The sequence below is a fragment of the Arvicanthis niloticus genome, chromosome 15, assembly GCF_011762505.2.
Source record: "Arvicanthis niloticus isolate mArvNil1 chromosome 15, mArvNil1.pat.X, whole genome shotgun sequence".
Classification (NCBI taxonomy): domain Eukaryota; kingdom Metazoa; phylum Chordata; class Mammalia; order Rodentia; family Muridae; genus Arvicanthis; species Arvicanthis niloticus.
In genome coordinates this window covers 56260741-56404919 of record NC_047672.1, presented here as the reverse complement: position 1 = coordinate 56404919, position 144179 = coordinate 56260741, and the positions used below count along the sequence as shown (strand labels likewise).

Below are 144179 nucleotides of genomic sequence, written 5' to 3'. Positions count from 1 at the left end.
GGTTGAACTGGAGATCCACATGGGCAGTGGTGGCACACGCCTTTAATCCCAGCACTTGGGAGGAAGAGGCAGGCAGATTTCTGTGTTTGAGGCCAGCCTGGTCAACAGAGTGAGTCCTAGGACAGCCAGGGCTATACAGAGAAACCCTGTCTCAAAAATAAATAAATAAATAAATAAATAAATAAATAGGAACTGGAGATCAGCATGTAGAAGAACGCAAATCAACCCACTTTTACATCCTTGTACAAAACTCAAGTCCAAGTGGGTCAAGGAACGCCACATAAAACCAGACACTCTGAAACTAATAGAAGAGAAAGTTGGGAAGAGCCTCTAACACATGGGCACAGGGGAAAAGTTCCTGAACAGAACACCAATGGCTTATGCTCGAAGATCAAGAATTGACAAATGGGACCTCATAACGTTGCAAAGCTTCTGTAAGTCAAAGGACACTGTCAATAGGACAAAACAGCAACCAACAGATTGGGAAAAAATCTTTACCAATCCTACGTCTGATAGAGGGCTAATATCCATAATATAAAAAGAACTCAAGAAATTGGACTACAGACAATCAAATAATCCTATTAAAAATGGGATACAAAAGTCAACAAAGAATTTTGTTGGAATATCGAATGTCTGAGAAGCGCCCAAAGAAACGTTCAACATCTTTAGTCATCAGTGAAATGCAAATCAAGACAACCTTGAGATTCCACCTCATACCAGTCAGAATGGCTAAGATCAAAAACTCAGGTGACAGCAGATGCTGGTTAGGATGTAAAGAAAGAGGAATACTCCTCCATTGTTGGTGGGATTGTAAGCTGGTACAACCACTCTGGAAATCTGTCTGGAGGTTCCTCAGAAAATTGGACATAGCATTACGGGGGACTCAGCTTTACCACTCCTGGGCATATACCCAAAAGATGCTCCAACATATAACAAGGACACATGCTCCACTATGTTCATAGCAGCCTTATTTATAATAGCCAGAAGCTGGAAAGAACCCAGATATCCTTCAACAAAGGAATGGATACAGAAAATGTGGTACATTTACACAATGGAGTACTACTCAGTTATTAAAAACAATGAATTCATGAAATTCTTAGGCAAATGGATGGGACTAGAAAATATTATCCTGTGTAAGGTAATCCAATTACAAAAGAACACACATGGTATACATTCATTGATAAGTGGATATTAGCTCCAAAGCTCACAATACTCAAGATATAACTCACAGATCACATGAAGCTCAAGAAGAAGAAAGACCAAAGTGTGGGTGCTTTGGTTCTTCCTAGAAGTAACAAAATATTCACAGGAGCAAATATGAGACAATGTGTGGAGCAGAGACTGGAGCAGGGAATGTCCAGAGAGTGCCCCACCTGGGGATCCATCCCAGGTGTAATCACCATATGTAAACACTGTTATGGATGTCTGGAATTGCATGCTGATATAGCTGTCTCCTCAAAGGTTCTGCCAGAGCCTGACATATACAGAGGTGGATGCTCACAGCTAACCATTGAACTGATCATAGGGTCCCCAATGGAGGAGTTAGAGAGAAGACTGAAAAAGTTGAAGTGGGAGTGGCCCCATGGGGAGAGCAACAATACCAACCAGCCAGAGCTTCCAGGGTCCGTCCAAACAGCTAGCCTGGGAACACACATGGAGGGACCCATGGCTCCAGCTGTATATACACTGGAGGATGGCATTGTCGGGCATCAGTGGGAGAGGAGGGCCTTGGTCCCTTAAAGGCTGGATGCCCCAGTAAGGGGTAAATCCAGGGCAGGGAGGTGGGAGTGGTTGGATGGATGGGGGCACACCCTCATAGAAATAGGAGGAAGGAGGATGGGATAAGGAGTTTCTGCATAGGGTATGGGGAGAGGGGATAACATTTGAAATGTAGATAAATAAATTATGCAATAATAAAAAAAGAAAAACAAACAAAACACAGATAATGGAACTGGCTATCACAGTCGAGCATTTGAGACTTGTTGTCATCAATTTAATATTACCCATATTACTGGGATTCCTTAAAATTGTCAAGGACAAGGGACTGTGGAAGGGGCCCATGGAACTTTAAAACAGTATCTTCATAAAATAAAAAAAGGAGGAGATATATCCCCAGACACCACAATTTTTAAAAATCATATTCTTTTTATTTTAAATTAAAAAAAAAAATTGGATGCCAAGGAACTCTCTGCTGAATGTCTATGGCACTCTACAACTAAGCATACTTATACCTAGGTGAAAAGGAAGGATCCACTTACTGTCATATGGCATAATCCCGATCAGGTATTTAATATGGGGAAGAGGGCATGTTTGTCTTTTTTCTTCAGGATGCTGAAGGAGCATGGTGGCTTCCAGAGTGATTGGTGAGACATGCTGTTGCTGAGACAAAGAATGATGTTGACCTGTGAGCTTGCTGAGTGCCCTGACAATGGTGACTGGGAAACTGTATTGAACATATATTCCCAACCCACCCACCTTTGCTTACCTGTACCCCTGATGGGACAAGCTGCCTTGCCTCAAGTTTTTAGACCTTGTGGAACAGAGAATCAAAAAGAGAAGTTATAATGACTCTTGAACTGTCCTTAAATGTGACCAGTCATTCGCACTCAACCACAGACTGGTCTAGAAATCATTCCAATATTGGAAATAACAGTCTTCATTTAGAAGTCAGTTCTGGACACTTTCAGAGACATATTTGAAAATTAGCTGCAGTTCTCTATGATGTTATGTTAGCAAGAGGGAAAGTTGGGGCAGGATCTGGATTTCAAACAAGTGTTAGTATGTGTGTTAAGGCTCTTTTAACTGTCATGTTAAAATTACTTTTGTTTCTTCTACAGTATTTAATGTATGTTGCATTGATTGTACATGTTCTAATTGTGTTAGTGTGTTGAAATCTGGCATGTCAGTTACAGAGGTCTATCAACCAGCTTTTGTTTTATTGTCCTGAGTATCACAGAATCTTGGTCTTCTGAAAAAAGCTTGCAAGTACTGGAAGATGTGAGTCAGGCTTTAAGCAGAAGCAAGAGAGTAGTGGGCTTGATTATTGCTGATATAACAGCTTTAATTACATTAATTGCTAGCACCACTGCTTCTGCAATTGCTTTGACACAAGAAGTTGAGTCAGCTACTTTTCTTAACCATTTAGCAAAAAATGCTACTAATGTCTTGAATATTCAAAAGGATTTAGATAGGCATTTAGAACAACTGATTGATGCTCTTTATCCTATTCAAATTATTGGAAGGAGGTTCAGAGTTTAAGCATAAGGAGCCATCTCAAGTGTCATGCCAAATACCAATGGATTCATGTTAGTTCTAAAATTTACAGTGGCAGTCATTATAATTAGGAAAAAGTTTAAAGACACTTGTAGTGTATTTGGCATACTTTTAACACCTCTCTGGATATTTTAACTTTGCATAGTGAGCTTATGAATTTAAAGAATGCTGCTCTGCTGAGCATTTATGTGGCAGATACTGCTGATAAAACTACCCATGGCCTGAGGTCAGTATTTCTATTTTGGTCAAGCTTCAAGAATGGCATATATAGCTTGATCATGCTAGCCCTTTTTGTCCTGGGAATATTTTTATTCCTGCCCATCATGTTAAAGCTTGTCTTTAACAACATCAACATGTTGGCAGCCAAAGTACATAGCTTGAACCTGAAAATGGACCCCCAGACAGAGTGATGAAGTTAACAGGCTGGTAAGCCAAGGATGGGTAAGATTCTGCATAGAGCCTTACCAACCTAAGACAGAAGTACATTGCTTTTGATAAAGCATATTTTATGACAGGTAAGAAAGGCATTCTTGTCAGAGTGACCTAAGACAGAATCAGTTTATGAAATAAACTGAGTTTATTGTTTATGAAATAAAATAGGGGGAGAGGCAAAGAGGTTGTTTTGGGGTTGCTTGGCAAGAATCTGACATGGGCCAAAGACAAGGAAATGGCTGCTTGGCATGAATATGGCATTAGCCAAGGACAAGGAAGTGGGCTTCAGGCAGGAATCTAAATCTTACGCTAGAACAAAGAAGTAATTTCAGGCAGGAATCTAAATTTTAGGCTAGAACAAGGAAGTAGGCTTCAGACATGAAAATGACTTTGGGCTACAACAGGGAAGTAGGTTCAGATATTTTGGTCATCCTTAGAAACAGTGATCATGGGAGTGTTCACAGAATTTTGTTTATTGCTTTGCTTGTTCTTTGACTATTTGTGGTTTTTGTCTTGCTTGCTCCTTGACTATTTGCATCTATTGTATTACTAGTCCCTCAACCTAGAACTGACCTTAATACTTACATGTAATAAAAATGGTATAAAAGCAAAAAGGAGAAGGGGGGATAGGATAGCCGGTTTCTAGGGAGGGGAAATGGGGAAAGGTGATGGCATCTGAAATGTAAATAAATAAAATATCCAAGAAAAAAAGAAAAAAAGAAAAAAGATTAAAAACTACTGAATAGTATATTCTACCACTTAGAGTTGGCTTCAGTTAGTATTTTTGAATTATCACTCCTTCATAGAATTCCACAACATCAAAACAATTGCTATACTCATGGTTATGGAACCCTGATCATTATTAGATACATTTTATATTGTTTTATAATTGTAAAGCTAGAAGGAGCCTAATCTCAGCTGTAGACATAAACATATGATGTGACATTGGGATCGGAACACTGTTATTTAAACTCCATATTCAGGGTCCTTCCAACAGGTGCTGCATTGCCTCTGGTTTTGTTTGTTATAAGAAAACAAAAAGAAATTTTATAATCTACATTAAAAAAATAAAGATACACTAAATTTTCAATTTTCTTATTTTCCCAAAGAATTGAGTTTTATGTCAAGTGATTCAATTGACAGCCAGACTCCAAAGGCAGCCTGTAGTATCCTAGATTTGGCTAAAGGGAAAGTAGGTAAGAGCTCATTGTGCAGTATCATCTTTGGCCAGTAGGAGGTACTATATAATTTACCAGTTTCAGAAAGAGCTGCCATAAATACTGAAATTACCTTGTGCCAAGTACCACATGCAGGATGCTTTCCTGTGAGAGTGCATTATGAAGTTAAATGCATTCCATAACTGTTTGTCAACTAATAATTAACTTAACTGAAATAGAAGGTTTTTTGTTAAATCAAAAATTGCTTTTAGTTGTACTATTGTTTAGGAAAAACAATTTGAAAACATCTGGATTCTGTTTTCTTGGCTCATGGTCCTAGTTTATTATGTTGGTTTTTTTCCTCTTGTAGATGAAAACTGATTTAAATAGGATGAAATATAAATGTGATTATTCATTTTCGGTCTGTACTAAAAGAAAAGGGAATCTATGTGAGATTTTTAAAAGGCTGACTTACCCAGTAACTATGTAAATGTTCATGGTTCATTTTAGTAACACTTTTGATGTTGCACTTTGTGGATAATGTCACATGTATACTTTGCCCATGAACATTCAAAACTCACAAACATCACGAATTAACATGACAGAACTTCAAACATGAAACATGTTTCTACTAAGAAAGATAACAATATGCCTTTAGTAAATGAAGGGCACATAGGCTTACCTCACCTAGAATCTTTTTAGAAGACTAAGAATTTAAACACGTGGCTCATTCTGTTGTTTTTATTTCTTTTGCAGGGAAAAAAAAAAACCCTGAATTGCACAGTCCTGGTGAAGTTTCTCTTTTTTAGTCTATTTCCAAAATCTTAATCAGAAGCAAGCAATAACTGCTTCTCTACTAGTCACAATACTTCCTGTTTGTAGTGGTTGCTGAACATCGATCAGGTCAGCTTCATTTTGTGACATATGAAAAGGGAACGTTCTTCCTTTGATACAGTTTCCCAGAGGATCAAATGAAATGATAGATGTAAAAATTTCTGACGAAAGTGGGAACTTCACTTGTCATCAACGGCTTGTCGGTGAAGCCAGTGAAACCATATTCTCTCTGTGTAAAGTACTTCAAATACCCACAGCATGCCGAAAGATAACCATGAAGATCTGATCAAAGAACAACAGTATTAACATCACCTGGATGATCCCTTGGTGATAGAATACCAACCCCAGACTTGATGACTAAGAACCTGTATTTTCATAGCATTTAGGTGATTTGTCAACGTGCTCATGTTTAAGAAGTACTTGGTCAAGTATACCTGCTTAAAAAGTATTTACTCTTGAATCCTTTGATACATTTGCTACTGCAATGACAAAACTCAGTAACTGCCAAGAGAAAGTAAATGAAATATGTGAGGACATTATTTCATTTGTAAGGATATTCTTTGGATAATGGAGATGAAGGAGCTTCAAACATGCTACTGTACTAAACATGAGATGACTATGAAGATTGAAATAGTGGCAAAAATCTATAAGGATTTTTATGCTCTTGTAAACTTTTCTCATTCATGTCTGATCCTTTAGACTTAAAGGGTCATTAAAGAAATTAAATGTCATTTATGTACTGGTCAGAAAGTGTATGCTCAGTTCCAATGATGGATGGACCAGAAGGAGTTTGTAGTTGTTGACTGTGAGCTAACAATACACTTAGATAGTCAATTCATTCTTAGAAGGGAGACAAAGCAATGTTTCATTTGTTATAGTTCTCAACCTGCTTCTATTTCTATTTAATCTGTAAGATTGTGGATTGCGTATGACAAAAACTAATCTGTAAAGCTATAGATATGCACACAGCATGAATAAATAAGCCGTTGAAATCAATTTTTATTTTACTGACTACAAATGTGAAATTTTTAACATCTTGGGGACAAAGATAATTTATAGACTTTAATGACGATCTCCGGAACTTGACAAACACGTTTTCAGCACAACCACCTCTATAAATGTAATCATTTACATCTGACCTCAGAGCTTTGAATTGAATCTTAAGTGATCTTATAGTATTGTAAATTTTCAAAAAATTAAACACAGATAATCCTATCTTTTTCAGGATGTATGGTACATATCTCAGTCACCAGGAAAGTACCCTAGTGCTGAATAATTATTTTTTTTTTTACCACCTCTAGTAAGTTTTAACAGCTAGGAATGGTTCATCTGAACAGAAAACGTTCATCTGAATTATCTGTTTACATCTCAAGCTTTGTCTCGCAAAAGCACGCTGGTGTGTTTAGGAGATTCGAAGTAGAAAGTTTGTGTAAGTCTATCGATTGTCATTTAACTCATAACTAATGTTTTTGGAAAAGTAGCAAACAGAGTATACATTCAACAGAAATTGAGGAGAAAAACATGAAATTGATTTGTTGACTTCCCTCAGTGGGTCAATAAAGTTATTATCATGTAACATAATTAATATGCAATTAGACATTGCCTGCGTTAGATATACGAGCAGCCTGATGCCCAGCTGCTAACTGGTGAGGTACGAGTGAGCTAAACTACATTCAAATGCTGTGTTGTTTTTCTTACACCACTTTCCACCTCAATAATAATTCTGTGTAATTCAAATACATATATGTTATTTAGAATTACAATATTAGAATGTCAGAATAGTAGTCTTTTCTCTGACGCCACAATGAGTTAGGACAATGTTAGGTTCCTGACATCCTTACATAAACTGTAAACACACAAGGCAAGATCTACACTGGAGGTCTCCAGAATTTATAAGCTAATTTTTCCAATATTGTTCTATTTGAGGGGATAAAAAAATGGAGGTGAAGCGGCTCAGAGAGGGTGTTTGTTTGTTTGTTTGTTTTTCCCAGTGCTAAGTATTCCTCCTCTTTCACGTCCTCTTACCAACATGAATACTATCTTCTAATTATAATCCGAAGTGCAAGCGCTAGTTTGGATTACGGAAGTGGAAAAAAGAGCACCCATAGAAGAGAACTTGAAATGCCCCATGAGGCTGAAGCAAACGCTGATCCTGCCGTTCACCAAGAAGGCTGTGACTTTGAGACTGACCAGAGTTACCTCTTCCTGGCAGCAGGTGGTAAGAGTTTCCATTAAGCGTGGCAGAAATGACCGCTCTCCAGGAACCTGACAGGGGACCTGCTGCAGGTGACAAGGAGGCAAGCTGCTGGAGAGGGTGTCTCCAGAATGGCAGCTAAGAAAATGGCAAAAATGGCAGTGGATAAGAGAGCAAGATTTCTTCTTTGGACAGGATCCTGTGACAGAGGTTAGAAATTCCTGAGGTTGAATTTCCAAAAACCTCACAGCAAACAATGTAGTTTGCAAAAACAGAGGGAATGGGAGCTAGGAAAGCACCCCAAGCAAAGTGCCTTTGTCTCTCTTATTCTTGCCTCCCCTAAGGCCAACCCTGGAGGGGTCAGAAATATCAGCGAGGGTTAGTAGGAGAGAAAAACCATTAAAATCTCACATCCTATAGCTGCAGCCTCTCTGCTCAATCTCTCTCTCTCTCTCTCTCTCTCTCTCTCTCTCTCTCTCTCTCTCTCAGCACTACAGAGAGAAGAGGTTTTGGGTTGAGAGAAATGTGGACTTTGTGATTATTATATTATTGTAAACATCTAATTCTCAAGGGGACATTATTTTTGTGAATGAGAAGGAACAGTTTCAAACATTACCCAATGTACCCAGTTTACAAAGTGAATTTAATAAAAGTGGTTCCATGAAGTGAAAATATTTGTGGGTTCTTTCCTAAAGCATGTTCATTCACACAACAGCTTTATTATAATTGTCTGTCCAAGTGTGACCAGCTGCTGATTATCATAACATTCATCAAGTTGATAGGCTGACTTATTGAAAGTTCTGGGGTTGGAATTAGACACTGGGAAGGAATCCTTAGGGCTACTCAATGTCTAGCAATTAGCACAGTGCCTTACATCTGAAGATATCATATGTTCCCAAAGGTTTTTTTTTTAAATGTAGATATAGCCAGATGTAGAGGTTCATGTATGTAATCCCTGTAGGTGGGAGGCTCAAAAAAGAGGACTGCTATATGAAGTTAGCCTGGGCTAAGTAGCCAGGCTAGCCTGGGCTACAAAGTGAGACTCTGTCTCAAAACAAAACATAAAAAGTAAAACCAGCCAACCAATCCCCAAATCCTACTTATTAATTCTGTTATAGCAAGTTAGCTATCAGGATTTGTATGTAACAAAGTTTTATTCTTATGTGAATGGTTGCTGAAGGCTGGGTGGGGACTCTGCTCTTGGAAAAGCAGGTTACTAGGGCTCTGCCACCTTTGATCCCTATGAATGATGTGAAATAGAAATGCTGTGACTTAGAATTTCTCCAGTAGAGAGTCAGGATAGAGAGCTTCTTAGGACTTTGAACTGAATGTGACAAATGTCATTCTCTGTTCTTAAGCCAGTGGCAAGAAACAGTACATCTATCCACAGGGGCCTAGAAGATGTCTGATCTGCCTATGACACAGAGAACTGGATATGATGGAATCTAGCTACTTCTACAAGTAGAAATTAAAACTTAAAAAAAAATGTTTTCTTTTTCTAAAACAATCTCAGAAACAGTCTTTGTCAACTGTAACATCACCCAGGCGTAGGTGGGTGGTGATATCAAATACAGCTTTAGAAACACTTAGTACACTACATGTAAATTCGTACCTGGCTAGCGGACTCCTGCGGACAAATATTGTAACCACACACTGGAGCCCTCTGGTAGAGCAATCTATTGGTGCGGAAGTTCTGAATGCAGCATCTTGTTAATGTAGCAATGTTTGTTCTACAAACAGGACCCTGAGCCTCAACACTAGATTTGTTCTCAACAAGGTCACACTTTTTTTTTTAATAGAACGGGAGAGTTGTCTCATGTAATGTAACCTAGAGTGGTCTTACACTCTCTATGGCACTGCTAATGGACAGGTGCTCCCTTTGCCTTTATGTTCTCAAGTGTTGAGATTCTGGAAGTGTATCCCCGTGCCCTACGGTGCTGGGTTCAAACCCAGAGCTTTCTGCATGCTGAGGAGACAGTTGAGCTACGCTCATAGCTCAAATCACCCATCTTTTGTAAATTATAAGTCCCCGGGTTGAATGGATTCATCTGAAGAATTTCAAAATATGGGCTTATTTCTTTTTCTGCTAAGAAAGTTTCCTTGTAAAGCAAACACTTTCTGACATCGATTCCGGGGGCTGATTACTCTCATTTTTATCGTGAACAATGTGAATGTTGTTTACCATTGTAAAGAGACAAGATAAGAATTTAGGGGCTGATTGCAAATGTGATTTGAATAACATGAAAATGAGTATGAACTTCTTTTCATCCAGTTTCAAGGAATAATAAACACACACGCCCAGCCTCCTGTCCTTTTGGGCACACAAAGGTTTGGGATAAAGTAAATAGTGAAAATTTATCAGGGCATTTTTGTAATTTTGTGGAAAGATATTTGTCATTGTCTGAAAAACAATGAATATTTAGCTTCAGGTAATATTCTGCTCCCTGCTTCCTACTTCTGATGCATTCACTTTGCAGGCATATGCATTTATATAACCGCTTAGTGCACTTGCAGCATCCTGGGGATGTAAAAGAACAGAATTTCAGATACCAGCCTACTTACCCCTTTAGCCAAGGTTTTGATCATCCCCCAGCCCATTACCATTTGAGAAGCAACCAGATTGAGGTTTATATTTACATTCCCCCCCCCCCAGCTATTCCAGTTCAAGTAGAACCCAGGGATCTGAATATTTAACAAATGCAGTGAGTATGTCACCACCAGTGATACCGCGTGATGTCGGAGGGTAAAGAACAGAGGCTACTAGTTAGATTTTGGGTTTTCATCTGCTACCAACACCAGAGGCTTCTTTTGTTTTTTGTTTAATTTCCAGATTTCTAAAGATATTGAATATTTTATTTATTTATTTATTTATTTATTTATTCTCACCATATTTGTGATCTGTGTTCTCCCTGCCTTATGAAGGAGCAGAGGTTTGCAGGATTCTACTTTGCCTTTCTGGCTATGCCTCTATTTCTCCCTCAGTTTTACAACACACTTACAGCTACTAGACGTAGGTCACACTTGAGCTTGATTCTATTATTTTGCCCATTTTTGCTTCTGTTATTAATGTTCAGGTTCTCTTGTTAACCCAGTTAAGCCAAAGGGTGTGTTATGGTTCCTTTTTCAGACTTCTTGTATTTTGGTTTCTGTAGTCTCTGCCTGCCTGAGTGTGGGTGAATTTTTTTCATCTGTGGTCTTGATTTGCTTCAATTTTGTTCTTTTCCTTTTAAAAATAAAAATTGCTTATTTTAGTTTATAGTTCCTCAGGGACAGAGTCCATCATGGCAGAGAAGACATGTCAGCAGTCAGGGAAGGCGCAAGGCAGGACTAGGAGGCTGCCTGGCTATACAACAAGCATGCCCAGGGAACACCCTACAAGCAAAAGGCAAACCCAGGGTAGAAAGCCCTATGGCCTTCCGTCAGTGAGCTGCTTCTTCCAGCAAGGTCTTATTCCCTAAAAGCTCCCTAGTTTTCTCAAACATTGCCACTAACTAGCTGGGGACCAAATTTGAGCCTATGCAAACATTTCACATCCAAATCACAACACTGCTTGCAAATTTGCTTTCCATTTAATACTAGTTATTGAAGAAAATCATAGAAACATTCATTTTTTTAAGGAATGCATGGAATTATATTGCATGGATACTCCATCAATGTTCTTAAATTTAAATATCTTGAGAATTACATACACGAGTTCTGTATTCACAAACTTTTCCCCATTATCTCTCCCCTACAACTGCTTCCCTGTCCTACCTACTTCCTCTCAAATTTATCACCTCTTTTTTTATTAGTTTTTCTCTCTTACACACACACACACACACACACACACACACACACAGAGAGAGAGAGAGAGAGAGAGAGAGAGAGAGAGAGAGAGAGAGAGAGAGAGATCCTGATAATTAAGGTCAAAGTCTACCATGTCTGAACAGCTCTTCTGAGATTGTTGAAAAATTGGGGACTCCCTTTACCAGCAGGACTTCCCCTTCTCTGACCGTCTCTGGGGAGCCCGTTCACTCTACCTGTGGAATGTCCGGTAGCCTTTGAGATTACAGGTTCAACTTCCTTTCTCCTGATAAAAACAAGCACCTGAAATTCCTGGAATGCCTCTCCATGCAAATGAGGCATTCTGTGGTACCCTAAACTGTATTTAATGACATCCCTAACCACATCCCCAAAACTATATAGCCCTTGATTCACCCTGAATAAACTTGAGAGTTGCCTGTCTGAAGCTGATCCTGGTAGTCATTTCCATTGTGCTAATGGGGCTCTCCATTGACTCTGCTTCCTTTGTCCTTGTGGACTGGTGGCCAACAGACCCCAGGGAGAAGGTAAGTTCATACATAGGCACACACACACACACACACACACTGTTGAGTCCATTTAGTCGTATGTATATTTGTTTAAGGCTGACCACTTGGGATTGGATGACCCATGGTGGGTGGCACCTTGGAGAAGACAGATTTCCACTCTCTCAGAAGCCATTAATTGCTTGTACTTCTTCCTCTAGGTCTTGTGATCTTGTGAAAATTTCCCCATCTGCATCGGTATATCAACTAGTGTTGCCATTTTGCAGGATTTGTTTAGGTGATAGTATTTTTGAGTTTTCATCGGTACGGCTTTTTATAATCTAGAAAAGATACTACCTTGCAGCAGACACCCTGGGACTCTGGATCTTACAATCTTTCTGTCCATCTATGATACTCCTTAAGCCTTAGAGGGATGGGTTGTATTTAGAGCTACCAACTGGGGTTGGACAACTCACAGATAATTAGTTGTTCTCTGCATTTTAACTAGTTGTGTATTTTATAATGGTTTCTGTCTGCTGCAAAAGATTATCTGATGAGTGCTGAGAGCTACACTCGTCTGTGGGTATTTTAGAACACAGGAGCTGTACTGGTTTAGGAAGGTGGCAGGTGTAAATTTTTTCCTAGTCTCCACGATCTCACCAGCCAGTGGTTGGTGGCTCAGTTGGCAGTACCATGCATGAACTTTTTATTACCTGGACCTTAATTACAATTAGATGGTTGTTGATTAGGTACCACTATTGTACCCTGGGGATGTCTTGCATGCTGGTTATTGTTGTGAGTTGTAGGCATCACAGCTGGGTAGGACTATAGTCTGTTTGCCTCACTTAGCAGCAAGTTGCACCTTCTGATGCTAGAAGAGTTTGTTCTCAGGCAGAAGGTTGTCTCTAGGTCAGTTTCAGCTCAATTCCTTTATGTATCTAAAGTATCTGTGTCTTCAGCAACAGAGTCTTATGTACAAGTTCTGGGAGGCAATCAAAGGCAAGGGCAGAAGACTGGTGTCTCTTAAGCACATAGAACAGTAATAAATCAAGGTATTTAAAAATATGTTGGTAGAATTTACAGGGAGGTCGAGTAATTTCAACTACAGGCCTTGGATGATATCTGCTAGCATTTTTTGCACTTTGCGTGTTAGAGGATAGGGTTTGGTAAGTTGATACATCAAAGGGCTGAGTATGGTGATAGAAACCTATAGTCACAGCACTTAGGAAGCAGAATCAGGCAGATCTCTATGGATTTGAGGCCATCCCTGGTGTATACAGTGAACTCCAATTCAGCAAAGGCTCCATGATGAGACTCCATCTGAGAAAAGAAAGAAAGGAAGAAAGAAAGAGAGAAAGAAAGAAAGAAAGAAGAAAGAAAGGAAGGAAGGAAGAAAAAGAAAGAAAGAAAGAAGAAAGAAAGGAAGGAAAAGAAAGAAAGAAAGAAAGAAAGAAAGAAAGAAAGAAAGAAAGAAAGAAAGACAGAAAGGTGCCAAGGTAATACATTTCAAAGGTATTGGGTTGGACACAGAGGTGGGCAAGGGATCACTCTTTATGGGACAGAGAGATATCTCAAGGTAATTAGGCTCTGGACCTGCAAATTTCATTATGTGATTTTTTTAAACAGCTGAATAATACTCCATTGTGTAAATGTACCACATTTTCTTTATCTCTTCTTTAGCTGAGGGACATCTAGGTTGTTTCCAGTTTCTGGCTGGAAATGAAAAACTCTCCATAGTCACGAGATTTTAATAAGTCAATCAACCTTTGTAAAAGGCTATTTTTCCAGGAATTCTTGTTCATAGTTTCCCCTGTTGATGAAGCACAATATTTTGTGCATGTGGTTCAGTTACTTTGGGTACTCAGTTGCCACTGCGGTTGAAGATCCAGCATTTCTGCAGTCCACGTGAATATATTCTAGACAAAATTGGAACAGGTTTGATGTGGGTTTGATGTGGTTTTGATTGTGACACCTGCTTGCTTCCTAGTTATATTTGCTTGGGATATTTTTTAAGTTTAAGGTGGTTTCCATCTTTGGAAATAAGGTGGTTTTACTGTAGACAACAGAAAGATGGATTTGACCTATGATATGTGTGCAAGCTATACTTCTCTGCTAAAAGTATTTCTTTTTGCATTCTAAGTATACAGATTCACTTTTTACAGTTAAACATTCTTAGCCCTGAGGGCTTCCTTCTGTGAGGGATTAGATATCACATGCCCCATTATGCAGGTACATTTTTCTAGAACTATTGGAAAACTTATTGCCTCTCTGACTTGCTAATCTTTTAATAATACAAGTGGAATACTTTGAATATCCAGAAACTATTTTAAGATTGAAATGAACTATTTCTAAATATATTTGATCAGATATATCAGTCAAGGCTGATAAGTTATTTTATCAGGCTTTATAAGGCTGTAGTTATTTTACTATTTTATGCAATATTTCTAGTTTTTGTTTAATTTTTTCCGTATATATTTAGAAAATTAGCTTTTAAATCTGTTTTAATTTTTTGTGTGTATTATTGATTACCAATGAACATGCAAATGTCATAGTGGCCATATTGTCTTGTACTCTTTATTGTGTATGAATTGTTCACCCTTCTATTAAATAGTCTTAAAATAATAGTTATTTCTTTTTTCCTTGAACAATCTCATTTGAGTTCTTCTTCGATAGATTTTCCCGAAGGTCGAATTAACATTACTTATGAACAATCTGATGCTGAAACTAAATATTTATAAGTATCCCTTACTTAAAAATAAGACTTAGGATTGCTGAATAGTGCTTTTCCTATCTTACTATCATATTTTTTAAGTCTTTTATTTTTATTTGCTTAAGTATTTTTTTAGCATGTGTATATGTGCACCACATTTATGTCTGATGTTGTAGTTAGTGGTCTGAAGACAGGGTCAGAGCACTTAGAACTGGGTTGTGGATGACTGTGAGCCACCACATGGGTGCTGAGAACTGAACACAGGTCCTCTGAAAGAATGCGACACCATCTCTCCAGCCCCAGGCATCATATTACCTTAAATATTTTATTTTATTTTTTTTTTTTAGTTTTGTTGCCACACTCCATTGTTTTCTCCTTAAAATTTCAAAATCAACAATTTTTTTCTTCTTTTGTTTCGACTCTGTTGCTTAACTTCCTTTTCTTCTTAAATATACCCAATGTTTGATTTCTTTCTATGTAGTAAGCCTGACCCATAAGTTTAAAGTTGCCAATAGTGTGTTCATTGAAGTAATAACAATGCTGAAACCATAGTGTGCCTGGATCAGATGTTAGGAGTTCAGAATTTTGATCCCAGCACATACTTAACAAACCAGCACATCCCACAAAGTCCTCCCACTCCAGCCTTCTTCTGGCCTATGTGCCTGTGCCCACACATGACTGGGCATACACTCACACAAACCCAATAAATAAATAAACAAATAAAATCTAGAAATAAAGTCTAGATCTATATATATATATAGATCTACATCTATATATATTTTTAAGACAAAAAAGGACCTGAGATATGGCTGACTTTTGAATTCAATTGTCAGAAGACACATAAGAATGAAAAAGAGAACTGACTCAATACAGTTGGCCTTTTACCTCTTATGTGCACTGTACTGTGCTTGCACCAATGTATAAATCTTGCTTTTGCTCTCTCTCTCTCTCCCCCTCTCTTTCTCTCCCCCCTCACTATGACACACACACACACACACACACACACACACACACACACACACACACACACACAAATTATAGAAAAGAGTTAAAATACAAACTAGAAAACCTACAGGATAATGAGAGTAATAAGAACACACACACACACACACACACACACACACATGTATATTCTTGGAAAATTAACATTATACAGAAATATTATTTGAACATTGGATTACTTAAGCTTTAATTTTGTAGTTCTTTTTACATTCTGTCGTGTCATGGTTACAGATCATTGGTGTGACTGCAATCCTTTACAACTTATATTTTGTTCTTAAATATGGTTGTGTTATGAACATTCTGTGCATATTTAGGAGGGCTGACTGTTTTCTCTGTGTGAAGCATACTGCTTGCTATATTTGTAATTTCTTGAGATTGATAGCTTTTTTTCCCCGGGTACATTACAACACCGCTCATATTTGCTCGGCCCAGCAGCTTCTGAAACAGGCATGTGAACACCTTCTGTTACAGCTCTGACTTCTTCCTTTGCACCCTTAATGCTGCTTGATGTAATTTGAAGCATTAGTTTCGGGCATATATGGGTTTATTGTGGCTATAAGTCTTCTATACACTTAGTACTTTTGCTAGGATATAATTTCCATTTTTATGTGATGTTGTCTGAATGTTTATGCCTCTCAAAATTCATGTGTTGAGGTAGGATCTGGCCATGAAAGCACCTACCTCATAACCAGAATAGTGTCCTTATGAAAAGGGGCCTGAGGGAATTCTGTGACTTTCTTTTCTTCATGTTAAGGAATGGAAAGGCTGTGGGGAGCAGGCTTTCCTAAGACATTGACTTTGCTGAATATCTTGATGTTGGAAATCAAATTTCTAGAACTGTAAGCTATACATTTTTGTGTCTAGACTATGTAGCCCATAGTATATTGTTATAGCTGCCTGAGTGGACCAACACACTGTCCTTTAAATTTTTTTTTGTCTAATGTTATATTTACTCATATTATATAATGACAGAACCTTTTATTTATTTTCCTGCCACATCTGACCTCATCTCCATTTGGTCTCCAGCTTCCTTCTGTGTTTTCTAGTACCTCTTGTTGCCTTTAGGGCTTCATTTTATTTTCCCATCGCCAACCTCTCGGTTGTTAGTTGGTGAGCATGGCCAGCAGGTTGTCATTATGATGATCTCCCATGTCTGAGGACCCATTATGTGTTTACTCACACTCCTTCCTAAATCACATCTATTTTTCCTTTTTAAGAGGTAAACTTTGCATGTCTGCCATGTTGACCTCTCCTTGCTTCCATCTTATTAACATGATAAAGAGTTTTAGTATTTGCATTTACTTGGAAATCTTTCAGTAAATCATTTTTAGTGTCTTTCATCTTTTGCATTGTTTTTGTTGTTTACCAAAGAGTAGGTTCATTGTGACCTTTTATAATTTGCCTGCATCTCTCCTCTGTTAACTGTTTCTTGTTTCCTTAATGCCTCGTGTTAGTCTCTCTTCCCTACATCAGACTTTTGCTTTTATACTTTTAAATATGAGCTCTGCATCTGAGAGAGAACATGGAATATTTTGTTTTGCCTTTTTCTACTAACTGCCTTTGTCCTACCATTTCTCTTAATCAAGTTGTGGGGATTTTTAAATCACTTTTCAGTAAATGTGTTCAACGCTCCATTTTATTTTTTAACGTTATTTTTAGGATCCATTTTGTACAGATATTGCAGCTTCCATCTCTGTGTCTCTCGATTTTTATATTCTACTTTTAAAATACAATTTTATTCTTGCAGAGACTGAAAACCTGATTTCTATTTCATTTAATTCATTTTAAAGTTGTGCCCATGTTATTAATTAAATACAATTTATTTCTGCTCTTGTATTACTTCAGCTATTTCATTTTTATAGCCTATAGTCCCACTGGGGTTGTTTGTTTGTTTAATCATTTATTATTTGATCTCCTATTTTCATTATATGTTGTAAGCAGCTCCATTTAAGTCCTCCAACAGACATTTTGTAGCTTTCTGGATTCATCAGTGTTTCTTGAGTACTGGCAGATGGTATACTTCCTTGTTTGCTAGCTCTCTATTGGAGTTTCTAATAAACTTGTTCTGAAATCTCCTTTTGGTGGTCTTTACCATGTATTGGGGAATGACTAGATGGTAGAGTTTGATTTTGCCAGTTCTGGTAACTGAAGGCAAGTAAAAGAGGAGACTGAGAAAGTGAAGCTACCCTTGGTCTTTCCTTCTATGGCCAGTCTGCCAGAAAACCTTCAACTTGAACACATAGGAGACTTTGCAAATAAAACACTATGATGGGTAAAGCTACTCCAAGCTATAACTCACCAGTTTCTTGGGAGTTGAAAAGATCTATTGATGTCCTGGTAGCTGCTTGTGCCCTCCTCCTAGCCTTGAGCCGGCCTGAAAGGCCTTGTTTACCCTAATAGACCAAATCATAGGACCTAGGTGGAGTTACCCACCTTGGCTGCATGTACAACCTGCTACAGGAACTTAGAAGAATAACTGCTCACTGAGCTTGCCTTGAGACATCTCTGGCTGTGACAAAGGATGGGTTCCTTCACCCATCTCCAGCAGTGACCAAGGATGGGTTCCCCCACCCATCTCCAGCTGAAGCAAGAAGGGGTTTGGTGGGGCTTTCCCTTTAAATTGAGAGCTGAACATTAAACTTTGAGCCTTGATCAGAGAACACTGTCTTGGCTTCATCTTTTCTTGCCCTCCACCCCTTTCTTCATTTCCAGCCCCCCTTTCAGGAGAACCTGGTTGGTCTGTGGCTGCAGGTGGCTACAGCTGCTCATTGTGAATTTGTTTATGTGAACTCCTTGGGTCCTTGAGGGTTTGAGAGGACCTCATGAACACTGGAAGCAACAGTCAGACTTGGTTTGAAGGGAAGATCCCGGCACTGGAGAGAATTGAAGTATAAGTACACACTGAATATCTGTCATCTACCCTGTTCTTTCCTGCACAGGTCTTGGCCGGGTTTCCTTAGCCCTCCTTTCCCTTCTCGGATGCAGGCTGACTCATGAAGCTTTGGGTTTTGTTTGTTTGTTTTTGTTTTTTTTGTTTGTTTGTTTTTATTTGTTTGTTTTGGTTTTGGTTTTTTAAAAATCTTTTCTTAGTTGTGTTACTTTTCTCCCATTAGGTGATCTCTTTTATTACTAATGAGCTAATTATTGAAATGACTGTGTCCTCTCAGATTTTATAGTTCCTTCAGGGCTGATTCCCAGAAAGGGATTCATTGTTCTCACCAGGTTTTCATTTTGGCTATCCTTTCCATTTCCTTACTCAGAATACTTTTTTTTTTTTTTTTAATCACTTCATGATAGTTTTAATAAGAATGTCACCTAAACAAGAATAGGCTCGTGTATTTGAATAATTGCTGTGGGGCTGTAGTGTGCCTGTGGGTCCATTGTTGGGTCGAATTGTGGGTCCTGTGTCTGCCCCCCAAAGGGGATAGGGCCACTGCTCAGCGGGACAGAGGCACTGAAAGTTAACTGTGTTCACTCCATGCTGGTGCAGGGCTGATGTTGGGCTACGTGAAGTCGTGGGCTCTGCTCCGGGGATGAGGGAACACAGTCTGAGGTCCCACCTGGGGCCAGCGCTCTTGGGTTGGGAGTCTCAAGGCCAAAAGGCTGGGAACCAGTTGGTTCTCAGGCTCTTGGGCTCCCAGTTGCTGCTAGGAGGCCACCAAAGGGCCGACCAAAGTGGAGGCATACAGGCTAGATCAGCCCACAGCCGAAGGGGTGGGGGAGAAGCTCTGGCTGCGTCCTGAGGGAATGAGAGTCTTGGTTGCAGCAACTCACTTGGCTGGGCCACGGCTGGCTCAGCTTGCTTGCGTGAGTTGGTGGCCTTTGTGGCTGGAATTGTAGAGAGGTCATTGGAGGGAGATTAAAAAACTTTCTCCATGGTTCCCCACAGTGGGTCCCAAAGAAGAGAAATAGGCTATGGTCTTAAGATATTTATTGTCATGGCGGAAAAAGGATGAAGCTATACTCCAGTATTCTCAGGGCAGGCCTGATGTTAAATACCGTTTGCAAGGAGGAGGGTCTGGGAAGGAATGCTTAATTGGCTACGTCCTCTGGCCTTTAGTTATCTCATAAATATGGAGATGTGTCTTGAGGCTCTGTGGCCTGTAGTCATGCCCTCTACCTGTGGAGGGGCTAGTGGGCATTGTCCTACATGCCTGAAAGTCACAGACAGGAGGTCTTCGGCTTCCTGTAACAAGCCTGGAGTCAGGGAGCATGGTGAAATGTATGCCGTCCCTTACAAAGAAACTTGTGGGATCTCCAACCTGCTGGGTCTCCGGCCATCTCTAGCCAGTGCTCAACCAGAAACCATGCTGTCCTTTCATGGTCCTACAAATTGCTTCCCAGTTGGTGGAGTTTTTTTTAAGGAAGGATTAGGAGGTACTGCCTTGTTGGAGGATGTGTGTCACTGAGGGCGGCATTTGAGATTTTAAAAGCCCATGCAGTTCCTAGTTACTTTTCTCTGCCACATACTTGTGGATCACGATGTGACCTCTTAGGTACTCCTAAAGCATCATGCCTGCCTGCTGGTTGCCATGCTCCTTGCCGTGATGGTCATGGATTCTAACCCTGTGAAACTCTAAATCCCAAATCAACTTTTTCTTCTGTAAGTTGCCTCTGTCATAGTGTCTTCAGAGCAATTAAAAATTAATTAAGACAATCACCCTTTCCAGTGTTAAGTGGATGAATGTCAGTCACATTCTTCACCATCATGTATATTTAGGACCCAATAATGCTCCAAACAGCACTAAATGTATCCCTGTCATCTTAACCCAAGATTTCATTAAGTGCCTTATGTTCACTGACAGATCATGAAAAGTTTCCCAAAATGTTTTATTTCCCAAATATATGCAAAAAGGCCATGTTCAAAATGAAGAATGCTGCAAACAATGTGTGAGAACAGAAGAAAACTTAGAAAAAATTGTATGTGTGTGTACTCATGTGTATATTCGTGTGTGTGTATGTGTGTGTGTGTGTGTGTGTGTGTGTGTGTGTGTACTCACATTTGCACCTGCATGTACATTTGAAGATCAGAGGAAGATGCTGGGTACTCTGCTTTATCATTCTCCAACTTACTCCCTTGAGCGAGGGCTTTTTACTGAACTTGGAACTCCCTGCTTTCTGACTAGATTGACTGTGCAGTAAGCTCCATCACTCCTGTCTGTCACTGCTCTTCAGCCAGTGTTCAGACTACAGGCATCTATAGTCACGAATGGCTTTGGCATTGGTACTGGGGATCTGAACACAGTTCCACATATTTGTATAGAATACATGTTTTCCCACTCATGTATGTTCCTAGTTCCAGAAGCAAACTTTTCAGCTGCATACACATTTAATCTAGAATTCTTGTATTTGAATATAATCTATAGACTCCCAACCCCAAATTAAGGCAATTTTGGCCCCAAATCATACATGCTGCAGACAATTCCTTCCATTCTGTCAACCAGCAGGAGATGATCTTTTGGTATCCTTTTCAATTAAAAAACAATGAAGAGGGAGACCAGGTATACTTGACAAGCAGGGTAGTAAAGACACACAAGAATGCCAAGTTAAAAAAGCTTTGGTTGGGGGAGTTTGTCAGCTACTACTGTGGTTTGAATATGAGATGTTTTACAAACTTATGTGTTTTAACTCTTGGTTTTCAGGAGTTGTTTTGAAAGTTCTACAACATTTAGGAGGTGAATGAAGCCTTTCTGGGAGAAGAGGGGCAGTGGGAACAGCCCTTGAGGTTTGATAGTCTGCCCTACAACCTGTGTGCTTTCTGTTTCAGACTGTAGACACAATGTGATCACCCTCCTCATGGTTCTTCATTGGTACCTTCCCTATAAAATGGGTTATATTCTTTATTTTTAAAATTTTATACTATTTTGAATTTATTCTTTGGGATTTCATATTTTGATCACATCTACATGGTCCCTGTCCAACTCCTCTCCAACTCCCAAGCAAGTGACCCTCCCAACTTTGTGTCCGCCACTTTTTTAATATCAGTGAATCCAATGATTATATTCATTTTTAAACAATTAGCCAGATCAACTCTTCTCCCTAAGGTCACTCTTATCAGGCATTTGGTTGCAGTATTAAGGAAAGTAACCAAAATAGCCACTAAGTGTGATGTGTGGACATTATCTTCAACTTCGAGTTATACAGTATTCTCATCGTTAAAAATGGATGTGAGGAGTGGATCAGTTCTTATAAAAGTAGAAGAGCTAGTGGCTATTGGTCTGCTTTATACAGAGGTCTGTGTTTCCTTGAATAATGTTTATCTTCTCTGTGTCTTCATACATGATCTCTGTAAGACCCCCAATATCCATATGCTCATTACAGTATATGGATATCACAGAGTATTGGCCCAGAGGATAAGTCACATCCCACTAAATACTAGTTGCACACAGACTGACTACTGTGGGGCATAAAACCATGCCAGGAAGTTTGGTAAAATAGATCAGGTCAAGACACAGAAAGTCAGTTGGCACACACCTATGGCTTAGGGACTCCCAGCCCCCTGGCAGATTCTTGACTTGGAACATGTGTCATGCTTCCCACATGGAAAAATGTGTCCTATGGTCATGTAGCCCAAAGCAGAGTTATGCATACTAATGAGGTACCTAGGGGCCTGGAGGGCTTAGCCAATAAGCTTCCCTTCCCAGACATTCCTCCCTGCAAAAGGTATTTAATCTCAGGCTCACCCTGAGAAGTAGGGTATGGTTTTATGCATCCATTTTCTGCTTTGACAATAAACTGTTAAGAACCATGGACTGTCTCTTTTCATCAAGATCCACTGTGGAGAGCCATGGAAAAGGCCTTTGCCTACAGAGCCACAGCCAAACACCCTGTGGAAGTCCTCTCTGTGCTCCTACATCTGCCAAGCTAAGGACAATTGCTCCATGAGACAAGTTGGAGGTCTCCTTCCCTCTACCCACTGCCCCGGCCCTGGGTTAGACACAACTTGTGGGGCCCTGACTCCATTCTTTGCTTTTCTGTGACTTCCAGCATTTCCTGAATGTCCAAGAGTCTGAGAACTCCATGTTCCAACCTTGTCACAGGCCTGGGACCCCTGAGCCAGCTCTTGCTTTCCCACATCTCAGCCTGTGCTTTTCTACTCTCTGAGCAGTGTCTTTGGGGTAGCTTTTCTAAGTGGCCATGCCCAGTGTTGGAGCCGACTCGGGTCTACAACCCTACAAACCACATTCTTGGTTGCATAGATATTTTTGAATTTTGTAGCAGTGTGCCTAGGAGCATGGTACATGTGTGAGAGATCTGTGTATTAACTTTAGTCAGCTTGTCTGACAGGATTGAACTGAGACATAATTTTTGGTCTATTTGTGACTTTTTTGTTTTTTTAATGAGAGACATCTAACTGGCTTTATTGAATTTCTATCGAACACTTCACTAACATAGTCTGAGATTTGGAGTCAAATTTTTCTAATTAAAAGATAATAGATTACTTCAGCAACAGAGACTGCAGTGACATTAGGTGGCATTGCTAGTCAATAGGGAAAGAGGGATGGCCCAGCTTGGGTCTCAGTGGAAGAGCTTCTGGGGAAGTTAGATAGAATGTATTGAATTTCTTTAAGTAGAAAACAGGCATTGATTAGGACCATAAGGGGCCGGCTGGCTAACACTTAAAACCTGAAATCCTCAAACACATTGCTAACTTAAGTGAAGGAAGATATAGCATTAGAAACATTTTCAGATCTAACTTAGCTATAGTTTCAAAGGTGCTTTTCTTCAACATCAGAGGGGATTATTTGGAAATGTTGCAAGTAAATTAATTCCATGTTGCAAAAGTATTTAAAGTTCTTGATTTAGAAATTTTTCCTCCCTTCCTTTGCCATCCCAATACATACTATCGTTTTTTTTTTTTTCTTTTTAGGTTTCCAGCCACTTTCCCATGCTCCATGCCTGTTGTCAATTTATGACATTACTTTTACCTAAACCGGTGGTAGGAGTAAGACGCCTGGCTTTTTCTTTCAAAATAACAAGTAGGGTTTCTCTGCATGCATCCGATGGCTTTTCAAATGTGATCTTTGATCTCAACTTTTTATCAATTACCTCACTTTAAACCCCAAAGTGTTAAGTCATGTGATAAGCAGTGAGCCATGATGTAACTGAGAAACTGACCCAATATTTTTCATGTTTATTAGGAAACTAGTCCTAGATAAAACATTGTGCAGATGTTCTGAGAGCATTCCCAGTGCATGGATCTCTTTGAGTGCTAACTGGGAGGAGATCTCACATCCAGCTATTGTCTCCAATGACATGTGACATTTTGTTTCTTCACACTCAGAATATCAGCGGCTAAGTTTGGGACTTAGAAACTCTTGATTTGAACCCGACCCAGAAGCCAAGTTGTCGTCACTATTGATAAATGTTAGAATGTATGATAGGACAGGATGGGTATGAAACATCTGTTCTAGTGAGTAATGAATGAAGTGCAGCTTCATGCTTATAAATATTTTATCATGTCTTTTTTCCCCAATGCTCTCTCTTCCCTCAGCATTGTAATATCCAGTTGTACACAAAGGCCCATTTAGAGTAATTTTACAGAAGAAATTTTAACAGTAGACGCTCTAAGGAGATGGGCGGCTACCACTACACAAGTTGCTCTCTTGAAGACTTACATTTATGGAGTGTGAAATTAGTTCTGTTTTTCCAAATATCTGTCTGTTATTTCTGTTCTCTGGACCATACAGGGAAAGGCACATCTCTGTGTATCCTTTCTAAACAGATCCCCAGGTCTTAGGAGGCAGCAATTTAGGTGCTATGTTTATAAATCACCATTGTTTTCCTTCATGAGCTCAGTGGTCCTCACTTAATCCTCAGGGTTTTTTTATTTCATGCTTTCTGGATCTGAAAAAAAAAAATCTTTCCAACAGTGGCCGTTGTGCATTCCAATAATATTTAATTAGTTATCTTTCACTCAGTCTTAATCTTTCTCTCAAATTATATTAGAAACTTGTAATTATAACAATTCTAATGACCCGAGGTGATGTTGGACTGATCAAGTCTGGCTTCAGAATAATGAAAGGCAGGCAATACAGGATGAAATGATTTTATATGTCCCCGTCCTGGATTTCTTTGCTATCATCCTCAAATGTATCTAATAACAGACTGACAGTTATGGATGGTTTCATATTATCAAGGGCATGAAGGCTGTGCCACCAGGTTAGACTGAAAGTGGTTACACTAATAAAGATAAGGATCTTGTGATTCATGTAGGTCATCTCCAACCTGGGCTTTTAGATCTTTCTCCCTCCCACAAGACAAACAAGGTAGAATGTCGGTGGGCTCATGGCAGAAAATGAAGAACGCATGGAATGAGCAGAGACAAAAAATGAATGAATGAAAGATGACGGATGTATTTCTTTAGAAAAAAATATGCCAACATACTTTTTGCCTTTTAATATGCTCTTTATTGATTTATACATGTACACAGCAGAAGCGTTTCACACAGTTTAGGTATTACATGCGATGTAATGATAGATCAGTTTGATTTCATCAGCTCCTACTACACAAGCACAATCACAGTCACATCTCAAACACTTCAGCGATACATTGTCACATTTGGTACTTGAGCTGCCTGAAATACACTGATTTCGATGGTTGTAAACAAAACATAGGAACATTACCATGTAACATTGTGATTGGAAAAAATTCCTTCCTTTCAATCCTTCCTTCCATCTTGGTAAAGGAGACTCTCAGTATCCAAGGTCCACAGTTCGGCAGTGAAATACAATTTTCTCTGGGTGCACCAAGTATGTAACCAGAACAAATCAAGTTACTTCTGTCTTTACACAGCTAAATCACCTCTGAAAGGCAGTGACGTAAGATGACAAAGATGAGATGAGATTTTGAGGGTTTCAATGAAGCTCCTCATTTATCATCAAATTAAATAATGATAACTGATTACTGTTGCAGATTCAGAAATTGGTGATGGTATTGGTTTATGGATCTTTGAAGATCTCAGACAGGGGAGTAAAGAGAGGTGCAGAGATAGAGTAGTGGGTTTTGATGAGACGCTCTGTTTTTAATTTAAGAATAATTACTATGTGGTTAAACTTGAAGTTGTTACAATGTGTTTTCCCCCCTCTTGTTTTGCTAATAGCAGCAAACAAGAGGTCAACTAGAAACTGATTTGTAATTAGCCACACTGAGTCTTTCTGGAAAACACGGGATCTTGTTAAGCTGTGAAGCTGGGTGGAAGGTAGTTAATGGACTTGTACAGAGTCTTTTAATTACCAGTCGTAAACAAATCTATCTCTTACTGCTAGATAGCACCCAAGGGTAAGAGGTAATCTGCTTTATAAACCTTGGAGTGATTTGCTTTATAAATCCTGTAGTTTAGGAAAATGGAAAACTCTCTTTAAAGAGTGTTCTCTTTCATGGAGAATTAAATTTGGGGAGGGGCAGTTTTGTGAAAAATTTGGTGATAGGTTCTTGGTGACCTCCCAGTTTATAAGTGTCAGTGACTAAAGCACATCCAACATTCAGATCAATTCATTACAGCATATCAGTCTGCCTGGTGAACTGGATCATGTGATAAAAGACACAGCATCTTTCAGAGGTCATGGTATTTGTGCAGTTGACATCATATGGATGGTAAAATGTGTAATACAGGAATTGACTGAAATAAAAAAATTAAAAACCAGATCCATAGCCAAATACAGAAATAGTCTAATTCAAAATCTAGTGTTAAAATGAAAAACATTGAGAGTGATTTTAATTTCTCAAAGGTACAAATGGCTCAAGATTAACAAGGAGCACCCTGTATCTGAACTAGGTCAATTTAGTGACATTGTGGATACCTTGCCTGCTTTCCTATGAACACTGTCATCTCAGTCCAGGGTGAATGATGGCGTTCACAAGTTGCATTGGGAGACTCTATTCCTAGACTGACTCCCAAAGCAATAGTACCAAGAGTAACTTTCTTCAAATTCACTATGGACGAATTCACTTAATACGTCTTCACAAATGAAATGTTCAGCCCCTGGGGGGATGGGGATCACTTGAAATGCATGGTCTATCTTTCCCCCAGGAAATGAGGGCTCAGTGGATGTTTGGGGTTGCTTCACATTCAAGCGGATGGGTCTTGCTGGATGACGTTCATGGGGATCATTTCAGTAGCCTCTTCGCCTTCATTGTTGCTGACTGGAGGATTCCTTGGCTCCTGATGGCAGATGTAAATGGGGAGGTCACCTGGCTCAGCGAAGGCCACGGCGCGAGGAGCACTAACCACACGGTTGGTGGGGCGTCGGCGCCTTCCCCAGCGCTGGCTCCACTGGATCTTCAGCTGCGTCCACTGGCGTTTCAGAGTGGCTTGCACCTGCAAGAGCAAAGAGAGCTTGTTTACAAAGTCTGTCGGCTGTGACCCAAGCAAACGTTATGTACATGACCTTTGGGGCTCATCAGAGGCGAATGGAGGTTACATTGTAGATTTGATCTAAGAACAGAGTTTATACTGTGGCTAAGAAATACACCTCCTTGAACTATCAATATGCCAGTCAAGATAGTTAACTGTCTGCCTAACAACTGGCCAGGAAGCCATTTGTCATTTTTGAGCAAAGCCTTCTGTCTTGGCTCTCATAGCTTGAGAGATAAGGTTGCTTTGTTTCATAATGTAGCAGACATGTCTCAGTAGACAGAGTTAAGAAAAATTACTTGCTGCCTATCATGCTAAGACATGTTTTTGTCAAAATCTGAGCTTGTGGATCATGAAAATATACTCATAAACCACAATCTAGTCATACAGTTTATGATAATAGACCAACGTTGTGCATTTACCCTTAATGCCAAATGAGATGCTCCAGATAAAAACTCTGACCAAGGCAATGAAAACATTTTAAAATTGATACACCAGTCTCTTTTGGTAGGAAAAAAAAAACCAATCAGAAGCAGTTGGTAATTGGATCATTTGATATACTGGACTTTTCAAACAAGCTATGGATATATGTGCATGGGTGGAAGATTTTAGATAAAAGTATATTTGAAGCAGAGAGACAAAACCTTACAGAGTTAAGGGGTGAGGTGTAGCATATAGCTGGACTTTGCCCTGATAAAAGTCATGCAGGGACAAAGGATGGCATAAGCACTTAGTTACTCCTTACTGACTGATTGCCACAGGCCATATTATAATCACTTGTTTTGAATTAATTTATTTAATCCTCACAACAGCCTTCTTACAAGGGCACCACTGTCGTGTTCACTTACAGATGGGAAGGCTTAGATTATGCCATGTGTGCACAGCACGGGAGCTGCAATGTGGCAGAATCCAAGTTCCAATTGAAACCTGGCTTTATTTGGGTTGTAGATAAGCCCTTTGATGTCAGATTTATAATCTAGAGACCATCGGTGTATTCTTGAGAAACTAGGAAATATGCCAGTTCAGTGTCTTTGGAGATGCAATGTCTGTAGATAAAGGGAACCGATAGTTTCCATGGATTCAGCATCTCTTAGGTACCAAGGTTGTCCTTACAGTTAAAGCTTACTTGGAGTTTCAGAGGCATTCATTGCAGATAGTTAAAAATGTACGGTTAGTTGGCAAGAAGTGCCCCATAGGGAAAAAATCTTGCTTTTGCCTCTCCTGTCATTTTACAATTCCTACCAGAGAACCCATATATACTGAATTACCCAGCCCAACATGAGGCCAAAGGGTTTAAAGTCAATTTTAATATTTAAAATTATTATTTATTATAACTATTAAAATTATTATCAGGAAGTTAACAACCTTCTCTAATTGCATTTCAAATTTTGAGACATTCTTTTGTGTGGTGATGGCAATCTGTTTCTAATCTGCTTCCATTTATGAAGCATATGTATAGAAACAGACCCTGAGCAGCAAAAGATACAGTAAAGATGACAGCCCAATAAGGCTTATCTTTTACAGAGATAGATGGATGTAGTACTTGGACTTAATGCTGCTTTGAGGATAAGAATAAGGGCATTAAATCTGTGATCTTGAAACAAAAACCAAAAACCAAAACAACCCTGAGACTTCCATCTATTCTGGAAAGCAGAAGACATGCCTCGAGAGATCACAGGGTAAGACCAGTGCAGTACTTCAGACCATACGTTTACTGCTCATTTGAAAAAGCAACCAAAACTTGATTTTTTATCAATTTATTTGTCTTTGAATTTGAAAAATAAAAGCTCTGTCTGAGGGTTTGAAGACACAATTGTTCTTGCTGCCTCTAGTACATAGGACTAAGCCATGGAAGTCTAGTATATTTGGGCTTTGGTTTCCGTATCTGGGGAGATAAACATTATACTGAAATCTTCATGGATAGATTAGGATGTTTTGGTGTGTATCTCTCTTTTCCTGTTAAATTTTTCGTAAGCACATAGTTATGTGCTGATGCATGGAAGGTGGGGCTTCCCTCCAACACTGGAAATCCTTAAGGCCTGTTTGCCATTCTCTACTCCGACACCACAAGCTAGCATGTGTGCTTAGGCTATCCATGAATCCTCTCTGTAAGGCTTTATCTCCATGATGCTGATCACTGACAGCAACATGCTGATAATGAATCAGAATTAAATTTTCCATTTTTTTTATCATTGCATTCCTGACCTACTGACCCCTTGGATCTTTGCCGAAACTCAATATCCAGCCAGGCAAAGCATCATGACAGACTTATCTCAGATGTAGCTGAAAGTAACATCCTATGAATGCCTTGCCTGCACTTGGTGACAGAAGGGGAAATGTATGCAGAATGTCCAGCTGAGACCCAGATGCCTGACGTCCATGGGACTGTGTGATATTAGATTTGGCCCAGCATACTGTTTTTGTAATATTAAAAATGTCACATTTACACCTTCCTCTAGCTACACAATCTTAATGAAAACAGAAACATTTCAAAACCAGAAAAAACATAGGCAATAAACTCCAGCTATTTCAACTGTCACGGGTCCCCCTTGGGTTTACTTTCTGTTTCTGAGACTCCCAATGACATCGTAGTCAAGACACAATAAATATTGTGGCAATTTTACAAATGCACGCAATCCTCTCGTGCTTTTCAAGGCTTTCCAAGTCTGATTTTTACATTAGCCCTGTTTTGTTATTGTTTTAGATGAAAAAAATTATTTTATAGACTGAAACAAACTCAGAATGCAAGAGTCACAGACCATTCTCACTGGTGCAACAATATTCTACATGGGATGATTTAAGCCACATTCAATTTTTAGTTTTTACTGTCAAAGAATAAAAGGAAGAGGAGGGGTTACTCGACCAGCCTTCAACAGACTCCCACTATTTCACTTAGCAATCATGAGTTCACAAATATTTTGTTGAGTGGAGGAATAAACTGTAGATCAAAGAATAAGATGTACCAGCGAAAAGGAAATAAAAATATTTAACTCTGATTTGGAGATGGGTGTCAGTTGACAAAGCAGGCAAGTATTTTAGATATCCACTGAGTATTATTTAAAGAAATAATAGAACAGGTATTAGGTACCCATCGATAATGATTAGAAAATGTTCCTTAAACACTAAATCGATAGTATTGGATCATACAATAACAAACTGTGATTTATCTTGAGTAGAAGTGTTTTTTTTTAAATAGGAATTAATTTACAACAAGAAAAACACTTGTGTATTCTAACAATTCAGGAAATGTATTCCTTAAGATTGTGGGGCTTCCTTGGAAGAACCTCTAGGGCTATAGTAGCTCTATTCATGTTGTATAAATTGAGCTCTCAGGGAAGATGTGCCAGAGGAGAGGTGACTCTGGCTGAAACTACCTGGGTAGCCTGGTTGTCTAAGTCTCTGTGTACACTGACCCAGATATGCAAATTCTCATATAAGGCTTTACTCCACGACAGCAATCTCTGATAGCAACATGCTGACAGTGAATCAAAATTAAAATTACATTTTAATTTTATCATTGCAATGCTGACATTATCAGCTAAGGGAGCACCTGACATGCTCTTTGGGTTCTATGTGTAATTGCACCACACATCCATAGGTTAGTGAGATTCAGCTTGAAGTAGCAGGAAAACCACCACTACACTATTACTCATAATCCCCCATGAGAGCATACTGAAATGAGAGCTGGTGAAGTTGCGCTGTGGTCCTTTGAAAAACGTAAAATGCTGGCTTTCTATAAGTGGATGATAGTATTTCGTGAAACACATGCTTACCTCGTGGTTACAGAAGCAGTAGATAGTCGCGACAAAGAATCCCTAAAGAGAGAAGGAAAAATACATGAATTACATTTAAAAGATTAAAAGCTGCGATCATCAGAGGAATCTTTTGCAAGTTTGAGTATGAAGCTGTGGTCTGTGAATCAGTGAGGAACTATTCCAAGTATATTTCTCAGAAACTTGTATTCAGTTGCCTTTAGGGTCTTGCTTAAGCCTCATAAGATGCCTTGTGACAAGTTTTAAGTACGATCCCAGTAGCTTAGCTTATTAAAGAAATGCCGGGCTTTTGCAATTTAATTAACTTTGGCCTGCTCCTCATATTAGGCTTTGGTAGTTAGAAGAATGCAATAGATTTGAAATTTGTAATGGAGAAAGAAAAATTCTTCCCTTGATGCTTATGTTAGATTCTCTCACTGAGAACCTCATCATATCCATATGGAGTCTCAAAATACCTATCTGTAGCCTGTATTGGGAGCTTTTAATCTGGGCTTAGTCTTTGGAGTGAATGGAAAGTGCTCTCTTCTCTAGTCTGGCTAAGTGTGCAGCCGAGGGCTGCTCTGGCATCTCACTCTGTACTCTCCTATGTGAGAAACGTGAGAAGCCCAGGTACACTGTTCCTTTACAGGCCTAGAGCTCTCGTGGATAGATTCAGACAATGACCAGTAATGGGCAGGAGGCACGGGCAGCTCTGTGGAAATTCACTACTCTAATCACTCCAAGTCACACTGGTTTATGAAAGAAACGCTCGGTAGCTACCTGATATGTGAGAAGCTGCCTGGGTGGGACCAGTAAAGGGTCCTGTGTATAGATAAAGTAGAAACAAATGCCTTTTCACGCCCTAGTTCCTTTCAAAATTTTTGGTTGGGCCTGCTCAGTTGAAGGCTAGGCATTTTGATGTTTAAGATCATAATCTTACAAGGAATGTTATAGGTTTTAGTTGGATGGACCTACCAGGAGAATAAGCCACCAAGTAAATGTGGGGCTAGTTTCCTTACCTGGAAATGAATCAGAGAGTGCATGAGGTAATCATAGATCTTCCCAAGCACCTTGTTCGAGGGCCTCCAGGGAAACACAACAAACTGGATCCCCAGCAGGGGCACAAGAACCATGGTGGCCTTCACAGCTTTCAGGTACATGTAGGCTTCGGCTTCATGGGTTTGCCTCATCTTGGTCACGAGCACGCGGACAATGTTGAGCAGAAAGAAGAAGTTGACCTGAAAAGAGTCATATTGGCAAATGATCCATTACTGTGGAGTAGACAATATGATATCTATCAGATCAATGACTAGAGAACTTTTAAAATAAAAGAAAGTTGACATTTGAACCACATCTAATTTTTGGCTCTGCAGGTGAGTTTTGAAAATAAAATTTTAAAAGAATTGTATTGTAAGTACATAGAGTGAATTTTTAAAACCTGGAATAGAGGTGACCATTCTGAAAAAAAATGTGAAGAAAGAAAGAAAGAAAGAAAGAAAGAAAGAAAGAAAGAAAAGATGAGACTTTTGATAGTAACTGAATCCTTCAAACTTGGGTCCCTGACTGAATAAAAGGAAGATGAACACCAGCAGAATTCATCGCTCTGTGCTTCCTGACTGTGAACAGAACCATGTGAAGAGCTATCTCATATTCTGGCATGTATCTTCTGTCAGGATGGTCTGTATCCCCTCAAACTAAGAGCCAAATACACTCCTTCTTAAGTTGTTTTTGTCACAGCAAACAAGAAAACCAGACAACCCAACTGGAGTAACCAAAAAACAGCCTGGATGGTGATCAATTTCTTTGGTTACTGAGGAATACCTCCTCAGTGTAATAGTTGAATGTTGTCATTTATTAAGACTCCTTGTTTTTATTACTATGAGAAAAGAAAACACTGTCTTTGAGATGAAAGTGCTACACTGCCCTTTTCCGGTGTATGCAAATGAGCTTCTCCACATGTAAAGCAGAAGAAATTTTTTGAAGAACACAGTTGGTTCCTTTATGATAAAATCACATTAAATTTGCTTTATTTTGTAGTTTACAGTACATGTACCACATATAAATGTATTCACAAAGCTAAGCGATGAAACTGATAACGATATATTTAAAAACCAATTCTCACCACCAGAGCCACCATGACGGGTCCATGGATGATGTAAAGCAAGTGGGTTTCCGCACTCAGCCAGCAGCTGAAGAGAAGCAAGGGCCCACATTAGTACGAGTGTGCTCTTTCTTTAAAATATCCTAACTTAAAAATCAACATGATACTTACTTGTCGTTGTAGTAGAGGGCACGAGTAATGGCGTGGATAATGGTTGGCACTATTGGGAACCCTAGAATTGGGAAAAGCACAAATCAAACTTGGCCCCCATGCCATAAGCTTAACTAAGATTGCATAAATAATTTTGCAAATATGGTTGCAAATTGAGGGTCTATCAAGACATTCCCCTGATGTTTGTAGACAAATTATCTTTGGCCAAGCCAGATAGAATTGCTCCTGGGTAGAACATCAGCGGCATGTGGAGCTTGTCCAAGAGCATCCAATTAAAAGTCTTTCACCAATTCCTAGCTGCAGTAGGTACATGGTAACTTGCACTGTGAGTCTTAACTAATGTTGTTTTTTGAATATTCTTTTGCTGATACTCTGAACTGGAACAAGAAAGTCTTTCATTGTTCTGGATTAGACCCTCACATGGCGAGATTCTGGGCCACTCTTGAGAACTGTCACCTGGGATGCTGATTGCCATGGAAGCCTTCCTTGATGTTCATAAGTTTCTTTTGGCTGTTATTTTATTTTCCCGTTTGCTTCACATACACTGATTCTGTTTCCTTTTAAAACAATATTTTAGAGAAGCCAGTATATTCCTACCCCTCTATAGTTCTGGCTGAGGCTTGTGGAAAAGCATACTGTCCTCTTCCTTAACAACAACAATACAGATAATATCCATTCAGCCTGCCAAATTATATATTTTTAAAATAATTTTTCTCTCCATGAATGTATTCTAAAGTTGTAATTTTCCTTTAAAAAAGATTGTTTTTTTTTTATTCAGATGTACCTAGTATGTGATAATACAGCTTGATTTGATTGAAACATCTGTAGAGAGAGGTTTGTTGTTAAAGTCAGGTTAAGAAATGTGTGTCAGGAAAGAGCTAAACTGGTGCCCTTCAAATTTCCACAAAGGAGATGAAAAAAATAGAAAGGAAAGAACTCCTAAAACTATTAGGTTTTCACATAAAGCCATGTGGGTTTCTAAATGCATAAATAAAATAATTCAATAATACCATTGATTATATGTTGGGCTTGAAATAATTTTAACCTGGACTATTTACACAACATATGAATGTGCTAGTTACAACGTTCTAACAGACTGTTTCTTCATTTGAATTCAAAGACTGAAAGCTGTACTTATTGTCTAGATTTATTCTGAAATACTCATTTTAGGATTAGACAGCAAAAATCGGATTTGGGAATCAGAGTCTACTATTCCACTTCACTAAAGACAAACATATTTCCTAGCTAATGTATACACACTACATCTAACTGCTAGGTCTTGACATTACTCTAGCTACTGTGACTTTTTTTAAAAAAATGTACAGTTTTGGTTTTTCTCTCTGTTCCTGTTCTTCTAATCCCCAGGGCTTGTAACAACCTGACCTTTCTACTAACGACACTGAAAGCAAGAGCAATACTAATGCTCTCATAAATCATGGAATTCCATTTTGGATCCTGGATTTGGAAACATTTTTTTCACCCAGATGGTCTTCATATCCCCCAAAGACTACTTAATTCCCAGAAAATAGCTTTTGAGGGGCATGCTTTCTGCATCCTAACTTTGAAGAGTACTTTCAAAATATCAGTTGTGCATTATTTTATTGATGTTGTAAAGTCTAGAACCCATATTACCATTTTATATTTTTTAATGTGAAACCATATATTGCCCAACAGAAAGTTTTTCTGTTCCATTACATCTTTTAACATTCCTGTGAAACATTTTTTTTTGAAAAGTTATTTGAGGTTACCTTTACTTGTGTTCTTCCCACACAAAGACAAAATTATTTCAAGTTCTATGTGAAGGCTATTGCTTTAAAATCTGCCACTCTAATGGTCTCATTTGTCTCAGGGAGTTGTATTTGGCATTGTGAGTTTGTTTGTTTTAATGGTAAAGAATGTGGTGGGTTTTAGTTTTCTTTCTTTCTTTCTTTCTTTCTTTCTTTCTTTCTTTCTTTCTTTCTTTCTTTCTTTCTTTCTTTCTTCTCTTTGTGAGTGCAAGCATGTGTGTGAGTGTGTGTAGGTAGAAGTGAACAGAACTTGGCATGTCCTAATAGTGGCACTGCTGAATTCGGGTGACTTTCTGTCTTGCCAAATATCTACTATAAGAAGCAAACCCTGCCTCTTGTTGTTTTATTTTTCCTGTGGTTAGACCATTGAACAAGAGAGCTATTGCCTTAGCCAGCAGTGTCCCATCCTGTGGTTGCTGTGAGTGTAATTGTCTTTATGTTTCTACTTGGATCTGCTAATGAAATTTTACATATTTGCTGATCAAGGAAAGTTAAGGTATTGTATAAATATGTCATTAGCATTCCTTCCTTTTTTATACAGGTAAACAACTTATTTTTCCCTTAGTATTGTTTATATGCTAAATACAGATCTTTATTGAGCTGTATACAAAGGTGCCAACAAGCTTTATAACTAATTTACAATCAACCAGTTTGGAAAGAAAAGCATAAATGTTCCTTCCAAGATGTCCTTGTCACAGTAGAATGTCATAGGTGAGAATAAATTTATAGCTAGCACTTGTTCTCATGGAATGTTTTTTTGAGTTCTACAAATCAATACTTTTGAAACTCTTAAAAAGAAAATTCCATCAATTGTGTTTCAAATTAAATAAGTAAACCAGACTTGAAAGAAATATGCGAGGGAAGTTCTTCAAGTACTTGGAATTCTGAGTGTGTCTTTTAAAATCAAGACTGGAAGAAGGAGATCAAAATGCAAAGATGCAAATACGTGAAGATGGGTCCCAAGCTTAGAGTCTAGTTGTTTGAAATACATACCCCAGCCGAGAAGATAGTACCAGCGCAGGCGTTGCTCATCGGTAAACACGGCCATGACAATCAGAGTGTGGAGATAGATCCCCTCGCAGAGCATCCAGAAGTAGTTGCAAGACATCATGTACTGGTGGAAAAAGTGTAGAACCTTGCAGCTTATCTGTTAGAAAGAAAGGAAGATTCTGAGCAGAAGGAATTGTTAAAGATGTGGCTGGAGGAGGTGTGCACTGATGAGCCAAAGTATCTGCATTGAACTCTCAAGAATTACCCTGAGTATTTGTCAATGTGCGCCCTCTACATTTACAAATTAAAGGGACAGTGTGAGAGTCACAAGTATTTTATGTAAATAGCTGAATAGGTTACTGAAAGTGGAGGCCACAAAATATTCTTTTCTCCATTAAATTCTGGAGACCAACCTAGACTAGAGCAGTTCTTTTTCCTATGAGGTGTCTGAGACTAATAGTTTTTAAAGAACATCCAAGGGGTTGTCATACAATTTCTTTAATCTTTCCTCCTCTTGTCCATGAGGCAAATCACCCTGGACATTAAGTGTTGTTTCTGAAGCTAATTGGTCTCTTTGTAATGCCTTCTTTGCCATAAAGAAGAGATCACCAGGGGTGAAAATTCTCTTGTATGGACCAGGAACCCATACTGATCCCAGCTTCTCTTTCATATGTAGCTTGTTTTCTATATTAGGAACCAAGGATATGCCAAACCCTCTCCAAATATGAGGATTGTGTCCCCAGTGACTACTTAGAGAACAGGAATGAATTAATTATGTATCTAGTAGTCACCAAATGGGAAAACCACCAACTGCATAACAGAATATCCTGCTAGTCCCCAGTCATTTTAGAACAGGGTTTCTCATCCTGGCATCCCTGACGTTTTTGGCTAGATAATTGGTTGTTGTTGCCCTGAGCTTGTTGGCAGTTAACTGTTTCTGCCCTCTATTTAGATGCCTTTAGCTTCCTTCACTCACTCACAACAATGAAAAATGTCTTTAGATGCTTCCAGATGTTCTTTGTGGAGCAAAATGTCTCTAGTTTAGAGGCCTTACCTGGGGACATCTAGTTTTAATTAATTGCCAACAACTACAAGGCAATGTCAATACAACTCAGCATTCCGATTATAGAGAATGGGAAGTGGTTGTTCGCATGGCAATTGTTTTACCAAAGGCATGCATTCTATTATGCTGCTCATCCTATGGGTTGACTTGAGTCTAGCTGGATTTAACTTTTCCTTTCATAAAGCCCTGGAAAAGAGAAGTGACTTTCAGTCTAAAGCACCTTGGTGGGCTTGTACATTTCTACTGAATTCATAGTAGTTGTAATTCATTTAATGGGAAGTGATAAACTGAGCCAACACATCTTCTGGTATACTTCTTTTCCCTTCAAGACACAGGAGAAAGGCAGCTTGGCTCATTAAAAGGAGCTATTATGCTTTCACAGATAGAATCAGCTTCTGTTTCAGACCAGTAGAAACAGAAATGTGAAAAATTATCAACATCATGAAATTTGAAGTAATTGTTTGACTTGGGATAGGATTAGCAGATCCCTGGCCCTGTAGTCCTTGTGTAGGTTATCTTTCTTACCAGAATTAACTGATTGACTAGTTCATCAATTTGTGTTTAATGACTAAGTACTTGCAATGATGGTTTCAAGACACCCAAACACCAGGAAACATTGAGATTCTCGATTCCTTTTCAAGGTTACTCTTTGATATTCCAGCTTCCCCAGGATTCCTAGAAAGTGTGGTGGTTTTCTCTTGCAGGGGAAAGAGATCAGTATGTGCACATGATAGCCTTTGCCTATGAGATCTAGAGTAGCTGAGGGTTCACGTTAACCAAGCTCATTCTCATTATCTGTTGTTTTGTTTGGAGAAATAATTATAAAAACTGAATTAGCAAGCATTAACCCATGTGTCTAAGCGTACTTCAAGGTGAGAGTTGGTTTTTTTTTTTTTTTTTTTTTGAGGCCTCTAAGGATGAAAATAACATTTTCATCCCATAATCAATAGATAGTTTTTGTTTTCTGTTTTGTGTACAGACACCTTATTTGATATATATTATTGACTCATTAATATTGAATTCGTGGCCCATAGCACAATAGCCACTACTTGAAAGAAGTGTATTTGTTTTTTACTTTCTTTGTAAGCATATCAAGACTTTCTTATTTTAATAAACAAATTTATCAAGGGATAATTAAAACAATGGCCATATATTCCTTAACCGCTCTATTCGGCTCTATTCTTGTAGAGTTCAATGCTTATGATCAAGCGAGTGGCCTTCTGGTGGCAAGACAGACATGTAAACAAATGTGATCATGCACAATGACCTCTAGAAATATATATACATATATTCTAGTTAATCTGACTATTACATTATTTTAACAATTGTTTCCTCAGATACATAACAAAGTCTGGCATTTAGGAAAATCAATGAGGCTAACTAGAGGGGCTTGTTTGAAGGACATTAAATTCTCTACTCAATTTTCGGACATCCAGCAAGGAGTGGAGTATTAGGCTGAACATGTTGGTGGATACTGTAAAGTGCTCTGCTCACACTTTGGATTTTGTTCTTTTGAGGGGATGGAGCAGGGTACTGCAATGCAGACTGTTTTATACCAAGAGAGGTGGGTGACTGCAAATTTACTTCTCAAATCCTTAGGAAAATATTAAAGCAACATGAAGTAAGTACAAAGTATCTCTCTCCTGTTTCTTCAGTTACTGAGGGACAAAAGAAGTTCCTAAGGAAATATGGCAAATCTTTAAGGGTACATTGCTTAGTATAGTAAAATTTTTTTAAAAAATTCAGAATTTGTTTGAAATGGCTAGTGTGCTAACTCCAAAAACACTTTCCCCTGAACTAAAGCTTTCAATTTTTAGTTCTGCCAAGTTTTGTTTTAAAACAGAAATAAACTTTGTTGCTCATCTGAGTTATCTCTAGTGCTTCAGCACACTTATTTATATTTCCTTGGAAATTCTGTTTTCTCACCAGTTCACTTTAATGAAAAAAAAAAAAAAAAAGGAGTGGAAAGCTGTATTTACTTGATCAAGGGAAGATGAATCAATAATTCAGTTTCTAAATATTTAACGTGATGTGTGGAAAGATGTTTTTAAAGGATCCCATGCAGCAAAGATATGTAGTCTATGTTGATTCGATGTTTAGGTTAATTTTAAAATTAAATTAAATTGAACATCTAGGTTTCACGTTGAGTGAACCTACAGTTGCTGTTAACATAACTACTTCATCTCATACATTGGACTCCTCCACTACTAACCTAAGGACTTACATCCAATAATACACAGACAGAGGTTTGTAACAGATGCTTATTCAATTTAAATAAATGTGGCTCATAATGTTGTTCAGTTGAGTGTTTTAACTCTTAATTAATATTAGTATTTAGTACATAAACCAGAATTGCTTATTCAAGAGTGGACACAATTTTCATGGCCTTTTATTTTAACTAAATATTTCTGAAATTCTTGAGAATATTTGTAGACATCAGCACATATCTTAGTGGGGGGGGGGGGGTCAGGCTGCTGACATCCATAGAAAATGGATAAAGTTGAGCTAAACTCTCCTAAACTGAATTTTCATGTCGGTTGCATTTTGGGTCTTTGTCATGTTCTTCTAAGTGTCCAGAAAGGGTACCTTTTGATGATGGCTCTCTCTAAACAAAATACCCATATAAATCCTCTTATTCTTCTCCTGGATCCCCACTGGAGGAGTTGTTTTACTTTGCACAGCATTTTAAAAAAAAATTGGTATGGGTAGGTTCCATTGGATGCACACAGAAACTCTTTAGTGGTCAATACTTAACCAATTTTCTCGTTACTGTCACTAAGTAAAAGTATACTGCTGTTTCACTATGCCTTGTTTTTCCACAAACAACTTTCAGATTTAAATTGACAATTTAAAGTGCTCATGACTAAGTTCATAGAGATGTTTTGAACTTAATCTAGAATGTTCTGGTTCTCCCTGTTAGGTATATAGACTTATCGAGGTAAATAAATTGGTCATGTATATTTTTGATTGTTGTATATTTTCTGAAATTACAGTATGTGTAGTGAGAATTATGACCATTTTCCCCAAATAATATGAATTCCTTGTTCATGAATTGGAATTTGGTTAAGACAAAACGAATCTATTTAGACTTCATAAGGTTTGAAACATTATTGGCCCTTTAAGCTTTCTTTTGTTTACAGTCAGTTCTTTGATGTCTCTTCATGGTATTTATGATATATTTTGATATATATGATGTATTTTGAGTTTTTATGTATTCTGCTTACACATTCTTGAGACTATTCATCCCTCCCTGGTATTTTATGTATCTTCTTCAAATTGGATAGTTACTTTTGGTTAACCATTGTTTTTGCCAAATTGATTCTTGTGGTCTCCATCCTGCAAATAAACTAGTCTAATGTAACTTATTTACATTTCAGGACTTCTGATTTATGGTTCTGGAACTTTGATGTAGTTCATTTTTAGTAATTTCAACTTTTTGGTTAAGATTTTTTTTGTCTTTCTAGTCACTTACAACTTTTAGCATAGTTATAATGACTACTCCATAGTATGATCATTTTAACATCTGGGTAACTAGCAGTTGATCTTAATTCTACTTTTTTTTCTTATATAGCCCAAGTAGGTCTAACACACATGGCAACTTTTCTGTCCCAGTCTCCTGAACATTGGGATTACAGAAATGATCCACTAAAAATGTCTGTACTTTCTCTTGACAATGGGCCATACTTTTTAGTTTAATTTTTTTTATATCTGGTATTTTTGAACAATTTCTAGATACCACAATTATTAGGAAGTTGTAGACTCTCTGGTATAAAGTCTAGATTCTGTTATATTCTTTTGAATTTTTTTTTATTTTGTTTACTTGAATAGGTATTTTACATGGTTAAATCCAAATTCCCAGTTGAATTGTTGGTACCTTAGATCTCAGTAACTTAAATTAAATCCTACCTAGATTTAAATATACTCTTAGATTCCTTTGAACATATATGATCAGATGGCATCAAATATAAATATATACATAGAGCTTCAGCTCCTCACCCTCCTGAGAAGAACACCCTTTCATTTTAGGGCACTGCAATTACCCTACTCTAATATTATCCAATAGAGGAGCAACTCAGCCATCACTGTTTCCTCTTAAATCGGTCATATAATCTGTGATACTATGTGATGATTATAGTGGTTGGGTAAGCATGAACCAGTTTTTAAAGAAACATTTTCCCCATAAAACTGGTTTTGCCATTTAAGTAAAATGAAGACTAGTAGGCCAGGGTAGACTACCGATTATAGAATGATTCCATTGCAGTATTCCTCCATATCGCCCCAGAAAATGTATCACATAGGTTTATTTTCTTCAGTCCATATTCTTATAGGATACTGAAGTAGGTAACTTTTGTCTAGTTTAATCCACTGTGGGCTTTTCATTCCAGCCTTTCCCTCAGTCACCACTTCCATGGTCTGCTTTGTACCAGCTGCCCTTCACTGGGCAGGAGCAGCCATTTCCACCCTGGACATTACAATCCACAGTGTCTAGATTCCGAGCACACTTTCAAGTTGATCTTTCTGTAATCTCCTAGAATGACACTGTGGTATAGTCTGGTGGCTCCACTGTCATGGACATGTGAGGGTCATGCCATTCTTGAGCTTGGGACTCTTTTGTCTTACTTAATAAGAGGCTATAAAAATATAATCTGATTGTTTCAGCCTTCGAGGTGCAAAGTGCTCAGATTCCCAGTAAAAACCAATCTCCCTGTATTGTCCCTTTTAGAGCCAGGTAGAAAGTTCAGACAAACATTACTTTCTAGAAAAAGACAACTATCCCAGCAGCTTCGTTTAGATGCAACAAGAACAGTGCTTTTAAAGCTGCCTCATGGAGATCACTGAGTGAACAGATAGAATAAGAAAAGTGAAAATTTGGATATTATGGAAATGAAATGCTTAAATGACAGTGGGCAATTTTCACATCACTCAGTAAACTGAGGATCTATTCAGCCCTTATTTATGGCATGAGTTATTTTGAAGTTAACTTGAAAAAAATAGAAGAAGGTGAAAGAATAAGATTCTTATCTTGGGTAATATAGGTAAGAAAAAAACCTATCCAAAACAAAAAACAAAAAACAAAAACCTTGGGAGGCAGCGAGTGACTGCCTTGATGGATAAGGGACCAGAGAGCCACAGAGATTCACCACTGTTGAGAGGGATGTTCTGTGTTGGTACATATGAGATGAGGTGGCCTCCCTTATCAAGAATGGATTTCTTATTTTAAATGTATTCCCTTAATTATCGGGCAGAAAAAGTTTTGTGACTCTTGGGTATTTAATGAATTGAAGTAGAAAAACAGGTCACTTCTCAGATTTAGTATAATTAGAAGAGAAAAATATCCTTGAAAATTAAGTATTGTGTGTGTGTGTGTGTGTGTGTGTGTGTGTTTTAAAGGAGACTGAGTCCATATGACATTTAGAAATGGAAAGTGTACAGGTGAATTAGCTTTTCTTCAGTTTTATGACTATGGCTATAGTGTTCACATTATATTTCAATAAATACTTGTGAATTACTAACATTCCATTTCCAAATAGTTTTTCTCTATTGTGTTTTCTTTTCTATTCTTATTTATTTATTCATTTATTTTTGTTTTATTTTCTTTCTTGTCTCTGTTTTTTATGGTGAGGCAGAACCTTGGTTTCATACAATTTGGGTTGCTTTTTTGGGGGGAGAGACTCTTCAAATCACTACATTGACATAACTTTAAATGCATGATTTTGCATATAACTTAGTAGGGTTGAGAACATGGTTCTCAGCCTTTGGTTGCTGGTAATGCCATCTCATTAGACAAGGAGAACTTTTCTCCCAAGAAATTGGGAAAAACAGTTGAATTTTTCTGTTCTCATCTCTCCCCTCTATACTCAATTCTCTGGCAATAGGGGATATGTCTTCTTTCCTCACACCTAAATGATGGGGCCTACTATAATCCTCAGAAATAATCTTATGGATGGGAAAAGATCCTCATGAAACTGGCCTTTCATGAATGCACTTGCTGTAGACTATACTTGCAAGGTAAGAGAACATAATTTTCCAGAGATGGTGATAGCTTCAAAGACCAGAAACATTTCAAATCTGCCTACTTATGAAAATTCCTGAAGCAATTTTGCTTCCCCAGAGTGAGTAGTCCTATGACACTTATTTATGGAGGGTCAGTTTAATGAATTCTTGTTGAGAATCTGTAACTATTCAAATAGAGAATGTACGTGAAACAAATCCCTTAATTTTCTTTGTCTGGGAGAAGGGTAGGCTGAGGAGTTTACAAGCATGAGCTAACTTTTGGAATTGTAATCATTTACTGTTAACCTGTACTATTTAAGTGGTTTAGTGAGAGGTTTGGGTTGCCATACTTCCTCTCAGGAATGAAACAGACATTTAAAATTGTGAACGAGAACACGTTATGACATCACTCATTTCCTATGTAATTGAGCTGATATGGCAGCCCATTCTCCTTTTGTATAGCCTTAATCAAAAGAGCTTTCATTTTTAGACATATAGAGACATATGTACAGATTTGTGTTAGATATTGTGTGTGTGTGTAATTTAAAACAGCCAAATTTCAAAATAGGTCGAAATATTACCGACTCTCACATGTATGGTTGCAAAACAATGGACGTAGAGTGAGCATCTCTAGGGACAGTGCAGATGATGGCATAAAGACATATTGCCACCTAATAGTATCACTTCTCTTCAGAAAGAGGACTAAAGTTGAATTTTGAGTGCCTAGTAAATGCTTAATTGATTGGATAGAATTTTTTTGTTTCACTGTTTTTTCTTTCCATAGTTTTTCTTTAGGCAATTGCTCTTATATATCTAAAAGAACGAGTTTGTTGGATTAAAAATGTACTGGTTGGAAGAACCAGCTTTTTATCTTTCATGCCATAAGGATAAACTTTTTTCCTTTTGCTCTAATGTGTGTGAGAGAGAATCAACCTCATTCTTGCACACTATAGAAAAGCTCTGTCTGTTTCTCTGGCTCTCCTATGCTTTCATTGATATTTTCCCAGGAAGTCAGCAGCACAATGGTCAAGCTGGCCCTCCAGTCATTAGTTCACCAGTTTCAATAAAGGTTCTAGGCAATGGAGGAGCCACAGGATAGATGTAGGATGGTTCAGTGATGGGTAGAATAGTTTAACTGGAAAAGTAATTTGGTATGTCATCCACTAAGACATCCTATGAAAGTGAAGGCATTTGGCAAAGACAGTTAATGAGACTATTATGAATAAGAAGTTGCATAATAAGTTCATTTGAGATGCCAAGCACAAAGATGTATGGACTTGGCCACAAGGTATCAGTTATCAGAAACCTTGTGAACTTCTAGTATTGTGCTCTCGGGGATCCTAAAGGTGTTATGCTTCTTTTGAATTCTAGGAGAACTTCTTAAAACCAAACAAAAAGTGTTTTTTTTTTTTTTTTTTATTCTCACTTGATGGATACATTTCTACCAGTCCCTACAGTTTAGTAGTAAATTTAGTAGAGAATTTGACTTGTTAGTCTATTTCAAGATGATAACAAGGTTAGCAAGATCTCACAAACTCTGAGGATTCTTTTTGATAGTAACTGCAGGGGAGCAAGCTGAGCAGATGGGAGAAAATCTATTTGTGAGCGTAAGTACTTTGCAATGTGACTGAGCACCAATCCCAGGTCAGTGTGGTTGATTAATCAGTGACTGAAATGCAACCCTTTAATGGGAAATGGAAAGGCTGACAGTCCTGTGAGACACTTAGTGCATTGTTTATACTTCGATGGCTAATTACAGAGAATCCTTGCAATGGATGAAACTGTTTTTTTTTTCCAAGAACATAAGGAAATAGCAGATCATCAAGAATATAGAAAAGAGAGATAGGATTGAATGAGATTAGGCCATCTTGAATCCTATCTCCAAGTATTCGTAATAGAAAAGAAATTTGCCTTTACAAAACTTTAGTTTTCTAACTTTCAAAATAAGGTAATATCCACTTCTCACTGGGGATGTTGTTAGTGTTAAATTAAATAAGATTAATTTTATTTCAATCACTTGTCATTTAAAAAGAAAAGTCATCAAGAAAAACCCATTTGGTTACATAAGTCTTCAGGTAAGACAAGACTTTGTGTCTATTAGCAGATGGCATGGATTTTAAAGAAGAATCATAATGGTTTTATGAGTATATTCAAATGGCAAAAGCGTGGATTTCATAAGAAGCCAAATTAAGCAGAAGCTTAATTTGCTATGCCACTGCTATGCCACTGTTATGCAGGGTGATGCTCTGGGCAGATTTCATGCATTTTTGTCATTGGGTTGGCAGAACTGTCAAATGCCAGATTTGAAAGATGAGGCTATCTACAGATGCTTGCATAATACAGTTGAGCAAAGAAACAAAAGTTAAAATACGCCTTGGCCAGTCCTCTGTGCTAGATAGCTGCAGCTTCTGCTTCCAGGTTCCCTCTCCTCCCCATCCCACTCTCCTGGATACATATAAACATCTTTCTACAGCTGCTAAGGCTTCCTTGAACCCTAGTTTCTAGATTCAGCTCAGTTAATGGGACCCTCTATACAAACTAGCCGATGAGAATGAATTACGAGAAAACAAACCCCCCACCCACGCCCCCACGTTTTTGGGTTTGTCCCAGGCTGGTTGTGTCTGGAGACAGAAGTCACGAGTCTCTGAAGTTCAATTCTCATCATACCACTTCACTGTCATGAGGGTCCATCTTTCCCTCGTGTGCACTCAGGGGTAAGGGTGGTGACAGTTCCCACTGCATTGTCCACATATGTGTGTTATGATGAAAAATATGCATCTGTCAATGTTTCAGAACAAACAAGATCAAATATTGGCAATTTCACATGCAAGGTTTCACACGCAAAATTACAACATTAGACTGTTTTCCTGAACTGACTTCATAGCAACTGACCTTCAGCATCATGGGACTAGCAACTAGCTAATATTTCTATTTACCCAGTTGGCTAAAGTGTAGCCACATACAGAAACTATTAAGAAGAGAAAAATCTCAGAGAAACAGAAAGAAAGTTGAAGATAAGCGTGAATCATTGTAAAGCAACCCTCAGGGCAATTCTGACAAAAGGAATCCACAGCAGTTCTTGGTGACAGAGCCAAATGACTTCAGTTCTTCTCAATAATACATAGAAGGGTGGTGCACATGGCATGAATTTCATGAATGTTTGAATTGTTGACCTTAGGTTCTTTGTATTTCCTATGTCAATATGGATCTTTTTCAAGGCATACGACATAGAACCAGGCCATATGTATATGATTCGTTTGGGTAACTGCACAAGTGCAGACAGCTGAGGTGACTGCAAAAGCCCATGCTGGAAACTAGAATGAAAATCGGTGGCCAACTGGAGTTTACTGTAAAACACTGGTACAGTGCACCTAGTATTATCTGTATTCCCAAAAATTACTCAATATTTTCCCATAGATATTAATAGATCATTAAAATTGATAAGTTATTGGGTAACCATAAGCATATACATTATTACATAATTCTCATTTAATTAGGATTCTCACCCCCTTTGACATGTAACAATTATTAAGACCCACTAATAGGCTTTCTTAATGCAAAAATTTCAACTACAGAAGTAAATGTGATTACGTTTTAAACATCTGATTAAGTCAACAACTAGAACCATGCTATCTTTAGGTACTGTGATCTTTACAATAAAGTTAAAATCAAAGCCAGACAGTGCTTACAGGATCCCGTCGCACCAGATCTCCATTGGGCACAACCTCAACCAGGTGGATGATGATAATGATAGAGTTCAGAATGTAAGTGAGGAACATGTTCTTGTGCAGAGTCACCCTCTGGCAGCTAAGGTTCCTGGGAAAAAATAACATGAAAGCATTAAGGGTTGTTAAATGATAAAATTTCTTGGAGAGATGGTTTAGTACTTCAGATTTTTAGAGGAAAGCTTTAAAATTCATTTTCCAGTGGCATTTCATGGTTTTTGTTTCTCATGGTAGCTGCCAATAACAGCTATTGAAAGTTACTCTTAATGGTAATAAATGCTATGGAGTTAATTAAGAAGAAGGTCGTTAGTGATGAGATGGTGAGGGTTTGGTATGTGCTTCCAATCGAACATTTACTGCTGAGAACCATGAAGCAAATGAGGGGAGAGAATGCAGCCACAACTGCGGTGGCAAGGCACATGGTCCACGTCCTGAAGCCATTCCCAAGGCTTCCCACTATTCTGCTTTCTTCCTTTTCTGTTAGTGGAGCTCAGACACCAGCAAAGAACTCTACATGAGATCAGGTTTGATCTCATGGTGAGGCCAGTTATCCTTTGAATCTGCAGGAATTGACAGCTTCTGCTCCTGCTTGGCCCAATCCTTTCCTACCCTTTGTGTACTGGGTTTCTTCTCTACTTCATTAACTTGTACATTTGTGCTAATGTCAATGTTCACATGAAAATGGAAGTTTGAATGTCCCAGAAATTCAATGCAAAGCCATCACATATAGAAAGGTCTTATATGACAAGGAAAGTGATACGTTTGGGTTCAGTACAGGTTTTTATAGTTAAAGAAATCCTCTCCAACCATGCTATTTGTTCTCTCCTTCTTCATAGTTCTGCCTTGCTGTATAAACGCCATGCCATAAAGTAGCCAATGGTTACCTTTGCAATTGGTCATATCAGGGTGGAAAAAAAAGTCAGTATCTTTTCAATATAATTATTGACATTATCAATAATTTATGATATTATCAATTGAATGGTCTTTCTGTATGATCAGGAAGCCATCCAGAGAAGCATAATGATGAATACTGCACAAGACAAAGTCACTTCTCCATACAATATGCAAATATGTCAGAGAATAACAATTAGTTTTTAGAGAGGATTAACATTTCTTGCAGACGTCCCAATGGAATCCTGCTTTTAACATCTCCATGTTTTTGCCCCTGCTACTTATTTCTGAGCCAAAGCTATATTTATTACATGTGGTTAGAATTGTGGAGAATTTTCATTCTTTTACTTTTCTGTTTTTTTTTTTTAATTATTAGAAAAGAACTAAAAGGTAGGCTTTTAGCATCATGCTTTTTAATCAAAGCTGTTGTGAGTCACGATGATTTATTTATTTACAATGGTGAAGAGCAATTGAGAAATGAACAGACACTCCAAAATTAATCATGTGATGTGATTACTCTGCTGTGTTCTGATCATTATAATTGAAAACATTCTCCTAATTCTAGTAATTAATTCTCTGTGTCTTGTTGCTTCATCATCCCTTCTTCTGTTAAACCTTTTGTGGAAGGAGCTTATTGATGATTTGTTTATGTCATTTACTGCTCACGAAAAACTGCTTAGGTGTAATACTTAATAAATACAAGAATTGCGAGCATGATATAGATGAAGATTTTAAAAAGATCAAAGGAAAGTAATCATTGTGCTCAGGATGTGTTTACAGGTAGTCTCACTTGGGGTTAATTATATTTAGTATTATCAAGAAAATATTTCAATAAAAATCAACTTAGGATTCTTTTATACTATGAGTCACTATATATCTAATGACATGTAACATCCTTTAAGTATGGAGGATTATTTGGGTTTAAAACTCATAAAAACTCTTCACAATTTGTGTCATTCCACAGTCATTCATAACAACTATAATAACAATGATTATTATGTCAAAGACTTATATTGCATTTATCTTATGGTAGTCAATAATCTAAGTATTTTCTGATTATAAATAATCATATTATTTCTACTTAATTTTTCTTTAGTTTCTAATGTATTACTTAACTGTGGTGTCTCTATAAAGAATATACATGTGGCTTACCTTAAATTTATACTTGTAAATATAGGTAAAACAGCTAGTGAAGCACAAATTATGAGTGCTTTATTTTGATAAAGATTCACTGTGCACACAATGTTTCTAATTTATCTGTACTTGATCCATGTGTGAATTATTCCTGTGTGTGGAGGGCTTGAGGGTACAACTATGTATGAGTGTGGAGACTGGATACAATATTGGTGTCTTCTTGGGTTGTTCTTTTCTTTTTGAGACATGGCCTCTCACTGAACCTTGAACTTACTATTTCATACCTAGCTTTAAAATGGACGCTTGGAATCTGTACTCAGCTTCTCACACTTTCATGGTAAGCACTTTATTCGTGAGCTACTTCTTCAGCCCCAAGACTTTTTTTTTTCCTCTTCTGAGACAGGGTTTCTCTGTGTAGCCTTGGTTGTCCTGAAACTCACTCTGTAGACCAGGTTGCCCTCAAACTCAGAAATCCACCTGCCTCTGCCTCCCAAGTGCTGGGATTAAAGGTGTGCGCCACCACTGCCCGGTGCCCCAAGAGTTTTTAACTCATGATTTAAACTCAAATAGTTACATTTGAACTTGAGGACTTGTGAGTGAAATAAATGAAGGCTACTTTCTCATTAGTCCGTGATGGAACCATAGCTGGGGTAAAAGAAACTTTTCTCTGTAAGACCACAGGGTTCTTATGGGTTTGCAGAATTACTACAGGAAGGAGGCATATTGTCTTTGAAGATGATAAGAATATCATCTTCTTCTCCTCAAGTAGAGTTAAAAGTATATTTATCTAACTTAGGTTTTCTTGCTACTTTATCACTCTCAGTGGCACATGTTCCTACAATCCTTGTACCTGTACTCTTTCAAGATTCACTGCCATTTATGTCAATTGAAGATGGTGGTAACATTAATAATAATTAATAATAAATAGAGGATGGCTCTTCACGAACTTTCCTAATGATACTGTCTTGCTGGGAACAGGATATGAAATAAAGCTGACACTAAAATAAAAAGGAAGTGGTATTTCAAATGTACTTACTTGAATTTCCAGAAGATAAACATGGAAACAACCAAAGCAACAATCGACAAGGAGTGACCCACAAGAGCCAGGTAATAAAGAACGTAGGCATTCTAGAAGAAAGAGTTGGAAAAACGTCTTGTAACTAGATGAACAATTAATGAAACTATAGATGAACAAATGTGGAAAGGAATAATAGTTTCAATTTCTTTCTTTTGTTCTTTCTTTCTTTCTTTTTTTTTTTTTTATCGGTTATTTTATTTATTTGCATTCAAATGTTGTTGCCCTTCCTGGTTTCCCCTCTGGAAATGCCTCATCCCATTCCACCTCCCCTTTGCCTCTATGAGGGTGCTCCCCACCCTAAGAATAAATTAATGAATGTTTACCCCTTGAAAATACATCTTAAGATTGTAACAACTATTTCAGTGGATGAAATTATTTTTATATAGTGGTGTATACAGAAATAAACTAAGCCATTTACAAGAACAAAACTCCTTGAGATGAATATTGTTCCAAATATTGAAGTGGTGATTCTAAATGCACTAAAATGTGTCGTCCGTAATCTTAGCAGGCAATCCAGGGAGGTTTTAAGTCCTGGGATCCTGTTATCTGCATCTGTTTTGTCTAATCCACTGAAGTGCAGATAAATAGTCTTTGGAGATTCTTCTGACTCCTGACACTTTGAGTGACAAGGAGAGATAAGGAAGGCAAATAGCTCAAAATTCAAGAAGATACACCTTTATCTATTAATTTAAATAAAATTGGAAGATATCATTAGTATTTTCTTGGCTAAATAGACCAACATTCTCTTTGAAAACAATTTGCTAATTCTATTCTTATGACCCCAATTAACTTATTTCTTTTTTCTTGGTGTTATGTTAGTTGACTCTAAAGGATATCTTATCTTCCTTCATAAATTCACATCATAGTTTCTTTTTCTTGGCCATCCAGAATCTTTCTTTTTCTCACAATATAATTTTTTCATACAAAAAGGAGAGGTTAATCCACACATTTGTCTCTCTGTCTCTTACCTTACCTCTTTCTAGATCTCACTGTCTTGACTCAAGATTTTACAGTTAACGTTATTTAGTCACAGTTGTCATTATATGTGTATATATATATATATATATATATATATATATATGTATATACATCTGATGCTGATGGAGTTTGTTTCATTTATGTTTTCATTAATAAAGATACTATGTATATAATTTTGCAGATACCAATTTTCATCTATTGACTTTTGCTCTGACATCTTTATATGAACAAAATGTAATGGAGGTAAGGTGGATAATTTCTATGACTTCTTAGCAATAAATGTCATAAATATAATTTGAATATCTTAATTATTGTTAATTGTCCCATGGAGAGATGGGATTAAATAATTTTGCTGAATCTTGTCAAAACATAAAGGAACTCTTTATGTGTATAGTTATTGTGCTAAGAAAAAAATGCTGGTTTTTCAGACTTCAGGAATTTTAAAATGGATTAGCCAACCTCTTTTGAACAGTGTCCACTGTGCATTTGACGTGATGTCTGCACACATCACAGAACCATGTTGTTCTGAGTTTTTTTATCTTGCTACTATCCTTCTCTTAACAACACTTCCCATTCTTACAGGCAATGCCAATGATGTGGGAACAGCTGTTCTGTAAAAATAGTGGCTAAGAACTCAAGATAATGTTTTATGGGGGAAAGGAGGGATTCTGAGGCTTTTCACGAAAACTAATGATAAGCTCTTGGTTTTTTTTTTTTTTTTTTTTTTTTTTCTCTTAGGAATATAGCTTCTAAAAGCTATAACTTAAGTCTGCCTCATTTTATAAGAAAATTACATGTGACTTAATTCATATTCTTCAGAGTACCCTGTTTTAGATGAATATTTATTCTTCTGAAATAAAATTGTCTAAATGTATGCAGTTATATCAGCAGCCCGCGATTTAGTGGCCATCCTTTGTCATTCTCAAGACTGAGAAGTTTGGGGTACTTTAAAATTAAAGTCTATACTGATTTCTTCAAATTGGTTTGGACTATATTGACATGAAGAACTCATGAAAAAAAATTTAACTATCGTATCAGGAGAGCATATTTTTTTCTCACAAGAGGCCAGAGTGTCTGAGGAGGTCAAACACAACAGCGAGAGTTATTTATTTAGATTTGCATTGCTCTTAACACTCTAACGAGCATACTTGTCCTTTTCTATATAAACGTAATTAAAATGCACTCATTAAGTTCCTTACACAGTCATACCACTTCTACCAGATTACATTAAATAAATAGACACATATAGATATCTATCTATGATGCATAATAGCTAAGCAATTTGTTATGGGGCCACTGGCTTTGGCGACCTCATCTGTTCTTTTGACAAGGTGGTCCACAAGTTACCTGGTCTTTACTTAGCTTGGTTATGTTGTTGTGGTTTGTTTTAGTTTTAATAAAGGAAAACACTCATCTAGTCCTAAACTTTTCAACAGTAAAATAAAGCACGAAATGTTTTTAGTTTCTGACTCGGTAATTACTCAATGCACGGGCCTCTCTTGAAGGAAATGATTGTACGTGCTACAGCTGGAAGGATTGTTCAGAAATGCTCTTTATAGCTAAATATTGATGTAATTTCTTTCAGCTATGAGAGTAAAAGAGTTGGTAGTAGATTTAGTAATCTTTCAGATTTTTAATGTAGTTAAAGACAAAATAGTATCTGTTTTCTTTCTCAATAGACTTAAGTAAAAGTTTTTTTAAGCCAAGATATTACAAATGTTTCATAGCCTGTAAAGGGACAGGTATTAACAAATCAGAGTAAACACCTCTGAAAATTATCTAAACTGCCCTCACTATATCAATCAGATGAGGGGAGGCTCCATCCCACTCAGTAGTAAGTCTAAGGTCATATCCAACTTGGGCACTAAGATAGAGTAGCTTTAGCTAGTTGCTCTCTGATAATTGGAGATTCTAGAACTCTCCCAGGGGGAGAAAGTTACTGAGTTCTTTAAAATGCTGCCTAATTTCTGGCACTAAGGAAATCCCATCATCTGCTCTGTGGAGAGTAGTCATATCTGACTTGATTCCACATTAAAACGGAAGTATCGATGCTGAGCGCTAACAAGTAAGGGAATGTTATTTTCTCTAATGCCCCTCAGAGACTCTATTTCTGTACATAAAAGTATGGTTTTTTTTTTTTTTTAGTTGCTTTGTTGTTTTTTGTGATTTGAGGCAGCAGATATTTTAAAGTTTTACATCCATTTCCATGTACAAATAATGGTACTCTCATCCCACACCGAGACTTGAAATGGAACTTACGCTCAGTTTCTCCGAAGTGAAAGCGTTGCACAGAGTGTAGTTGGACCAGGTTCGGTTGCTGTCAGGGTGCCTAAACCATTCTCCATTTTCATCACAGTATTTTGAAACCTTTTCTGTTAATGGAACAAAATGGTAAAGTATTAGTATATCAAATCCCAACAAGAAACATGATGGCTTAAAGCTTACAGGCTGTGCCTGAGAGTGAACCACACTGTAGAACATGAATATAGAGATAACATGGAGCATCTTGCCACTTAGACATTTAATGCTAAAAGAGTGAATCCAAGTGTCGGGCCTCACGTACCTCCCTGGGGAATGTTCCAGTTTACACTATAGGTGACTCCAGGCAGTACATCCTCTTCAGAACTCCAATACTGACTTAAACTCTTTCACTCTTTGCTTTTCTGTAGTACATGTACATTTACATGTTTCTGTGTATGTGCAATGTGTAGAGGCCAGGCTAGATGTGTTTTGGGATTTCCCCAATTGTTTTCTACCTTATGTTTTGAGAAAGCATTCCCAAAGAACCTGGAGTTCACCAATTTGGCTAACTTGGATGGGACCTTTTGCCTCCACCTTCCCAGAATTGGGATTTAAATGTGTATCTCTGTGCCCAGAATTTTATGTGGCCACTGGGGAACCAACTCCTTTCACAGATTTGTTGACTAAGACTTCCCAGTCAGCCCACCATATCTATTTTTTATCAAGCATTTCTTCAAAAATGAAACCTCTGACATTTCATTGGAGTATTTTTGTGTTATTTAGATGTAAATGTATGTCAATAAAATCATAAAGAATTGAACTGTATCGAAGAAAGACACATTGAAAATGTTCTTTTCACTAGAGGTGAATTTGTCTCTGGCTAAGATAGCTCCATCTAAAAACTAGACTAAAAAGATGGATCTATGACTGAAAATCTCTACTTTGCTTATCAAGACCATGCCTTTTAATCAATATTTATAGCTACTTTGGCAAGAGCCCATCACTACTTTCGAATTGGCCTAGTAGATCTCAATTGTAGGACAGATTTTTGTGCCAATCAAATCACCTTTAATGCAATGGCAGATCAAGATAAATGAAGCACCATGTGTTGGGAAGAGGTAGTCAAGGCCTGAAGGATTCTCATTGTGAAACATTTTGGTTCCAGTTTACAGGAATGTAGCTCAGAGTTAGGGCGCCATCCAAAACCTGTTCTTCCTATGGCACCCTTCAGAAGGAGATTCCTAAACGTGTTTGGCCAATGCTGACATTTATTTTATTTTGCATTGGTTTAGAAAGCATCCCTTGTAATTCTACTTTGATTATCTCTATTGTTCTGGGTTAGGATTTTGGCTTCAATCATAAGTGGGACATTCCTTCAAGAAAACCCCCAAAGTATCTCCCAAGCCTTGTCTCAGTGAAGGGCTCATACCTTGATCTTATAGGAATTCCAGAGACACTTAAAACACCTATGGCCAGGTCAGATCGTATGATTCTTCAACACAATATTACCTTTTTTCTAGAGATTTACATATTGTATCTCTAGCTGATGCTATTTAGTTTCATCATCAGGACATCATTTCTAATTGAGGCTTATTTAGTCTTTTCAGCATCTTCTATATTTAACTTATTGGGACAAATCTTTTTTTCTTCTAGGGTGTCTGAGTATGAGTTTTCTGGCTCTGATCAGGCTGATCCTGTATTGAGTATCTGCCCCCAATATCCCTCTGCTCTCTGCCTTACCAGGTACATCTGGTGTTCTGCTTCCTGAGGCCCAACTGTTTGGTACATTTATTTGAGCCTGCTAAGCCCTGATCATGTCTATACCAGATTTTCCCCACCTTTTATTAATTCAAATTACTCAATCCCATCACATCTCTCCATCTAGTGGATAGAGGCTGTGACAATCTAACTGCATGCCTTTGCACCATTTCTGAGTATTAATTGTGAAACTGCCTTAATTCTAGACCTCCGCACTTGTATACATGAAGACCCTAAACTAAGTGACATAAGCCTTTAAAATCTCATGTCACCCAGAACCTGGTCATCCTAGACTGCCTTCTGCTTGAGCATTCCAGGTTGGCATCTAACAATACACATGTGAGAGGATCAAACCCTGCAAAAGCAAAGTGCTCTCTCTTAAAGGTTAATGAATATATTCCAGTTTGTACAAGTTTGCATGAAGATTAAGAAATAATATTTAATTCTAAATGGAGAGATCTCGGCACTGTGTATTGAGTTGGATTCACTTGCAGGATTGTGTTAAATATTTTAAGTATGAAACAAGATAATAAGTATGTAAATGCTTTGCAATGTGAAGAAAGGTGATGTTCCGTGTGACACATCACTATGTTACTTCAATAGCTGAAGTGGATTTGGGTCCACTTGTCCATTTAACACAGTTTTACTCATAACAAAAACATAAAGTGAAAATAAAGACCTTACCTGTTATGTCAAAGTCCGGAAAGTAGTCAGGGCAGTTCTGGTAGGCCATTTCTCCAGCAGGCGTGTCGTCCCAGCACATCCATCCATCCCAGGTGCGGTTGCAAAATGGACCTGGGAATTCAGGAAGAAACCAGCATTGAAACACGCGGCTTAAGTAAAAGAGAATGTCTTCCGAGGAGATCGGAGAAGCTGGATCCCATCACTGTAGTCATTGCAAATGAGCCATTTGTATTAATTCTTTTGGAATAAACTTTCAAATGATTTTGGTATATCTGTGGGAAAAATCTCATTGGATGGCATTCAGGGTTCTTGGTTTTTTGTTTTTGTTTTATTTTTTATTTTTTGTAAGAGTCTTTGAAGTTGGGAGTTCTCATAAAGCAAGCAGCCCCAAACAATGCATTTCTGTCCAATTAGTTAACTGTACAGGAAATCTAAAATGTATCCATCAAAAAAAAAAAAAAAAGGGCTCTAAGGTATATTGACATGTTTCTACTTATTCTACATTTTAAACTTTTCAAAATATTCAACCAAGGAGTTGAATTTAATTGTAATACTTATAATTCATGCAAGGTGAGGCACATTTTTGTAACTTTACCTTCGTAACAGTGAAGAAAACTTCAGCTATGGCATTATTTATCAAACTGATAACACAAATTATTTCCTCAAAAATCTGAAATATATTTACATAGGGATGAGGATATGTCCTAATTTAATAAAGCATGTCATTGTGTCGCATCTGATAAACCTTTTTGTTTAATTATTACTTAAACTGTGTTATATCATCATTTTCCACCCTTGCAAGTAGCTTTGTCTTAGAATGTTCACGGCTATACAAAGCCTTATTGAACCTTCAAAGATGCTTCAGAGACATGGAAAAGAAGTTAAAAGGCTGTGCGGGTGCTTGCCCATCACACCTTTGTTTTTTTATTTCTCTTCTCTGGGACTTCTACAGCCAGTAAACTATCCTTGGGCCTGAAAATATTTGGGCAGTGACAAAGATTGCTCTAGAGAAGAACACAGATTAACCATGCTTACTGAAGAAATTCCCTATGGGTTGGGGATGAGGTAACGAGAGAAGAATTAGCAGAGGTTGTCAATGAGTTGGCATTGAAGGGAAGATTTACCTAATTAATCAAAACAAGACAGGGTTTGCACAGATTCCGCCTCAGGCAGATTCTCTGCCCATCGCTTTGCATTTCTCTGCTGTCGCTTAGTCCTGTACTGTTGCTTGCTTATTAGGTGTGAATGCTGAGTTATTGGGGGTAATTTTGTTGTAAGGGCAAATGTCAGCCAAAATGATGTTTGATATAGGGGGATAAATCGTCATATGTGCTGCACAAAATACACAGGCACACCATAACGTGAGACTGAGGATCTATTTCATTTCAGCTACCCGCCACTATGTATACCTTGGGAAGAAACAGTCTTAAATGATGCTTCACAGATAGGTTCACATGGTTTCTCTTACCTTCTCCCTCATAAGGAGGCAGCTGATGAATCCGGTCATAGCATCTGTACTGGGCATCTACCAGCTTCTTGCGGCCAACCAGGTACAGGAATGGCTCCTGATCAAGGCCGGAGTCGGTGAGATTGGTAGGAGCCTGGAGAACTGGAGTTGGGCTCTGTATAAAAGGTAAAAAGGTAGTTACTTACAGAGTAGGTAATGAATTAACACATAGATAAATGTGATCATTGTAAAATTATGGAAACATTTCTTTTTTTCTGTAAGCAACATTTATGTAGAACTCCACGTAAAATATTCTATGCTAAAAATGCATTACATTTAACATCCATATTCTATCCAGTTATATTTGTATCAATGTTCAGTTGCTATTGAGAATGTAGAACAACCATACACACTCACACACATCTTGATAATCTTCTATTGTTTCAATTTATCTTCTTTGGAAAGTTTACACATAAACAAAGCAAGTAACTTGATTTTTCAGAACAGCTCCACTATTAAACCAACTTTTGCATCTTTGTAAATCTTAAGAATCATGGATCACATATTAAAACAAATAGAACAAAAAGATATGCTTCTTTAGTGGACATCTTCAGCTAAGTTTTGCTCAGGTTTGGACTGTGTACTCTGCCAAAGTTTGCCTTATTTTTCCCTCAGATCAAAGAAAAGTGTCTAAGTTCTTCAAAGTGGTTTCGTTGGGACTTGACTTACACATAGCGATTCATTTTCAGTGAATAAAGGAAATGCAATTCTTCAATACTTATATCAGTCCATTAGGTTCCAGAACAGGTTAACATTGTCTTTCTACTCATTGTCTTTCTAGCTCTGCTTGGTGGTCTCTGCTTCCTACAGGTTGTGTGTTTGTACATGTGTGTAGGAGTGTGGTGATCACCACTGTACTGTCTCTTCTAGATAGTAATCAAGAGTTCAGTATTCTCAGTGGCCGAGCCTGATGTGCTTTTTTTTTTTTTTTTTGTAGTTCTAGCCATATTATGGATAAAGCTTGCTTGTTTATTTATTTATTTGCCTTCATATTCAGATGTCACTGATCCTGTGTCTGCCACTACACCCCTGTAATAACATGTCATCAGTGTGAAGCTGTATAGTATAAAATTCAGAGTTGAGAGAGGATACGAGGCAAAAATATTTGGTGACAGTTACAGATACAGAGAAGAATTTGAATGGGATCTTGGGTTTCTGGAGATATGTAGAGAAGAGAAGAAAGACTGTGGAAAGTAGAGGCCTAACGAACAATCATCTCCCCTCAGGACAGATTTGATATACCATTAGAAGTTAGAATGTGTTTTTGTTCAGCTTATGTTTTTCTGTTTTGTTTTTAAAGAGATGGCTTATGTGTGTTTGTGTTTTAATATCTAGTTTGCTTATATTTGTATGGATGTATGTAAAAAAGTATTTAAAAAGTCTAAACTAATATGACTGAACCACTAAAAAAGGGAGTATTACAGTGCCCTTGTGGGACTGATATTCAAAGTTTATCTATTTGGAAGCCATTTGTGGGAATGTCATATTCTCTCTCTCTCTCTCTCTCTCTCTCTCTCTCTCTCTCTCTCTCTCTCTCTCTCTCTCTCTCTCTCTCTCTCTCTGTCTCTCTCTCTCCTAAAAGTTTTAGACATTAGAAATTATTTTCCTTAGGTATAGATCTTTCTAGAACCACATTCTGAATTCTGTCCCTGTATGTTTGGCAACTCACTAAGAAATGTTCTTGTAACAATTGGAAATTCACCAGAGCCTGGGGCAAACACTATGTGTAAGGATGCTAAATAGAAAAAATGCTACACTTGTTTTCAGCAACATCTTTATTATTAGGTTTGACACATTGTAACATCAGTAGGAGTGGGGATAATATGAGTGAGAGTAGGTATAGGTATGTTGATGGGAGCAGCTTCATACTTATCATTCTTGCAATACTGAAACAAACTCCAGTGAACTTGGTTTGGAGCTTGGTTCAATAGAGATTGTTTCAATACTGAAAGAATGGAAAATCAGAACCACAGCATTCTGGGATGCTCCCAGCCTGGTCCTTGCTTGAGCATTGAACCTCCCAATGACTTTCTTCCTAAATAACATACACCTTGGAGTATTCCATTTACAGATGGATGGATGGATAGACAGACAATAGATAGGCAGACAGAAATACGTAGATGTTTTACATTTACATTTACAGAAATACACAATATTTTTCTCTTAATGAAATTAGTACTTCTTAAAACAGCATTTATATATAAACATTTTACATTGTTAATTAAACTTTTCTGATAATTTCATGCAAGTAAACTTGCTATTGAGATAGCATTATTTTCAACAGTAATAAGGAAAACTAAAGCTAGCAGTGATATCATGAGCCAATCTAGCAATATGGAACACATGAAGCAATTTGACTAATTTATTATTAATGGGCTTATGCTATGAATCATGCAACAACTATATAATGCCATGCTTATATAAAGGTGACGAGACAGGGACGTGTCACACACATGTCTTTAAAAACCAACCAACCCACCTACCTCTATCTTACTTGTTGTTCCATGTAACAGTTTAGCAGCCATATATGTGGTGTCATTCTGGAAGACTTTAGAAAGTGTCATCACACATATGACGGCCAAGCTGTCACTGCAGCAGTCAGCAGATGAAGCGTCGCCAGGTCCTGTTGTGGGCTTTAAAAGCTCAGCAGTATATCTGCTAGCATGCTTCCTGCCCTCATGGGGCTTACATTCTAGAAGGTCTAATTCATAATGAACATGAAGGACAGAAGGGAATGACCTCAGAAGACATGACTTTGTGTGTGGGTGAATCCTACTTTGATGTGAGTCAATCAGTCTGCTTTTGGGTTACCAGTGGTTTCTAGAAGTACCATAACAGTTAGAGCCTGTTCTAGAATGTTGTAAGCAGTCCTCTAGTGCCTAGTTCAGGCTCACTAGGTCCATGGGTAATAGGGACAGGGATTCAGACCATTCTCATTTGTTCATCTCCCATTTATATACTGTTGAAGGTGATGTGACGGTGTGTTCATAATTTTGATACAAATAGACAACAAGTGTTCAAATGTTTTAAAATATGAAAAATCCCAGAAGCCACAATCTAAATCCACATTTCAAAAACATATAAAAAAATGAATCCAGGCAGTTTCTCAGCTGTCTGTACTAGAAGGTGACACAAATTATTACAAACTTTTCCAAACAAATGCAACTCAATTTTTTAGATAAATTATGACAGTTGTCAAAATGAGCAAACGTCCAAAGGACATTTCTCACATCCTTCACAGAATGTGAGGAAGAACGACAGTTTGGAGAAGCCCAGTTTTGGTTTCCTTACAGTTGCCAGTTCACTCACACTCAGACACTCCTCCCTACTCTGTGTGGCCATTAACAGGAAACAACAATCTTCACTCACCACTAGGAGCAGGAGCAGCAGGGTGAACCTGTTCACGAGAAGGAACCGCATCTTGGGTTTGCGGAGATTCCGCTTTTTCCTAGAAGAAGAGTAATGAAGATGTAAAATAATATAGCTCTCAGATTTTTACACTGTTCCCTCCCCAGACACACTACATACAATGACATGGAAACAAGACTATTATGCCTGGGACATACTTGCAGGTACATGTTCCACTGTTCCTTCTGTCAAGTGGGCTGCTATCTGTAGGGCACTATTAAAATTTTCTGACCATATGTATTGATATTTTTGTCAACTAAAATGAGATTTCCTGGCTCTAAAAGGCTTTAAGTTGAATGAAACAGTTTAATACAGGTGATAAGAAAGATGGCAAGATCTATACTGGAGTGGGGAAAGCCAAGTGAAAGGTGTATGAAGGTGTATGAAGAAGAAAGCTCATGAAATACATTTTAGGGTATCAAGAGGCTTACAGGTACAATTTTAATACTAACTTTGAAATTGATAAAATGTATTATTGTTCATCAAGTTTAGCAAACCACGTGTGCTGTGCTATAACCCAAACAATAGGACACAGAAAATAATACCTATCAGAACGTTTATCAGATTGAAACTTACTTTCACTATGACAATTTTGGTTTTTTGTAATTACTTATCTAAGAAGCTAAGTATTTCAGTTGATATATACATACTACAAATAATGCATGTACAACATATGTGCTATATCTGAGTTACTTAAAGAGGCTTAGGTGTAACAATAAATATGAAACTTAAATCTATGTAGCTACTTTGCATTTCAGAACTGAAATTTAAAAAAGTCTAATAAAAACAAGCAACCATGTTGCCTTCAACAGTGCGTGTCATCAATAGAAATTGGTGGGAAGCAACAGAGGCACAATGAAGATGGTGACTTCACTGGGCAGGAGCAAATGAAGTCTATGGTTTGTAAAACATATGTAACATTAAGCCAACTCTTAAAATTCGTCCGAGAGCCCTATTTTTTCTATAAATATATTCCTTTAAACTTCGATTTTTCTATTGAGAATAAATTTCTTTCACAGCAAAGAATGAGCACTTCAGTCAAGAGCTCACTGGTCCTGCTCAAGAACCCAACAGTCAGAGCAGACCACTCTGTCCAAAATATCCAATAGTCTCATGAACTCGCAGATATTAACACGGAAGAAGGGCAAAGGTTAAAAGTACCTCACATTTTTATCATTTTATCTTTAGGACTTGGGAGGAAACTGTATGTCCATTAGGGGCAAGAGATTGTACTTGCATCTTAAGTTGCATAATCACCTCTTACACCATCTCCATTGTCTCATTTACAGATTAAAAATTGTAAAAAAATAAAAATAAAAATTGGCATCTATAAAGTGTGTGTTATGCACTTGCCTCTATGTGAGCGAGTTTTATTCGCTTCACATATTAGTGCAACAATACACAGAAACTTCATAGTATCATTTTGAAATGCTTTCTGTCTTGTATTCTGACCATCAATCTTTAGTGTTGACTGATTTCATATCCTCTCTGTAAATTAGATACAAACACACGTGCTTCTATCCTGAGGCACTGTGAGGAAGGTGGGTGCACTGGGTGAGGGACAATTCATGTTAGGGAAGTGAGCACTTGAGAGAGTTAGGAAGTCAGGATGCATTATAAACTAAGATGTAGACAATAACTAAGATGCAGACTGGGCTAAACATTCGTCAACACTGTGAAAATACAGATCCAGTAATTTCTGATTAAGAGGACCAGAGTAGGGCTCATATTTTGACATACAATAGGACTGTGAAAAGCAAGGACCAGCTAGAAAGAGAAAATAAAAACAAAGTGTAAAGACAAGAAAGAGGGTGATTGAAGGATATTAACTTGAAGAGTCTAATTTAGGTGGAACATAAAGCCTCATGAATGCTGAAAACCAGTCTAGAAAGCAGGCTTTTAAGTATGTTTGAAACTTATTAATTAAACCACCTTTTGTCATCTTGCAAGCGTGCCATATATCCCAACAGTCTTGCTTGATGCTAGTCTCATGTAGACAATTGCTTTTTAATATCTCTATGTATGTCTGGAACCTCTGGTAATCATTTGACTGTGATTGTTGCTATTATTTATAATGATGCTTTTTTGTGTGTGCTAATAAAATTAAAAAAACATCAAAATTTGGGTTTTATATCCTGTCCTCATCACACTATGGTGGTAATAAGTGAGTTCCTATTTCCTTACCATTCTTTTGTATTTACCACACCAGAGACTGTCACAATTATCTACAGATTGTCTGAATGAGAAACTAGGAACCAAGTTAGGTCTCAGGCACTTCTCTACCCCTGCCATCTAGTTTTCAGGACTACCTGGTTCTCTGTGCATCACAGAGTCTTCTAAACTACCTCCGGTCTATCCAACCTCCAGCAACAGTGTGCAGAGCTGTGCCATTATTGCAGGTGTTTTCACCCCCAGGTCATGTCAGTGCTCAGATGAGTGTGATCTTGTTTTCATTCCTACTTCATAACTGCCATTTTGATACTATTATAAATTGTAATGTATATCTGTGTTTTCCAGTGATCCCTGAAAAAGGGTCATTTGACACCCCCAGACTGAGAACCATTGCTTTAAAGGGTTTTCTTAGTTTGCTTCAATACTGAAACAGGCTTGTCAAGCTGCCTATTGAGATAATCCTAGATCTATCAGCAGTCTTGCTTTCATTTCTCTTAGTTGCCTTCAGGAACGTTGTTTGCTTATGATTTTAAAGGTAGCTTAAGGCAGAAGGAGCTTAGACCTGAAGGAATAATGTTAAGTAATGTTCTTCAAATATGTAACCTCCATCTCTACTGAAATGTCTTCCAGGCAGGACAATTACTGGCTGTTGGCCACAGACACTGTTCTATCAGTGCGCACTAGCTCTAAACTAACCTGGTTGCTTGTATGTTTTTGTTCTTGTTCCTATAACCTTGATAAACATTGCATTCCATATTTTATGTTAATAATAATTGCAGAAATAAAAGTAGGATAGACTAAGGAGGAGAGAATCTATTGTATTTATGAATTCTCTCATAAAATATTTACTGAATCTGAAGTGGTATTTGGCAATATGGAGTCTTTATGCATTGCAAAGAACGGCCACGTGAGCGTGACTCTTTCAGGCACTATTAGTAAGTATATATCCTATTCTCTTCCCACTTATAGTACTATACAGGAGGATACTTCTTCTGGAACAAGGGACCAACTTCCTCCTGAATTTCCAATTCTAGCAGTACATATTTATTAGTAGAAAAAGTACCACCCAGAGCAATGTAACCATCACATAGATTTTACTTTGTGATCCTGTAATGCCTCACTCCCTCTGTCCTCCATCCAAGTTTTAAACGCGAGGAGCTAAATGTTCTAAATGTTCAGTGTCCTGCACTGCCATTTCTTCTCTCTCTTTGTATCCCGAGCAAAAATTGCATTATTTTTCTGTTCATTACAACAAAGTAATTTAAGTTTTTGGAAATGGATAGCTTCTGATTTTACCCTTACATGTATTTTTATAAAGATGAATTCATCAAGAATTTATTGAGCATAGTGACCCATACTCCTAGGTAAGTGGCATTCACAGTAAAGAAATTACTAGACATTAAAGAGTGATAAAATATAACTCATACTTCAAAGTATGCAAGAACAACTAGTAGACCTGTTGACAGACCAATTGTTGCAGTTCTCTGGCCCATACTTTAAAGTCATTATTAAACATAGATGAACTAGTAACATAGTTATGAATGACAGCTATTGTGAATGAAGTGATGGGAGATTTCAGGAGACACTGAAAAATTAATGACACACCAAATAAAAATTCTATGAATGAAAATCACATATCTGGAATAAAGTAAAATATTGTCTAGGGTGAATAACAGATTGAACTAAGCAAAAGAAAAATCAGTTTGGGGGAGAGGCATGCATTGCTCATATAAAAGCAAACGTAGGGAGGGGTACCAACAGGCCCTTTTTGTTAATGCCAGTTGCATATGACACTATTTTAAATGTCTTCAGTTGAGGTGGGTCTTTATTTTAGAAGCAGCCGTGCTTACTGTTTTGTATGAGCAGAATAAGCCTCTGCTGAAATATAGACCCCATGAACTACAGCATCTTCAGTGATGGATAGGATGCAGGCTGATTGGTGCCCAGTGTTCTTTCTATGGGCGCAGCTGAGTTTGTCTGTGTGTACAGTGAAAAGGAACTCAAAACCTGAGTGGAGAGTTGGTGTGACCAGGCCTCATACGGTTTACCTTTTAGCCACTAAACTGTTTGGCACATTAATGTCTTCAGTTTATAGAGGAAGACACTGCATTCAAGAGTGACGTAGACACCCATCTGAGAACTTTTCAGCCCAAGTCTTTCTGATTCTCCAGCCCATATTTCTATTTTTCCCAGTACCTCACTTTCATTTCTTCTTGTTAGAAAAAAAAAAAAAAAAACAATCTTGTGTTTGATTGCTACTGTATAAAATGCAAATGAGCTGGGGCCTTAGCACCTTTCACGAGACTTTTGTGAAATGTACATGCAATCAGCAGCCATGTGGTAAGTACACGCGTGGGAGATGCTCTCTTGCTGAATTAAATGCAGCCAGGGATCTCACACTATTTAAGATAATTATGGTCCTTTGATTGCATAAATTATTGTGACTTGTGTTGACAATCTAAAATGTCTAATTAAAAGGTAATTGCGCCTGCAGAGTGGATACTCTTGGGCTGTTCTTGAAGAGCCTCATGCAGTTTGCCTGCACCTGCCCCTCACGCCATCAAGGGTATCATAGGATTCTAAGGAAAATTACATGATTTTAAATTGTCCTCATGGAACCTTTTTCCTTACGAATGGCAACACAAATAATTTATGATAAGCTCCACCCTCCACTCCAGCAAATGATTACTGTTCCTAGGGCCTGCTATCTCACAGATACAGTAATTAAGTCTTTGTCTTGGCATCCACTCATAACAATAACAGTACAGACTAATTGGTTATTATTTTCTTTTTACATTGGCATTTACTGAAATTATGTAGTTTTATTCTTAATAATTCTACAATCATCACAATATATTATATTGGATAATGTTGGTTTTTCAGTAAACCACCACCTAATGCTTGTCACATGTTATGATAGAAGAATAAGTCTGTATCCCTGCGACAGTGCTATCTGCGTAGCTGATCAGTTAGTTAGAGTTTTAGGCTCCAGTTTTTTTAATCTGAAAAACGGGCATCATAATGACTATCTTGTAGTATAATTATGAACTTCAAAGAGGATAGGTCTATAAAGCACATAGCATGCAATATATATTTAATACTAGACACTGGTATCTAGTTTGGTCTAGGCCTATTCCATTTGTTTTTAAGAATAAGAATAGCCTTCAGAAGGCTAATCATTTAGAGAGGGCCTCTCTGAATAACTTTCCACACAGTATGAATATAAACCCTGTTATTACCTAAGAAATGAGTTCACTGTCAAAGAAATAGAATTTAACTTTAATATCTATATGTTAGGGCAGAGGTCTTAGAAGGAAATAAAAATCTCAACAGAATAAAATATTATTGATGTAGCAATATAATTTCAATTACAAAAACAAACTGAACTTGTCACCTGTCATGTGCTGCCACCAAATATATGTATTCCTTATTTTATCATTGAATGTATATAGTTTAAGGGTATGGTGGATTCTAATATTATGGAATTGTGCCCCAAAACATATCCATGTGTTTCTGTAAGATTTAATGCAACTTCGAGTGTTCCTGACAACCCACAGCAATATATTTTTTATAAGTTCTATATAAACTCATTTTTTGCCAAATCAAATTATACCAAATCATTTCATGATTCTGTAGCTATAAATTGCTTTCTTTCAATCCATTCCTGAAGTTGGCATTAAAGAAAACAAATTTATAACATACAAAGTTGTCTTCTGCAGAAAAAAATATATATAGAAAAACATAAACAGTCTCCTGGGCATTAACAATGCTTTTTGCTTCCCCATGTGTTTGCAGAAAGGCACAGATTTTGGGTTTTGACAATCATACATACTTGGGGGTTTGTTAGAAAGTTGAAAAATGTTGCTTGATTGGCAATGACAGTTAAAACCTATACGGTACACCATAGTGGTAATTATGTTTAGTTATTATTACACTGGTATATATCCCACACACACTGATATGTGTATGTTTTATTTACATATATTATTTCTATACATTTATTATAGTGCTTGATTCTGATGAAATAGCATATATACACACACTATTGATATGTTTTCCATAACTAAAAACAAATCTCTAAAATAGAGATAGACTTTTCAGTTAGAGTTCAGTGTTAAGTGAAAAAATGTTTCCATAGGCAGTTTTGAGTTGAAAAGTGATTCATGAAATGTCAGTCTGAATATGCCATTTTAGGATGCATTAAACAATTTATCTTTCTTTTTGTTTTTATTTCAATTTAACCACAGATTAGCATGTTATAAAAATCTATGTAAATGAGTCTGAAAAAATCTTTCAGTATGCATAAAATTTCTAAAATGAGGACTGTAGATTTGTAGTATAATTGAAATTTCTTATTTACATAAAGACCCAAGTAATGGTGTGTGAATGTGGGTGCTTATAATTTCCACCATTAGTGAACATTAGAGCAACAGTCTAACTAACATTTTTACCTATTAGTCTTATTTAAAATTTCTGTTAAAGTCAATTTTAGACTTGGAACATTGCCCCTTGTTAAAAATGTAAAAATGGTTTTAATTTAATACTTTAAAATGTTATGATTTTCAAGCTTGTAAGAAAAATAGACTACACATCTGCATGTTTTTTATGTGATTTCCCCACCACCACCACCCTGCCTAAACTTCACTGTGAACTCATTAAAATTTTCTGCTAAGGATCTATGTGCTTTCTGGCTAACCTCTATTTACAGAGCTTTAAAGTTTTGTATACATATTAATTCAAGGATTCACTGCTCAGAACTGACTATAAGGAAATCTTATGTTGGCACATATTTGGCTAAAAGGACTAGCCTTAGACTGCTCATTACAGCAAAACCTACCATGGAGATGGAATTCAGGTCTATGGTTTCCCTGCAAGAGCCTTTACCTGCTGAGCCATCTCACTGGCCCATTTGCAGAAACTTTCCAATATAGTGAATTTATCTCACCATAGTGAAGCATTTTCTATTTTATACCTAAAGGTAATTCTACAATTTCCTTCAAACCATCATATTTTTGAGCAGACAAACAAGATTACAAAGGATTTGAGTAGTTTGTTCGGTGCACAAGGTTCATTTAAGGCATAGCCAGAACAAATCGGTATGCCATCTGTGACCCTGGTCTCTGTCAACTTATTCATCTGTTCTCATTTTCCATGGACCCTCTAATGCTGCTATGAAAATACATGTAATGATGTAAAGAGACAAGTATCTATATAAGCAACATTTTAAAAAGCATATTTTCTATGCCTATAGCAAGACTTGTAGAAGGAGGAAAAAAGCAAATATGGAGAAAAATCAGTTTCCTGCCTTTTTCTTTGCTTTACACACAGATGGCTGGGAAGATGTACATGACTTGGCCATCTTACTGTATTTACTAGAGTGGGATGCTGTACACGAATATGCTAACTATGCTGTTTCACAGTACCGATCACTGACATGTAACACAATAGAGTAAATGAAACTTTCTTAATCAAGATGCTTATATATTTCCTTTTTAAACACTTAGGAAATATTTGGTTCATGTTGTGTATGTGCACATACCCATTCATGTGGAGGTCAGAGACTGACACTGAATGTCCATTGCTCTCTATGTTAATTTCTGACACAGCATTTTCTCACTGAACTGGAGATTACTGACTTGCTTGCAACCTACAAAAATACCCAAGTGCATTTCTTATAATTATGCTTATACTAACAAATATGACAATTACTTCATGGGAAGGAGAGGGCCTTCTAAATGAAAGGAGAGAACAGAAGATGAGGTAGAGGCAGGCTAGCACAAAGCAGGAAGAGACAATAACTCAGTTTTACAGAGAACACCTTATGGTCACAAGTATTCTTCTTCTTTTATTCCATAAAATCAGGGGTATATTTATTCTAGATGTGGAAGTTTGTCATTTTAATTTTTTCAGATATTAGGAAATAGATTGACAGTAGCCGTCAGTATTCATTTTTAAGTTGTTATTTTTTAAAATAAATTGTGTCAGTATGTCTCCAAATATTTTTAATCAACATTATTTATGGGGGTTAGAGAATATTTAATATTGAGTTAATTTAAAAGTGATTGAGTACTCCTTGGAGAAGAATTGGTGTGTGTGCGTGTGGGTGGGTGTGTGTATTTCATATTTAGTTCTCAAAAACAAATGCATTTGTAATTCACCTCTTTTCTTTCACTCTCACTTGTATGCATTGAAATTTTATGAAGCCAATGATACTCAAATCAGAAAACTAATGGGGAAAGATGGTGTTTTGCTTGTTGGTTGGGAGTCAACAACAGGATTAGAAAAAAAAACTGTTCCAAAATGACTCATTGTATCAGGAAGATGTGGAAAGGGGCTTTGCTGTTCATCTATGTGAGCTGGACCCTCTTTGCTTATTTAAGTGAGGAAATTTAGGTTCTGAATGATGATGTAATTTTCTTCAAGGTGATGTTGCCATCAGTGGCAGAGCTTGGGTGAGATGCCTTCTCCTCTGGCCTCTATCTTACCAATCCATCATTCTATTTCTTGTCCTTGGAAGATAAATACCCATTACCTGTACCAAAACACAGGGATGGAGGTTGATGAGGAAGAATCAGTAATACTGAATTACAGGAAGGATAAAGGGAAAAGGTTAGGGTGTGATTTATAATATATATTTAGTAATCATCACAGACAACAGCGCTTGAGTGGCGTCTGAATGTTTCAAGGGATGCCCCCAAGAAGATTTCAAGGTAATTTAGAGAATACAAAATAATATAAAGATGGGACTTTTTGAAACGTTATTCTATCAAGCAGATCCTGCAATTTAAACAGTGTGTCATTTCAGGAAGAGACACAATGATATTACTCGTGTTGATTTAATAGAAAGATAATTGTGTCATGTGTTACCTATGGCTCCAGTTTTGGTAGTACATTTACCATAGTTCTGTAAATCTCCTATGTGCCTTAAAGAAGGAGAGTATTCTCTATTGGACTGAAACTGGAAGAGCACTTAAACAATTGCATGTAACTGTTGTAAGATAAAGACTGCCCTTATCTTCACAGGAAATCCTCGCCTGCAATTTTCTATTGCAGCAATGCTGTAAGCACGTGATTATAATCAAATTAGGGTTTTTAATATCTAGAGGTATATACACATACAAGAATGGGTGAATATTTGGACATGTGATAAGCATAAATCTTTCACATAGTTGCTAAATAAAGGCGCAATCTGAAGATCCTCAAAAACTGTGCACTCACTATTATGATTTCATTTCAATTTAAAAATACATATCCTATATATACCAGGGATGTTTTGATTTGTCTTCTAATTTTTGTCTTTAAACATCCTATGTCTGGGAGCTATACAGTGCTTATTAAGACATAGGTCCAAGACACAGTTTTAAGTAAATAGAACACTAGGTGTTAGTGTTTGTGCAATGAATAAATGGGTGAACAAAAAGAAGATGAGGTCTGGGGTACATCAGTGACTGCCATTTCATTTTCAATAGTCCCTGGGAAGCTGGCACAATAAAGTGCAAGCCTCCCCTTTGTGTTTCAAATAACAGTTCAATTTATGTTCTACTTTGACTCAAATAAGTGTTTCTGTGTCTTTACATGGTAAATACCATCCTTGTTTCCAGGGCTCTTTATTGGTGTTCCTGTTTCCAGTGGGATCTTTCAGGAAGTTGGTTAGGCAATTTGAATGCATATATGCTAACAGGCAATCAGACTATTATTTGTATTTTACAAAGTTAAGTTCTGACAGAAACTCCTTCTGTCCATATTCTTCTCAATTAGGAGGTAGGTTAACACAATCATGCTTTCTTAGGGGAACAAGGAAGCACACTGAGAGACTAAGGGATCACCATAGGAAGCCCTGATAGACAGAGGCTTTGAATTTATAAATCAAAACATTTCCACTTTATTGGATTTATAAATAAAAATAAACAAGACCACATCTTCTTTCTGGACTGCCAGACTATCTGAAAACTTGGCAGGTTGACTTGTGTTTTGTCTTCATTGTTCAAAATGACATTCATTACATAACCATTTCCACTTTTAATTAACTTTAGCGCCCCAGCATATGAAAGTGTTGGCTCGAATTTATTTTGGTGGATTAATATCACATATTGGACAGGAGGTCTATAATTTCCTTAACATATGAAGTGCTTATGATCATCCACAAGTGGCACGTTTTAAAACTCATTAGAGATCTCTGACATGCTCTCCTCTCGAAAAGGTTCCAGTGAGCACAGATGTCCATTCGTTCTGCAGGTGCTGCTGGTTAACTTTTCTGATTGAGGAAATCAGTACTGTCTATGGGAAAACCAGCCTCCCAATCTGCAGAGATGTATGGGATTATTAGATGCTACTGAAAATGTCTTCCACAAAATCTACATACATTCCTTGGTTGGGTTTAATCATAAATGTCTGATCGGTAGGAAGTTCAGTCCTACAAGAATAATACACTCTTTAGTGGAATGGAACCATTGCTTATCCAATGGTCCCTGGGATAGACAGCCACATGGGCAACACCCATGAGCTTTATAGAAGTAAACATTCTTTGCTTAAGATCTTCTGAACCTGAAACTATAGTGGTGAGGCCATAGATCTCCAGGTGATTCTCATCAAAGAAAACTGGTGATTTTTTTTTGAACGTTACTTGGATGTATTTTGGAGGTTACTTGGATGTACAAATTAAGTTATTATTTTACATTTGTATTTAAGTGAGCACTGTTTGGTCATAAATGGGATGCTTCACTTTCATCTTCCATGTATTTGTTTTGAATTTATTAGAATTAACATATGTGAATTAAGGATTCATCAGCATTGCATTAAAGGATGGGGACAATCAGAATAGGGGTGTGGGCTGAGTTTAGTTTAAATTAGTTTTTCCAGTGTACAAAACTACTCTTTTAATATTCCCTGCCCATCTTTTGAGTCATGTGATTTCACGAATATTTCATTCAATTGCATATATCCTCATTTTTCACAAAATAGTGTAGAAAATCATAAACTATACTGAGACGGTGAAATCAGCAAACTGTTGATCTTGATAAACAATATAAAAATTTTAAAATCTCCTTTGAATTTATCTTTCATACTCATCAGACTAACTCCAGAAATATATATGATGTAAATATATATGATCATGTATTTATATTTAACCCCTTATTCCTTTAATTTTATTAAGTTCTCATGCCAGTTTCCAGTTCAACAATGTCAAATATGAATGGCACTCACGAGAAAACTTAGAAACAAACAAAACAGAAATTCTCTAGCCTAGAATAGCTGAGATACCACAAAGATTTACTGAAGAAGCTCCCAATCAAAACCCGCTGTGCTGTTAAGCTAGGTCTCATAATATGCTAATCACCATAAAGGCACTAAGATGAAACTGCTTCTAGTTATTTTGTCTGTAATGTAGTCAGTGTTCTGAATAAATCAATAAGTAAAGCTTGAATATGTTATTAGCATATACCTTAGATTGAAAATACTCTCTTTGGTATGTTTGTAAAAAATGACTTAAGTGCATTGTGAGAACAGTGAGTTCCATGCAGCTCCTGTTGAATAATGGTGGATACTTGCCAAGCTGTAATAACACAGTTCTCACCCCGAGCACTACTGAACAGAGTTTTACTAGTGGGCCCACTACTAAATAGCCTATAAAGTGCCACCCATTGATAACTATGAAGAAATCATAATCACTAGTAATTGTGAGAAACTTAACCTTCCAAAACCCACACAGCCTTCAGTGCTCTGACATATATAAGTACTTCCATATAGCACTATTCAGGGAATCACATAAAGGAACAACTTACACTGAACATTTCATTGAATGCCTTGTTCTATTTAAAAGAGCATAATTACTGTCTTTGACTTTGAGATAGAAGACCGAGGTTCTGAAAACTAAACCCTTGATCATGCTTATTAAATTTGTGAGTGATCATATGGTGATCCCTCCTCACTTTCTGAACTCAGTATTACTTACAGACTATTTTCTGCCATTACCAATTCTTTCACAAGGTCTCCTACAAATATAGACAATATAGAAAAAGGAATGAAAATTTTTCTACCAGTAAAAATGAATGAATTAAGGTTCTACATTCTGTACCTATCTCCTATTTCAAGTATAATCAACATTTCCTGTAATACTAACACATAATGTATTCTAGACAGAAATCATGATAACTAGAAGCTATTGCAAGGCATGAATGTATTTCAAGTAGGGTGAAACTTTATTCTTCACATTAAATAATTTCAAACTAGTGGGACACTTTTCTATGCAAGCTTAAATTCCTTAGGTCTTGTGGTCTTATCTTAACCTTAATTCTCCTTAGTGCTAAGCAGAGTCTTTTTCCACCATATTTTTCTGATCTGAGAAACTGGTGGCGAGTTGTAAATGTGGACTATGAATTAAATGATAGTACTGCAGCATTAAATGCTGAGATTTGGGGAATGGGGGGTCAGGGGATTGGTAGAGTTGTTGCCTTCAGTTTCCCCAAGTGGTTTTTCAAGGGCCATTTGAGCAAAATCCTAATTTATGTGGCAATTGCAATTGAGATTTGTTGGTGTGGACCAAGGATGCTAATTAGTTTTAGAGGATTTGAAAAGCATGCAGTTCAACTTTGAAGTTGGTAAATTTTCAGTTCAAAGGGGGAAAAAAAAACTCAACGAGAGAAGATCAGTAACAGGGGTTCCACCTTACTGGGTGCTTGGCAGGTAATGCCCCCAGTCAAGAGGATTGTAGGTGCGGTTTGCCTTTGGTATAATTGGAATGAAAAGTCTTTTGTGCCAAGTGTCAAGACTGTGAAATAAATGATCCTGTGTGCTGTGTGCTGAGACCCAGAACAAAGCTTATATTGACTCATATACTTTATTCCTCTTTCTATTTTACTGTAACAATGTATTTCTCTCCTTTACATTGATTTAAAGCAAAATTGAAGGCAAGTTTATTGTCCACTAGCAATTAACTTAAACATGTATTGAAAATTGAAATTTTCTTGTTCATTTAAATCAACTTAATTTGTATTCATAATTAAAAAAATAAACTCAAATGTGAAGAGATTACTAAAGAAAAGGTATGCTTCTGTATTATACTGAAGTTATATAAGAAAATCCGGATAATAACCATTAGGATTCTTCTATAAGTCAAGTTAATTCAACATCACTTTTCTTATTCACCATTGATTAGGAAAGATTCAATAGAAACATTTTAAAATGTTGGTAATCGAATGTCCATCTTCATTAAGAAACATGGGCAGCATTGTGACATTAACACTCATTGTCATCTTATAAACACTGAAATACATCAGCTGTGTTTTCAGTGTATAACTTGTAACACATGAATGCCATGCAAATTCACTCCACTGGGCTGAACAATAGATACAAATTGGATTATAAGCTCCAGAGCAACAAAATCAAATTATAGCTTTGTGAATGAAATACCAAACTAAGCACTGAATAATTTTTTTTTTTTATCACAAAGCATGAGAATTGAAATTAAGGGCTTGAAGCTAGAGGGGACAAGTCATTCCTACATTTGTTATTTTATTTGTATCTTTTCTTGTTAAAGAAGTATCTATATTTATAACAGTTAATAATAACAGTGGGAGGATTTCTTCCTTTAATATTTTGGGAAAATTAAAATTAAAGAACACGTGAGATATGTTACAAATAAAAACAAGTAGGAGAGCAAATGGAAAACAGAAAATTTACAATAAAGTTTAAGACCAAAATGTTAACTATAATAGTAGACACATTTAGAATATATTCTCTTAACACAAAGTAACTTTTTCATTTTATTAAAATTTAATGTCTTGCTTATATTGATAAGAAAATAAAAGTGATACAGAACTGAATGAAGTAAGAAAAAAATTATATGACATCAAACAAAAATAAAGTTTAAAACTTTGAAATTAAATGATATCTCCACTTTTAGGTAAGGTTAGTTGTTACAATTAAAAAACTATAAAGTAAAATATAGTAAGTCATCTGGATAAATAAGCAGCTAAAGTATATTTCATTAATTTATGTGTCTCATTCATTGTGAGGGGTATTGGAAATTTTTAATTTTTCCTCCATTGTGTGTGTGTGTGTGTGTGTCTGTGTGTGTGTGTGTCTGTGCATATATCCTTACTAACTAATTTGGTCATTTTTGAAAACATTTCTGGATATCTTATGTAATGGTGTGGGCAAAACTTTGCCCCATACACATCATTTATACTTTGGACTTTGTTTATGCATTTGTTGATGTATGTGTCTGTGTTTTAAGAGACAGAAGAGTTTATGTGTTTATAGTCAACCATGCTAGTCTGATGTATGAATTTTTCCCCTTCGTTTTCATCTGTTGGGATGGTCTAAGCCCTCACCAGCTCCTTCCTCCAACTCTGCTAGATGAGTCCTTTATTTGGAAATTGGAGCGGGATTCGAGCCTACGTGGCCATGAAGCCTAATGACCATTTCTTTAGAGTCAGACTTGGCTGTGGGAGCTTGTGACAAATCTTCCCACAGCGGTCCTCCAACTGCTAAGCAGCAAAGATATTTATGTCACAGCGCGTCTCCACACCTGCGGTCAAGGATTTCACGCCGCTCAAGGCTCATTTCATGCGGAGCAGGAGGAAGGGCGCTGAAGCAGCTTTCCCAGGCTGAATATGAGCTCATCTTTCCTGTGAGCTGTCCCACACTTCCCTCAGACTACACGAAGGGCAGAAAACAGGCAGCAAAGTACAACCAACCGCCTGCACTTTTTTTTTTCCTTAGGATGCTGCATTGGGCACAGTTGGATACGCTATGTGTTAAACTGGTAAAACGGAAAAAAAAAAAAAAACACTCAGGAGATTATTGGTGCACTTTGTAACCTCGAGACCCTGTGCACAGGACATTCCTGTTGATAGTTTTATCAGGACTGAAAGAGCCTATTTTGTTCTTTAATAAAACATGACCCTCGTGTATGTGGCCCCTCACTTTTGGGAGCATTACCAGCCTCCTGCTCACTGGAGAGAGCTGGTTTTGTTAAATTAAGATTTAGGAGAGAAAGATGATTTAAATGGTATGTATTAAAAGAATTTAAACAGACAATGCAAAAACAGATGCAAAAAAATCCAACAAAGTAAAATTTCTAAGTGGCTAAATTCAACAGAAATTGAATATGGCATATCTTAGTGCTGGGGGATATTTATTGAGAAATCCAGGTCAAAGGGCATCAGCTTGCTGAACTTGTATGGTACTTGCCAGTGAAATGATGGACGCCCCATTGTTGGGGCAGCTGATGCTTAAGCTGGCAAGGATCCTGAGAACATGTTTTAAAAAAGACCCTATGCTGGCAACAGGGGTAGAGATGACTTCATGGGACTTCTGAGTCTAGAATTACTTTGCTTTTATTACCGATTATTTTTGCTGGATTTTTTTTTTTGACGCAGTGTTTTTAACTTTAAAACAAAACAAAACAAAAAAAAAATCTAAACAAAAATAACTGTCTACTTCCTGAAGTCACACTGGAGTTTGCTGCTGTTCTAACAGTGACCTTATCTCACCCCTCATTCAATGTCGGACAAGGTTGTGGGCTGGAGTGAAAACAGCAAGCTACACTCTGTGTTTGGGCTTCTTTTAGAGACCCAAAGTGACTGTTTCCTCACCAGCTGAAGCATGTAAAATGGTAACACACACTACCAAACATACACATTTGATTTAATTGATTTAATTATGATGTTGTAAATGTAGACGTACAGAGTGTGAGTACTAAAACACATATGTTCTCAGAAACTTTTGCCCATAATACATTTGGAAGTGTCATTATATTCTCAGGACAGCATCAGCTCATGGATTTCAACAAAGACTATCCTCACAGTTGGATGTTTATGATAGATAAACACCCTTTGGTCTTATTTTATGGACTGGTCTGCCTATTCGAAAATAGTGGTAGAGCTTCTAGAAACTTCTAGAGATATTATTCAAGTGGAAATAGGCAGAGTGGATTGAGAACTTCAACCTGCATAGTCTAGCTAGTAGCACCCAGCTAGGAGACATTAGATGATCATTTAACACAGCCCATTTTTCTTTGAAATCCATGGTGTTCATCATGTCCTACGTAGGATTTCAACTTATTGTGTGGCAACTGCTGGACAAAGAAAGCTCTTACATCTATTTGAAAAAGTAAATGGAAATTATTACATAAATGATATTTTAAATTGTCACTCATTACTATGCTAATAATTTCATGGTTTTGGGCATTAAAATTCCAAAACCTTAAAATTCAGTATGTGGATATTTTTATGTAATTTTTTTCTTCATAAAACATGACACCAACTATCCTTCAATGATAAACTTGAAGAAAGGAAAAACTACAGGCAAAGAGGCAGAGAGGTTGCGAGAGCTCCTAGAATCACCCAGGTTGTGTTGCCCAGGTAGTGTTTTACTACGAACAGAGGTGGCCCCATCAAGACCTAGTCCCAGGAAGGATGTATTACACTTGGGGAAACCATTCTTCACACTCATAGCAAACACTTGGTCCTGGTGAAACACTGTGACAGAGCCAGCTATTTCTGTACATTTTGACTTGTTTGTACTAGATGGCCTCAGACCTGCCATCTCATCAAAGGACTCAGAACATGAATGAGCCCCCCCTCCCTTTTGATAGCTGTGGGCAGTATCTCACTTTTCAGATGATTCTCATGATTCTCAGTTTTGTACCCCCTTCCACTAGGGAAATAGAGTGAGAGAGAAAAAGATATAGGACTTTTTGAATATTCTTAATCTTTAAACTGATTCAAATAGCCAGTTTCAGAGGATGATCCTAGCTTCCGGATGCCTGCTTAGCTATGACTGCAGGCAATATACCAGTGGCTCTGACGAGAACCAGTTCTACAGCACCAATCTTGGTTTTTGCGAACTTCCACGAAGTTTACTAAAAAGTTTGTAATATTTAAAGACCCATTTTCAATTTTATATGCTTTTTCTTATGTCTAAGAAAGAAAAAAATATAGACACACATGGTATAAATCTTCGAAGCAAAAAGGCATAAGTGGATTTCAAGTTAACATATAGACCTTAAAGAGAAGATGCATGAATTCTAAATTCCTTGATCCTAAAAAATAGTTTCAAGAATAAAGTCAATACCCTGAGTATACATTTAAACACTCTAGACATAAAGCAGCTCCATCCTGAGTCTCTGTGCCAAGTTTAAGGGTATATGTCGTTGAACACAAAGGCCACTGAGTGTTAATATTGTGCCACCTACTGGACAGCCTGTCAGCTCCTAAGAAACATACTCACAGCTTGGAAATGTGTATTTTACCCACAAGGCTTCAGCAGAGGTTAACCATATGATCAAAACTCTATGGACTCTTTGATAACAAGTTCTGTTCCTTATACTATTGAAGGCCAAAATTGTTACTATTGAGATTCATGCACTCAAAATCAATACTAAAATCTTCAAACAAGAACACTAACATATAACTTTCTTCATGGGGCTTTCCTGTGTCCAGTGCTTTAGATGGATTCTCCAGCCACCATAGAAGCACTATATAGGCACTGGGGCTAACATGAGGTGGATTTAACAAAACGTTGTAGGAATATCTCAGCTACTGTCACCTGACACTTTGGGAAAACACATCTTAGAACCATCATGGGTTGGTTTTTGTTGGTGGGGGGTCATGGTTTGTTTTGTTGGTGGGGGGTTGTCATGTCTCCTGTGCAGAGGGAATAGAAAAATTACACACCCTCTATGCATACAGAGAACACAAATGAGAAAACATTCAAATGTCAGTAAGCAAGTAAAATATTTATTACTACTAATAAAAAGAGCCACTGAATTTAAATATTTATACTAAATAAAAACAAAGTCAGTAATAAAACAGATACAGAGCACACACAGACCTGACATCTGCAGACCCAGTTAAGGCTAAGTGACATTGGTCAGTGTTAATTTGCTTCCTCAATGTTTTAATCCCCTCTACAGGGTGACTGTTGTCTAACTTGCAAAATGGCTGTGGAATTACGTAAGGTAAGACACTCTTCTCAAGTCCTCAAACTTAGCAGGTACTTAGAGATTATGAGTAGCACCCATTAAACTCCACAGGAATGCATATATGCATGCTCTAAAACTAACCTTTGTGAACTGTTATGTTCATTCTACCTCCCTGGCTCCGAGTAGTTAATCATGTTTGTTTTATACTTTTTGTATGTACATCATATGATGGCACATGGAGACACATTTGTCATCCACAATCAAGTAGGAATGACACCTATGCAGGAGAGTCTACCATGCCACATGATTGTGACCGTAACCAGTCTTCTTGTGTGCATTTATTCTCACTGTGCCTAGAGGTGGGTTTCATTGTCCTACTCAAAACAGAGCTGTAGCATAGGAAATTACCGAAAATGAACCAGAAGAAGAAGATGATGAAGGAGGAGGAGGAGGAGGAAGGAGGGAAGGAAAGAAGGAAGGAAGAAAGAAGGAGAAAAGGAAAGAAAATGAACTGATAATTTTTTGCTTTTGTTATGTTAGATATGTTAGCTTTTCGAGAAATTTGGATCTTAATGTCAACTTTGAAACTTGCCAAGGTCAAAAGATAAACCTTTATATCATAATTTATTTTAATTTTTTTTTGCACAGTGTGAGTTTTTTATGTGGGTTTGACTAGTTCCCATGAGAGTTTGCTTCAATGCTTCCTGTTGATTTTGGTAAATATTTTGGTGAATAAAAAGATGTACCTTTTAATAAACAGCCGTGAAAGTTGGTGTACAAGTTGTGCTTTATCAGAAATATACTTTCTATTTGAAGCTTTATTTACTCAACAATCTACTGATCATGAACTCGCACTTCTTACAAACAACTGACAGTCGTTCTCAACACTTTCTAGGAGGCCTGAATGTTTTTTATTTTGTAGATTAAGAAGCACTCTGGGTATACAAGTCTTTCTGACAAGTCTAGATAGGAGGGGAGCCAGTGAGAGAGAAGTTAGAAGGGACACATGACTCTTGACTGAAGGTGACTCTCCTAATACCACATTCTACTTTTAGTTGACAAAATAGAATCTTCAATCTAAAGAGGTGATGGTGAAGGGGATATAGTAGGATAATAAGACATAGAATGCATCATTAGCTGGCTGGCAAGAAACTTAAGACCAATCAGCAATATTGTCCCTAGTTGAAGCAAAGCACTTTTGCAAATGCAAGTCCCCTCTTCAGGGATAGAATAATTGCAAAATCACAGAGTTATAAAAACAGAGTCAATAGCTGTCCCGTTTGCCAAGCCATGTGTGTTACACATATATGTGGGAGCCATTTTCACGTGGTACATTTTACCGGGAATGCTTGGTCATTTACCCTGCACTGATCATCAAATTCAGAGCCTTACACAGAGGCATGGTAATCTGTAGAGTCCACCCCTCAGAATGAGAGGAAACTGAGGCACACAATGTTAACATGCTTGAATTAGGCTGTGCTGTCAGTAAATAGTGTGGAGTGTGGACATCTGTGTCAGTAACTACTGCACCAAGCAGCCTGGGGATGCTGGGGACAGGAAAACTTGAGGTGCCATCTCTCTAGGACTTGACAGGTGATAGGAATTTCTGTATAACTAGGTTCTGACCAGATAAAGCAGAGCTACTGCTCCTTTGTCAGAACTCTACATGGGGTAGAGGAATCCCATAGAGAAATAGTAGGTGGTCAGGAGGGAATTTTGGCCAGATCAGGTTTCAGCCATGTTCGTGCTGCAAAACAGAACAGGCCCAGTTAGCTGGGGCCTCTGAGGGAGTGTAAGGAAGCTACTGGAAGGCTAACTTCATTATCCTTAAACTGTCTGTGAGGAAGAAACGGCAGGGCCTCACACTCCTGGGGTCACTGGAAATAGCAGGGATAGAATAGGGCTGGCACCTCAGAAAAAATTTGATAAGTTTTATGTGGAAAAGTCACTTAAGGAGTGGAAACAAAAAGCAACAGTTTGAATGCCCGCCTTCAAGTTGTTTGCAAATCCTTTCAGGCAGGTGTCAAAGGGAAGATATTGAATGCCAAACTTTGTGAATCGTTTATTGATGTAGGTAAGTAACAATATGAAAACAGCACTAATTAAGCAAGCACAGTGTTTATCAAGTTGATTAAAACGGGTAGAAATGGCAATAAAATATATTCTGAAATCATATCTTTAAAGATGGGTCTTGACAAGCAAAAATGTGGTGGTGAGAAACCTCGACTTGGGCTGCCTGGTAAATAGATGGAGTTTATCATAGTTTTCCTCTCCTTTTAATTTTAATTAAAACATCCTGTATCCAGGTCCTTTTCAATAGTGTGAAAAGGATAAACTTTACCTTTAATGTGGAGGAAACATATGGAGAGGAGGGGATGGGTGTGGCAAGGAAGGCTTTCTGCATCCACTAGCTCATTGTAAGTTATACTTAAAGATATTTGAATGTGTTTGTCTAAAGCAAGGCTGCTTTAAGATAGCAAAAAACCACGGGTGAAGTAAATGGGAAAGGGGTTTTACTCTCAGCGCTTTGCTGTTGGTATGGAAGTACACCTAGATCTGCAGGGCCTGGATGCCCCAGTTGAGAGACAGGAAGGATGTTCTTAGCCTCCTGGGACCCAGGTATGTGCTCATCACTTTAAAAGTAAGTTTTATTTTAAAATGTCTTACTGTTTTCTAATCCCTTTAATACATTTTTAAAAATTAACATTTTAAATGTAAGTTGAAAGAACTTTTCCTTTTGGTTTTGTAATCTTGACAGATTAAGCAGACTGACACCAGTTCTTAAATAAAACTTCTCAGAACTAAAACTAATTAACAACTTTGACATTCCTTGTGCTTTCTGTGTATAGGATGTGTGATACTGCAAACAAAAGTTATTCATTTGGAGATAAATGATAAATTCTTCTGGGAATCTCATTTCTTCCCATGTGATGGTCATCTTTCCAGGTCAGTGCATGGAGCTGTCCCTCCTCCTTTTGAAAGGCTTTCTAGAGCTGCTCTGTGTCAGCTACCATACATTTAAGGCTCCTCTCCTTGTGTTTAAGCAGCACCCATTTTAAAAGAATCACAGATAATAATAAAAAGAACATTCTAGAGACACCAAAAGATGGGGACAAAAGGTTTACAATTTGGTTAAGTAGACAATATTTTCAGATTCTCCTTGTTAACTAGAGGGCAAGACCTTTATTTCTAATAACTTTGGCTAATTTTCTGATCTTTTACAGCTCCCCACTGATACCCTTTCTATTTAAAATATTTGTTCCTTTTCTTTAGTGACTGCTGGAACGTTTCTTACTCCAGTGTTTGATAAGCTATCTATGGTTCAAGGATATCTGAATTCAAATTTCAGTTCTGCCTCTTTTTTGACAATGAATTTGGGAGTTTCCTGAAGTTGTTCATCATCAGATTGTGTATATATAATTGATAATAAAAAGCACATATTTACTAGTACTTTTAAAAAATTAAAGCTGGCATGTAAGACACATATGCCCATATTTTACAAAGTGGTGTTTTGATGCGTGCATATATCACAGACTGGCTAAATTAAGCTTATGAAAACGTAGGAAGAAAGAAACAGTTTTTTCCCCCCTTAAGTGCTAAAATGAACACAATGATTGTAAATTTTTAGAATAGTATGTTTGTGTGTGTGTGCGTGTGCATGTGTGAGTGCATACATGTGTGTGTGTGTGTGTGTGTGTGTATGCAGAGTGCCATTTTAATGCAACCTATCTGCTTTATGTATAGGAAATACTCTTTAAGACATAATCATCATTAGGGTACAGTCATCATTTTATGTTTTGCTTAGGATGCTAAGGTCTTAGTTTATAAAAAAAATATTCCCTTACATTTCTCCTAGACAACGATACTCATTTGGGATATCATAGGAGGTATACTTCTTTGATAGTTGTCTATTATTTTCCCACTGGTTTCATATGCAAATATTGTCACTTACTAAACCCTGTGAGTTCTTTAATTGGAGGCAGATGAGACAAACTTTTCTATTTCCTTCCCCATCTGCCAGCCAAGTTGGGATGATCATTTTTAGATTATCATCAGGAAGTGTTTTCCATAGCTTTTTGGGACACCTACTAAGGCCTTTTCCCTTTTGTGGCTCAGCAAAAAGATTTATATTAAAAATCAAGGTTATTATCTGATCCAAATTATTTCCACTACCTGCAGTGGACCTGTAGTTCCAAAGACAGATGCCACAAAGTCATTACTTTTATTGATAGCAGGAGGCGTGGGCAAAGTACCCAGGCACTTGAAAAAGAATTTTGAATACTTCTACTCACTACTTTTAATGGAACAAAGTTAATCTTTGAAGAAATATTTTGGTCTTTTAGTATAAATACTTTAAAGTCATTTTTCATAAATTTGTGTAACAGTTGAACATGTCAGAATTATCTCTCACTGGCTTGCTCACACTTCTCGCTGGTGGCTTTCTCTGGGATAATACTGAGTTTCCCTTGCAGACTCTGTCTTGTACTATCCCTATCTGGTGGTTGACAACCATGCAACAATTTCTCTGCTGCAACTTTGCACCCCAAATCAGAAGAAGATATGAAATGTAATTATTAACTGTTAAGGTTTGATGTTCAAGATACTTATTCTGGCAACACAGGGTTTATTCGATATGAACTTGCTCTAAATACATTAGAAGCAGCTATTTAAGTTCCAGATGTCTGATGAACTCTGAGTGAGAAATGAAATGCTACATTAAGAGAAAAACAAGCCCTGTAGAAGAAAGGAAAGGGAAAAGGAATTGGTTTCCTTCCTCATTTGTTTCTTCTGAAGACTGAACTGCAGCTTACTTCTGCTTTCCCTTTAAAAAGGCAGAAACCTTTTATTTCCTGGCATTAGGATGAAAACAAAGTGTTTGACTAAGGAATCAGTGTGTGCAATTATTTCTAATATTCTACCAACAAAGTAATGCTGTAATCTAGATATGCTGGGACACCGTACAGGATAATTAAAAGTCTTGGAATAGAAGAGTCAGGGTCAATCCTTAATGCCATCACCTAACTAGATGAGTTGTTTCAGCTCACGTCGGAATCTGAGCTGCACTTCCCCAATTCTAAACGAGGATCAAAATAATAAAGAATGTACAAGCGGTCAGAGGTGTAACTCAGTGGCAGAGTACGATACTGCTATATATTTGGCTATGTGTTTGCTACCTACCACAATAAAAAATTAAAAGAGAGAGATAGAAATAGAGAGAAATTAAATTTACTCTTGTGTGATTCCTGCATGTCTGATAATTTCCCCCTGTACTATATAAAATCTATGAGAGACTTCACTTGGAATTTTTTTTTCTAATGGAAATCTGTGCATAAGAAAGGGCAAGCACTACTGACACGTAGTGTAAATTTTTGTGTATTCTAATGACGACGCCCTAGCTGCTGGAGTAGTATTGGTTTATACCATGGTAAATGTCTATCAAACGAGAGGGTGGAGACACTGCTTGGTGTGTGTGTATGGTATTCACCTGGAGTTCAGGTGTATATGGAGAGGGTTATTCTATGAAAGTAGATTAGACATGGATGATAGCAGGTTCTGCTTCTCTTAAATATCTTTAAAGACTAAAAGTGACACTCACTTTAAGCCTAAAGCTTAAGTCTCGGGAAAACCTGTGGAATATATTTTTGATAACTCTTTTATTTTATATATATGTACATATATGTATTATACATACTGTTTTCCCTCCAGAGGTCAGAATTACAGTTTATGAATTAATGCCATTTTCTCCCATTGTTCCAAGTATGAGGCAGAGGGCACAGGACTGACAAATTTTTAATGAATGATTTTAAAAATAGTTATCAGCCATTTTGAGTGTCATTAGATTTAAAAGGGATACTACTGTTCTACAAAAGGAAGACTAATGTTTCCAGAACAAAGTTCAGTCCTTTATAGAAAAAGACCTTAGTTGTTAGAGAAACTCCTGACATTGTCTTTGAGCTTCTCATTTTGCTGCTAGACAGTTGAACTACAAACCTTGTAATGGGTTTGTAGACCACGTTTGAGAATAGCTCTTTTTGATTAAAAGCCACACCGGGCTCCTGAAAAGCCACACACTCCGCACCAAGCAGATGTAATCAGGTATGTAGGCTCTACATTCAGTAGGAGTGTAGCCTAGTGATTCAGACCATAGTGTGGTGTTCAAATCTGCCCCTGCCTCTAGACATAGGACCTTTATTTCTAAGTTTCAGCATCTTTTGAAGTTCATTGGGAATGATAAAAACATCCATGACAACTGTGTGAAATGAATGGGAGTAATTCTTCCAAGAACTGTCAGAGTCAGCCTTTGTGTTACTTAACAATGATTGCACTGGCGTATAGCTGACGATCAGAATTAGCATCGTAATTCTAATTTTTTCTTATTGACTCCTTTCACTTCTCTGGTTTTCAGTCCTTCTCACTGTGAGCTAGAGGCAAAGATATCTCACTCTCGGGCTATTTATTGTACAATCTAAATGAGGTAATTGTGTGTGCTTATTCTGTTTGGCAAATATACATCTGAAAATGAGTAATAGTATGTTTTGTCTGTTTTGGAACTCTGCTTAGACATATTGTGAGAGAAAAGAGAAATAAAACTAATGAATACATTAATACAAAAAAAAATAAATCCCAGCTTCTCCCCCACATAGGTTAGAATTTTCAGGTGCCTGTTTAGTCTCCCCACTATGTCTTCCACACCTCTTCCCAATCTGTCACCACTACAGCTAAGTCTGAAACCACACCTTTTTCATATTAAGATTTTATCTTGCAAGCTAGAAGTTTCTGGACAGTGATGGAATAAGACAGAGAGGCAAATTCTCCTGTATTATTGTGAGCTTGACTTCTTAATATTGACCTTCAAATTCCCGAGGAAGCTGAATAATATGACGTAAAGTAAGTTCTACCTCAATGGTTTTTCTCTTACTGTTCTAAAATTCATCTGTACCACTGGAGAAAATGATAGTTTTAGATGTAAGCATCTTTTACACTAGAATGTAAGACATGTGTAAGACAAGCAAATGGAAGAGGTGAAATAAATGTAAATGTAGACAGAACAAATACACAAAAACAGACATAATCAATAAAACCCACTTTGCAGAAGACTGAGTAGATTAAATGTGCTGGAGGGACTTGCACACAGTTTCCTTTGGGTTTTGGAATGGACAGTCCCACTCCTGGTGGCCCCTCACCCCTGTTTGCCCAAGTACACAAAGTACCAAGGTAGTCATCAGATAGGGAAATGGGACTGTCCAGGGACATGGAAATGAGCTGTCATGTCCCAAAATAGAGCTTGGAAAGTTTATCATCTCTGAGTGAATAGGAAAATTGACCATTTTTAGACTAATTAAAACTCAACGTGTTTTCATTTGCCATTTTGGGCCCATATATTTATTCCCCCCTCCCCCCCCACACACCATTAAAACCGCAGATACCATGGGTTTCTGACTAGCTCTCATGGAAACAGTCAAAATGTAGTTTTGAGATTCTTTTTAAGGTTCAGTTAAGAGTTGTGTTTAATATTTTTGATGGAAATTTTTAAATAATACATCAACTTGTTTGCAGTTAATCTTGATTTTCTTAAAATTTTTTATTAATGAAATTGTCAACTTGGAAAAGTACCATTTTTCCTTCTGGTAAAGCATAGCGCACAGTGGAGTACAATAAACCTGATTACAAGCATGATAGCTCCAGAGGAAAATATTTAGAATAAGGAAAACTTCTATTATTTCTATATATTTTCTAAGACAAAAAACCATGGATCTGCTTCAAGACATGCAAGATGTAAAAGCAAAAGATATTTACAATAAGAGAATGAAATTTGGCTGTCAGGAATTTAATAGTAAGTACATGTCTCTTTTCTGATTTACTTACACTCGGGATCTCCGTGGAGTCATTTTCAAATCCGCTGTGCTCCCTTGATTTCTCCTCGTGTGGAAGGCGCTCTAACGGCACTTACCTTAGGTGGATACTGCAAATATCAAATGGATTAAAATCAATGAAAGGCACCCAGCATTAGTGGCTCATAGTACGTTCTATGTAAGCGGTAGATATATTTTCCATGATTATTTTTACTGATATGTTTTAATAAACATATCCATTTTGTATACATGATTTCTTACAAGTTCTTAATTGGTTCTCAAATCATTCTTAAGTTTTGTGAACCTACCATTTACAGGTTAGTTATAATGATATAATATCTTCTTTCAGTTAGTTTTACACTGAATACTAAGTCTTTAATATCTTTAGCTACAGTATAAAGATTGACATTTTGGAATTAACAATCAAAATTATTACACAGAGAAAGCATCATTATTGCTGATAATATTTTTTTTTTTCCTGAAGAGAGTTAAGCACAGTGTATCCTACATGTAGAAAGCAAAATTTGTGGGTATGGAGCAAAAAGGTAGTAGATTTGATGTTAGAGGATTATCAAAAAAAAGAGTGAGAGACTCTGGGGTGGCTCAACCAAAGGGGTTTTTCTTAAGAAGGAATATATCTGGACCACATGGCATTACTGTGTGCATTTTAAGTACTGAGCATACCAGGATAACAGAGGGAACAACCAAGTTAGGCCACTCCTGTCGTGTGTTTCATCCTCTTTTCATCCATGAGTACAGTTGTGCGCGAGGCTTTCTGCAAATGCTCATGGCTCCCAGTGACCTTGTCTGCTCTTTGGAGAAAACACTGGGCATGGAGTCGGAAGGATAGGATTGGAGTCAGAAGGATGGGATTGCCCTGGCAGAAGGTGGTAACCTGCTGGATGGGGTGGGGGGACTATGAAACTTCTGCTGTGGTTTCCTTTTTAATGAAAGCTTTGGGTTCCCGATCTTAATAAAGGTAAAATATTAATTACCAGGAAAACATATGGCATCACCTTAAAGGCAGAAAATGCTGTTTTAACAAATTAAAGTGCAGCTCAATGAGATCATAACATTCAAATTGGACATCAAGATGCTGCTCCTCAAATGTGCCTAGGTATTAATATTTCAGTAGCTAAAAAGAAAAGACAAGTTTCTCCCTGACCTTCTATTCACTAAGATAACATTTCCAATTTGTAAGACTATATATTTTCCTCATGGGATACAATAAAATTATTTTTATTTTCAATGGGAAAAGAAGCAACCTAGTAAATTCTTATTTTTTCCTGAATTGGCCCCCGAGCTATGATCATTTGCTTCGTTGGGGTTTTGCCTTAATGCCATCGTTGCAGTCTATGTGATGTTAGGAATGAAAAAGTGTTCTAATATTGTCCTGACCTTTTAGCCTTGTAGTAGGCCCATGTAAGAAGGTGCTGAAGCAGTTTGCATTACTGTGTGCTCTGTGCCAAGAACTTCTCTGAGTCTTGGACTAAAGAGATTCCATCCAAATGCCCATAAACATGAATATTTTCTGCAATATTCACCCTTATGCCTGCCTAGAATTCTACCTGTTCCAAATAAGGACAGAAAATTATTATACTGAAAGTTGGGTTAATTAATATGTGAGTTGAGTCAGTTTAAAATTAAATTTGGCAGCAATAAAATTTGTCTTTCCTTTACCTTTGTTGTCTGAGATGACTTCATAAAAAAGCACTCAAGAGAGAAAATCTCCTTAAATAACCAAGCTTTTCTTTAGGAATCACTATTATTTATTATTAATCGGATATTTTCTCCATTCTATCCATAGGATAACCACTAATTCTTTTTAGGGAAGTATAAATGGAACATTTTATGTTTTGTGGCCATTACATTGCTGTGTGTTAATAATTAATAAATTAATTCAACTACTCTTTAAAGAGGAGCTAGTTAAATAACAAAAACTTAAAATTCTAAATCAATATTACGTTTCACATTTGGTTGTTGTGAAGAAACGTCTGCTTATATATTTAGGCACCCAGAACATTTCATTGGGTGGGGCTTGTGCTATTCTAAGCTGTGCCAAAAGGTTGGAATTTGGGAGTAAGTGCAGTCACAGCTCCTGTAGGTCCAGTGGGTAGAATGCCAGGCTAAAAGTCTCCAGGGAGACTAGTTGTCTGTTATGCCTGTGAAGAGGGGCTCCTCATCTCATCTGTTACAGAGGCTTGACCACCCACGATGATTAATATTCTAATTATAGGATTTTTAAAAGGTCTTCAAGTCACCATCAAATGCCATTAATTGGAGTAGCAGAGAGAAGGAGATTAATCAATCTTAAGTTTGAATTGTCGCTCTGCCACATTCAGAAAGCCATGAATCTCCTCACATTTCTAATTCTGCTTTCTCATTGATGGATTGGATTTGATAGTACCTTATAAGGACACACGGTACTATAATAGCATCCTGAGAAGTGACCAAACAGTGCTGTATGCAGCACACGGTAGGCCCCTATGAACTGTCGCTGCTTTTGTAGCAATTTTGTTTATGTTCCAAATCATCAGGAGGCCCTAGGTTATTATAGAAGATAGATTTTCTGTTTAGTGTGAGTCGCTTCTGGTTCTGGTTTATACTGGGAAAATAAGATATTCTTGTTTCCCCCTTGCACACAAAAGTATAAATAGCACTCCAGAAGCTTTGTCCCCATGCAAGAAGCAGAAGTAGAAATGCCCTTAAGGATCCACAATTAAAAACTGGACATATGTAATTTACATACAATTTCCTTATGTAAAATAGTGCAGTGCTTGATTATAATCCAAAGCACATCCCCCCTGTCATAATTTTAATCATACCCAGACTGCATGTAATAACTGCTATAATGTAAATGCTGTTTAAGGAACTGTGTTAATTTTTAATTATGTGTAGGTGCATATGTTGGTGGTATGCACATGTGAGTTCAGGTGCCTGCAGAGGCCACTGGTATCCAATCCCTCTGCCTGGAGCTGGAGTTACAGGCAGCTGTGAGCCACCTGACATGTGTGTTGGGAATTGAACTCCGTCCTCTGCAAGAGCGTTATGCGCTCTTAACCATTGAGCCATCTCTCCAGCTACTATAGATGCTATTTAAATATTTGCTCAGCTTCCATTGTTTAGGGAATAGTTACAGGAAAAAAAAAACCTAGCATGCTCACATTCAGCACAGATTTAATTTTTCAAAAGACACTTTTAGCATGGGTGCAGAAATCCATGGCTGCAACCCCATAGATAATGGGTTTCCACTTTACTTTGTGCTTTAGAGGGGCGGGAGGGGGCACTGGAAACAGTTCTGCATGTTCAGCTGGAGTGATGGGTTCAGAGCTGTGAGTGATGCTTTCAATGTTCACAGAAGAAAACATGATTTGCTTCATAGGTTAACACAGACTCCAGCCTGAAGCAGGAGAATGGGTATAACATGCTTCAAAATGAAAATGAATTACTGATTTGGAGGAAATAGCACAGAGAAATATGTTAAAGGTTTGAGACAATTGCGAGTTGATACTTTAAAAGAAAACTTCAGGCTTCACTGTGACAAAAAAATCACTTCAGGAAAAAAAGTCAGCATCTTAATGGTTAAATTTAAGTAAGTTTTAACTCGTCCCCATAGGAGCATAGAAAGCTGTCTGGATTTTCTGAGAAGATTGGAAAACAGATAACTGTCATGTATAACCCTGAACAAAAAGAAGAGAAGTTAACACATATTCACAACAAAAGGGAAACGTCATCAAACAGCTAGAAAATATTTCATCTTATCCAAAAATTGACACATTTGTCCTGAAAACTTACATGCAACTTCTAAGGATATAACCATTCTGAAAATAGTTTGTATATGTTGAAATACTAGAATTCCTAGAGGGCTAGTAAAGCTTTTGTTGGCCTTTCCCCCAATAAGCTAGAGAGAATATTTTACATAAAAGTAAATATGCATATATTATATGTGTGAGTGCACGTGCGTGTGCAAACACACAGACACACAGACACACACACAGACACACACAGACACACACAGACACACACACACACACACACACACACACACAGAGTCATTCACACAGTTTCCCATACACAGAGATTGTGGAGAGTCTTTAAAAAGACTGATAGAAGGCTCTTTGGTAAGTTATCCGTGGCCTGCAAACTTGCTGGAGAATCCTAGGTGTCTGCAGTTTTCCAAGTTACCGTGTTGTCTCTTGCTTCGGAAGGCTATTTTTATATCTTTTTTTGTTTTTGCTTGTTTGTTTATTTGTTTTACAATCCAGTTCCCTATCTGCAACACGGTTTCATGTCTCCCCTCTCTATTCAGCTTTCTATGAGCTGCCATTTTAATGGCAACTCATGTCCTCTTTAAAAGGATCTTCTCCTTAGAAACTATTCCTGCATGACCCACTTCAGAGCACCAAGAAAATATAATTATCGTAGTATTCCTTGACCAAAATAATAAGCATTTAGTAAATATTTACTGAGTATTCAAATGTAAGTGATGGTATCAGGATAAAAAGATTCCTGTTACGGGGGAATAATTAACATTCTCTGAGGGTTGGATATAGGTTAGGTCTGAAATGCTAAATTCTGAAGCCCCAGACAGATAAAGGACAGCTCCTGAGATAAGAACTGTTGGGAGAAACATAAACCAAAGCAAAGCAGCCTAGCAACTTTATATAAGTGGATGGACAAACGACAGACAGACAGACAGACAGACAGACACACACACACACACACACACACATCAGTTTTGAGGCAATAGAATGTAAACTGGGGTTGACAAGCAAGGGCATAAGGTTAAAAGTGAAGGATGGACTCTAAATCTGTAGTCAATTTTTCTAGTATAATTGCAGCCCCTGAGCTAGAATTAAGGAGCTGCTGAGTTTTTCTCTGTACCATTGCTGGGGGAAAATTAAATGGGATTTTATCGTGAAGTGTCTTAAGTAGTATTCTTAAAAGAGGGCTACATTTTTGGGCAATAGCTGAACAATTTTGAACAGAGGAGGACAAGACCTTAAAAGTAATTCTGGTTGTGTTGTAAATTCAAGACACTGACTGAAATGTGTCTGAATGTTGGGAGAATATTTAAATATTTCGATAATGGTCATAAAAGGGGTGGCTGAAGAGCTGTTGAAAAAGCTTAGCATCTGTCAGGAATCGGAAGTACCCCAATATTTGACAATTTGAGAGAAAAGAATACACTGCTAAAAAGAAATATTAGTGCAACAATACAGTTAAATATTGATTACAGAAATATTGATTGCATTGCACTGAACCAGGTACTTTATTTCTTTGAGAACTAACTCCTTATGGTTAAAGAATCCAAACTATTCTCATACACAGGACACTAATGTGCATGCTTTCTTTAAATAGAAACTTCTGTCAGAACAGAGTGAAGTCAAGTGTCCACAGGTGCCCACAGGTGTTGGCAGCTGAGTGGAGCTACAGGCACCACCTAGAAAGAACAGTGGGCTCCTAGATCTATCTTGCAAGCTAGCTCAGTGTCAGGGACTTTTAGTGAATTTTTTGATGACCATTTTCTCTTTTAAACTCATTTTTTTAGGAATAAAAGTAAAACCACATTCTAAACACACACACACACACACACACCTACACCTGCACACTACACACATTGCTCTTGAGAAACTGATTTGAAAAAATTGTGCTTAACAGTATGAATGAACATACAGCTATGGGACTTTCTACAAATTCTTCCTCAATGTTCCAACTCATGATTTAATTTGAATAAAAAACAAAAGTTTCCAGCTCTGTAACCTCACCATAGGTCTGTTTTCTAACCTTACACATTAAAGCCAGAAGCAGATGCTTTTCTGTGTTTTGATCAAATCTAAAACAATGTAGGACCACTGTAGCAACACAAAATATTACCATTTGTATTTTCACCAGTTGGAGCTCGGGAAGATCACATCGACACTAAAAGACATATCGGTGTCATATACCAAATCATGTTTTTAATTATACTGAAGATGGGAAAAATGCCAATGTCTGCCTGAAATAATCATCTATTTATTTATGCTTATTTTTTTTTTTTACTAGATGCAACATCTTGAGGACAAGGCTATGACTTTTTATGTACTGGCAGACTTAAATCAATGGTTGGCATTTAACAAATAATCAAAACGTTTATAAATAAGTGGCATTTTAAAAGTAAACATTTAAGATACTTACATAGAACCTACTATGCATAAAGTAAACCCCCGAATGCTTTACAAATATTAATTCTTTTAATTCACATTAAATAAAATCTTTTAAATAGACGTAGACTTTATAACTCAGAAAGGTTGAAATACTTGCCTGATTTATTCAGCCACACAGTGATGGAGCCGGGAGACCTTCCCGAGCATAGCTATATCAGAGTTTTTGCTCTTATCCTATACCAATTTTAAATAGATACTTTCTTTAAAAAGTTAAGAATATAGATATTCATTTAATATATGTTTTATGATACAGTTAAACTCAGAGTAAGAAGCTGTGGGTTTGAGTACATCTTTATTTTACTTGATTTCTGATATTAAGCAAGTGTATTAACATAATGGAACCTCAATTTTCTCATGTATAAAATCAGGGCAGTAGATTTTTACCTCAAAAGCTTATGATGAGTTTTACAAAACAAATTTGTATGAAAATATTAGAACATAGTTGGCACCCAGAATATGTTACTGGTATGCCAAGGAGAAAGGCTCTAATTTTTCCTTCTCCCCTTTCAAAATACACATTTGCACATTGTATATCATATTGGTCTCAATAATAGTAAATAAAATTCTTTGCTTCATAAAGCATTTTTTAAAACACCTCCTGAAGCTAGAGTTCATGTAGTAAGGCATTTTCTGGATGGACGTACAGCTTCTTTTCTGAGGAAAATGTTGAAATCTGTTATGATTTAACCATCTAACATAAAGAATAAAATCTTCTTGTTAGAAAATCAACTTATATGCATCACATGCATAGAAAAAAAAGAGTAGATTGGCAATACAACAAATGATATTTATTTTAACCAAGATCCTTCAACATTAATGGGCTCAAAGAAATCCAAAGATCAGACCAGCAATTCAATAAGTAGCATTTATGTTCACATAAACAGGGTCTATCAAACCATAGAAAACTGTATCAACTGATTCTTATCAGTCACGATTGCATGTTATAATCTAAAGATATTCAGCAATAGTCAGACCTTTCTCCCAGATATTGTGATTTAATTACGTTGGGTAGGGTCTGGAATGCTTTCTGATTTCTTTTCTTTTTTTTATCTTTTTCTTTTTTTTTTTCATTAAATAAAAGTTCTTTCAGAGATTCTAATTTGTGGCTCAAGTTGAGAACATCAGTTCTGTAAACAATCACTGGCCCCCAATTTTCTCCTCACCTTACTTTAATAAATACCAACAAAATATATTATTTTCATTAAAATCACCATTGAAAGAATGTATGTGTAAGGTATCATGGAGATTCATGGAAATTCATGAAGCAGAGATACCGCATTACAAATATATGATTTTTTAGCTTCATTTCTTTTAATTGCTTGAAACAAAGGCTATTTTTATTTATCCGAAATCTTCCAAAATTATGAGACCCTGGGAAATAGACCCCATAGCTAATATAAATTAAATTTAAATATAAATATAATTAAACAATATAATAGATTTAGTTGTATGTCCTTTGGATCAATTATAGTGAATAAATTCTTCATTATATACAGTATTCAATGTGTTGGTGTGGTCAATAAGCAATGAAGATTTTTACAATATGACAAATATTACTCTTAAGGCTTTAGTTATTAAAATTAACTGTAGGTTAGAGTCATTGTTGAACCAAAACAAATCCCAGTTGAAGGTTGTTTGGGGCTGCTACAAACAGAATAGAAATGACTGTGAACACTGACAAAATGGAGGGCTTTGCAGACCCAGCCCTGTCAGTTCCTCTTCTAACAAAAGCATTATGAAACCAGCAATTCTAAAATTTTAAAGCTGAATTATTTAACTACTGGAAGCACATTAGGCCAACAAGAAGCAATTACAAATTATACTTAATAAATATCATAACTTTGTCCTTAACAGCAAGTCGGCTGGCTTGACTATATAGAATATTTCTGCTAGCATCATTTCAGACAGAGAAATTTGGAATCTCGGCCGTTTAATTTTTATCTCAGGACCTACACAGTCAACTTATAGTTTATTTTAAACAGTTTTTCTCTCAGTTGTCCCAAATTTTAATAAATAATTCATAGTAAGTCACTTAAACTGTAAAAGGTGGTCTTAGACCCCCAAGGACCCTGCTTTTTTCTTCTAATTAGTGTAGAATATACTATTAGGTTAAAGGTATCATAAAGAACAATTTTTTTCTCTCAGTTGCACAGCAATTTCAGTGAATATTCTTAAGTAGACAGGCTTGTTTGGAGAAATTTCAACCACAAGGGTGGTCATGTATATCTAAGGGTCCTGTTCCTTTTTCTGATTTACATTATAGCACAACACAGCATCCAGGAACATTCTCCTTTAGCTTCTACACTGGATAGATGGGTATGCATACCCATTCCCACAAGTGCACACATGTATACGTGTACAGAATATAGGGAGGCCTCTGAATACCTAGTAGAGGTAATGATGAGTTAGAGCAGGGGGTGCTTCCCCACACTGTCACCCCATTATCCATATCACAATTGGACATAAAATATGAATTTATTATGTTAAACCATGAGAGGTGGGGGCATTCAGTCACAATGTTGCTAGCTGATATAACAACTGTGCAAGGCACAGGTGTTGTTTTCTGTTTGTCCATTAGTTTCTGAGCAAAGGCATATTTTCTCAGAAGAAGCCTTCTTTATTTATTTTCAAGCTGTAAAGAATAAAATCTAACTATAAATGAAACCCAATGTCGACTAAACACAGAGTTATGATGTTATAGAAAGAATCTCAGTCATGAGCTCAAAATCAGCTAGCTGGACGAGAGAGGTAGATTCAAATTTGTCTAGTGTTTTCAAAGTAATTTCTTGTCAAGTTCTATAGATTCAATACTATGCAATATACTATTAGATTAAAGATAACATCAAGAAGATTTTTTTCTCTCAATGCCCCCCAAATTCCAACAAATATCTTTAATAGATGTCCTGGGTCAGAGTTAAACCACAAAGGTGGTCATATACACCCAAGGAGCCTGCTTTTTTTTTCTGATTAGTATAAAATACACTATTAGATTAAAGGTATCATAAAAAACATTTTTTCCTCTCAGTTGCATAACAATTTCGACGAATATTCTTAGACAGGCTTATTCAGAGTAACATCAACCCCAAAGGTGGCCATGCATACCTAAGGATCAGGCTTCCCTTTTCTCATTTACATTGTACTATAGATTAAATAGTATACAATATACTATCAGATTAAAGGTGTCATGGATGTGCTTGCTCAGAGTTAAACCACAAACGTAGTCATAGACACCCAAGGATCCAGCTTCCTTTTTCTGATTTACGTTGTACTGTAGATTAAACAGTATACAATATATTATTAGATTAAAGGTATCATCAAGAAGATTTTTTTCTCTCAGTGCCCCCCAAATTCCAACAAACATCTTTAATAGATGTCCTGGGTCAGAGTTAAACCACAAAGGTGGTCATATACACCCAAGGATCCTGCTTTTTTTTTTCTGATTAGTATAGAATATACTATTAGATTAAAGGTATCATAAAAAACATTTTTTTCTCTCAGTTGCATAACAATTTCGACGAATATTCTTAGACAGGCTTATTCAGAGTAACATCAACCCCAAAGGTGGCCATGCATACCTAAGGATCAGGCTTCCTTTTTCTCATTTACATTGTACTATAGATTAAATAGTATACAATATACTATCAGATTAAAGGTGTCATGGATGTGCTTGCTCAGAGTTAAACCACAAACGTAGTCATAGACACCCAAGGATCCAGCTTCCTTTTTCTGATTTACGTTGTACTGTAGATTAAACAGTATACAATATATTATTAGATTAAAGGTATCATCAAGAAGATTTTTTTCTCTCAGTGCCCCCCAAATTCCAACAAACATCTTTAATAGATGTCCTGGGTCAGAGTTAAACCACAAAGGTGGTCATATACACCCAAGGATCCTGCTTTTTTTTCTGATTAGTATAAAATATACTATTAGATTAAAGGTATCATAAAAAACATTTTTTTCCTCTCAGTTGCATAACAATTTCGACGAATATTCTTAGACAGGCTTATTCAGAGTAACATCAACCCCAAAGGTGGCCATGCATACCTAAGGATCAGGCTTCCTTTTTCTCATTTACATTGTACTATAGATTAAATAGTATACAATATACTATCAGATTAAAGGTGTCATGGATGTGCTTGCTCAGAGTTAAACCACAAACGTAGTCATAGACACCCAAGGATCCAGCTTCCTTTTTCTGATTTACGTTGTACTGTAGATTAAACAGTATACAATATATTATTAGATTAAAGGTATCATCAAGAAGATTTTTTTCTCTCAGTGCCCCCCAAATTCCAACAAATATCTTTAATAGATGTCCTCGGTCAGAGTTAAACCACAAAGGTGGTCATATACACCCAAGGATCCTGTTTTTTTTTTTTCTGATTAGTATAGAATATACTATTAGATTAAAGGTATCATAAAAAACATTTTTTTCTCTCAGTTGCATAACAATTTCGACGAATATTCTTAGACAGGCTTATTCAGAGTAACATCAACCCCAAAGGTGGCCATGCATACCTAAGGATCAGGCTTCCTTTTTCTCATTTACATTGTACTATAGATTAAATAGTATACAATATACTATCAGATTAAAGGTGTCATGGATGTGCTTGCTCAGAGTTAAACCACAAACGTAGTCATAGACACCCAAGGATCCAGCTTCCTTTTTCTGATTTACGTTGTACTGTAGATTAAACAGTATACAATATATTATTAGATTAAAGGTATCATCAAGAAGATTTTTTTCTCTCAGTGCCCCCCAAATTCCAACAAACATCTTTAATAGATGTCCTGGGTCAGAGTTAAACCACAAAGGTGGTCATATACACCCAAGGATCCTGCTTTTTTTTCTGATTAGTATAAAATATACTATTAGATTAAAGGTATCATAAAAAACATTTTTTTTCTCTCAGTTGCATAACAATTTCGACAAATATTCTTAGACAGGCTTATTCAGAGTAACATCAACCCCAAAGGTGGCCATGCATACCTAAGGATCAGGCTTCCCTTTTCTCATTTACGTTGTACTATAGATTAAATAGTGTACAATATACTATCAGATTAAGGGTGTCATAGATGTGCTTGCTCAGAGTTAAACCACAAACGTAGTCATAGACACCCAAGGATCCAGCTTCCTTTTTCTGATTTACAATATACGAGAGGGTAAAGGTATCATAAAGGACTCTTAGGTAGATTCCTGAAACAAAGCTGGCAAAACAGATGACAAATCTAACTACACTTTTGATTTCTGACTTTGGATTTCCTTGGACCTCAGAAAAACCGTCTGCTTGAAAAGAGGAATTCATTAGTTGAAACGTTTCTTGATATCCTTCACTCAGGCTTGGAAAGAGCATCATGACAAAGAAGGCTCTTTCGGAAACTATGCACACAACAGATTTTTCCTAATAGGTGTGAAGAATGAATGTTATGCATAAATTATTTTTAAAAAATAATTCTTTGTAGAACATGACCAAACAAGCAACACCATTCACTACTGCACTCAATTCCAAGATCGGGCACAACACTGCCTAGATGCCGATAGTCTTTACTGGATACTAAACATCTATTAGGAACAGCCACAACTTTAAGCCTAGAAATTGCTATACCCAATAGTACAGGAGGCTAAAACTTTTGAGAGAAAATTCATATGAATAATCATAAAAACTCCCACAGAACCAGACAGCTCCTCAACACATAATTATAAACCATCACACCTTCCAAAGACACCTATTTTTTCCTTAAGTCATGGTAAAAATGAAGCAACAGAGACTAAGCCGACCCTACAAGAAACCTCTAAACACCACAAACTATACTTTTGCAGTAAAAAAACCACAAAGTATCGTTCTCACTACCACCTTTAGCTATTCCTGGGACCCTTCAAATCTTTAAATTCCAATCACCCCACCAAAAAAAGAGAGAAAAAAACCATTTTCTTACCAGGAATTCTCTTGCTGGCTGTCTGGGCACAGCTCAGGCGTTCTCAGGATCTCAGAGTTCACTGGGCATCCCCAGGCAGGGGATGCCAGCCTCCGGGTGAGGTGCAGAAGTAAGCACCTCTCCAACCAGGAGTTGCCTGCAAGCCGCAAGGTGCCTTCCGCCCAGGGTCTTGGGCGGCTGGCTCTCCTAGTTAAATGTGAGAACAAACTGAATTAGTCTTGAGCACTCCTTGCCCACCTTCCAATTCCCAGACCCTTTAAGCCTCCCTATGGGATAGGTTTAAAGCCCAAGATTGCAAACTAGGCTCCAGGCAAGAGTCCTCTCCTGGTTGCTCTCTGCTCCCCAAAGAGCGGGAGGCTCACCTTAGCAGAGCCTGCCTCTGCTCGCCCAGAGATGAAGCTGTGCGCAAACTTCTCGGACTTTAAGTCCTTTTCGGTGCGCGTCACCCGCTCCCTCCTCCCTACGCGCGGCGGACGAGGGGGGGCGGACGATCGCAGAGCCAGCCCCGCCCGGACCCTCCCTACGCGTCAGCCCCTCCAGCCCTCGGAGGGAGGGGCTAGCAGCCGTTCCAAGCTCCTCCAGACCCCAAGCCCCGGCGGGAGAGGGTCTGCACTTGCTGCCGCTGCTCCACACCCCAAGAGTCCCCACACCCCAGCGCTCGGAGCCCCGGGAAGCAGGAGAGGGACCCCAGTTAGACCTTGAGTAGGGAGGGAGTTGGGGGTCGACAGATTGGGCTCAGTGATTGTAACCCGTCCCTGGAGGCAGCTTTCTGAGAGTCCAACCCCTTCTCTGGAGGATGCAAATTCCGTAGGGAGGTGAGTTTCCCAAAGAACCCTATCCCAAAGAGAGTGGTACCCCGGTTCCAAGAGTGGTCACTCAGGGGATCGCACCAGGGACCCTATGGAGAATGAGATCTGTAGTGGGGCGCGGCAGTAAAATTAGGGTGGGAGCGTGAGAAAACAGCTGACCAAGACCTGGAGTGCTGAGTAAGGACCCCGGAGGCAGAGGGTAAGAAAAAAACAGAGGGTCCAGCAAGCCCTGGACCCCTCTGAATTTGGGTAGGTGCAACCTAGGGTTCAGGTTGGATTTGCGGGGGGGGGCATTGCCCTCCACAAAAGAGGTTGTTGCTGGTTAATTATTTTAGGGTGAGTGACCAAATTGAGGACAGCTGGAAAAGAGTAGTATGAGGTACCTGACTTGGTGTTGAGGGCAATTTCCCTTCTCCACTGTAAGCCAGCAGGAGCCCAGGACAATCTGATTCCAGGCGGGGCGCAGCCCAGACTGGCAGGTGCACCCTCGGAGGAAGGCAAGTTGCTTCCAAGGAGGGATGCCCTCCACCTCCTGTCCAGAGCTGGGTGCAGCCAGGCATCTGCGGGCACTTTTTTTTCCTGACTGCTGAAGCAAAAGCGAGGAAAAAGCAGTTACCTGTGTGTCCCGGGAATGCAAGGTGGCTGTAGCCGTCGAGGTTTCTAACACACCAGTAAAAGGAATAGTAATAATAGAATGGGGGAAGAGCCAGATAGCAAGACACTAGGCACTCAGAGGTTGAGTTTGGGTAGTTCTGTGTGACAGAGATGCAGGTGTCTTGTGAAAGGGGCTGCAGCTCTCCTTGCTCGTTCATCCTTGGATCCCTTGCCCCTGAAGTCAGTGACTCCAGGCAAGAGTGTGTGGGGCTTCTGTCCTAATTTGAACCCCGACTCTTCCACACAAAGACTATAGGGGCCCCTGATTTGTGTAGTTTGGGACTTTCATTGTCCCATTGGAAAACGAAGCAGTTCTACAAACAAATTCCATGGGGGATAGTCTTTGTAGACCCCTTCCTCCATTTTTCCTCTCCCTTCCTCTGTAACCTTCAATCTGGTGACCCAGAGGGCTGAGTGAGACTCATCATGCATTCAAACATAAAGCACTACCCCACTGCAGGGGGGAGAGTCTTCAGCCCCTTCATTTCCTGGATCTAAGTGGCAGTAATATTGTTAGCCTGTGAAATGTGACAAGGGGTGACATTCGGGTGAGAACGAGGTTAGCAAAGAAAAATGCAGAGCAACATGCATAAAACCTGTGTGCGAAACTTATTTGTACAATTAATTTGTGCTAATATAAAAAAAATCAAAAAAGACCCTTTAAATTCAGGATTCAGATGCAAATCTTGACTGTGTGCTTTAACATCTGTCCTGGGGTCAATGGCTCTCTGATTTCCCAGTTGCTGCTAGCCAGCCAACATCTGATCAAACCTTCTTTAAAAACAATTTTTTTTGGTAACCCTAATTGCCTTCATGGCAATTATTAAAATTGTTTATGTATCTACTATAGCAACTGCTGGGGGCAAAATATGTAGAATTATTTTTTTTGTAGTCCCAACCACTGAAATATTAGTGAATTAGGGAAACGATTGGTGAGAGGAAGTGTCACTGTCCAGCAAGTGCAGGGAAATTGGTTTGTTGTTGTTGTTGACTGATCCTTGGGCCTCCCACAGTATTGGTAACAAACAGGAGTGTTCGGATAACAAATTGGATGTGCTTTTGTAAAGCCACAGTTGTACGTGACTCAGATTAAGAAAAAAAAAAAAAAAAAACCCTAATGTCTAAGAATTAGCATGAAAACAGCACATGTATGTTATAAAGCATTAAACCATGTGTGGTGTGAGCATAGGCAAGCTTAACTAATTGAGGTGCTGGTTGTGCCAGAAATAATCTTGTCGAAGCAAGAAGCCACTGTAGCCAGGTTTCCGGGAAGGAGATGTAGCTGGAATTGACCAGGGATGAGACTGAGTCTCTCGAGGGGAATAAAGAGATTTTGCCTGCTACATTAATTTATTAATACCAAAATTGCTGTGCACCTGTTGGGTGCATTTGGAATCACAGAAGTGTAGTTCTGTTGCTGTCTTAATGCTTCCAGAATATTTTCTGTGTGGACACAGTAAATCCCCAAATGCAAAGATGCGGATGTGGGGGCCATGAAATAGCAAAGATCTGTTTGCCCAGTGATGTAGACTTTCTGAGATCTGTTGCCTGTTCCTAAAGTCAGTATAGTGAAATGGAGTGGAACATAGCACAGTGAAGCATGTTTGGGAAGTATGGGTGTGGTTCCTCGGAAGTTCAGTCTTATTTTCACGTGGAACTGTCTGGGCTAGACTGCCGAGGAAAAGAGATGTCTTTCTATGGGTTATAACCAAAGGGAACATAATCTTGATTTGGGATAAGCTGCTGCTTTTCAAACAGGATGTCTCATATTTGCAAATAAACCTTTGAATAAGAGAAATTTATCTGTGTGGTATTCAGGAAATAATCAACTTAATTGTTAATCCTACATTTCTGCAATTGTCCCCAATTAATCTTGATCTCAAAATGCCACAGCCTTTTGAAAGGTTTTCTGTTCCCCTTCTGTCCCTCTTTAAATATTTCGTCCATTAGGCAGCCGTGAGTTTAGGGAGTCTCTGTAATCAATCTTGTCTTCCGTGTTTGGAGACTAAAGGACTAACTGCTTTACAGGCAAATTCCACCTCTGTCTTTAAAACTCCCCAGTTTCATTGCTCAGAGTCTCTCAAGGCATGAAGTTACAAGCTTGTCCTCTGGCTGGCTAGCAAAAGCCTAGGGTCTGCCTCATCTGCCCTTCAGCTCAGGGATTGCAGGTCTGAGCTGCTGGGCAGGAGGGTGCTGGGACTCTGGACCCAGCTCCTTATCCTTGTGCAGTGAGCACTGTACTTGTTGAACCATTTTTCTAGCCCCATGTTTGTTTTGTTTAAAAAATAATAATCTAGACAAAAAGTTTCTCTCAGGGACTTAAGTCTGTTCTGTTGGTAATTCCTGGTAGGCAAAGCTTCCTTGCCCTGACATATACCCCAGCTTGTTACACCCCATCGAGAGCATATTTAATACTCCTTGGGTCATAATACACTGGGCTAGTCACCCCTGGGGTACCTGAGGTGTGTAATGTGCAGTTCCAACCCTCAGGAAGCCCACAGTCCGTATATGGACACGCAGTGTTTCCTTTTCGGCCTTCTTGAACACACAGCAGCTGGTGATTATCCTGTATGTAATTACCCTTCAACGTTACAGACCTCAGGATGACAGTGAGAATAATAATTCATCTCGGTAAAAAATAATTTTCTTCCTTTGAAACAATTTGAACTTTGACCTGATAGGTCATTCTTTTCCCGAAGAAAGTCTGCTATGATTTTCTGGCTCTTTTTCTGACATGGAGCTGGTGCATCTCACAGTTGTATTTCTCTCAAGAATACATCTCCTGACAGCAGAAAACAAAACAAACAAACTAACAAACAAACTAACTAACTAACTAACTAACTAAAGTGAAGCAAAGCTGAACAACAAATTCCACGGGACTAGGAAATGTCTTTCTTAATTCTACTCAGTATAAACTTTACTTGGGTTAGCAGTTAACTCAGTAAATAAATAACCCATAGTAAGAGGCTGTGGCAGAGTGTATACTACTGAGTCGTAATGGAAACTAATTATTCCATGTCTGATGAAGTTGGGAAATAGATACTTCCTGTTTTATAAAACATATTCCAGCGAGAAACCCAGGAATTGGGAAAATCTGAAAAAAAAAAAAAAAAGGCATGTATCCATTCATTGAGAGAGAAAAAAATAAAAAAAAATGAATAATTGAGTATTAAACTTACAACCTAGCGGAGAGAGGCAAATAATAAGCAGGAGAGTGGTTAATTTCAGGTACTGACAGTATCAAGGAGACTGCTCACAGACGGCTGAGACGCAGGCATGACACTGAGGCTCTATGCATCAGGGAAGGTTCTCCTTGAGCTGAGCCCCTCATGTCTTCCTAGAAAAATCCTCATGCTGTGCTTGTCCCATCCACCCCCTATTAAAGATATCTTTTATCTTCTCATCTCGGGATTATGCATGTGTGGGGATGTGTGGCTCTGTAAAAGGTTCTCTGTAATTTAGTTGTATGCGGTCTGTGCTCATGAATTTGGAAGAGAGGAGCTGTGGAATAAGTAGCCACAATTTTCTGTACCTTCTAGGGATGCTTCATATTATGCTACATTACTAGAGAAACTCTCACACGATACTAACCTTTTAGTTTAAATTGTCAAGATATCTTGTCAGAGTGCTAAGGGGAATATACAACTTTCCCTAGAGCTACAGGCAAAAACGTAAATTGTCTTTAATAGCTGTAGTTCTTAACTTTCTGCTTTATAATGAAAAACCAAGACTTTTATTGGCTCTCCCTTATTGAAAACTTACTGTGTACTGCTTTATTTTTAACCAAGCATCAGTCTTACCTTAATTCTTTATGGCAGGCACATTTTTATTACTGTTAAACAGGGGCACAGGCAGATGCTGAATGTGTTAAATGTTTTGACAAAGTAATGAGGAATTGACTGCAGAGGGATTAATTTGTACACATGCTGGATGGCTATGTTTCCATAAAGGAAGGAATGGGGATCACCTGTATCCTCAGTTTCAGCACTGGCCGGAGAGCAGAGGGAGAGTCAATAACACATAGCTGTAAGGGCACAGGGTTGGACTGTCTGCTTGCTTCCCACGGGCTTGCTTTCTTAATGTAAAAAAAAAAAAAAAAAAAAAAAATCTCAGGATTTTAAATAGCAGACATCTGTAAATATTTCAAAAATAGGTTTTAATTATAGCTTATTCAGAGAAGGTGACAAAGGTGTACAGATTTTTTCAAAGGCAGAAATTGCAAAAATCAAAGAAGCTTCCAGATAAAGGAAAAAAAAAAAAAAAAAAAAAAAACCAACCCAAAAAAAAAAAAAAAAAACCAAAACAGGACTGGGAATAAGGAGAAGGCTAACTAGGAGGGAGGGACCAGGAAAGGGCAAGCATTTTATCCCGGGGGTGATCCTGAGCTATCCCCGTCTCGCAGGTTGCCGTTCTTCAAAACTGATTACAGAAAATAAATGGATTTATTGGGGAGAGAGTGAAATCTCGCCTTCAGTTACCTGCCTCTGCTTTTCCCAGCTCCGCTTTCTCCACTTCAAAGGGGGCAGTGTTTTCCCATGTCCTCTTCATTACTGCTCCATTTAAAGAACATATTCTATCTGCCTTCTTGTTTCTCCTTGCTTCCTAAATCTTTACAGATGATTTCCCCCCAAGCTTTCAAAACTCCTAGTTGATAGATTCTGCCTTTCCCCTTCTTAAAGTGTATCTGCTCATGCTTTTCTCTCTCAGTGACGGGTCAGCTAGGTCCTCAGCTTCTTGAAAGGGTCTCTGTTGTAAAATATGATTTGAAAAGAAATGTTTATTTTTCTTATGAATCTGAATTAAGATGTTATGTGACATATTAGGCAAACATCACCTGCTGCTATGTGCAGAATGTTAGATTTAACTGAAGAAGTTAGTGGCTTGCTGTTCAGATTTTAAAGGGCTGCAAACTAATTGGGGATCTTGATGAAATGTGGCCTCTAGTTGATACCTTCGGAGTGGGCCTTGAGATTCTGTGTGTGTATCTTTTTCATCTGTATTTGTTTGTGATGTATGTGGGTGTCATCCCTCTCTGTGAATGTGTGTGTGTGTGTGTGCATGTGTGTGTGTGTGCACGTGTGTGTGTGTGTGCATGTGTGTGTGTGTGCATGCGTGTGTGCTTCTGGAGGTCAGTTGACAACTCCAGGGTGCCTCCTTTAATATTTCTCCACCTTAATTATTTAAAATATTCTCTCTCAATTATCTGGTGCACATAGAATCTGCGAGACTAACTGGCTGGCTAGCCGTAAGAAACCTTTTATTATCAGTACTGTGCCTTGGTATTACAGGTGTGCACCATTAGGTCTAAGCTTTCATTGAGGGTGCAGGGCACCTGAACTCAGCTTCTCATGCTGTGCAGCAGATGCAGATTCTGAATTCCTAAGAAATTCACATGTTTTTGATGCTGGTTGGTAGGTCTTCTTTTGGGAAGCATAAATGCTGATTATTCCCCTTGAATATACACCTGGTTTTATATATTGCATTCATTTTAAAGTTTGATTCTCTAAGATACAGTGTTGTATGACTCCATGAAATGGGATTAATTCTGTGTTGTTGTTTTTTAAACTTCAAAAATAGCTTAGTAATTATAGATAGAAATAGTGAGGACAATTGCTTTGAACACGAGCAGTTTCCTTTTGCAGAAAGCTGGGAACGAAAATCATTCTCAGAGGTTTTATCAACAGAATTTATTTTTCTTAGAAGATGGTTGCGTTTTAAAGAAAGTAGTCCTTCTGAGCAGAAGAAATGAATGTGAGAGAGAGGATGGGCAATGCCCACACGGCAACAACAGAGGCGGCAGCTTGTTTGTGGTCCTTCTGGAGTTTGATGATGAAGGGGTTTGAGACTGGCTGTGTTCATCACAGTGGTTGCTCAGTGGCGACAGTTCCTGAACTGCTTAGAGGTGGTTGATAGTGTTGTTAGTTTTCAGTAAAGAACAGAGCAGCAGTTGTCGGTCTTGTTTCAAGTCCTTTGCTATTTTTGTGTATGATAAAAGAAAAAAATTGCTTAATTTCTTTGAGCCTCAGTTAACTCATCTAAAAACAGAACAAAAATAATAATTATGTGATTATGCTTTAGAGATGAAATAAAGTATGCAAACCCCTTAGCTAAATGGAAATCACATGTCCTATACTAAACAAATATTGATAATTTATTGGCAAATGCACTAGGTTCTGCTTTTATTCTTAGCTTGCAATTGTCCAACTGAATTGAATTTAGACTTTAAAATTTTTAGTTCATGTTTTTATGTCTGGATATATCTTCTGTTGCTCAGAACCAGAGGTCATAGATATGACATTAACCTTTGGATGTTCAATGAGTAAAGGCAGTTCAGACATTTATTTCTTAAAATTTTTTTCATACATAATTTCAACCCAGTAGAGATTAACTCTTCTAGAATTTAATAATGTATTTTTTTTCTAGAATTTTCAGTATTAAGATAACTGGGAAGCTAGTGTCCAGGCACAGGAATTTGGACTATTTTCTTTTTTTTTTTTTTTTTTTAAATCTTAGCCCATGATCCTCATACTGTACCATTTTTTCCTGATTACCAAGTAAATGCTCAAGAAATTATAACATTTAATACTGCCTGGAGATGAAGTCTCCTTGAGGCTTTCTAACAATTTATAACAGTCCAAACTTCTTGGCCAGGCACCCGTGATTCTTCAAGACTGGGTTATAAGGCCGTCATGGTCAATTGCTGGCCACTCTTTACCTGTATGTAAAAAAGCTTGACTTGGCTAGTCTAGACCACTTACCCATTAATAATAATTAATAATTAATAATAGTTTCAATTAATTAAATACCAACCACCTGTCAGACAGCTTTGAACAGGATTCAAGCATTATGTTACTGACCTCTGTGTCAACCCTGAAAGGAACATTTTATTGGCCTTACTTGGTAGATGATTAAATATTCATAATAGTTAAGAATTTTTATCACTGTCATGAAATGTATACCGACTTTCATTCAGGTACCCAAATTTACTATTTCTAGGCTCAGCAGCGTCTCCCTCCACATTCTCTGGCTCATCTTCTGTACCTTTGCTCACAGTTGGCTCTCATTCTGAAATGTACTTGATATCTCATTGTTCTAGGTAAAATTTTCAACACCCATTCAAAGCTTCACTTAAATCCACAGGACTCTAGGAAACTTCCTTTATCTTTCTATGCCTCAGTTCCTCATCAGAAAAATGGGAACAAAAGAGCTGGTTTTGTATTATGCAAATGATCTAGAATTGAATATGGTATCTTTTCTACTATAGTCCTTTCTCATGTAAGCACATGTTCATACGTGTGCATGCATAGGCACGTCTAAGCTTCAATCTGTAGCTAACACAGAAGTTAGATCAGTTCCTGCACAAAGTGTTAGATCAGTTTATAGAAGCAGATTTCTTAGACAAGAAAATTCTAATGGAAACAATTGAATCTGAAATGAGGAGAGATTTTGTATTTTGGCTCACATTGTTGTGATAGTTAGCTCTGGAATTCAGGATTTCCATTTTCTTTACCAGAACATACTTCCAGAACATATTTCATTACATTGGAATAGTCTGCCTTATACGATTTAAAACTTTCTTTTACCTCTTTAGTGGAGAACATTGAATAATCACTACTGTGACATGATTGTTACCATTCCTACACCCCTGTGACCTCCATAGAGGCAGAAGGGTCGTCTCCTTCATCCTTGTTCCTCATAACACACAGATACAGTGTGCATCCACATAGAATTTCCTGAATTAGTTGAACATCTGCCATAACGATTATGTGCACTGATTATTCATCAGCCAGAAATGGAAATCCAGGTGCCTCTCACATCAAATTTCAGGTTTTTTTTCATCAGCTGAATGGCCAGGTACAACTGCACAGAGGGGGACACTGAGAGACAGAGAAACCAAAGGGATAATTGTCCAGGTGTCTCCAAACTACCGGCATAAGTAGACTGTGGACTAGCAGGGTCTTTGAGGCATCTGTAACTTCTCTGTCTACCCAAAATCAGTTAAGTGAGAATCCCTGAGGGATTATTTTTTTTCTTTTATGATTTTCTTAATACTTTTCATTCTCATCTCTATTTTGTTTATTTAATAAAGTATTTCAGGACATTGACGATACACATATTTAGAGAATGAAAAGAAGAAATGAGCTGCCTATAACCTCACAGAGATAAGCATTCTTTTCTCCCATTAGATTTGCTGTGTTAAAAATATTAATGGTGTCCGCTTATTTTTCTCTTTTCTTAAATTACATTTAAAGTGAGGTGGCAATTCCCTTTAGAATGCTATTCCTCCCATCATTGTCCAGGATCTGGTGAATAAAAGCATTCTCTATAAAATAAAATGATGTGAAATGAACAACTCCGAACCGAGAATGCTCGGTCTAAGAATGTATACGCCGAGGATCTCAAACAGGTACGGAGCACAAGGCTCCCATGCGTTTGGTAATTCTTTTCGGAGGTTTCCACTCTGCTGTCTCTTTTCCCAGCTGGAACTACGGCAGCATGAATAACAGCGACCGACACCTGTGCGCAGTTAGCTCTGCCAGTACAGCTAACGAGAGCCATTCTCCCGTGGAACAGGCATGAGCGTTTAGGGCAAAACACATAGAAAATTTTGGCATTTGCATGAATTTACTTGTAGGCATTCATAGTGATCAGATTTAGGAAACAACAAATAAGGCTTTGCTCTGAACACTTGTAGACACTACGCTGATCTTCCGTGAGTGTCTGTATACATTTATTAACTTATATAAACAATGGTTAGCTTTCCAGAAAGCTTCATCGTGAAAAGATGTGAGAATGCAGGATCTGGGTGAAGAGGGAGGGGATGGTGTTAGAACGGGGTATTGAAGTTGACTGGCTTTAAATTTTAAGCGTTACTGCTTTCTCTGTGAGACCTGAAATGTCTAGCAATAGAATTTCAGTGTGGCGACAGGTTACGCAAGAACTGCAAATGATCACAGATTGATAATATTTGTTTTTTCTTCAAGAAGGATATGGAGATAGATGTCCAAGAGAAAATATTGCTAGTAGGGTCTGCCTAGATGAAGTCTCCACGGATCTGAGCTTCTTCCACCCATTTCCTCTCTGTTGTCACGCTAAAGCCCAGGTGTTTAAGGAGTGAAAAAGTGTTCTGGGCACAAACCAACATTTCAGGCTACAGGATGCAGGGGCTAAGGTGGGGAACCCACTAAAAGGTATATGGTAACTTTCTTTAGAGACGGTTCCAGAAGCTACCCTGTTTCTTTCTTACTTAAATCGTACTAGAAGGAGCTGGAGAGATGCTTTAGAGGTTCAGAGCACTGGCTGCACTTACAGAAGACACAGATTTCATTCTTAGCACCTGCATGATGGCTCACTTGCAAAGGAATAGGGAAAATTTTATCTTTACCTGAGTAAACCTGAGTGACCATGTGTATAAATTATACCATTGTAAAATATGAACGCACTGTAAAAATGGGTACTGAAGGCAGTTTTGATATTTTCCAGAGAGATTATTAAAGGCCACTGAAAATAACATTTACATTTTATTCTATATGTATCTGTGTTTCGAGTAGCTGTTTAGTGAAATTAAATAGTACAATCAAGGCTGTGTGCTGCAGAAGTGAGCAGACTGCAGCCTAAGGGGCAGAGCCAGCTGCTATCAGTTTTGTAAATAAGGTTGTATGGGGATACGGTCACGCTCACTCATTTGTGTATTGTTTGTGGCTGTTCCAGCACCGCTGAAGCTGAGCAAGGTAGCCGCAGCAGCAAATTTAAATATTTACAGCTCACCTTTTAGAGAAAAAAAAAAAAAAAAACCACCAGTTCCTGTTCTCTACACTACCGTTTGGTGAATTTTGAATTCACTTACCTTTTAGAGCATTCACATCGCTAGTTAAAATAAGTTATTTATAAATTATTATTTCATTGACGTGCATCTACAATAAAACATCCTGGAATTTTTGTATACTACTAGTTAGGTGAAAGATGAAAAAGAGCCAATGAGAAAGACTTAAAATATAATAATGGAGTTTTAATTATTAACACTGGAAGTGATTTTTTGACAAAATATTAGCACCTGTCAAACCTAGGCCATTGGTTCATAGAAGTTGACTATTTTCTCTATTTCTTGGGAAAGCTCAAATACATTCTGTAGCACAGTAATTCCCACAACTCACATTAAAAACAATCTTGGGGTGTTGTCCTGCACAGCTTATAATTCCATTGCCGGAGTGTCAGAGACAGGCCAATCCCCATTGCTTTCTAGCCAGTTAGCCCCGCCTAACCTGTGAAATCCTGTCCTGGATAGCATTGTGGACCATACCTGAAGAATGACAATTAAAGGTGACCTCTGACCTCTACATACATACACTGAACAAGCATACATATATACACATATTTGCACACACACCTTGAAGAGGAGGCAGAAGGATTGCTAGAGCTGGAGCTGACAAGCACACTGCCTTCTGGGCATTAGCAGACCAATGCAGGCAAAACCCTGTGGAAGCTGAGTTTGATTACATAGAATAGAGCTGTCCAGCATTTAGCCATGGACGACTGAGAGGATTAGAAGCCCACTCCTTGCCATGAAGCTGTTGGCAGATAGGTGGGTTTTTGTTAAGGGTATGGCTCCTAGTATGCTTCAGTTTGCATACCTATGAGTATGTAGGGAGCACAAACTAGACTCTAGGACTAATTGAAAAAAAAATAGGACAAGAAGTTGGGAGGTGGTGGGAAGGTGGGGCTGCATCTGGGAGGAGTTAAGGGGAGTAATAGGAATTAATATGATCAAATTGCATGCATAAATACAATTTTCAAAGTTAATAAGAGTACTAGAATCAAATCAAATCCAAACACTATCCAAGTCTATTTTAATTCAGAGGCCCAAAGGAAGCTCCTTTGTGGAGGCGTGTGCTAAGCAGGCTGACTCCTTCCTATTGGAACGTGATACTCTTATGGTTGAATCTTCAAAATCATACCAGCAGCTCCAGAGCCACTGCACATCTGTAAAGTGTGGTTGCCTTTGTTTGAGCTCCGAGAAGAGCTCCTGCATCCGACAGCAGGGAGGACGGCATCTGGACCAGTGAGAGCTCTGTAGCTTTTGTTGTTGTTTTTGGTGTCGGTTTCAGATTATTTACTCATATGGAAGTAAATTATGTAGGAAGATGAAACGCTATGAGATAGACTTTTTTAATATTTAAACTTTTTCAAAAGGGCGCTTGTAATCTACAAAACAACTGGATATATAAAAGGAAAAGTAACTCTCTAAATTTAAGATTTGCCACTTTAATGACAATAAGTAGAGTCTGTTTCTTTAGAGGAACCTTCCTATATTAGAAAAGTAATGTGGCCATGTATATATGAGAGAAGGAATTTCAAAACCTCTATTGTTCTAAAAATTGTATCATTGTCCTTTAACAACACACACACGCACTCACATATATAAGAACACACACACACACACACACACACACACACACACACATAAAAGCTGTTTATCTACCAAAATTGGATTGCTTTACCAATTGCAAGTTTAATTTACTGGGAAAGGGTTACATTTTAATTAAAATTTATGGTGACTATTAAGAACCATAGTGTACTTATTTTGTGATATAAAAATCTTACAGTATTATCAGTAGTGCCCAGGTTTGACTACTTACACATTCCAAGTCATTACCTGGAGAATAAAATTAAATAGTAAATAATTTTTTTCCAAATTCTGAAAATCAGATGCCTATTATTATACACTGAAGATTTGAATATATATATATATATATATATATATATATATATATAATGTTAAATATTTCAGAAGAGACAAGTATTCTAATAGATGTCCAAGACAAGTGAGGTGCCAGAGAGGTGCAATGCAGCTTCAGATAGGAGAAGTGAAGAGTTCACTTCCCAAAGAGTCTCTGGCAAGTCTCCTGCCCCAAGTGTGCATCTCATTTGAAAAAAATGAATTTCCTGATGTCAGTAGAGTGTAAGGTAAAGAAACAAAAGAAACTAGAAGAGAGAAAAACCTAAGAGCAGTCTGAGGTGGATTATCACTGAAGACTCTTAACGAGGGAAAGGCTAACTTTGATCAGGTCTGAGTTGTAGTCATCTTGAGTTGAAAGCCAGTGAGATAGGAAGAATGCAATTCAGGTGAAAGATGCCCAAGGTTTGGGGCTGAGATGTGTGTGGCAGAAGTTAATTCAGATTGTTGGTCAAGGCAATGGAAAGGAGGAGGTGGATTCTTGATTTCTTTGCAAAAATAAATCTATTTGGTAATGGGGGATCACAAAGGTGGGGGAGAAGAGAAGGAAGAAAAAAAAGGAGAGGGAGTAAGGAGGAAGATGGTTGCTATCAGGGTGACAGGTGATCACGGCACCTCCAGGACAGAGTGCATGTCAGTTTGGGAACTGTGCAGGGAGAGAACTTTCTTTTTCATATTTAAAGTTTTCTTCTGTCATGTTTCATATTTAATTGATGTCTGGTTGACATCCACATGGTGATAATGGATTTTTGTACAGAATTTAGGCCAAAAAAATTGGGTCCTGATTTGTGACTCACTTTTAAAAAAAAATATTTGTTTTTAGTTCTGTGTAATCGACTGGGTTTTGTGAGGGTATGTGTATGTCTGTGTGCGTCCAAGGAGGACAGAAGAGGGGGTAGATTCCTGGGAACTGGAGTTTTAGCCAATGTAAGCTACCTTATGTTAATGCTAGGAATGGAACTTATGTTCTCCGGAAGGGAAGTGAGTGATCTGAACTATTGAGACATCTACAACCCTGAGGGACTCATTCTAAATATGTAATGTTTGAGACGGTGAGTTTAGATAAATTGCCAACAATCGTTAATAAAAACTATAGGTATGAGTGACACTTTCTGTCTATGAGTATGGGTGACATTTTTTGTCTAGAGTGACAGTTCAGAGAGTTTTGTTCCTTTTGGAGGCCAAGGGAATTTTTGTGTGGGGCATCTTTCTCCATTCTCTGACAGAAAGTGAGCTTACCTTGATTTTTATCACTGATTAAAGTTTGGTTTTTCTACTTAATAAGACAATTTTTCAAGGATACACATAGAAAGCATACCATGGGTGCCAGTAGGCACCCGGACAGGAGAGGAAAGAAAATATGGTGTTATTTTGCAAAGGATGTCTAGCAGTCACATATGCCTACCCACAATTTGCATTCCCTTCATTATTAATTTTACATATTGCAGATTACATTATTCTCAGGAATCTTATTACTTTCAGAAGTAGCAGATTTTGCTTAGCAATATAATTTCAAAGAGAATTATATACATCCGGGAAAAAGAGAAGTTAAAATGGCTTCCTGCATTTGATCACTTTCTTTTTTCTTTTCTTTTTTTTATAAGGTGTCACTTGTCTTTTTGGTATGAAATGATGGAAATGTAGAGAAATTCATGGTAACTTTTATCTGTTGTCACCTAACTCTGGTCTAGTCTTCCTAATTCAGCTATTAAATAAGTATATTTAATATTTATAGATCTAATTTATTGATGGACTCCATATATACCATTTCAAATCTTTGAATTATTTGCCTCATTGTTCACTTCAATGTAATATTATTCAGTATTAAACAACATCCCAAGCTAATTATTATTGAATGTAAGACCCCTCTTTTGGTTGTATTAAGAGTGAGTTGGTCACACAAGGTCAGAAAACCCTACAGTAATAGGAAAATACACAAGGCAAGTCTTGGTTTACTCATAGAGAATTCAGAGGTAGGCAAGATGACCTTGCTCTTGTGATGACCTACTATGGTAGGTCATCACAGGTACTATCAGGTACCCAGCCTCCCCTTTCTTCCTACTCACTGTCATTAGTGTTCTTGGAGGCAACCTGTGTTTTCTCAGAATCTCACCCTTGTTTTCTGTTTACATCCTGTAGCAGGAGATCCATCTTTTTTTTGTAAGAAATTTTGCACAATATGATCTTTTATCTAGAATTGTTCACTTAAATACAACTGCTCTGATACTGACAGCGAAGACAGAGGATGGACAGGGAGGGAGAAGGTCACTGCCCTTGCCACAGTCAGGTCACCACTGCTGTAATATCCAGCACTTAACACTACCCCGAGTCCTTTCCCCCAGCCACCAATGGGGATCTCTACAACTTCATTCTTCTGGATTTAAATTATTAATAAGGTAACTCCCAGTTTACCACTGGCAGAAACTCAATGCAGTATAAGCTATAAGGCCATTTCATTAAAAATAAAAGGAATGATTGAACTTATTATGGCAAAACTCCTTAACTCTTTAGGAAGTTATAGCTGTGACATTTAGAAAAATAACTCGTCTGTCCAAGTGAATTATTCGTATATGAAACTCTTTCAAGCCTGTTACCTGTGTTGATTCACCTGAGCACGTGCCTCAGCCTCCTTGCAGACACCTGTCTCTGTATTTCTCACTAACTCGAGTTGTCCAACTTCCACTGCAACTTATGCTTCTAGTCTTTGGATTTTTATCATCATTTCTAATCTGCTCTCATCAAATTCCCTTCAAACACTTTTAGTATTTATTCCTAATAGAAATGTTCATCTGAATATAGGTTTAGAGTTAGTGACTCTTTAGAAATCCCACAATCCCTTGTGATAGAGGCCTGCCAAAAGTTATTTTCACAGAGACCTGGAGAGTCTAGTAGGGGAGGGAGGATGGGGGTCTCTTTCTGGGGATGCTGACCAACCCTGCTCCCCTCTCCTTGACAATCATGACCACTTGGGTAGGAAATATCTCCATGGCATTTTGTTCATGATCATAGAAAAGCAGAACACACTTTCATTTTGCCAAGGTAAATGATGCCCAGCTTACTTGTAGAATTCCCTCAGGGTACTGGTGAGCATTACATAAGGGGAGGGGGTAGATTGTTCAGAGGCAAACAGCAGATGTCGCTGATATTCCTGTACACCACTGTGTATGCTGAGTACTGCTGTCTTTGTAGAGCTGTGCCAGAGCAGTTGAAGTGGATGGGAAAACCATCTGTTCAGGGAGGCAGGTAAAAGAGAAGACCATAGAATGGCATCCCTTGAAAGAATGATGGACACAGCTTATGGTTTCCAGGATGCTGAATACCATTGTTTAGACCCAGACCATAGTGGCCTGGTGCTTTGAATAAAAATAATAGCACTTCAGATGGAAATAATAGCACTTCAGGGTTACACAAAGAATGTCTTCTACACCCCTGGACTTAGGACAAAGAGAGGATTGGAGATCCTGTGTGGGGAGGAGAGGGGGAAGGGAGACATAAAGAATGGATGATGAGTTTACCACGCTGATAAAAAATACAAGTAAAATAAGCAACGTTCTGTTTCTCTCCTTTGAAATCATTACAGCTTAACGACTTCTATGAGCAAAATTTCAACTCCTTTATAAGAGTTTAAATGTACTAGTGGCCTTTTAATATTAATTCAGTATTTTCAGTGACCCGCCTTGAAAGAGGTTTTGCCCTATGCTAGTTAGAAGTGAACATTCTGAGGGTAGCCTCCCCTGTAACCAGGTCTGACATGGTCAAGTTCCATAAAACTTAGCTTCCACATCTGTGAAACAGAAATAGTAGTGATGGTGCTGCCTCCACAGGTATTTAAAATGAAAATTAAACAATATTATCATATAATAAATTTGGCATAGTACAGACAGTTCATATATATATATATATATATATATATATATATATATATATATATATATATATATTGTGTGATACTATTAATCTGGCTACGAATTTGCTTTCTAAAGTAATTTTCACAAAAACACTAGAGTTTGTTAACCTGTCATGGAAAAGATAGCTATTTTTTTTTTCATTGTTTATTTTCCAAGTAGATTCACAGTTTATCAGCTGTGATCCAATCCCAGCATCATTCTCTGGCAAAACTGCCTTCTCCAATAAAGGAAGGTGGGTACAGATCTTGGAAACTAGGACAGAGGATTCGAGGTTGCTAGTCTAAGGTGGCTTACTTTGAACTCAAAGAATTCTTTTCTCCTGTTAGAGTCTGATTTTTGCCTGGAATAATGCTAATATCTCTTCACATTTTCTAGGGTAGTAGGTTCACTGACAGTTTGATAATCAGGTAGCTGAGGGTGTTGGCATTGTATCCATTTCTTATCTAGATTCACCAATTACTTCAAGGAAATAATTTTAATGTTTTATATAACACTTGTATATTAACAACAATAAAACCAGAAGACATGTATAACCAACAATAATCACTGTGGTTTCTTTATTGGTGACTCACTTAAACTTAACTTAAAACTATTTGAAAAGGAAATTGCATTATCTGAATATGTACAGACTTTTTCTTGTTATTATTTTCTAAGTTATACAATATAAGATCTTTTTCTATATAATTCATGTTGTGTGAAGTGTTATAAGTAAAATAAAATGACTTGAAGTATACAGGAGAATAATGTCTATGTTATTTAAAAATATTCTACCATTGGGACTTGTAAATTTTTATCTTTACAGGAAGTCCTGGAACTTGCACATACCAAGAAATATATGAACACACACACACACACACACACACACACACACACACACACACATCTATTTAACCCTGACTCTTCAAATCTCAGTGTTACAACATTTGAAAGGTACTTGGAAAGTTTTTGGCTATAGTCAACAAAGACAGGGAAATGGGCTTCAGGCAGAAATCTGACATTAGGTTAGAACAAAAAAGTAATTTCAGGCAGGAATCTAAATCTTAGGCTAGAACAAGGAAATAGGCTTCAGACATGAAAATGACTTTGTGTTAGGACAGGGAAGTAGGCTCAGATACTTTGGTCATCCTGATAAGCCCTTAGAAACAGTGATCACAGGAGTGTTCACGTAATTGTGTTTAATGCCTTGCTTGTTCTTTGACCATTTGTATTAATTGTCTTGCTTGTTCCTTGACTATTTGCATCTGATGTATTGCTAGACCCTCAACCTAGAACTGACCTTAACACATGCATGTAATTAAAATGGTATAAAAGCAAAAAAGGAGAAGGGGGATGGGTGGGGGTTCTAGGAAGGGGAAATGGGGAAAGAGTATGACAACTAAAATGTAAATAAATAAAATAGTCAAAAAAAGAGGAAGAAAACAATTGTAAGCAGCCTTGTATGTATTCTAATTTTTGTGGTTTCAGATGTTGACATAAGCATAAGATAAGAGCTTAAGAACACCCCTGTGAACGATCTCTAGCTATCCCTAGACTCTATCAACATCACCAAATCAAAAAGCAACAACTTACACTCTAAATGCTGCTCATCTTATGCAAATAATTTTAAGCTAAGAAGGTTTTTTTTTTTTAAATCAACATATTCTAAAATTGAAATCCAAACTGAAATTTATAGCTAAGGTGTGATAGCAATGTTAGAGAATATAGAAAGGAATAATAAAAAAAGGAAAGAGAGAGGGAGAGAGAGAGAGAGAGAGAGAGAGAGAGAGAGAGAGAGAGAGAGAGAGAGACAGAGACAGAGGCAAGAGACATGCAGAGAGAAAGAGACTCGGAGAGAAAGTTTTAGGTTTCCCGGTTTATCACCCAATTGCACAGATGTTCAGAAGCAACAGAGAAAAATTTCTAGTTGTTTTGCTGTGATGGTTAGTTTTAATTAGATAAATCAATCCTTCTTGTTAGTAAGATACACGTTGAGGCCTATCTATGAAGATATTTCCCGAGAGGATTAAATAAACAATCAGATATGCAAGCAGCCTTACCCTTCCTCTGTCTCCTTCTCCATGGCTATGGACTGAACCCTTGCCATCTGTGGAAGGCTTGCTTTCCCCATTGCCCCTTTGCCAGGTAGTTAATCACAGCATAGACAAAAGCCCCCTGACCCATTTTTCCTTATAAAGCTTTAGAAACCTAAGGGGATTTGTCATGTCCCTGATGTCAGTATCTGTGCTCCAAAGCTTTCCTCTGGGCCAATCAGAGCCAGTTCACTGCCCAAGGCTCATGTTGAGCCCCCGACTTCACCTCTTTTAATGTTGCTCCTGGGTTTTGAATGAAAATCCCAACTTTAGAACATAAAAGATGCTGAATAAATTTTTTAGAATACACGAAAAATATTTAGTAGACTACATTAGTGTTTTGCAACTAAAACTTTTCCTAACAGGAAAAACATTCTTGGTGAAAAATTTTTTTTAAATAACCAAATAAATAAGAAAAACAAGAAAATAAGTTATATTAGTAAATTATATGATATTTATAAATGTTTATGTTCCAGCTTTGTCCTGCTTTGTTCTCCTCCCCTTCCTTCCCCCTCCCCTCCTCCTTGTCCTCTTCCTTCCCCCTCTCCTCTTCCCTGTTCTCCTCCTTTTTAGTTTAGTTTTGTTTTCATTGTGGAATTGTTGCCTCTGAAAAACCAGCCTTTGATTCCCACTGATAATTTAACCCCTGGAAGCTTTTCTGGCTTCGGATGGATACAGGACACTTGGTTGGAAGCTCAGTAAAAAGTTCTGTATATTTCCCCAAGCATGCCAGTGTTACATGGCCAGACTTCTTTTCCTACAGGGAATGCTTATTCATCCAGCAGACTCACCGAGTTTTTACTCATGAGTGTTTGTGTCTGGGCGTGCACCACATACAGATGCCACAGAGGCCAGACCATATCAGATTCCCCTAAACCTGAGTTGCAGGAAGTTGCTAAGTACCCAGTGTGAGTGCAGAGATTGGAACTCAGATCCTCTGTAGGAGGAACAAGTGCTCTTAACCTCTGCACCATCTCTCCAGCCCACATTCAACAATTTGTAAGTGAGTGATCTCTTAACTTCAACTCCAAGAATTACTTGGATACCCAATCTTTTTTCTCTCCCTCTCTTTGATTTTTATGTTTTTAAAGTTTAAATTATATATATAACACGTACATACACACACACACACACACACACACACACACACACACACGTGCGCGCGCGCGCGTGTATGTGTGTGACAGCAGCTGTCCAGCTGTCTTTCCCTCTTCTCTTTCTAGTCCCTTTCCCACTTCCTTTACACCCCCAGATCCACTCCTCCTCCATTTCCTTTCACTTCAGAAAAGGGCAGGCCTGCCAGGACTATGAACCAAGCCTGGTATATCAAGTTGCAATAAGGCTAGACACATCCCTTTGTATTGAGGCTGGATGAGGCAACCCACTAGGAAGAAAAGGGTCTAATCATTTCAATGTCAAGAAGCTGTACTTTATTTTAAAGTTTTAAAACAACAAAAAAAGCTACTGCCTAATCAGTGTGTGTGTGTGTGTGTGTGTGTATGGTAACTTGTTCTCTAAATGTCTGTTCCTAGCTGTGTACCTGCTTGCTAAATTTATCACATAGCACTTGATGCATGTTTATAGTAAATGCCATAATGGTATGAGTCCAAATACAACCCTTCAGCATGCCATTCAGCTCCTCAGCCTCAGCCTCAAACAGCCCTCATTAGAGGCCATGTGGAAGTAACTGACAACGTTCGTCAGCCTTCGCTCTCCCAAGCCAAATGGCACAAAGTGGAACTGCTTCTGTCTACTAAGTGCAGGCTGCTTTGTGACACGACACAGCCTTATTTATTCATAATAACAGGCTGAGCAAAAGTCCATGACCAAGTCAAAGTAAACAGGTTTTCATAAAGCTTATCTTATAAACATCTGAGAGTGATTAAAGAAAGACTTGCACTTAGGAGACGTTTGATCCTAATTTCCTTGCAGACATTCGGAGGTTAATATTATAGATTTATACTGTTTGGAACGGAGTCACACATGGCTTGAATTGCCTCTGTGAGAAATGATGCAGAGTCGCTTTGAGGCCTAAAGTAATTAAGTGCTTTTTAAGCCTTCGACTTACTCTCAGACTTCCAGGTTTGTGGCTTTGAATTGTATTACTTCAGCAGTAATACAATTGCTAATGGTATCTTTAACTAAAATTGCTTATTTTATTCTAAAACAAAGCAAACAAAGAAAAAGAAAACAAACTCCATAAACACAGACAGCATCACAAGCTCTCTCACACGTGTTCAGTAGCACACGCAGTTAAAGCAGTTTGTGTTAAGCTCTTCTCCTTACTCAGATACGACAGACACAAACCCACCTAGGGTTTCATTTAAGTAGGTTTCATTGTAATGTATGATTCAAATGAGAGCATGGGTGTTACAAATATGTTAATTGTCAAGTAATAGGTGAAATGTGTTGTAAATAGATCTAAACAAATTGATTTTACTGAGAATAAAAATTTAAACCAGAAATGAATCCTATTTCTATCACAGTTTGTAAAAAGAAAGACAAAACAGCAAATAATCTGTACTGTCTTTTACTTGGGAATAAAAACACTAAGTGTGTGTGTGTGTGTGTGTGTGTGTGTGTGTGTGTGTGTGTGTGCATGAGCCTTTTTTTGTACACATTTCTTTTATGTCAAAAAGAAAATATGTCCACAGCAAGATGATTCTAGTTTGGGTGTGTTTGTTTTGTGGCATGTACTTTTTTCAGGTGTATCAAAATGTACTCATTAAGAATAACTGGACATGTTCTGTAATAAGGTCAGTGCAGCTTGAGTTATCGAATTTTCTTCCTTTGTATTTTGGTCTTTCTTCTTCCTACATTAAGCCTACTAGAAGGAAAGATGCTTCTTTATTTAATATGGGTGCATTAAACGTTTCGGGATTCTAAATTCTTTCGTCAATATGCACGAACACTTCCAAAGCTTGAATAAGATAATGTGGCCTTAAAAAGTGATCCTTCTATTTCTCCCTTTTTCTAGAATATAATCTGTAGACAGATAATGCATAATGCTAGGTAATGGATTACATCAACTAAGGCATGCCAATAAATCCTTGCACTGACCTTATACATAATGTTTTTGCAAGAAAAATGTTTTAAGTGAGAAAAAAATCTCCTCCTTGTTATCTTTGTTGCATTTATTGTTGCATATATATTGTTGTCTGCTGTGCATTTTTCCCCCTTCTGTTAGCCTTCAGGATCTATTCAACTTAAATTTTTAATTAAAACAATATATATATATGTCATTACAAAACAGTGAAGAATGTTTGCATGATAACAAAGTAAGTCAGAGGGACAAAGTATAGAACAACACACAAAAACAAAAATGCAAATTCAAAAAAGTAAATACTAATCAGTTCAGTCGGTGAGAAAACATTCCACATAATTTTATCGTGAAGCTGCTGTGTCCTGATTGGCTTATCTAGCATGGGACCTTTTGTGCACTCTGGGCCATGTCAGCCATCCGCACTGACAACCATCCTAGATGATACTAATATTGATGTCACTAGGTGAGCAGTGTTGTCACAATGTCAAGTTCATACTGGTATCTCACAACTTTAAAGAGGTCCCTCTGTTCTCCCTCAAGGCCCTATTCCAGGCAAAGAAATAATTACTCTTGAGCTCTTGTACATTGAACTCATGACTACATCTCAGAAAGCATAAAGGAGAACTGTGTGGTGGTGAATCCAGATACATAAAAAAGACCCACACAATGCTGTTTCTTGCTAGTGTTCTGACATCAGCCTTTAGGTTTGATGTGTCTCTGTGTTTGATAGACACAGCATCCATCTTAGGGAGGTAACCTGGCTTAGCGAGTTACCCAGAAAGAGCAAGAACATTTCATTTTTCTAAAAATCTTTGAATTTCTGGAGAAAAGTTCCCTTTCTTTTTTTTTTTTCCCTTACTTGAGTCTGGTATCAAAATAATATTTTGAGATTCACTGCAGTGTTTGCTAAATTGAAGATTTAGCAACCTCCAGATGGGTTCTGATATCAACTTTTTATATCTAGATAAGCAATGCAGATGAAGATGAAAAGCATACCAGGTTGAGACTGGCTAAGCTAGTAGTGTAAAGAATATCAGCTCTTATCCTATAAAAAATGCAAAAAAAAAATTTAAAATTCTGTAGAATTTTTTTTTTTTTTATTGTGGGTGCATAAAGAGAAGCCTCAGGCATTGTCATTTCAGGAACACCTAAGTACATCTCATTTCTCTATGGTCACTGTGCTTTTTCTGTTTCAAACTATCAAGAGTTTCTCAGAATTCCTAAGCACCTGATACACTGTCAGGGGTATTAACGAGCCCTTCATCCTGGGCGGTTCTTTGTACAGTTAGAGATGGTTCCAAATTATCTATTGCAAACAGTAAACCAACATCAGTCTTTACATGTACCTCATCTCTATGTAAATCCTGTTATCTGCTGGAGGAGTGATTTCTGACGTGGAGCGTGAATTCACTGATACGTGCATTGCCTATGAAATAAAATCTTTTAGTACAAACATAAGATAAAAGAAGTCTCCTATTTTCCCAGGGTAATTATTATATAGCATATTCTAAGTATCAGGTATCAGCATCCTAATATCCTTTCAATTGCTTTTTTGGTGTGGGAAAAAAAGGAAGTTGGTGACTTCATTATCCTCCAGCCCACATTATGTTAGTTTTGATTAGATATTTGGTTTTTGTTTGTTTTATCTCTCTTTCGTTTTTTGAAACTGGGCCTTGCTATAGTGTCTAGGCTGGTATCCAATCTGCATCCTATCTTATCCTCTGGAGTAGGAGAATTACAGTAAGTGAATGCATCACCATTGCTGGCTAAGACATTTTAAAGCACCACATGCCACCCTCATTATCCCCAAGTTCAGGATTGCGATTCTTTAGCGGCCACAGGTTCAGATGAACTATCTGTGGCTAGCAATCCTTTTAGTTATGTACCCATTGTAATAGAGCAGAGCTCTAGTTATGTCATTATATATTTTCAGCAGCACCTTTCACTCTTGCTTTAAGCGTTTTGAAAAATAACTTGACCTATGAAATGACTAATTACTATATTTCATGAAGGCTGTGGAATAAACCTTAGAGATGCAAATTAGAAATTTAGAACCTTTAGAATATGAATTATATTTCTACAATTTTGGTCACCAGGTGGTTTATGGGAAATGAAAAGAAAAGACAAGCTTGTCAGTGAGCTAAACATAAATTTGTGACCTATGAAGCAAATTAGGATAGAATATTATTCCCAAATGTCATTGCTAACATTGACAAGTGAAATGACACTTTGAGATAATTGAGGGAGGAAGGGTTTTGTTGTTGTTTGTTTTGTTTTTCTCAGGAGTTAGCTTTGGTTAGACAAATTCTGTAAAACTGGAAGTAAGCCGTGAAATAGAGTCACTTAAAAGTGGTCCATTATTGTCTGGCTTCATTGCTCTGATCCAAGAACCAATTCTATATTATTATAGGACAATATGTCTTAAATTGCAGGCCTTGGGTCATATTCCTACTTTCTTGTATTGAAGAAACTTGCTATAGTTTCGTTTTGGGTGGTAATTTGTAAGAATAGAGATGAACACAACATCTTTCTATTCTCATAATATTCCAATGCTGAGTATGTCAATGTGGTTTGGTACCACTTCTAATTATGGGTTCTTATACATAAGGTTTTCCACTTAGTTTTCTTGGTCAAAAGTCAAGACTTCCCTGAAACTTGGTTACTGATAAACTTATACTCTCTTTGAGAATATACAAAATTGTAGCACAGTGCTTCAAAAAAGAAATCATTTTCTTTTTGATATTTCAAATTTTAGAAGAGTTGGGAAGAATATAATCACTTTCACTTTAATTAAACAAGCACTAATTTTAGCCATTTCTGTTTCATAAAACATGTAATGAAATTTATAGTCACAGAGAACTTGGAACTTCTCTTCCTTCTTACTGTTCCATTGGAATCATTTTCCCAATCAATAGTAATGAGAAAAAATGGAGACTTTAGAAGCTAAAACAACACATGTTCATACATACAACATGACGGGAAAAATGGAGAACCCCATTGTTTCCATTATTAATGTACATCTGCTAATAGAAAGGTCATAAATAACAAAGGCAGAGTTTGATTTTGGTTTTTAGGACTGTCTAGCCTTTTTCAAGTGCAATGAATTGAGACTTTTACTTTTCTTGTTAACTCTGCCTATGGATATTAATTGATGTGCCTCTGTTGTAGAAAATAGATATATTCATGGATAGATAGGAAGAATTTTAGACCTTATTTTTTCTGAAGGTCATGTTCAGGCTAACAGGAAAAAAAAACCAAGTGTATGTATAGTCTGTAAGTGTGTGTGTAGTGTGTGTGTGTGTGTGTGTGTGTGTGTGTTGTGCTGGTCATCATATGTGAAATGTGAAATAAAGTTAATAATAGGATAATGATAATCTAGAAGTATTAGGTGAGGCCACCCAACCATCAGCAAAGGAACAAAGGGAAGGGAATCCTTAGATTCATTGTCTTCTCATCAGGTCCTAGGAACCACAAGTTCTTATGTTCCTACCTTTTCTCTTGTAGGATTAAGTCCAGTGGACTTGTGTGCTGCCTGTATCTTACCAGGTACTGATTCTCCACCTCACGGCTAGGATTTCATGATGAAGAGCTGTAGTCATGACCAGTTGTTAATTCTTAGGAAAATTCCTTACTTTACTGCACCTAGGTCTCATGGCTTATTTCTAAGCAATATGATACCACAGAAATAGTGGTTTGTGTATACAAATAAGAGACATTATGGGTTAGCTTTTGCTTTTCTTAGATCACATGGCCTAGAGGAAGGTAGTTTCTAGACTCTGTAGATTTATGTTTGTCAAGAAACCTGGATCTCATCATGTCAACAGCCATTTGCTGCACAATCAGATGACTAGCCCACAAATATAGTCACTACAAGTTCATGAAAGGTCCCAATCTAGATTCACAAGGATGTTTCTGGATTTCTGGAACTTATAAATTATCTAATATACTATAGCTTTGCTGTTTTAAGCTGCTAATATCTGGGAAGAGCTTGTTGCATTATAATTGTGATTAACCTTGTCTCAGAGACTACCAGGCTGTGAGAACCCTCTTGTTAGAGTGAACATGTATTAAAGCCAGTTGCAAAATAGAGACACTGGGCCCAATTCTGGTAAGAGTGTTTTCACTGAGTTCATGGTGAACCTGTGGCTAATACTTAGGTGTGTAAAAGGATAGATAGATTTAGTAGCTGATTGAGACCACACATCAATCCCTCTGTCTTTGGAATAATAATAATTACAAATAACAACTCACCCTGTAAGATAGTGATAAGTAAGAATAATCTTAGATGGAATGACAGACAAGTGCCATATAAACATGTGAACACATAACCCCAACAAATGAAAGATGACAGTATTGTCCTTAAAAGTCCAGATGGACTATGGGAGATAATGACAGACTTCTGAGAAGTTACAAAACAAGAGTAGCTTAAATTTCTCAGGGATCTATGCAGAAGATAGAGCAGAATGACCACAAGAAACAGAAGTAGCGTGTGACTTCAAGGAAATGATGTTTACAGGTACAATAAGGCAGATGCACATATCGACTGATTGTGACAACATGCACAAGACCAACACAAGATCACACCAGACAAAATCCCAACATAAAGTAAGGAAGACAGGCTGCCCCAGCTGAGGAAACTATTGAAATTTGATTGCTGCTGGTACACCAACTGCACTCCAGGGAAGGGCTTATGACCACGAGTAGTTGGATAATACAGAACTAATTTGAGAGGAGTTGAGAGAGGGAACGTATATGATCTAACTACATTATACGAAAATTTCAAAGAATAAGTTCATTAGTTTTTAAAATATCTTGGAGAAATTCTCTATCTAAAAGTTAACTACCTATTGAAGGACATAAATTTCCATCTTCACTTCTTGAGAATTATGAAAGGTGGCCTTTATTTTTAAAAGCAAATAGAAAAAAAAATATTGGGAACGAATAGATGTTCATCTACCACATGGAGCTTGTCTTAGTATCTTTCACAAGCAGGCGTTCTGTTTCATTGACCACACCATTAAAGAAATCCATCATACCAATTGCAGAAACCTTTGCTCAGAGATAACAAATTCTGTAAGTAGCATTAATTCTGTAAGTTAGTAATACTATGGCTATAGCCATATTATCACAATAACTCAATACATGCATTGCTGAGAGTTATTTGTGATTTGTCGTCTATTAAGCCACCACCCTTGAAGAAGTCAGGGAAGTGAGGACAAATTCTTTTGAAAGTTACAACCACCTTGACATAACATTCTATTGAATGTTTAGTACAACAAAGTTATTTGTCAAAGTAGTTCTCATTTTCTGGCTTTAATACATATTCACTATAAACACAAGAATAAATTCATACATTATAGCATGCTAGAGGCTGAAAGCAGGTGTTTTTTTTATTATTATTATTTTACTTCAACAATCTGGCAAATGATTCTCTAACTTCACAATTGGCCAAGATATACTTAATATTTTTTATGAAAACATTTGTCTCAGTGGAGTTATTTGTCAGTCAGGATGATGAGAGAGTTTTCTTTTAATATAGAAAGCTATGTTGAAATTTTAAAATATCTAATAGAAAAAAGTTTGCTTACTGCATAATAGACTCCTAAGGTTCCTAAGAAGGAGTTTGCTTTAACCAGTGGGCATCAGTATCCATTTCAACTCATATGATGTGGTCTTCCAGAGAATATTCAGAGTAGTCATAGCATGTACTGAGAGAAGGGAAGAGGGAGGCATGAGGAATTGGCTTTGTCCAAGTTTATTTATAGAACCAATACTTCTGGAAAACAAAACATGATATTCTTTTGCTTGAAAATTGGTTTTCAAAGCAAGGCTGTTTCCTTGGTGACAATATGGCAGGGCATCGGGAGCATCCAGAGCTTCTTCAGTATGATATCTATTATTTAAATGTTTGGAGGTCAATATTTTAGTAAAACAAACATACCAAGTATAAATATGATAGGAACTAGAGTACTAAAGTCTCATGCCTGAGGGCAGCTGCCCTGGGCTTGACCTGGTGAACCAGGCAGGGGAAGGAATGTGTATTTCTTGGCTGTTTGTCTTAATTTATTGCAATACCAGAGATGATGTCCCAGGGAAAGAACAACTTGGTATGGAAGTCGAGCAAAGATACCCTCTGATCATTAGGGTTGATTTAAAGATTGTTGATATCATAGATGAGATTAGATTAGAGAGAAATCTCCTCAAGGTCTAGTTAATCACTTTGTAGCGTGGTCACTCTACTATCACTTTACTCCCGACATTTGTTACCCATTGCCTACAGGTTCACCCTCTACCCCATGCTTGTGAATTTATACATAGACCATTGATGGGGAAGTCACTTTTATTGTCCTGTTTGGCTTTCCTTTATCTTTGTCCCTCAAGTAGCCGAGCTTCTGCTTTGCTCTTTGATCTTAAACACATATTCTTAAAACTTTCTTATTTTATTATATTGTATTTGAATCCATAATTTAAAGCCTTCTCAGTTTCTTATTTTCTAGAATAATAGGACCTGTGAGCTCTATTTTCCTATCGTTCTGCATCACTTCTCCAGGCTCTATGTCTAGGACCTATCTGCTAACTTGTCTTTCCTTCTTTGTGCCCTTTGTGGATGGATAAGTGTCTCTGAAAGGCCCATATGATAAAAGCATTGTCACAAGCATAGAGCTCTTCTGTGAGGTTGCAGAACTATTAGGAGATGATGTTCATAAGGAGGATGGAGAAAATTATGTTATCAGAAGCATACCTTTAAGGAGATATTGGGATTGGACCCTCCTTTTTTCCTTCCTGGTCACCAGGAAGTGAGTAGTGTTGTCCTCTTCTGTATTTACAGATTTGTTTCTCATCACAGGCCCTGAGCAATGAGGCTGGTGACTGGGTTGAAATACTTGAACGTGTGACCCAATACACATCTTTCCCCTTTAAAATGATTATCTCAATTGTGTGGCTATAGCAACAGAAGGCTGACTAAACCCTTGCTGGGGAATTTTAACAGTTCTACAGCTACATTATCTATCACTATATTTATCAGGGCATATATTTTATTTATTTTGTATTCTTGGGGATCTCACCATCTAATAGGATTTCAACAAACTATAAAAATAATTTTGTATTTATTTTTTTGAGAATGTATTTTGAGTATATTTATTTCCATCTTCAGTTTCTTCCAGATCCTCCTCATCTCCCTACTCACCAGAACTTCTCTCTCTCTCTCTCTCTCTCTTTCTCTCTCTCTCTCTCCCTCTCCCTCTCCCTCTCCCTCTCCCTCTCCCTCTCCCTCTCCCTCTCCCTCTCCCTCTCCCTCTCCCTCTCTCTCTCTCTCTCTCTCTCTCTCTCTCTCTCTCTCTCTCTCTCTCTCATATCTCTCCTTTTATATCTCTCATTTAAATACCAACAGCATTGTGGTTGTGTTGTCTTACTACTCCTGGTTATGAAGAGTTCTTTGAATTGTGATTGATACACCAAGTGTTCACTCCACTGAAGAAAACTGACTTAGTACTTGAATGAGAAACTACTTTTCCAGATAAATTTGTCACTTCAAAACAATTATTCCACCATCATAGATGACAAGGTGAATGAATCCACCAAGACATCTTAAATCACCATACTCTTTGTCAATCACATGAAAAATATCCTACAAAATATCTAAGACATCTACTTGAAGTTTACGTTCTTCTCAAGTCTGCAGGATGAGGAATAGACTACTTACCCCACTTTCATCTTCTGGCTTTGATCACCAGTTACATAGTTTCCGTATCACTGTTTTTCTCCACCAGCATCTAGAGAAGTCAGTCTTCTTCTGTAGGCTATTATTAGTCATTCCTAGCTGCTTCTAATTCTACCATTAGATGGTGAAAAGGAGAGTGGATCTTAAAGCAGAGAAGGAAGCAGTGGAAGCCACTAGGATTCTCGCCATGGAGCATCAGTACGATTGTGTTCCTTCAGTATTACACATTTACTCATCAGTGTATACTTAGCAACATGTCATGCGAAAGTACTGGCTGTAACGTGTGTAAATTCACTCCCTTATATGGATCTCTCTCTCTCTCTCTCTCTCTCTCTCTCTCTCTCTCTCTCTCTCTCTCTCTTTTCTTTTTACATTAAAAAGTGTCCCCCAGTCTACCCTGGGCTACTTTATAATAGACTTTATATCTTTGGCCTTCAAACTATATACATATACTTTCCCCCTGTATCCAGTTTTTCCATTGTCAGTGCCATGCCAGGGTTAACCAATAGTAATATTGTCTTTTTTTCCCTGAAATCTGAAGAAAAATTTAATGGAGATGAATGTTTCTAAGAATTGCCTAGAGTGGATGGAGGTATAAAATAATGTCCTTTGAGAAATACTGCCATCAGTATAAGAATGAGCAACTTAGAAAGCTTGGTGTGGTAGCACATGGCTGTAATCCCAGAAGCTGTCAGACTGAAGCAGAAGAATCTTGATTTAAAGGCTAGACTTGACCATACAACAGTATAAAAGGACCTAGTCTCAACAAATCAATACAAGCAACACCACCACCACCACCACCAAAAACAAATGTCAATTGTTTCACATCAAACCAAGAACTTTGTTAGAAGAGTTCTTGGAGGAATAGTGTATTCAGTTTGCTCTCAACTCAATTCACCTTCACTCAACCATTTCTAGACAGCATCACTGTCTTCTCAGTGGGTTCTGGCTTTCCATTTCTTTTGTGTCCTTCTCTGTGTAGCAACACTACATGCCCACCAGTAGACAGTATCCACGAGTAGTGTAATATGAGTCTCTTCCCTTTGGGTGTTATCAGTACACCTCCTTCACACTAGTGTTTTCTGGCTTAGACATTTCTAGAAGTTCTAGAAGGATACTTTACAATTTCTGTCATATTTGGAAACAACTATTTTGAAGGAAGTGTTTTGCATTCACAGCTCTAAGGCTGTTTCCTTCTCTCTCTAGCAGCATGAACCCAAGAATGCTACTTAAAAGCAGACTATTAGAGGCTATTCAGAATTCTATGTTAAATATATAAAGTATATTTACCACTCTTTGGTTGGTGACCATTGTATTCTTGAGTTCCATGTGACAGCATGGTAACTGGCTTAGAAAAAAAAAAAAAAACAAACCCAAATCACATTTTGTCTACGTTGTTTTAAATGCCCACACAAGTACAGTGCCTCCTTCAGCCATTTAGCAGTCATACTTCTGATTCATTCAAATTATAGTAATTAATTGTAATCATATGGAAATAAATCAACATTTGCCACGGAGTGTTTGTTTAAAGGCATCTATTCATTATAAAAGCTTTCAAATGTCAAATGATGCGTAATAGATGCGGATATGATTTTTGTCATAGAATTTTCCCATTACAATATTGTTTCTTCTCATGTGACTTTTTTGAGACCACCAGTTTTCCTTTCCGGGATTTTTACATTCCAGCTGTTGACTCAGCATAAGGTAAAGCCCCTCCACTTCTATAGTTCTGCCTTTGGAGACCAGATACAGGAAAACTTTAGAAAAAAAAAAAAAAAACCCCAACAAATTTTGAGCCTCAAAGGAGCAGAATAAAAAGTAGACAAGAGTCTCCTAGAAAGATCTAGGAGGTAAAGTGAAGCATTAATAAGCAAAAGAAAGTTGAAGGCAGGGGTCCATGGTAAATAAATTTCATGCTTCAGATAACTCACAAGGCTGTTGAAGCTCCATGATCCATTCCTGGGCTGCCTGAGAAATTGGGTTGAGCCAGTAATTTTTTTTTCTACTTTTACAGTCTATATCTGGTAATAATATAGTGATCAGTATTGATCTCGAAGACAGTTGGCATGACAGATTCAACTGGTTCTTAGTTTGATCAATTCTTAGATATGGATTTAACCTTAAAAAAAATCTGCTCTTCATAAAATTATGACTACCCCTGACAGAACATTGACAGCATAGTAATAGATCTCTCTCTGTCAATGACACAGGGGGAAGCTTCAGTATTCAACACTTACTAGATGATTTTAGATATCTGTTTTTTTTTTAAACTATAATTAGGAAGAGTTTAGAAACGACATCTATCTATCTATCTATCTATCTATCTATCTATCTCCTATCTATCTGTCATCTATGTATCTATCTACTCACCCAACCAACCAACAACCCACCCACCCATCCATCCATTCATCTATGTATTCTACCTATTTACCTGCCTGTCCACCTACCTACCTACCTACCTGCCACCCTGTCATCTTCATATACTCCTCTCTAAGTTTTTCAAATCATATTTTTTTCATGCTTTGTTGGTTTCAGAAACAAATCTCTAAAGAAAACTCTTTATACTTAATTGAATTCTCATAGCTATTTATTTTTATTCTCTAAAATTTAGGGTATATTTTTCCATGCAAGTTTCCATAGTTTATTCCGTATGTTGCTGTTCCGTTTTGTAAACAAATCACCTCATACAGCATTCGTTAAATTGTTTCATTAGCATACATTAATTATACAGAGAAAAGGATTTCTTATACCATTTCCACATACATGGCAGCATACTTTGATACTTGTCATTTCTTCTATTACCTTTTGAATTTTTCTTCCCTCTCTGCTCTTTCTACCCCATAAATGGTTCTCATCTTACACTTCTGTTGTTCATTTATTCATTTATCTATTATATAGATGCAAATGTGATACTTATCTTTATCCATGTTAAGTTCTGTTATAATTGCACACATGGTACAGCCCTGACACAGAAGAATGAAGGCCAGGTTATTATCCCACCTTCTTTTCACATTGTTGATGGTTTGTTCCTCTTACAAACAGTGCTGTAGAAATCATTCATATACAGGGTATGAGAATATGTCCAACAGATTACAGAAAAGGAGGCGTGAAAATCCTCACATGCTTTAAATGATCTTTATTTTATATTTTCTCTAACTATGTAGGAGAGTTATTATTATATTATTATTATTATTACAAAATCTTCAAAACTTGAAAGTTTTCTGGAATATGACTTTAATTTGTCAGTCTAGGAATATGAATAATACAGTGGCTTATTTTATTTTATTTTATGGCCATAATGTTTCCTGTGGTTCTTTGCTGTTAGATTTTTCTTTTCTGAAAATTTGTTCATATTCTTCGCTAATTTTTAATCCTTGAGCCTATGGATCTATAGACTCTCTACTCCATTGTAAAGACCTCAGTTCTGATATCATGTATACTTTACTTGTCTGAGCCTTTCCAGATTTTCTGTTTGCTAACATAAATGTACTTAAAGTTTATTTTCCTTATATAAAAAGCACTGTAATTATGTAGTACTTAATAAATGTCATATTAATATATTTAAGTATCAGAACATTAAGCTTTCTAGAAAATTCACCAATCCTTAATAGCTGCCACTTAAATTTTATGGAAGTTCTCAATTATTTTTAGATTTTTCATGCAATATTTCAGTCATATTCTTTTCTTTTCTGGAAAAATATGCATATATATATGCACATGCATGCACATGTTTTGACATATAATTACATTGTATAATAGACAATGTCTCTCTTGCACTTTCTTATTCTTATTTCTACTTTTGATCACATTAATAAGTCAAGTTAATAACATCAAATGTGTGCTGCAATACTTTTCTTCATACTAGATGATTCAACAAGGCCTTTTAAATTAAACTTTATACATTAAATATATTTGTTACATTATTATGTCATCTTGTACCTAATCATCACGTATTTTCTTATTTATAGCACTGTTATTTCTAAGGTAAAATGTATATATTTAATAACAGATTTTGATGACTTTTGAACAATGTACATAATTATGTAACAATCTTTACATAAGACTCACTTTAGCTTGAATTTACATTCTTTTCATGAATACTGACATTGTGCATGGTTCAGGTATCTCTTAGATAACTGGACATTTTTATGTAAGAGATCAATTCAAATATTTTGCTCAATTTCAAATTGTACCATTTGCCTTCTTGTTATAGAACCATAGTAATGTTCTGTGCTCACATTCATGTTCAGCACATGTGTAAGAATATTTTTCTAATCTGACATAGATTGTTCTTTTGTTTGTTTGTTTCTTAAACATGGTGTCTTTTAAGGAACAGAAGTTAGCAATTTTTATAAAGTCTTATTAATTATTTTTCTTTGTGGTTGGTGCCTTTCATATTTGTTGCATTAAATTTTTATCTGTAGGCCATAGAAATTATCTCTTATGTTTCTTTCTAAAAGTATTTTACTACTAGGTATACACTTAGGTCAGTCAATGAACAATTTTGAATTAGCCTCTCAAGTATAATGTGAGTTAAAATTAAGTGTTTTTATTGTTTTGTTTTTATTTTATTGGTTATTTTATTTATTTACATTTTAAATGTTATCCCTCTTCCCAGTTAAACTCACTATTCCCTCTTTGCTGCTATGAGGGTGCTTCCCCATCCTCTCACTCCCTCCCATCCTTTCCCACCTCACTGCCCTAACATTACCCTACCCTGGGGCATCAAGCCTCCACAGGACCAAAGGGCTCATCACCCATCGATGCCAGATAAGGCAGTCCTCTGCTACATATGTAGCTGGAGCCATTGGTCCCTCCATGTGTACTCTTTGATTGGTGGCTTAGTTCCTGGTGTTTTGGAGGGTCTGGTTGGTTGATATTGTTGTTCTTCCTCTGTGGGGTTGCTAATCCCTTCAGCTCCTTCAGTCCTTCCCCTAACTCCTCCACTGGGGTCCCCATGCTCAGTCCAATGGCTGGCTGCAAGTATCCGCATCTGTATTGGTCAAGCTCTGACAGAGCCTCTCAGGAGACAGCTCTACCAGTCTTCTGTGAGCAAGCACTTCTTGGCATCAACAGTAGTGTCTGGGTTTGGTGTCTGCAGATGGGGTGGATCCCTAGGTGGGGCAGTCTCTGGATGGCCTTTTCTTCAGTCTCTGCTCTACTCTTTGTCCCCACATTTCCTTTTGACAGGAATTAATTCTGAATTAATATTTTTGAGATGGGTGGGTGGTCCCATCCCTCAACCCGGGGCTGTGACTATCAATAGATATGGTCTGTACAGGTTCTCTTTCCTCTTTGTTGGGCATTTTGGCTAATGTCCTCCTTGTTGGGTCCTGGGAACCTTTTGGGTTCCTGCATCTGGGACTTTCTAGTGTCTGTCTATTGAAAGTTATTTTTTCATTAATTTCCTTTGGCATTTATGTCAGAAATAAATTGACCACATACCTGTATATGTCGTCTTCTAAATGGTATTCTTTTATTTTAATCTATGTATATGGCTATCCTTGTTCCAACTGATGCTCTGATTTATCTGTGTTTTTATTAAAAGGGGGAGATAAGTTTTCCAAAACTATTTTCCTTATTCAAAATTATTGTCGATAACTTTTATTAACAGAAATTTTAGAATCAGTTTATTAATTTATAGGGAAAAAATCTGGAATTTTGGTCTGGATTTATTGGAATGTTCATACCTATCTGAAAGAGATATACTTCCCTTCTTAAGAGCATTGGCTATTCCAGTCTTTAGTTGTGGAGACTCCACTTATTCAGGAATCCTTTGCTTCTCCCAAATGCTCTAAAGGTTCTAAGCATACAATTCTCACACATAATTTAGGATCTATTTCTCTGAGAATATTCTCTAAAAATATTTATAATATTCTTTATTGCTTTATATGGAGTTATTTACTCAAGTCTGTTTTTCAGCTCATTGTTGTGCATCACAAAACAATTTCTGCATGTTCACTTATATCATACAACCGTGTTAAAGTCTGTTTTAGTTCTAATTTCCTTTTAATTATATTCTTTAGGGTTTACTATATTTATAATAATGGTGTCTGTAATTATAGATCAGAATATTCTTCTGCTTCCTATCTATATTCCTTTAGAATGTTTTATTTGCCTAAGTATAGTTAGAGTTGAGTCTTGTCTGGCAAACATCTAGTATTTATTATTAAGCAGGACATTGACTTTAGGTTTTTGTGCATGTTCTTTATCACAATATGATCTGCCCTTCCCTCTCTTTTTGCTATTTGGTCTGCCACAGATTTGTAATGGGATCATGAGTGAATATTAAATTTTTGTCATTTTTAAAAAACTCTAAGTGATATGATCTGATAGCTTTTCTTCTTTACTTAGCTCTTTTCAGATGATGTATTTTGGTCACATACCTTCCCCTCTGCCAGCCCCTCCCGTATTCTCCTCACTTCCATACCCATCCAACTTCCTCTTTCTTCCCTCTCTCTCAAAAACAAAACAAATAAACCAAAAGACCTAGAAAGATAAAAAGACACTGAACAAAGCAAAAAGCGCACACAAAACCTATGGAGTCCATTTGTGTTGGGCAGCTTCTCCTGGGCACCAGGCCTGCACTGAAATGTGACTGACACACCGGAGACACTCCACTGGAGAAAATAGGTTTGTTTTTTTCCAGAAGCTATCAATTGCAAATAGCTTCTTGGCAAGGGGTGGGACTTTGTGTCCTTTTTTTCCTCCTCAGTCCTGAGACTTTCTTTAGTCTGTTAACATAAAAAAAAATGGCTTTTTCTTTTAAAATAAAAATATAGCATATGCAAGCCAAACCTCACTTAAACATGATGTAATATTCTGTTATTTATTGGCTGTGTATTATTATTTTTACTTTTTATAAATTGATTTAAGATTTTAGGAATCTATATTTGTTTTCTACAGGAATATTCACAAAGTTTCATGAATTTAGCTGATCAATAACTATTTCATAGTTTTGTGGGACCTGAATTTATTATGGCAAGGCTGAATTCTCTGGGTTTCAGATGCTGTAAGTTGAGTTTCTGCTGGATTAAATTTTTGACTAGAGACTCAAGAGAAGATGAGTGTCAGAATTCATTCAGGTTGTTGGCAGAATTTATTCTCCTATGTTTGTAGCGCTGAGTTACACATTTTCTTGCTGGCTGCCAGCGTGGGGCTGCTTTCAGCAATTAGAGACCAGGTTCATTCCTTTTCACACTGTCCCCAGAATCACCAGGCTTGCTGTGCTATATCAAACTCTGTTTTGGAAAATCTGACTGCTTCTTTACTGAGAGGGAGAAATCCTCTACTTTTACATGTCCATGTGATTTGATCAGACTCATCTAGGTATAGTGAGCTTTAGTGATACCGCTACCTGTAATGTATTTTAGCCACTGAGGTAAAATCTGTCATATTCAAGACCCCAAGCATTATGCAATGCAGAACTTATGCCAGAATGGTCGAGATTCTTGAGTCTAGCTTGCAATTCAGCCTGCCACAGGATGCCATCTGGCCCTTAAAGATTCAAGTCCTTGCCAAAGCACAACTCATTCTCTCTCACACCCAAGGATTTCAAGAGTTTCAACCTATTATAACTTTGGCCCAAATCCAGAAGCTCATCTAAAGCTCAAAAGTCCAAATCCCGAGTCAGAAAACCATTAGAAAGTGGCAAGCCACTTCCCTTCCTGTAACTGGCAATCTGAAAGAAACAAAGCTACCAGAACGACCAGTTTAAGATAGTAACTGACATGGCAACCACAAGTTTGACTAGACAGTCCTTTCAACTCATTATAGCTTTATTTGTAGTGATAGCACAGTGGGATCACCATCCAAGTGGGAGCAACCAATCAAGTAAGGCACAATATGATGTATGTAAAAATAATACATATGCACTGACATTTTCTCTTCATTTGTCCTGCTTTGGTCTGTTGAGAGCAAGTTCAAGTTGGCCTCCAATTTGCTCTGCAGCCAAAGATAGCCTTGAGGTACATCTTCTGCATCCAACTTCCAAGTGCTGGAATTACACTTGTGTAACTTTGCCCCTGGCTCATGCAGTACTGGGGATCCACCCAGGGCCTCAAGTGGGCTGGGCATACACTCTGAGGACTGAGCCACGTTGCAGTTCTCTGTTAGTAAACCATTGATTTCTGTTTTCATATTTACTATTCCCTTCTCTCCTCTTCCTCTGAGTATACTTTGTTAACCTCTTTAGTTTTTAAAGAAGATAAGACCATTGATTTTAAAATGTTCTTTATTTATATATGACTGTCCATTTTAAACTTCATTCAAAACTAAAATTCTATGTTTTGCTTTAATTCCACTCCAAAATACTAATGTATTATACTTTTTTTTGTTGCTTTACAATGTTTTCTAATTTTTGTGTGATTTCTTCCCTGGTTCATGGGTTACTTCATAAGATGACTAGATATGTGGGGGATTTTCTAGATGTTTTATTTTGATCATTTGCAGGTTAACTTTAATTTTGCTAAAAATTTCCACTTTTAAAAATATTTAAAAGATTTATTTGCAATTTATCCTCTGACCATGTATATTTTATAAGCATGTTAAAAATTATGTATCTTGAGCTTTTTGGTGTACTACTATAGATGATAACTGGGGTCATCTGGATAATGATATCATTTCATTTTTCAATTTATTTCTTGGGACTGTAAGTTGGCTCACAATATTAAGGAAGACCTTCATTTACAGACCTCTTTGTAGAAGTACTATCTTTCTCTGAACATTGGTAATTTCTGACCAAGATAAGACAGCTCTTTGGTGGGATATGGATGGTTGGGTTGTTAGTGGCCTAACTATTTAGCATCCAAGAGACATAGGAATGTTTCCAACCCACTTCCCAAAATATCAAACAGCAGACAGTGGCCAGTTGTCTTGGTTGAATTTATACATGTTACAGTGAAGATATTTTTCTATATTCTCTACTTTCTTTTCTTTCCTCTTTAGGACAGCCCTCTGAGATTGAATTTGTTCATCTGAGGATACACATTGGTGAGTTTCTCCTGGACAAACCTAGCCTCTATCCAGTGTTTCTTACCCTTTAACTATTGATTGTAGAACCAATTGGTCCTGCATCACAAGTCCTTTGCAGACACCTTCCTCCTTGGGAGTTCTTCCAATAAGGTAGGAAGCCCCTGTTAGAAAGCCACACCTCATTGAGTTGCAGATATCTTGGGCCCCTTTTTCTCTGGAGGTTGTCCTGTTAGAACTCAGGGTCACTGATCCTCTGCCTTCCCATAGGATGATGCTTTAAATACTTCAGACTCACTATTGGGATGTACTTAAATAAAAAGCAGGACTGAATTTTATCCTGTACCCTGAAAATGAAGTGTATTATATTCTTCTGTAATTTGGCTTAACCACAACACACACTCCCAGACTGAGATCCATGGCCCCTGAACAGTACTCTCAACTGAATATTACTTCACAGTTTGATCTGTTCTGTAAAATTCTTTCAAAGTGGTTAGCTATTTTCCATATCCAGGTTTCATGTCCTTTCCTTGAGATCCCAAATATTAAAGGGCTCCATACCCTGCTAATGTAAAAGACCCAATGGTCCTGGGCAACACTTCCCACAATGGCACTTGTGAGGTCAGATATCCTTCCACAAATATGCACATCTCAGCCCAGTTAGGGTCCTATGTGAAAGGACATGTCTTGACACAAATCTTTCATTGAACTTTGAAATGAATTAACTTGTGATTTTTGTGACATCTCTGGGACTAATCTTCAAGGCTATTAATAAGAAGAACAAAGGGCTACCCAGTGAGCTAGACAAGGGAGCGATGATGTTGTACAGTGAACTGAGGATGACAGTAAAGAAGTAAGGCAGTATTGCAGAAACAAGGTCAAGTAAAGACCTAGGGTAATCCTCAGCCAGATCCCTCCTCACTGAGAAAAAAACTCTCCTTAACAAATGGGACTGGGGATTGAGTAATATGTCAAGGTTCTTTCACAGGGTGAGAGGTTCCTGAAGATCTACACCAACTTCTACCAAGTTCTCTGACTCCCTTGAGTGACGATTCAGAGATTTTCTCCTCTGCATCCATCTCTCACCAGTGCAAGATCGACCAGTCTGCATTAGTCTACAACTTTTGTTCAAGAAGACCAATTACTAATCCTCTTAAACTCATGAATGCGACAACGAGCCCCATCCGACATGCTCACCACTTTTTTGATATTATCCTTCGAAATCTCCCCGCATATTTCCCTTCTAACACCCAAGAGATCACCAGCTCCCAACTTAGAGATTTCATTCTTGATCTCTTTCTCCAGGGTGATCTCATGGATTTCACTTGGGATGAAGTAATGCAGTTCCTGGAACTTCCATAAAATATGTCATTATGTCTCTCCTTACAATAAAAATGGATCTTGATTTTGGTTGTCTGTGTTATCATTTTTCTAATAGTGTTTTGTTCCCATGTTATGCCTGGCATCTATTTTACTCCGTGAGCTATCTCTAAGCTTCACAACTTCCCCATATTTCTCTGACTTCTTATTACTCAAGAAGTATACATTTTTTGAAATTATAAATGTTTAAAATTTATAATTTCATTTTATATTATTTATATCTATATAAATTTATATTTATAATTATATTATATTATTGTAACTAAATTTATATTTATGATTTTATATAAAATTATAAAATTCTAATTTTATAAGAATCTGAGGCCCCTGACATATAAAGCAGAGGACTGCTTGGTCTGGCCTCAGTGAGAGAAGACACACCTAACCCTTGAGAAACTTGAAGCCCCAGGGAGTGAGAAGGTCTGGTGGGGTGGGGAGGTTGGGACATCCTTTTGGAGATGGGGGAGGAGGGATGGGATGAGGAACTGTTGGAGGGCAGACTGGGAGGGGGATAACAACTGGACTGTAAAAAGATTAATGAATAATAATAAAAAAATGAAAAAATCTTATAAATCCCTAAAAAATATAAAGCTTTCTTAAGCAAGTGGCTACTGATATTGTCTGTCTCTTCTTCCCAACTGACAGGGATAGTTACATGTAGCTACACCTTTAAAATGGATATGACAACACCAACTCATACCTTTGCTAAAAAAGAGATTCTTTAATGCTGATCAAATGAAATGGCCGTTGTAATCCCACCAAAATAACATAATAACTTTTAAAATATGACTGTCCAAGAACAGCTCACAACCACATCTCCCTTTGTAGCCTGGTTGTTACCCATGTTAAGTTGACCTTCAATATCCAATGTATATATTAAGGCAGAGAACAGGGAAATGGTCTCTATTCTAGATAAGTAGTCTTTCTAACACTCTCTGTAATGCACTCTGACTCTAAAATGCTGTCCCCATGAATACACAAGTTACCAACTCTAGGAAAACCTAAAAGTATTCTGTCCTTCTCAACTCAAGATGAGGGACAACTGAAGTAAAAATGTCATCTCTAATGAAATTCACCTTGTCACATCACTATGGTAGGACTACAAAACTGCCAATTCCCTGAACAAATGCTCACCAAACATGCTACAGAGTATCTATAATGCTGAGTACATTTATGTATTAGTCAATCCTATTCTTTACTGAAGACAGAACCCTCCAAGAGTTGGGCCACCGGGGTAGCCTATGCAGTCCATCAGGGAAATAGTAGTTTCTTATTATTTCTTTCATTTATTTTTGAAACCCCACAAAAGTGCATAGGCCCTGTGGTCAACTTTTCTGGTCACATTTAACATGTGCCCAACTATGAAGGTCTTTTCATTTTCTATGTCATAATGTCTTGCCAAATAAATTTGACATGGCAGTTCATGTTACATCAGACATCTAAGTTGTTCCTGTCAATCCATCAGTCCTAATTTCTCTGTCTTACTCAGATAGCCCAAAGTGATTCAATTAGTTTTTTTTGTCAGATTGTTAATGAAAGTGTGATACAGGGACAGTTGGTCCCAACCTTGCACTCTTGCCCATTATCCCCTTTCTGCTCTACCACCTGCATGTTGTCACTACATCTCAACTGCTTTTAAGGTCCTACTGGACCAAGTTGGTTCATTGCTGTCATGATGACATGATGACTAACCTCTGTCTGTTTCTAGAGGAGATATCTGGTATCTATGTAAACAAGTCAGGAACAGTTCAGGACATAGTGAAAAGAATCCAGACAGACTGATAGAATTTGAGAACAATAAAGTTAGATACAGAGATAGAGATAGGAGGAAAGCAATGAGGGAGATTGAAAATGAAAGAGAGAAAGGGAGAGAGACAGAGACAGAGAGAGAGGAGAATAAAGAGGAAAACCACAAATCTGCTGTCTTTGGGATTTGCACTTCTGAAAAATCCCCTATCAGGAACTGTTCTTTGATTTTGTTTATTCCAACTAATGTGCCTTCACATTTGTAACCTAGTCCTCAAGTTTGATTTCTTTTTTAATTACCTCTTAATTTTTTAATTGGATATTTTATGTATTACATTTCAAATGGTATCTCTTTTCCCAGTTTCCCCTCCAGAACCCCCCCATCCCATCCAGACCATATGAAGCTCTAGAAGAAAGAAGAACAAAATATGGATGCTTCAGTCCTTTTTAGAAGAAGAAACAAAATACTCACGAGAGTTCAATGGTGGGAGGGACTTGGGAGGAAGAGAAGAGGGGAGGAGGAAAGGGGGGCAGGATCAGGCATGGGAGGAGACAGGGATGATATACAGAGGGTCAGGAATTTGAACAGAGATGTGTAGCAATGGGAGATGGGGAACTGGGGGTAGCCACCAGCAAGTCCCAGATGCCAGGAAAGCAAGAAGCTCCCAGGATCAACAGGGATGAGATTAGCTGAAATGCCCAACAAAGGGGAAGGAGAACCTCTAGAGACCATATCCAGAGGTTAGGTAAGGCCCCCAATTGGGGGATGGGGCCACTCATCTCCAAATTTTTAACCCAGAATGGTGCCTGTCTAAAGGAAATACGGGACAACGTGTGAGCAGAAACTGAAGGAAAGTCCATCCAGAGACTGCCCCACCTGGGGATCCATTCTATATACAGACACCAAACCCAGACACTATTACAGATGCCAAAAAGTGCGTGCTGACAGAAGCCTGTTATAGCTGTCTCTTGAGAGACTCTATCAGAGTCTGACAGAAACAGAGGCAGATGCTCACCATCAGTCATTGGACTGAGCACTGGAACCCCAATGGTGGAGTTAGAAAGGACTGAAGGAGCTGAAGGGGTTTGCAACTCCATAGGAAGAACAATATCAACCAACCAGAACTGCCCACCCCACCCCCAGCTCCCAGGGAATAAACCACCAATCAAAGAGTACACATGAAGGGACCCATAGCTCCAGCCACATATGTAGTAGAGGATGGCATTTTCTGGCATCAATAGGAGAGGCCCTTGGTCCTGTGAAGGCTTGATTCCCCAGTGTAGGGAATTCTAGGGCAATGAGGTGGGAGTGGGTAGATGGGAGGGGAAGCACCCTCATAGAAGCAGGGGTAGGAGGGATGGGAGATTCCACCTCACAACAGTCAGAATGGCTAAGATAAAAAACTCAGGTGACAGCAGATGCTGGAAAGGATGTGGTGAAAGAGGAACACTCCTCCATTTTTGGTGAGATTGCAAACTGGTACAACCACTCTGGAAATAAGTCTGGTGGTTCTTTAGAAAATTGGACATAGTACTATCTGATGACCCAGCTATACCACTCCTGGGCATATACCCAAAATATGCCCCAACATATAACAAGGACACATGCTCCACTATGTTCATAGCAGCCTTATTTATAATAGCCAGAAGCTGGAAAGAACCCAGATGTCCTTCAACAGAGGAATGGATACAGAAAATGTGGTACATTTACACCATGGAGTATTACTCAGCTATTAAAAATAATGAATTTGAGAAATTCTTAGGCAAATGGATGGAACTAGAAAATATCATCCTGAGTGAGGTAACCCAGTCACAAAAGAACAGACATGGTATGCACTCACTGCTATGTGGATTTTAGCCCAAGAGCTCAGAATACCCAAGTTTGCCTTCCAGGACCCAACATTTTCAGGTCTAGGTGATGCTTCAGCATGGATTCCAGACAGTACTGTAAGATAATTCATGACCTATTGGGTCTTTAGAACTGGATTCCAGGTGTTTCTATGCTAGTCATTCTTAATCAACATCTCTTTCTTCACTGTTTCATGCTGTCCCATGGCAGGTTAGGAATGGTAGATAGGGACAAGGATATTGCCCCTTTGAGCCTTAAGAACTTCTAGAAGAAGAGAATTTTGCCTTAATTTTTAAGAGTTGGCCTTGCTTGGCCTTTGTTATGGAGGAATATGGGAGAATAAATAAGTTTGAGGGGCACTATACATGGTAACAATCTCTAGATGGTCTCATTCTACCATCTCAAATAATCAATTATAATTAACCATGCCATCATGTCAAAGATTAAGCTCTGGTCCTAACCAGTCAAACATCGGTCATTCAGAAGTGCCATGATATAGTCTTTCATTTTATAGTAGAACACAAAACAAAGATTTTTTCCCTTTTAAGATGAGCCATAGTCCACTGTTTCATGGTATGCAGTTTCCCAACTGCTGCTCTGTCTGCTGTACCCTTACAGTGAACTCAATAAACTTCTCCTTTTCAATTCTGATCTCATGAATAAATTCTTTCAGTGTTCATGACTCAGGACCACCACCTTTCTCTTTTGTGGATGAGACACTAAATCACAATAGGTTTTCTGTTTATACATTATATATTTTTCTATTTCAGTGTAAAACTTCTGACACTTCCTTCCATCTCTTGTTGGTTTAATTTTATATTTAAGGCAAAAATGCCTCATGAGAACCATTCCTTGAACTATAAGTCTCTTGGTGATCAAACAGCATTGGTCTATTTTATAAAACAATATGAGTAGTTTAAAGGTATTAAAAGTACAACCAGTTTCCTTGTTTGAAGGAAGCAGAATTATGGATAAATATATCATATTTAAAATTTTATCTTATTGATAATGATGGGTGACTTGATCAAAGCTAGATTATATAGCCACACTCAAGTAGATATTACTTTTAATCATAATTAAACATAAGCAAATGACAATCTCATTTATATTCAGAAAAAATAAAGGAAATTAGCTCCTCGTCTAAAACTTCAGGAAATTAAGCCAAGTAATAATTATAGGGCCAGGGATGAAACAGCAGCCTGTCTTCTCCAGTGCTTGCCCGCATAATTATCCTGATCTACAGTGATAAATGAGCCACACACTCAAATACTTCTTGGAGGAAACATGTTTTAATTAGCTTATGGTTTATTTTGGCTCCCAGTCTTGAAAAGGAAAATGTGTCAATATGTATTTTCAAAATTTGAATCATCTCTATCTTTACAGAAATTACCATCAATATTGGTCTATTATATTTTATATTCACTTTTCTTTTCTTAACAGTTAACACCCAAATTGGATTTTATCTTGTTCCATAAATCATAAATCCAATTTTATATACCAAATATGCATAGAAATTCAATATGCAAAGTTGTTAATCTATGAGGTAGTCTTTGGAAAGGATTGGCTTGAGTAATTAACCCAAATGACTAAAACACCTGGGTCAGACTTCTGTATGAATGCTTGATAGCCCTTAGCAACTTTTTTTTTTTGAGTTTTTTTTCCTCTTTGCAAAGAGAATGGCGAAGCAAT

At 37.5% G+C, this 144179-nt stretch overlaps 1 protein-coding gene and 1 long non-coding RNA gene across 3 annotated transcripts; one reads left to right on the top strand and one right to left on the bottom strand.

Moving 5' to 3' along the window:
* Nucleotides 1-25284: 25284 nt before the first annotated feature.
* Calcr (calcitonin receptor) lies at nt 25285-99039 on the bottom strand. 2 transcript variants are annotated; one of them, XM_034519230.2, is made up of 16 exons: nt 98968-99039; nt 98606-98791; nt 86473-86569; nt 60468-60546; nt 57060-57213; nt 55592-55702; nt 53168-53280; nt 49889-49980; nt 46792-46918; nt 45770-45880; nt 36049-36202; nt 33269-33329; nt 33119-33185; nt 32016-32234; nt 31018-31059; nt 25285-27208 (listed from the first exon to the last, which is right to left on the bottom strand). In XM_034519230.2, exons 3-16 carry the CDS (start codon nt 86493-86495, stop codon nt 26960-26962), a joined length of 1602 nt encoding a protein of 533 aa, XP_034375121.2. In that variant the 5' UTR covers nt 86496-86569; nt 98606-98791; nt 98968-99039; the 3' UTR covers nt 25285-26959. The 2 variants fall into 2 exon arrangements, with proteins under 2 accessions (XP_034375121.2, XP_076769176.1); XM_076913061.1 differs by lacking the exons at nt 45770-45880; nt 98968-99039 and having other exon boundaries at nt 26818-27208; nt 98606-98735.
* A 160-nt stretch (nt 99040-99199) lies between these two features.
* Nucleotides 99200-138904, top strand: LOC143434471 (uncharacterized). The gene is made up of 3 exons (XR_013103945.1): nt 99200-99420; nt 137492-137536; nt 138504-138904. It is a non-coding gene; the product is annotated as an uncharacterized LOC143434471 (long non-coding RNA).
* Nucleotides 138905-144179: the final 5275 nt, after the last annotated feature.

Coding starts and splice junctions, on each gene's coding strand:
- Calcr (XM_034519230.2), bottom strand. CDS start 86,495: ATGACTCCACGGAGATCCCGAGT. Junction 46,919..49,888: donor TTTATCTTCTGGAAATTCAA/GTAAGTACATTT, acceptor ATTTTTTCCCAG/GAACCTTAGCTGCCAGAGGG. Junction 36,203..45,769: donor ACCCTCATGACAGTGAAGTG/GTATGATGAGAA, acceptor TCTTTCTAACAG/ATAAGCTGCAAGGTTCTACA.